This window comes from Equus quagga, chromosome 15 (genome assembly GCF_021613505.1).
Source record: "Equus quagga isolate Etosha38 chromosome 15, UCLA_HA_Equagga_1.0, whole genome shotgun sequence".
In the NCBI taxonomy this organism is placed as follows: domain Eukaryota; kingdom Metazoa; phylum Chordata; class Mammalia; order Perissodactyla; family Equidae; genus Equus; species Equus quagga.
The window spans coordinates 11,894,055-12,038,233 of record NC_060281.1 but is presented as its reverse complement, the minus strand read 5'-3'; the positions used below and the strand labels follow the sequence as shown (position 1 = coordinate 12,038,233).

Here is a 144,179-nt window from a genome sequence, read left to right as displayed (position 1 = left end):
TTTAGCCTTCTGATTCATTCGACCTGGTGGTGAAGCTAGGAATCTGTATTTCAACAAGCACAGACCACTAGGCTTATAGGCATTCTCCAAGTGAATTTCAGATTACCTTTGAGAAGCATAGCTCTAGAAATAGGAACTAAGTTTGTAAAACATGTCCAGTTTAGAAGTCAGGATACTTCTCTGTGAAAGCAGTGTAATCAGAAAGTGTTGATAATCTTTTTCTAAGTGAAAATTTCTGACCAGCTATATTTATAATATTCTTAAAGGTAATATTAATGAAGGTAAAATATTTCCAATTTTTATGTAATGTTTCATTTCTTTCATTATTCTGTGGTAATATGTTTTTTGGTTTTGATTCCTCTCCTACCCAACTAGGATAAGGGCCATACTCATAATTTAGGGTAAGTGACAGACTTTTATAATTCGAATAAAATCCAGAAAGATAGATTGACTACTTAGGATAAAGAAATTGCGTGAGAAGCTTTCACTCTCTCTGAGATTAAAAAACCTGATGATCCTGATGCTTCTCCTTAATAGTTGCTTTCAACTGTGTCTGGCATTCATCAGATATATTCAAAGACCTTTCCACATCCGTGGGGGAAAATTTAAAGGAACTGGATAGTTGACAATCTTAGCGAAAGGTCTGAACGGGGCCCAGAGGATGACATGTGCACTGAAGCAAACAAGATCATTTAGATGGGAAGAGAGAAAGTGCCACTACAAAAAGGCTTCCCAGAAGATCCGGACAGGAACAGTCAAAGACACCACTACTCAAACTGTGCTAACAAATGCTGCTAGCGAATGAGTTGAATGGTACAGAACAGTCACTCCTGATTCCCATTCAAGAAGGTGGATTCTCCACAGATCACAGCGAGGGTTTTGAACTTGAGATAAAGGATGGTTCAGCACAGCTTTCTGGACTCCAGCTGGCTGCTTGGTCACCTAAGAGTTTTTTTCCACTGATGGACATAAGTATATGAGATATTGATTATCTAGCTTTTTAATGTAATACCAAATAACAAATACAGAAATGGTAGACTGAATAGTTTACTACTGCTAAGATATTAATATGATTTGGGGAAATAATATTAAATTATTAATAATTTCTAATTCAGGGTATGCTATTTATTTCTTATTAAATACATCATATTAAACGCAGTTACATTCGAATTAGGCATTTATGGCTTGTGGCTAGAGGAGTAATGTAAAATGATATAATTGAGTCAGTGGTCCTAGATTCTAGCCTAGATTCTAGCCCATTTTACTCTAATTAGCTGTGTGATCTTTGGCAAGGTGTTTAACATTTCTTGAGATTTTGTTTCTTCATCTATAAATGATAATATCTCTGCTCATTTTGCAGATACATTACATGGTACAAGATCATCTATGTAAAAATGTTTTGTGACTATAGAGAGCTCTACAAATCTAAGTTATTATTTCTATTGTTCTAAGAATAAGGTAAATTACACATAAAAACAGAATATATTTCATACAAATTTTTAACTATTTATTCTAAGAAAGATTTTCTTTTTTAATAGGAAAAGGAAAAAAATTTTACCTTCTGATAAAAGCCTAGAAGGAGTTAAACTCTCGAGGACGGCTTTACTTGTTGGGTTAAGCAGTCCACTTAGTACACACAAATTCTTCATATACTTATTAGACAGCCATCTGAGAATGAGTCTAGTATCCTTGATCTTGGAACCAACGATTTTGTTCTCTTTCTGAACACACAAGATTAAATATACTTGTGAAAAACAAGTTTTATTTCCATCTCTTCTATACAACTTTTGCAAGATTACAAAATTATATTACTTGTTTTTAAACAAGTCCCTAAGTTTTCCTACATGCACTCCATTCTCCATCTAATATCCTTTTTATTCCTGTCAAAAACTATAAATCCAATCACAGTGTTATTTATTACATTAAAAGACTGAAAACAACATGAGTGTCAATCACAGAGAATATCAATTGTAGCCCACTATTTGTTCTCCACTTCTCACTTGCTAAAGGAACCCGTAATTTTTAGCTGGGTCTCAGTCACCTGAAATAAAGGCTGCTTTTCCCAGATTCGCTTACAGCTGGGCATGGCCACGTGACTGAGTTCTCCCCTTTGGATATGAGTAAGAACAGTTTTCGCAACTTGTGGGAAATGTTCTTCCTCTCCGCTCAATGGACTCCATCCTTCAGAAGCTTGAGATAAAGGTAGAGACTGGGACTCTACAGCATGTGGCATCGTACCAGCCCAGAACTTCTTTTATGCATGTAAGAAAGAAACTTCTGTCTTGTTTAATCCACTCTTAGTTTTGGTTTTCTCTCATTTGCAGTCAAACATACATCTAACAAATACAATTTTCTACTTGGTGGAACTGGTTAAAAAAATTATTAAGACATTAAAATGATAGAATGAAAAGATAATTACAATATATGGAGTAATAAAATCAGATTACAAAATAGCATTTACAGTATGATCTGAAAGCATAGAAAACACTGTGTTAACTATTGATAAAATTATCACAAAAAACCACCCTAAAACTCGGTGGCTTTTTTAAAGTGGCATTTTTTAAAATGATGATTTATTCCGAGTCATGTGTCTATTGATTACCTGGGGATTGGCTAATCTAGGCTGGGCTCTGTCGGACTTGCCCAAAGTTACTGATTGGGTCCAGGCCTTCTCTATGAGTTCTTATTCTCTTTGGTCCAGTGGTCTAGCTTATTTTATTTTCATGGCAATGGGAGAAATATAAGAGGGTGGAGATATTTCAAGCCACTGCTTGTGTTACATCTGTTAATACCCCATTGGCTAAAGCAACGCACATGGCTAAGCCTACAATCAAGACACAGTGGGGTATATACAATCTTTAGTGGGAAGAAATGCAAGTCACTTGGCAGAGGTTGTGGGTCTGTAGAGGAGATAAAAAATTGTGACCAATAATTTGATCCTCCACAATCACAAAATTAATTTTGACTGATAGGTTTATAAGTGGTTTTATTTCCTTCTATTTTAGACTTATTTTTTCTAATTTATGTGGAATAAACAGGTTTAACATAGAATGAATTCATAAAATTATATTTTAAAATATGATACCCATGCTTCAAGGCTCATCTCAATGCCACTTTCTCTTTGAAGCCTTCTTGGAGATCCTGACAGAACCTCCTCTGAACTACGAAGTATTTACTTTTATTTGTATCTCTCATATGGAATTTCTCATATACTTTTTATTTTAATAATCAGCATCATTTTTCATTACTCATTTCCCATTAGACTGCAGAATAGAGGTTATGCCTTGTTCAGAAATGCATCTTCTTAGCCCGAGTTTTCACATAGAAAGTGCTCAAGAAATATTTACCAAATGCCTTGGTAAAGTACAATTAAAAAAAGACACCTTGTGTAGAAAAATATTTACCAAATATTCACAAAACATCTTGACAGATCATACACAAAATATATGAAACTTTTACAAAAATAGTATCATTGAGACAGATCCATGAGAGATGCTGTTTACCTGATTTACACACTCTGATGACCTGAATCTTGACTCTTATAAACTCTTTGCATCTCTGAGAAGAGGACACCTGAGTTGCATGCTACAATGTAGGATAAGGGGGATGCAGTGTGGAAAGAAAGTTTAATCCTCCTTTGACTGGCTGATTCACTTCCTGGTAGAAGTGATACCTGAAAACAAGTGTGCCATTATACAAGACCCGGAAGCCACAGATACTTTGTAAGACTATTCGACCACAGTGATTTATTGAGAATTTAACATAGGAAGTTCATGTAATAACCCACTGAAAATTTAGCTTGCTTTTACTTTGCAGTGCTGTTGGCTCTTAAGAAGAAAAGAGTTTTTCTCCTCTGCCTTCTCAAGAGTGTGGCCTTCTCAAGAGTGTGGACATATGAAGATTGTCCTTTTTCATATGAAGATGTCAGGGGAAAAGAGAATACTCTTTTTGTATTTCAGGACTGAGAAAAAGTTGCAGTGGGGATCGTAACTCTGGTAGCACCTCTTTATGACCTTTAGATCTTGAAGTATCCAGAGGGAGAAAGTTATGGCAGCTTTGTATTCAGAATTGAGGTGTGTATGTGGGGAATGGCATAAGAAGGGACACCCACCAACAGGACAGAAAGTTCTGTGAAGGATACAGGGACCTGAGAAAGCTTATTTGCAGTCTCTTTCTTAGGAATCAAGATCTCAAAAAAAAAGCACAGCTTCTTGGGTACCTGTGAGCACTTGTCGGGGAGTGGGGGAAGAAGTAAGCAGCATGGCCTGGGAGCCCAAGCAAGGGGCCCGTCCCCAACGATGGAACTTGGACCTTAGGGATAAGAGTCACAAGTGGAGCTATCCAACTGGACGGATTCTGTTGATTTGGGCAGGAAGCTGGGAAAGATCCCACATTGGATGCAACTTCAGCATTGAACAGAGACAATAGACCGGAGCCTACCAAGATATTCTGTATCCGCTAGAAACTGAGGTTGCTATGGAAACTGTGGACCTCTTTTCTGAATCAAATAAGCACATGGGACTGCATGGCTGTTTGTACAAACTCAGGGATGGAGAAGGAGCTCCTGGAAAAATGTCAATAAAGGTAGCTCCAGCTACATTTAACTTGATTTGGGCAATCTAAAAAGGTGTGATGCCAGTTGGATTATTGTTATTATTATTATTATTAATTATTATTACTGTAAGGGCACTTAACATGAGATCTACCCTTTTAACAAATTTTTAGGTGCACAATATAGTATTATTAACTGTAGATATAATGTCATACAGCAGATCTCTAGAAATTTTTTTGCTTTTTTTAGTGTTATCAGGTTGTAATAAAATATGATTGAAAGTGAAACAACATTTTTTATCCATCGGATTGTCAAGTATAATACTTACAATATTCATTATTGATAGTGGTGAGAGGAAATTTGTATCATTATATGTTTCTGTGATTTTTTTTAGTTAAAAAATAATGCTTCATTGCAGGTTTTATATTTTGAGCCTCATTTACATATTTGTCCCCAATCTTTGAAATTGTCTAGTTAAGATTGATGTTTTCTGATGAGATGACTTATTGTTTTTTAAAAAATATTTTTATTTATTTTTGACAGGCATAAAAGATCTCTAAAACTTAATTATCTTACATAACTGAAACTTTATATCCATTAGATAACAACTCTCCATTTTCCCCTCCACTCGGCCCCTGGTAACCACTATTCTACTTGCTGCTTCTATGTGTCTGACGGCTTTATATAGCTCATAAAAGTGGTACCATGCAGTATTTGTCCTTCCGTGACTGGCTAATTTCAATCAGGACAATGTTCTCAAGGTCCATCCATATTGTCACATATGGCAGAATTCTCTTCCTTTTTAAGGCTAAACAATGTTCCATTGTACACATAAACTGCATTTTCTTTATCTATTCATCTCTCGATGGATATTAGATTGTTTCCACATCTTAGCTATTGTGAATAGTGCTGCAATGAATATGGGAGTGCAAATATTTTTTCAAAATCTCGATTTCAATTCTTTTGGATAAATACCCAGAAGTGGGTTTACTGGATTATATTTTTAAATTTTTGAGGACCCTTTATACTGTTTTTCATAGCAGCTGCACCATTTTACATTCCCAAGAGTGTACAAGTATTCCAATTTTTCCACATCCTCACCAACAACCATTATCTTTCACATTTTTGATAATAGCCATACTAAAAAATGTAAGGTGGTATCTCATTGTGGTTTTGATTTGTATTTCTCTGCTGATTAGGGATGTTGAGCATCTTTTTCAAATACTTGCTGGCCATTTGTGTGTCTTTATAGAAATGTCTATTCAGGTATTTTGCCCACTTTTTAATCTTTTTTTCTTTTTTTTTTTGCTATTGAGTTGAATGAGTTCTTTATGTATTTTGGATGTTAACCCCTTATATGGTTAATATACCAGATAATATACCATATATGCCAGATCCATGGTTTACAAATATTTTCTCCCATTCCGTAGATTGTCTTTTCACTCTGTTAATTCACTCTGCTGTGTGGAAGCTTTGTAGTTCGATGTAGTCCCACTCGTCTCTTTTGCTTTTGCTTCCTGTGCTTTTAGTGTTCTATCCAATAAATAATTGCCAAGACCAATGTCATGAAGCTTTTCTCATACATTTTCTCTTAGGAGTTATACAGTCTCAGATATTATGTTTAAGCCTTTAATCCATTCTGAGTTGATTTTTGTGTATTGTATAAGATAAGGGTCCAATTTAATTTTTTTGCACGTGGCAATTCTGTTTTCCCAGCATCATTTTTTGAAGAGGCTATCCTTTCTCCACTGTGTATTCTTGTCACTTTTGTCAAAGATTAGTTGACTGTGTAGTATGGCTTTATTTCTGGACTCTCTATTCTATTCCATGCGTCTATCTTTATATCAGTACCACACTGCTTTAATTACTTTAGCTTTGTAATATATTTTGAAATGAGGAGCTGTGAAGCCTCCAGTTTTGTTGTTCTTTCTCAGGATTGTTTTGGCTATTTGGGGTGCCTCGTGGTTCCATGTAAAGTTTAGGATTGTTTCTTCTATTTCTGTGAAAAATACCATTAGGATTTCGATAGGGATTGCACTGAATTTGAATTTGTAAATTTCTTTAGGTAATATGGATACTTTAACAATATTAAGTTTTCTAATCCATAAATACGAGATGTCTTTTCATTTATTTGTGTTTTCTTTAATTTCACATATCAGTGTTTTACAGTTTTTAGTGCCTCCTTGGTTAAATTTATTCCTAAATATTTTATTCTATCTGATGCTACTGTAGACAGGATTATTTTCTTAATTTATTTTTTAGACAGTTCCTTTTAGTGTATAGAGAAACAATTTATTTTTGTATGTTGATTTTGTACCCTGCAGCTTTACTGAATTCATTTATTAGTTCTAATTTTTTTCTTTATGGAGTCTTTGGGGTTTTCAACATATAAGATGATGTCATTTTCAAACAGAGATAATTTCACTTCTTCTTTTCTGATTTGGATCCCTTTTATTTATTTTTCTTGCCTAATTCCTCTAGCAAACTGAATTCAATGGTACATTAAAAAGGATCATACACTATGATCAAATGGGATTTATCCCCCATACACAAAGATGGTTCAACCTACAAAAATCAATTAATGTGATACACTGCATTAACAGAATGAAGGACAAAAACCACACGATCTCAATAGATGCAGAAAAAGCATTTGACAAAGGTCAACATCCTTTCATGGTAAAAACTTTCGACAAACTAAGAACAGAGAATTACCCTACCATAATAAAGGCTATATATGAAAAGTCCACAGGTAACATCATACTCAAAGGTGAAACACTGAATGCTTTTCCTCTAAGATCAGGAACAAGACAACGATTCCCATTCTCACCACTTCTATTCAACATAGTACTAGCAGTCCTAGCCAGAATAATTAGGCAAGAAAAAGAAATAAAATTGACCCCACTTTGTACCCTGACCATGATATGGTGGAGGAAATGATACCTATTACACTAAATATATCCAGCTCTGGGGATCTAGTGATTAAGATTTGGTGCTCTCAGTGCCATGACCCAGGATTCATTTCCTCGTCAGGGAACCACACCACCATTCTGCCTGTTGTCATATTATGATGGCTTCATGTTGCTGTGACGCTGAAAACTATGTCACTAGTATTTCAAATACCAGCAGGGTCACCAATGGTGGACAGATTTCAAGGGAGCTTCCAGACCTAGACAGACTAGGAAGAAGGATGTGGTCACCCACTTCTGAAAAAAGTACCCATGAAAACCCTATGACTAGTAATGCAGATTGTCTGGTACAGCGATGGGAGGTGAGAGGATGGCACAAAAAGACTGTGCAGGGCTCTGTTCTGCTGTACACAAGGTCACTAGGAGTCAGAAACACCTTGACGGCACCAACAACAGTAAAAATATTACCACATCAACAATAATTCTGAATATTTCTTTTAATTATTTTGCCCAATAATAAGTGGGTTAAACTTTTATTTTAAAACATGAGTCCTAGTGACTGATATATATGTTGAATAGAAATATAGATAACTCAGTTATGAAATTTTGGCAATTCAGTTTGGCAATGGATTTTACACCTATTGATTTTATGAAATTCATTGGATTAGGGTCCCTTGGTTTTTGTTGTACTTGTTAGAAATATATTATTTAAGGTCAGATTGTATCAAAAATATTCTTATGACAATGAACTAACTTATAACTTCCCTATATGGACATATTTTGACCTGATTGGCAATACAATGAATGGATAGAAAAATCTATGTGCCTCACTGTGCAAATGTTTTAATTTTTTTTTGCCAAGTTTTATTAGTCTAGAAAATTTTATTAGATTCTCTCACTTATTAGATCTGGTGGTGTAATGTATTTATATTTTCCCCTTTACTCCCACCAAAGATACTGCAAAAGATTTTCCTCACTTAAAAAATATTACATACATATATATATATTTGGGCCATTAATCATTGGTCTCTTTGCTGCTAAGTGTTTGCACCACATGTCTGTCTGAGATAAGACACTACTGACTTCATTGGCAATTTGGCCCAGGAGTAGCTTTTATGCAATAGCCAGAAGTCTCTTAAATTAATTACCAGAGTATTTCAAAGGAGTTTCAATTGTTCTACATAATCCATGCATTGTCTACTCTGAGAGCCCTCCACAATTTTAATGAAGCTAATGTGACTAATGACACAAATATTAAAATCTCCATTCTCTTTATGATATGCTTAGGTCTGAGAGCAATAATCCTGGGAATGTTACACAGATTAAGACTTTCGACATCACATAAAATTTAGGCTAGGCTTTCTCAAGTATTTTTATGAGTTTTAGGGCTTTTAATATTATTGATTTAATGGTAGTGACTAGTGGTATAAGATAGAGACTAAATACTGGCAAGCGGATAGACAGGAGCACAGCAAACACAGCCCTGAGGGTCTACTCCCACCAGTGGGTAATCCTATGGCTTTTTCAAATCTAGTTAATCCTTTCTGCCTTTTTTCCCCTTGTAAAATTAGGACAATAATACTAACATTTATACACTGTGCTTTGGGATACTCAGATGAAAGATGTCGTTAGATATATAGAATATTTTACAGACACAATCTAATTAACAGTCACTTCACTTGTTACATTAAGTGTCTTTACATCTTTGTGAATGTAGAACCTAAGAAATGGTGATGTTAAGTGATGTGTTGAAAGTAATAATGTAAATTAGGGACAGTGCTTGAAATATAGCCTAATGATTTTAGACCTTACTGGTATAAATCTGGACAGAATCAAAGAAATTCTGTGGCTATTTGTTTTGAGCACTTTTCTGACTGGTCTGGAAAGTTTTAAAACGAATGCCATTCTAATGTAGTAAACAAGAACATTAGAAAACATTCTTTTCTTCTAAAGTTCTTCTATTTGATATTCACTTCTCTCACAGTTGTGCCAAAATCTGTGAAAGTTCTAGAGATAGAAAGAAACAGTGATCTGAGAATTAATGAAATGCTGATCTGAGTTAAAATGAAAATGCTGTAGGTGCTAATTTGAGCAGTGAGTGTAACATCTAACTTCAACTCCTTGGGTGAAAGATATTATGAATTTTATAAATGCTGAATTAAAACATTTGTTCTTCATCCTTTTCATCTCCTTAACTTGCTGAGAGTCCAAAACTCCTTCTCAAGCTTTATTCTGTACACGTTTTCCAACATCTCTTTTAGATGTTATATTCATTTCCTAGGGCTACTGTAACAAATTGCCACACACTTCGTGGCTCAAAACAACACAAATTTATTGTCTTACAGTTCTGGAGCTCAGGAGCTCAAAATAGGTCTCACTGGCCTAAAATCAAGGTGTCAGCAGGACTGTGTTCCCCCTGGAGGCTCCAGGGTACAATCTGTTTTCTTGCCTTTTCCAGCTTCTAGAGGCTGCCCAGTTCTTGGCTCGTGGTCCACTTCCATCTTCAAATCCAGCAATGGCTGACCTAGTCTTTTGCATGTTGCCTTCCCTCTGGTGCTCCCCTTTGTCTCCCTCTTACCCTTATAATAACCCTGTGATTACACTGCTAGCCCGTCAGTAATCTAGGCTCACCTCCCCATCTTAAGGCCAGATATTCAGCAAAGTTGATTCCCTCTGCTGCCTTAATACTTCTTGACCGTGTACGGTCACATAACCTCATGTTCTGTGGATTAGAATGTGGACATCTTTGGAGGACCATTATTCTGCCTACTACAGATGTTAAGAAATAGAGACCTTCAAATGAGCATTAGAAAAAGGAAAATGTGACCATAAATAACCTTATTAATCTCAAAAGATCTAACTTGTTTTTAGCTTGCCTAAATATCTTAATTACTTAGACAACTTTCTTTTTCCAAAAATCAAAGCTATTGTATCTTAAATATTTATTCTTATCATTAATGAAGATAAAAATATTCCTGGATGAGAATCCTTGAAAAGGCATACAATAAATTAAGTCATGTCATTATATATGACCAGTAACAGTATCAGCCAGTCAGCACAATATATTGAATTTGTGCATCTGCATGCTAATAAGGATAGAAGCTCAATCCAGGAGAAAGGATTCCAGGCATTTCGAAACACAAAACACAGCTTAATAATAATTGTGATCTGTTCCTTTCTTATAAACTTACATTTGAAAGTGATCACACAGTTTATTCTTCTTCTCTTTCTTTCTTTCTAATGAATAAATCTCTGTATAAAAGCTAGAGAGAAACTTTGTTTGAGCAATTATAGAATCATTTTAACTGTAAATATAATTTATATCATATGGTTATCCAAAAATAGTGATTGAAATAAATACGTTTCCAAAGGAATTTTGTCAACTTCCCCTTTTAAAAATATAGGTTCTTTCCAAACTTCCTCATTGTTTGCTAAGCACACCACTATTCTCCTAGTCACTCAGTGTTAGCATTTATGCTTTTATTGCCTTTATCCAGATATCAAATTCCATTATGCTTCTTTTGAAATGATATTCTCCCTGTTGCCTACTATGAGCCCTGTCAATCCATCCCAAGATGACTATGAGAACATATCTTAAGGATCGGTCTACATTAATTTTTTTTATTTGAAAGTTTAGGGAGAAAAATCAGCTCAGATTCATTGAACAATGTACCATGACATAGGCAGCATTCCAAAGGCTTTAAAATTCTAAACTCACTTTGTTTTCACCTTGACCCTATGAGTTAAGTACTATTTTAATTTCATTTCACAGATGAGAAAACTGAGACATGGGGAAGTTACATAATTTGCTCAAGGTTGGGCAAACACAAGTAGTGGAACCAGGATTCAAAATCAGATAGCCTGGGCTGAGCGTTTCCACCCACCTGCTCACCGCGCCGCCTGGAAAGTTTTAGGAGAGGCAATAAACTCCATTTGTGCCTTGGGGGGGCTGTGGGACCCACCACAGTAATTCTAATGTGTTCTCACTCTGACGGATTCTCCAAGGAACTGAAGGGCATATGTGATAGGGACAAGGAACCACTGGGTGTGAGGGCCTCCATTACCAAAGGAGGAAAGAGGAGGAACAAGTCCTTCCACCCCCACACAGAAACTAGTAGAGTCCTGTTTCCTTAGTCTGCCTTGTCATCCTTCTTCCAGCCCAGCTAGACAATGCTGCCAGGTGCTCCATGGCTCCTCCTACATCATGTTATTCTCCTACTCGAGAACCTAAGTGACTTTGTAATGCTTACAGGAGCAAGTCCAAACTGCTCCATCTGGCGCTGAGGATTCTTTTTATTTGGCTCCTCTGTATCTATCTAATCTTCCACTTCGTCCAAACACAGATTTCCTAATTTCCACGCCTTGGTGTCATCCTCGACTCCTCTCTGTCTCTAACATCTGACAACAGGTCTATCAGCAAATCCCACTGACTCTAACTTCACAGCCTGTTCCAAATCCAACCGTTTCTCAACACCTCCACTGTCACCGCCTCGATCACATAACTGCCGTGCCTTGTTAAGACCATTGACACAGCTGCCTAACTGGTCCAGCTGCTTCTGCCCCTACTCTTCTACAGAACCTTCCAAACACTGCAGTCAAACCATTGTTTTAATATAAATTACTCCTTTGCTAAAACCCCTCTGGTATCTCCCTATGTCACATAGGAAAAAAGCTGAAAGTCCTTACATAACCCGGCCCCAGCCAGCTGTCTGAGTTTACCTTTTTCCCCTCTTGCACTAGATCACTTTGTATTAGCCACGTCGGTGCATAGTATTGTTAGTAGATGTGTATTTAGGAGTAATCCCTGAAAATATAGTATCACTCCCTGGAGCAGGAAGACAAAATAAAATAAAAACTTTGGGTTTTATATAATAATATTGGTTGAATTCCTGGAGGTAAAAACAATCCTCATTATAGTTGAAGTTGTAGTCTTTGAAGAAATACAGTTTTTTTAGTAGACGTCTGTATTTGAAAAAATCAGGGATTAAAGGTCACCCTTACACTTTCTTAGGGTCTTGAAATAATTCATTTTAGCTGGACATAATCTACCACTAATAAAGAACATAATACCAGATCTGTTAATAAACTGACATTTTCTACAGGGAGAAACTTTATGGAAACAAAAAAATCTACCCTGACTTATCTTTTAGTGTGATTCTCCAGTTTGAATTTTGGTAATACCTAGCAAAAAGTGAGCCTGAATGACAGTCCCTCCTTTTCCCCTCTTGAGGTAACATCTGCTTTTAAAACCACTAGTAAAACTAAAATTTTAGTAGTTTTAAACGCAGATTTTATCTTCTATCTATTTATTTTTCTTTTTTAAAGATTGGCACCTGAGCTAACATCTGTTGCCAATCTTTTTTTTTTCTTCTTCTTCTTCTCCCCAAAGCCCCCCAGTACATAGTTGTATATTCTAGTCGTAGGTCCCTCTGGTTGTGATATGTGAGATGCCACCTCAGCGTGGCTCGACGAGTGGTGCTAGGTCTGCACCCAGTATCCAAACTGGCAAAACCCTGGGACGCTGAAGCGGAGCAGGCGAACTTAACCACTCACCATGGGTCTGGCCCCCTTATCTTCTATTTAAATATACATTTCAGAAAAGTCTCCATAATGGGTTTTTTTGTTCATTTTGGTGAGGAAGATTAGCCCTGAGCTAACATCGGTTGCCAATCCTCCTCTTTGTGCTGAGGAAGATTTGGCCCTGAGGGAACATTTGTGCCATAATGGGGATTTTTTGAGCATATAAAAAATAAATTTTGTTTTAATGCCAAAAATGCTAGTATAAAACTGTATAAATAAATGTATTCTTATAAACTTTTCTTATTTAAAACTGGCCTGCTTTCTACAATGGACCAAGGGATCCAGCACTGAAATCTACAAAATAAAACTGAGAAAATACTTAATGATATAATGGGATAATTATTTTTTAAAATTGTGGTAAAATATGCATAACATAAGTTTTACCATTTTAACCATTTTTAAGTACACAATTCAATAGAATTAAGTGCATTCACATTGTTGTGCAACCATTGCTGCTAACCATTTCCAGAACTTTTTTAATATGCCAAATTGAAGCTCTGTATTCACTAAACAGTAACTTCCCCTCCCTCCAGCCCCTGGTAACCAGCCATGGGGTCAGCCCCATCATGAACATTTTATATGGGATGTATGTATTTAGTTGCCATGCTTCATAACAGGAGATCAGAATGATAAAAAACATTCCTGTAGTAGCACTTCCAATCTTGTCTATGGAGCCATTATCAAATGTATAATTAATATTCTTAGTAAATTTCTATACAGAAAGTAAAATTAACGAACTCAAAAATTCTTTCCTGGGGCCGGCTGGGGGGGCCTAATGGTAAGGTTGACACGCTTTGCTTCAGCAGCCCGCATTCACTTCCTGGGTGTGGACCTATACAACTTGTCAGCAGCCATGCTGTGGTGGCAACCTACATGCAAAATAGAGGAAGATTGGCAACAGATGTTCCTTCAGGGCGAATCTTCCTCAGCAAAAATAATTCTTTCCTATGATAGGTATTCACTTTTTCCTAGCTCCCATTAATTAACTTAATTTTCCCCCTCACCATAGATCGAATGCCTTCTGATGCCAAATGCTATTCTTGGCATTTCTGGATAGATAATGAACAAAGGTGATGAAGCCCCTGCCCTTAAAAAGACTACATGATAATAGGAAGAGACCACAAAAACCACAAAAGAAAAAAATGTAAAGTTGTATGCATAAAGAAAGGTAAAGAGGAGGGAAAGGGGCCAGCAGGTGACTGGGGTGTTTCTCTCGTGTAGAGTGGTGGGGAAGACTGCACTAATGAGGTCACATCCAGTAAGCCATATGATTATTTGGGGGAAGGGTATTCCACCAGAAGGAATTGTGAGTGCAAAGGCACTGTGGAGGGACCACGTGTGAAATGTATGAGTAACAGCAAGGACAACAGTGTGTGTAGAATAGTGAGTGTGGGGGAGGGGATGGGATGAACTCAGAGAAGTAGGCGGAGGAAAAGTTGTGTAGGAAGACATGGGATGTTTCTCTGAGTAGAATGAGTTGCCATTAGAAGGCTTTATGATGAAGAATGATACGATCAGACTTATTTTTTAAATTTTACTCTGGCTGCTCTGTGAGGATAGACATGTGGGGCAAAGGTAGGCAGACCAGCTAAGAGGCTCCTCCAATAATTAAGGTCATAGTCTCTTTCCAGTCACACAGTGACTAGGTGTCTGGATGGTTGTTCTTGCTGAAAACAACTGCAGGTGTTGAAGAACTGACTGTAGGAAAGTGTGGCAGAAACTTCTAGATACCTGCCACTATTTCCTTTCCTCTTCTTCTCTTGTAACAGAACCCTGTCTATGAGCTTGACACATTGATTCTCATGCTTTCCTACTTCTCCTGTAGTGAGGCACAGCCAGGTGACAAAGACCTGGCTAATAATACGTAAGTCGAAATTTTATGTGAAGACTCCTTGAAGAATGGGAGCAATCAGTTCTTTGTGCTTTCTTCTCCTTGCTCCTCAGAACGCGGAGAGGTGCCTGGGCTAGTGCAAATACCTTTCATTATGAGGCGATTCTCTTAGTATGGTGAAACAGTGAGATAGAAGGACTTCAGCCTCTGATGACTGTGGAACCCTGGAAATGTCTGTCTTGTTCACGCCACTGCTTGTGTATTCCTATTAAAGATAGTGGAATCTATGTTATCGAACATAGGAGCAAAGGGAAGCAGGTGGACAGGTTTGGAGGCTTCTGCAACAGTCCAGCTAAGAAAATGACCCGGATTAAGAGGCAGTAGAATCATAATAAGTGGTAAGATTCAGGATGAATTTTAAAGAACAATTCACTTGGGTTAGTTGGTGGATTGAATTCAGATTGTGTTATAAAGGGAGAAGTCAAGCATGCATCCATATTTTTAGCTGAAACAAAAAGGAATAGAATTGCTGTTTACTGGTTGGGAAAGACTGCAAGTAGGGCAAAATTGTTTTGTTTTCTTTTTGAAGGACAGGCCTAATCAAGGGTTTATTTTGGATATGTTAGTTTTAGATGCTATTGTATTTCCAAATCGAAATACGGCAGGGGCATCTGATAAATGATTCTGCAATTCAAGGAAGAGGACTTGGCTGGAGATAAAATTATGGACTCAGCAGAGATCACCTAGGGAATAAGTATAGATTAAGCAGAGGTCAAAGGACAAGCTGAGGAGCACCAGTGTTTATAAATTCAAAAGATGAAGGTGAGACAGCAAAGAAAACTTGGACCAGCCAGTGAGGTGAGGGGTCTTGGAGGCTAAAGGGCATGGGGTACAGGGTTGTCTTTCAAGAAGAAGAGTGATCAACTGTGATAAATGCTGCTGATGGGTCCAGTTAAATTCAAACCAGGAACTGCCCATTGGCTTTGGCAATGTGAATGACATGGGCGATTTTGTCAAGAGCTCTTTTTATTGAGTGGGAGTGTGGAAGAAAGGCTTCATGGGAATAGATTCAAGAATAAATGAAGATAGGCATTAGAGACTCCTGGTCTGACAACTCTTTTTAAAACCTTTGTTGTAAAGAGAACAGAGAAATCAAGAAGCAATTTCAAAATTTTTTTTGTTTTCTTTTAGATGAAGAACACTGTAACGTGTTAATATGATCATGGAAAAGATTCAGTAGAGAGAATCCGTGAAAAGGATAAAGCAGAAGAGGGGAAGCCACATCCTGTCTTTGAGTGGGTGACGGGGGATGGAATCTAGTGGATATACGGACGGATTGGCCTTTTGCAGGAGTGAGGATGGTTCATCTAAAGCTTAGAACAAGACTTTATTTTTAGCTTTTTATATTTGGTTCCTGGAATGTCAGGACATTTTCTTCTAATTTTTCAGTTCTCTCAGTAAAATAAGAGGCAAAGTCACTAGCTGAGAGTGGGAGGGTGAAGGAGATGTTAGAGGTTTGGGGGCAGAGGAGAAGATGGGACGTAGTCCGGAGAACAGCGGGATGAGTGAATTGAACAAAAGAAGTATAGTAGGGGGGCTGTCCCGGGGCCTGCTGGGAGTTACTAATCATAAATATAAACTGTGACCAGTTAGCATGGCGGTGAGTTTTTCTCCAGCTATAGTCTCTCCTTGAGAGTAGATGCAGCATAGGTAGAGGGTTATATTCACCCAGGACTGGGCACTTAGCTGAGAATACAATGGAGGGAAAGAGGGTCAAGGCACGGAGAGTAGATGTAAGGGAATGATTGTAACGAAGAACCGTGGAATCTAAGTCAGGAAGGAGAGAAGTGAATAATGGGGGGGGGCCTACAGGAGAGAAAAGATGTTAGAGTCGATGAACCGAAGGTCTGCTGGAGATGAGGTTTTCGACATCAGAGATCTAGTGGGAGCAAACTGAGAAGAATGGAGGTGGTGGTCAGAGAGTGTGACATTTGAAATTAATCTTATGGAGAAGGTGTCATTATTGGTAAGGGCCAAGTCCAGGATATGACCATGGGAGTGGTTACTTGAGGTAGGTTGGAGGCTAAGGTTATTGGAGAAGAGAGAAAAAATCTAGTAACCAGAGTATATTGGAAAGATGGTCTATGTGGATAGTGCACTCACCAAGATTTAGAGAGCCAACCGAGTGCTAGAATCTTGAAGGAATTAGAGAGACTAAGAAATCCGTAGATGATAGCAACGAAGAGAGAATAAGCGGCCAAACTACTCAGGTACTCTTTAAATAGGGCTGTCTTAGCTATGTGACTGCACTGGAGCCTTGAGATAATCCTATGTTTGATATAATATTGATTTATTTTACCCATTTTTATCAAGTACTCACAATGTACTAGGCACCAAAGAAAGAAATGTGAATAAGGATGTCACAGGTCACTGATATTAAGGAAATCAGTCTAACAGGGGAGACAGACATGAACACAAGTGATAGTGCAGTGAAAATGCATTCCAGCAATCTGTGGAACATTAACAAGAAGAAATTATGATAGTGGTGACGTGTTGAAATGAAAGCTTTCTAAATCATATACAAGTCATCCTTGGATGCAGTTCAAAATTGGATCCACCTTACATTGATCTTCTCAAAAAAACGAGTATCATATAAAAGTGTACAAAGTGTGGTAGAATATACAATAGTATATTAGATTCAAACCCTGTCTTTTATATTGAATTATATTATGGTAGGTCATATCATAGGTAAGATTTCCCATGGTTAATTTTTTTGCAGACTTTTAATTTAGGCGGCCATGTGAGTTCTGTTCAGCTAGGGGCAAAGTTGTTCTTTCATGTTACATCAAATTGTCTGAGTCATGTAAGCATTTGTTTAAAATTTAAAGCCAGGACTCTAGCTAGAAAAAACCACTAGGGGAAAACAGAACTGGGTACTGAAGACAGAGCACATTCAGTGTTATCCCTCTGAACATATTCACAAGATTTATATGAGAATTTAAAATAGTCTCAGTATCAGTGGGATATCATTTTTTGTTTTTTGGGATTTTTTGGGTCAAATCATAGTATCTGCCAAAATGACTCATCATGTCACCTAATGGTATTTACCTCTTCATAATTGTCATACCGTGCTAGTGAATAACCAATGCCAAAAAGAGAACTTGCTCTTTTCTTGGGATTATTCCTCACTTTTTCTGTTGGAAGTTTAATGTAATATCAGTTTATTTAAAGGAACTCAATATTTATTGATTCTTTAATTATAGTAACAAATTGCTTGAATAATTTTTCAACTAAACATGTAACAATATATGTTAACATTAATTTCTTCATATTTAAATTGAGAATATAACAACATCTCTCTCATGATGTTATAGTGAAGATTAAATGATATATGTAAAGCTATGAAAAATGCTCAGTAAATGTTAGCTAACATTATTATTACCATTGTCATCAAAATTATTATTACAGCTACACAGCTGTTTTATTTTGAAACATACAGTTGCAAGTGAACAGAACCCAACTAGCAATAGGGCAAGTACACAATGAGGCTTAATTGAATTTGTGGAGACAAGTGACATAAGGACTGGAATGGCGTTGAGCCTCAGCAGACAATGGGGTTAGGCCCAGGAGAGCCATTGGAATTCTCTTCCCATCTCTCTTGTTTATCTCTGCACATCTGCATCAGGTTTTCTGTCTCTGCATAATGACTTTCTCTGCTTTTCATCTTCTGATGAAATGACATTGTCACAACCCTCGAGTTTAACGTTGTGGTTCCAGTCACGTGCCATGACTACCTAGCTGACTCTCAAGACCATTTCTAATTGGCAGAGAAAATGTGATCAGTCCAACTTGGTTCAGTAATCTCCTCCTGACCTTGTTGAGATCCAGGAGCTGACACAGTTTAAACATGCCGTCTTACCCTCATGATGCTTGGGACAGTTTCCAGAAGAAGGAGGGTCATTGTTAGTACTGAAAACAAGACATGCTATGTCCTACTCCTGATTTCTTAGCACGTGTATGTCCTACTCCTGATTTCTTAGCACGTGTATGCCTTTCTTTTTATATACCGAAAGATATTTTATCTACGATTCAACTAATTTATGCATAAGAACAAATGCACTTAACTAGCCCATAACTGGAGGAAACCTGAGGTAATAGCCATTGCTTCAACCAGAGGCATGCCATAGAGCATATATCAGGAATTTTTAGGACAGAAACAACTCTAACTTAATACTAAAAGGGAGATTTATTTAATTGGGAAGTCCAAAGGTACTTCTAGATTCAGGCTCAAACAGATTCCAGAGTTCAAACAATTTTCCAATATGTGTATCTCTACCTTCACTGCCTCCCTCTGTACATAACCTCAATATAGCCCACTTCAGAAGGACTTTCTCCGTGTGTCTGGGGACGATGAGCCACAATTGGATTCACCGTGTACTTTCCCAGTTTCCTTTCCGTTATCTAAATATATAATCCAGTGGAGGACTCTTGTGATTGATCTTGTTTTGGTCATAGGCTCACCCAGGACCAACTGTTCTATTTAAGAAAAATGGAGTTCTATCTACAACCAAGACTGTGTCGTATGTTTACTTCTGAGGCTGCGCATATAGGTGAGGGTATGGGCACACTCTACGATTGACAGACCCACTGGAACCACGTGAGTGGGGGAAATAATGGCTCCACAGAGGTAGATATAGTGATAAGATATTTTCCCACCCATAGCTGTATTCCAACCATGGCTGCCCATCATCCACATTATGACCAACTATTCCATATCTTAACCTAACATGCTATAATAATTACAGATGTCACCAAATCTCTACTCAGTCCTCCTCCAAAAGGCAAGAAATCAATATTATCTCCAGATGATATATCTGCTGATGTGTATTCCCTCTGGATCAGGTATAGAAGTGGGTCTCCATGATGTGTTTAACCACCCTAGCACTTCCAATCCACATTGGGGGGTGGGGAGGGAAAGAGAACTGCAGCAAGCCTACTATTTGTGAAAAGGAGGAGAAGAATAACAAATAGCTGTCACTGAACCTTAGCATAAATCACATTCTGCAGGAAGAGATAGTAAGGAACCCCTCTTTGGCCATGGAGTAAATTCTAGGTCTCACATCTGCCTCCCTTTGCTCTGACTGGTAGGAGGATTGCCAGAGTCCATTTTCCTCAGTGGGCATGTCTGAAAGGAGCATATGGAAGGATTCCATCTGTAGGACTGTAATTGCTTGGTCCACCCACTTTCTGTATATATGGTTATAATGACCTGAGCATTGAATTAATAGTTGAGCAATAATAAATCCCTGTTTTCCAGGTTTGAGGTTTCTCTGACAATTCAATTTTCTAAAGTCCCAAATTTTCTACTTGTTAATTTATTTCTGAAATCTGTACAAGATAATAATAACAGTAGAAATCTTACATCAAGGGCACTGAATCTTAAACCCACTCCCAATAGTTGCCCTTAGTACCCTGCTGATCTCTCAAAGCCACTGTTAAAGGCTTCCACTGAGCCCTCAGCTGACGGCGGTAAGGTGAGCCTGTCTCTTCCCTGTCCTGCTGCATCCCAGGAGATAACGCTTTCCACTGTCTACACCTGGAGAGAGTATTACCTCTGTCAGTCTGGGTACAAATACTAGGAGATGTTTGGAAGATTAAGTCTATGACTTCAGCCACTCCTGGGTAGCAATCTTATTGTCTCCCTTATTTTCTCACCTCCTTGCCTTTGCTTGCTCTTTTTTGTTGTTGTTGTTTTATAATTCACTAGGGACTGATTTTGTGATTCTCAGCCATCTCAGACTCCCATGTTGCGCTTTGTTAACAAAGCTAAATGTTGTTCCCTTTTTGTTTGCAGGGAACTGGCGTTGAGAAGCTAAGCTTGTTCCATTCTTGCAAGATCTTACTGGAGGCTGCTGAAAATGACCAACATTTACTAACATTCTCTTCTATTTACTTGGTCCCCAAATGTCCCACCTGAGGAAGGCAGGCCGTCTGAATTCTAAAACACATCAGAGACATAACAAATACTTCCAACTTCCCATCCAGAGACAGGGATCATCACTGCTCATAATGACATCTGGACCTAGACAATTTCCAATGTCGGGTTTTGTTTCCTGCAGTATTCCTTTTTAAGATATCAGTTTATATATAAGGACTCTTTGGGTTGCGAGGGACAAAATGCAACTCAAATCAGATTATGTTTAAAACGGGTACTGGGTTTATGGCTTCATACTTGGCTTTATCCAGGACTCAATCAACTTAGTAAAATTTCTTCTCCCCTCCTGACAATTTATGGTTTATTTTCCTTCACAAAGTGGCCTAATTTCCTCCTACCTCAGCATTCCTCCACGGAGTTAGGAAAGATGGAGGCCAATACTCCAGGCTCCCTCACTCCAGCTTCACAATCTCAGCAGAAGGACAGTTTCTAACTTCTCTGACTGCATTATGATATATTTATATGGCTTAAACCTTACAAAACAATTCTATATATTATTTAGGGATGCATACATAAGTGAAGAAAAAAGTATCGACAGATGTGGAAATGATAAGCACCAAATTGGGGAGCGTCGTTTGTGAGATCACAGGAAAATGAGCTGTGGTGGAGTACATAGGAATTTTAGCTGTGTTAGTTACACGGATCCTTGTGACATTAGTCCTTAGACATTTTAGGATGGCCAAGATATTTTATAATTATAAAAAATTAAAAAAAAATTGTTATTGGGATTTCGATTCCAAAGACAACCTCTGATTTGTCCTATTTGGGTGATTTGAGCAAGCTGGCTCATTTTAATTTTTTCCCAGTAAAATGCAGAAGGCTAGGTCATATGCTGACCACTGTGGCTGTGGGTAGTGTGAGGAGGCACTGTGGTTCTCAGCCCCATTAGATCCAAAAGGAACAGAGAAAATATGGTTTTGAAAAAAAAGGGGTGTTGGTTGGACAAAAACAACTGAGGGAGATTTTAATGAGTTAATTGTTTGTAAGTGAAACCCATTCCTTCTCCAGTTCATTGTCAGTCTGTCCAGGTGCGGATGCTCACCACCTTAGATACTGTGACCGGAAATTATAAAGTTAACCTATGGCCGACATGTCTGATAAACAATGGTGGGAGAAACACAGCATGAATCTTTAATGAAATAAATTGTAATCTTTTCCTTGGGCAGTGCCACTCGAGGCCACCCCCAAGAGGAGCATGAGGAAGATGCCTCTGTGTGTGGGTGTGTGAGTATGCATGTGAACATAGGTATGCAAACACCACTTCCTCCTGGTGTTTGAATTTAGATCTGAGGGTGACCCAAGTGGGTAACACGCTCCACACTGTTATCATGAGTCGCTGTTCCTCAGAGTTTCACACTGCCCTGAAACCTCATATGCTGTCTTTCGACTTCATTTTGGAGGACTCAATTTGCTAAATAAAACTTTTCTGCAAGACACTGCCTGTCAGGACACTCTCCAAACCCTATTTTACCATGAAAGCTCCCTGCCTGTAATTATGAGTTCTCTCCAGTGCTCAGCATCCCCCTCTGCTGATTGACCTCAGCCATGGACCATGGATGGGTAACAGCGGCATGAGGGAGGAGCCTTTCCTGCCATCACCATTCTTACCTGCTCCTTCCTCCTAACAATGTAGTGATGGAATGAGCTTTACATTGAATTCAGAGACCATTACTCTTGGGAATGAAATGTTAGAGGACAGTTTTAAAGACATCAGGAGTGGGTAAGAGGGTGGTCAAGTTTAATATATATACACCCAATATTTGGATTCTGTAGTTTTTTAATCAATGCATCAATCTTATTCATGGTACCTGGTAAATCTGCAATTCATTTGATTCATGATTAATATTTTTTTGTCTAGACCTCAAATATTTTAAATCAGTGACCTAGGTTTTCTTTCTATGCTTGCAGCTGAAGGCAGGACTGGAGCATATCCTGGGCTAAAACTAAAAATTTCAAGATGCGAACAACACATTCCCACATATGCTGTTATTTGCTATTTTCATAAATATTTCATCATTGGTAAGCACTCAGCCTAAGTCTCAAGGGCTGACAGATAATAGTTTAATCAAATCCTTCATTGTGGCATGGTATGGACTATCAATTTCTCCCTCTGGGGTGGGAAAACCCTCCCTGGACCTGACCCTTTCCTGACTTCACCAGTTCCATGTCCTCTGAGGGTCTGTTATTCTCAGCCCTTCACCTTATACTAAAATAGGTCATTAGTCAGAATTCTTTAGATCTCAAGTAATGAAAACCAGATTACATTTACAAATGTAGGAATGGGAAATATTGTATAAGGATGGATGCGTACCTCCTAGAACTCAAGGACAGGATCGTATTCAAACTCACAACAGAATGGGGACCTAGGAAGCTGAAAGCAATGAAGACTCAGTTTCATCTTTTGTCTCTCCTTAGCCCTGTGTCTTTGTGTTCTCATCCTCTTTGCAGACCAGTTTTCTTTGGTTTTCTGTCTACATGATTAAATATGGCTACTCCACAGACTATTTTATACATCCAGACATATCTTGAAGTTGTCTCTAAATTCCAAGAGAAAATCTAATTGGCTTAATTTAAGATAAATGCCTTCCCCTGGTCCATAGGTTGTGCTAGTGTGTGAAAACTTAATTGGGGGAGGGGAGGTTCTTTAAAACATCACCTGATCTCTTTAGAAAGTGAACATCCAAGGTGAACCATTAGAATGGAATTCTGCTACGTACAGAATAAGACTGTGTTTCTGTTCTAATTCATCTTAGAGCTTGTCTTGTCTTTGATGTTTGAAGTAGGTGTGGAAGGTCTGCAGTAATGATAACCATAGTAATATCGGACTTTTGTATGATAATTGCAGGTTTTCTAAGTTACCCAACATGTCTTTGAGGTTGGTCAGTATTATTATAATTATGCAAGATTTAGGGATATGGAGATGGAGACAGGAATTTAAGATGCCGTGCTAAGGGGTCATGACAAATCCAGGATTTGAATGAAAGTCAACTGGCTCTAAAACTTGGGCTCAGTAAACTTAGGTAATGGTATTGGATTTCAATCTCTATCCCACCTGGATTTCTGCTTTCTTCTCACCATGTCTCATTCCAGGTGCTGTAATGTGCCAATTGCTTTTCATAATAGAGTTTTGTAATTAAAAAAAACTATGTTCTTTATATAATAAAAAATAGCAATGTACTCTGACCATCTACAGCAGTAGTATCCCATATGTTTTTGTAAATTTTTCCCTTTGTTAGACATTCTCTCTTAATTCCTTTTTTCCAACTAATAATCATAATGATGGATGAGTTTATTTTTCCTATGTTTGGAAGAAGAATTGGAGCCTTAGGGAATATCCACTTAAATGAAATTTAAAGTATTTAAAATAAACTCCTGTTTAATCCCCACTGAGGAAATATACTTTTGGTTGGAATATGGGAGGTGGTGAAGGCAGAAAAGGGCACTGTTCAAATGTGTGTCTGTTTGTGTTTAAATATGAATGATTTCACTCTAATGATTAGAGCAGTGATTGAGAGATACATTTTAATACTGGAAGTTTGATGCTGAGGCAGGTAGAAGTCAGATCTTGGAAGCTCACAGTCTTCTCCGTTTATCCTTTTCAACACTCTATCAGCTCTCATGTCTCCAAAGGAAACGAGGAAATGTCAGCTACAGGAGGCAAGAGACAAAAGGGAGAGTATGCAAGCATTGTTTGGAAGAGTTAACGAGAGGGCGCTCTCGGTTATACTACTTTACAAACTCATTCACTTCAATCATTCTCTCATTCATTCTTCATATGTTTATTGAGGCCCTCCTATGAAGGAGGAGTACAGTGGTGGACAGAAATGGATGGATGCTCGTTCTCCGGGAACTAGTGGGAATTCTTTGAGAACTGGAGGAGTTGAGACTCTCCATAAATAAACCTAAAATTACGATTGTGATAGTTTTCAGGAAGAAAAAGCACATCAAAGTTTATAAACCTAGAACTGACTTGGTCTGAGAAGCCAGGAAGGCTTTCCTATGGAAGGGAGGGTTGTGTTTGAAGGAGGAGCTCATAGTAGAGTTTTTTCTTAAATGCACAAGGATGTTGTGTTATTGCAACATTGTGAATAGTAGAAAAATATAATATGGATATAAAATTTTAATAAATAGGGAAATGCCGCATATATAATATAGCATATCCTCACAAAGGCATATTATACACCCACTAAAAGAATCAATTAGAACTTTGCCTCTTGACACAAAGAGATTTCCATGAAGTAACATTGAGTGAGAAAAGGAACACGTATTAAAACACACAGAGACACACACACACACAACATGGGAATAATTCTAGAGAGTGGTTTCCTCAAGGGAAAAGAAGGGAGGCAGGGTGAAGATAGTGAGCTTTCCAGGTAGAAGGAACAGCATTTGCAAATGCCCTGAGGAAGAAGAGAGCCTAGTAAAACAGATGAACTGAAAGCAGATTGATGGGACTATAGCTCAGAAAATGAGGGCAGGGTGTGCGGGAGGAGGAGGGAAAGAGGAGATGCCAGGGGAGGTGGAGAAGCAGATAGGCCAGACCATGCGAGGAGAGGCCACGTTAAGGACTTCGTTGTTATCACTCAGTAAATGTTTTACACCTTTGAGCTAGTTGTCCCTTCATCACTTAGCTGTCGCATACCATCACAGGGCTGGTCCTACAGAGTATTGTGTATATATTAGAATCTAAGACACTATGCCTGGTACAAAGAAATTACTCAATAAATCCTGGTTTTCGACTTTACTTACTCCTCCTTTCAATCCTGCTTCTCTCATGAAAGGGTATAATCTGGTTCTATAGTTCTCAACTTTGAGACTCAATGTCCCTCCATGTGTTTGAATAAATAAAGTTAAGATTAATGTCCCCTTATTATAGTGAAACAAAATGAAATTTATTGATTAAAAAACCTATACATATATTTTTAAAAGTAATGTCATGCCCTAATTGTAATATAAGTACAAGCAATTTATAAAAAAAAATTTGTTTTAGTATATAAATATTCACACACAATTATTCCAGAAAACATGAAGTCGTGTCAGCTACTTGACCTACAGAGGCTGAGGGAGACTGATGAGTTTTATTGGTAACTCCGATGTAGTTCTTTTACTGCTGTGATTTCCAAATAAAGAATAATTCTTAGCAAATGTCTAAATTAAGCAAAATACATTGCAATTGGATTCCTGGAATTCAATGCATGCTAAAACTGTGCCATAAATTCTTGTGTTTGTATGTAAAATGGATAGAAGTTTTAGTCTTAGGTAATTATTAATGGATTTTTCACCCTCATTACGTCTGGCAGGACAGCTGTTATTTGCACAAGACATTTGGTAATTTTCCATCTTGCAGGACACATTACAAGACATGTGTCATTCCAGGTCCTTGCCCACCAAATGCCAGTAGAGCCCTCAGTCATTGTAGCATTTCCCAAATGTCCCCTCTGGGTTGGCATCCCGTCCACTGAGAACCACTGATATGAATGGAAGACAAAACCCTGGGAAGGTTAAATTACCCCAGAAGACTTCAATAACAGCCCAGAAGAACAATAAAAGGGATGTTATAAGGTCGCATATTTTTGGCAGGGAAGCAGTAAAGGGATTAAGGCTTATGCATTTTAAGGAGGCCACCCCAGTCAAAGCCAGAATTAGACGATGAAGGAATAGAGCTGCGTCTTGAGCAATGGCCACTCTGCAGAGAGCCAGAAAGGAGCAAGGGAGGCATCACAGGCTGGAGATCCACTGAGCAGAGGTGGGCAAAGGTGGGAAGTGCATACAAACATGGTATGTCTAGGAGACCGTGACACAGAATTGCAGACATCCCCAAATTAGACCTTCCAGAAAAGGCAGTTTACTGTTGCTGCCGCTCTCTCTCTCAATTACAAAAGTACAAGTTATATTCCAGACCTCAGCTGACCTCTGTGAAACACAGTCGAGGTAATGAGTGACTCTGAGGACCCCTAGACTGATCACTACTGATGGATTTCTGCATCATTCATACAATACAGGACAGCAATGGATGTCTGTGCTTGTGTTAACAATGTTGGTGATAATGACTGTTACATATGGCCGTGATAAAATACCTCTGAAGATGGCTATTCATATTCATCCATAACAATGATAAATAGCTGATGACTTTTCCGAAGTCAGATGATTTTAAAAGATATTTAAATTAGACAGTTTTTGTATGTCTTAGCAAATCCTGATAACAAAAGACTAGTGAATATTTTAAAAATTGAATTATCAGTAATTTACATCAAATATTTTCTAGAAGCATGGCTTCATGTTCTGTCCCTCTACCTAATTACGTGATTATTCATTTTACCAGTAAAAACTGGCAAGATTTTTAAAGGATTTTTACGTTTGTTATGAAAAATGTAAGCAACCTAATGTTTTCATGTATCTGATCTGCCCAAAAGAAAGAGAAGAGGAAATGCATTCAGGAGAGGATAGGAGCTAATGAGTTTAGCTATTTAGAAATACAGTCCAGGATTTTCTGCTATTTTGTATTTTATTTCTACTTACCTAATTCCCTAAAATAATTTGTTACAATTATCTAAACTTTTACAAATACTTATAGATTTTAGAAAAATAATTACATAGTACTATACCATAATTTTGAAGAATGGAGGAAGCACAAAGGATAATAATGTTTCCCATCCTTCTAAAGGAGGTTAGTGACGAAAAAAATACAGAAAAACAATTATTCATCTACATATCTACCTATCTGTATTTAATTAGATTTGTTTCCACACTGTTTTTCATAGATACTTATACCATTTTTTAGGACTTTATATTATATTTAAGATGTTCCATTTTTACACACACGTGAACACACAAACACACACACAAGTCAAGGATTCAGATAAACACAGATGATTTCTAGTTATATCTATGCTTTATTACCCTTTTGATCCTCTGCCCCTACCAGTGCCTGGCACAATGACTTTCTTACACAAAATTCTCAATAAATATGTGTTGAATTAATGACATCTTCAGAATACTTTAAGTAACAATTTAAATGTGGCAGATATGTAAAATGATTATCAAGTTCATTTCAATAATTTTCACAGTAGTCTTACACGAAATGCCATGAGGCTATTAAACTAATGTGATGACTCATCCAGCAGTAGGTTTTGCCAACACTAATGGGAATTTTCCTTCTTAACTTCTCCAAAAGTACTTGGAAAAAATGTTTTTGATAAACACATTAATTTTTTACTGTTAGATTTGACATTCTTTCTGTATTGATGGCTTTATTTGCCTGGAAACCACTGCCTTGAAGTGTATATTTTAAAGCTCTTGAAGGGACTAGAGGCTGAGTGCTCTTTTTGTCTACAAATAATGACTGAGACCTCGTGACCAACTGAAATAGCTTCTTATCCTGTTTCTAAGAATTTTTGAAGGAACACATGTTCATTAAAAGCAAAAGAAACAATTAGAAAAAGAATGTCACTAAGAATATAATTTCCTTCTTTTCCAATAAACGTTAGTTACTTTATGATTTCTGTATCTCATATTTTTATCTGTATCTTTGTGCATATGTATATTACTCTCTGTCTTATTCTATTTCACATATATTTTTTCTTCTCAATTAAATTAGAAGTACTTTGAGAGCCAGAAAAAAGACCTGATACTGCTTTCAAATCCCCTTGTGTACTTGAACTGAATAGGGGAGGTAAAACAAGGTCTATTGAAAATACTGTAACATTTCCTCTATTTTGTTCTTGGACTTCAGACTAAATTTTGCAAGTGAGGTAAAGAGGCAGTGAAGACTGACTTGCTGTTTTATCAATAAATATTGTCTTCGGAGCCTCTTATCACGAGTGCAATCTTCTCTGTCATCTTGTTAGTTACTTTTTAAGTATTAATTGTAAAATTCTAGTTTTAGTTCCTGTTTTCAACATAACCTATTTAAAAAATCATAGAGTTGAAAATTTATTAGGCACAGTTTTCAGGTGGAAAGACTGAGGTTTCTATCTCCTTCCCATCTCACCTGGACTTTGTTCCCTACCCACTGTTCTTTCTATCCTCTGCTAGTTCCTTTCCACAATCTTTCTCTCAGTGCCTATAGATATAAAGAGGGCTCCAATATCTTAAAAATAACATTTCATGTAACCCTGTTCCTGCCTCTTCCTACTTTTCACATACATGGCTATTTTCTTTCTTTCTTTCCCTCCACTGATAACTTCTGGTGCTCGAAATTCCAGTTCTTTCTTTCCCTTTAACTTCCACATCCAATCTGACCCCAAATCATATTGATTTTCAGTCTCATTGGCTCTCAAATTGGTCTCATTTCCATTTCACTACCCCCTCCCTTGTCACCCTTTTTATATCACAGCTGGCTAACTGCTCTTCTTGACTCCCTAGAATTTCCACTGAAGGGCACTGTTGAATGAAATAAAGACTCTTGATAAAAGTTAAGTGAAGAGTTTATTTGATACTCAGGTGTGAGGAACTCGAGCCCAGGAAACAGTTCAACGGAGCGCTCTGAAGGAACTGCTCTGAAGTCTACAGATCTGACTGTGGCTTACGTGTTTTTTTTACAAAGTGGTGTCCATGCAGAAAGGGGCTTACACATTGAATATCAAAGAGATATCTGTTCCTCTGTGACAAGGTACATCTGGGTTTTCTTTAGATTATGCATTAAATGTAAAATTAACAAGAACTTCTGGGTTATATATCGAACAAATCCTAGAATGTTGATGCTATCTTTGTGTGGAGAGAGGCAAATGCCAGGGTCGCTAATCATTCCTTCAACCTCAAAAACACAGCTAGAGATGTGAAAGCCAGGTACCCTCTATCTCTTCTTGCTGTAGATCTTTTCCAGCTGGTGTCTTCGGTCACGAGGTGAAGGGTTGCGAAGTCATTCTGGCACAGGCTGCTTCACAGTACAGCATAGATTTTGCATTGACTCTAAGCCTGTGCAGCTTATTTGCTGGTTTTGCCTGCTAGACCAGGGAGAGGGGTCCCAATTATTGTTCACAATCTCCTCTTTTGGTCATCATCAACCCACGGTTGCATTCATGACCGATGAGATGCCCCCTTAATTTTCCTCTGACATGGCGGTGTACCTCTCATATCCCTGCCTATGTTATAAGTCATTTATTGAACATGAATCCTGGATCACTTCCACCTTCCTAGCTAACAGGATCCAGGACTTGTCCCGTCCTTGCCTCCTTCGATACCTAGCACATCAGAATAACATGATAATTAATTGTGAATACAGTTTTTACAATATCAAAGTGAGTAGATGAGTGAAAAAGGCAAGAAAACCATCCAATGAATCCCAAACAGACATCAGTATATTTTTTTTTAAAGATTTTTTTATTTTTATTTTTTTTCCTTTTTCTCCCCAAAGCCCCCCGGTACATAGTTGTGTATTCTTCGTTGTGGGTTCCTCTAGTTGTGGCATGTGGGACGCTGCCTCAGCGTGGTCTGACGAGTAGTGCCATGTCCGCGCCCAGGATTCGAACCGTCGAAACACTGGGCCGCCTGCAGCGGAGCGCACGAACTTAACCACTCGGCCACGGGGCCAGCCCCAGACATCAGTATATTTTTGAACTAGTTGAATAATTCTTTTCCCTCCTTTATCTACAGTTAGTTGCGCTTTATAAGTTTCCTCAGTCTGCTGAGTACATCTTGCACTTCTTGAGAAGCCAAATCTAATTTCTCCCCAGGCCACTCATCTTCCATGATTTTAACTTCTTTGGGAGGTGTCAGCTCAAGTTCCCAATAAACATAATCTTCTTCATCTGTGTTATAAGTCTTATTGACCCCTGAAAGGTGAATCTTTCCTATAATTTCTGTGTTACACCAAACTCCTGAGCTGTTTATTCAGCTAGTCACAATAATGGTCTGATAATTGAACAGTATGATTTCTTATTCCTTCCCAGAAAAAACAACCCCCATGTACATATGTTGTTTTGGACAGGAGTTTTTATCATAGGCCAAGTAAGAGTTATTTCCGAATTCCGTTGTTCCTATGAGCATAACCGTATCCCTTTTTGTTGTTCACCACCTAAAACCAAGATAGGTTCCCATCATGATTTAATCCATTTTGGGTAAGAAGGGCCCACTGAGTCCTGTAGGACATAGCCATTAGTTTTCACGGATAGTTCCTATCCCAAAAGTTGCACCACCTTGCGTTTATTATTAGGCCATAGCTTAGGCACTAAGGAGTCAGGGAACAATGGCGTAAGTTTCAATTTCTGTCAATTATTTCCCATAGGTTTGGAGGCCCATAAGTTTTCCATAAGTGAGTTTCTTGGGTTTCTGCAGCTAATATGATGGGCTATTGTTTCATAGCCTCTTCTGATTCCATCTGGAGTTGCATAGTCATGAGACTTTGCTGCACAGAGCCACAAGCTCTCTCCTATAACTGAGACTTAGCATTCCTTTTCATGATTTTTTTGAGTTTCGTCAATCCATTGGCTTAAGGTCTCATCAGTTTTCCATGTAGCTTCCCAGCCTTTCCTTTCCCCTTGGAGGAATACTCCCCTAAGTTTTCCTGATTCAGTTAAGTATCCTTTTTCTTGGTCGTGGTGGTATTCAATAAATGCCGCTTTTGCCTGGCCAAGTATGCCTAACCCAGCACCTATTCCACCTAAAATACTCCTTTTTGCCCTCTTACGCCAATGCGGTTTAGCCACCAAATGTGTTGATTCCATTGGGGGATAGTCATTTGGCTACAATTTGGATACAGACTGCTTGCCCAGAAATGGTGAGTTCTCCAGACTAAATTTAAATGGGTAGTCATAAGCTCCAAATATAGAGTAGTTTGTGTCAACCAGAGGGCCTCCCATAACTGGCCCTCATGAATTTTGAGAGGATGACTATCTATGGTAGTTCACCATTTCACTCCAACAGGATTCAACCATCCTTTTTTACCATAGGACCCCACAAAAACAAGGTTGGGGGAGTGGGGGCACATTGCACTGTGACAAGAGGTACAGGGTTTGATCAAATATTCACTATCATAACCAGGTATCAGCTTTAAATGTTCATCATCTACCCCTATAGCCACATGGCAATGCTGATATGGGTCTCTTCTGTTAGTTGTAACTTCTCTTCCAAAAATGTCACCTGGCAGAATCTCCCTGGAGATTTTTCCCAGGGCATGCCCTATCTAGTAAGTGTATCCTGGAAGTCAGAATTAATAGGAAGACTTAGGACAGGTTTATGTAAGATAGATCCTAAATTCTGGGTTTTAGAGTTATACATAAATACTTGACTTAAGGAGTTAAATTGATGATTTGGGTTACTCCTTGCAGGATTTAAAGTTGTGGCCTTTTCCCAAAACAAATAGTCAATATCTAAGAATTGGGGCAGCTTGGAAAGACAAATGTAACAAGAGCAGGTGAATTCAGTAATAAGCAAAAACAATATGTATCGTCCCTTAATTACTGGCCTGGTCCAGACTCTTAGAAGAGCTGTCTGCATCGGCTGTTGGCTGCTTCTCATCCTAGTCTCATTGCTGTAGTGTTAGTCTTAAGTTCAAGATATGCTCTGATGACCACTCTGTAGTTGGTGCCCTTTTTTAAGTGAGAAATATGGATCCAAGAGTCAATTCCCTGTAACTAGGCTACACGGGAATTAGTCAGAAGGACCCAATAAGGTCCTTTCCATTTAGGCCATAAAGAGTTTTTCAGATGATGATGTTTCCCGTAAACATAGTCACCAGGTTGTAAGTTATGAGCCTGTATGTCTTCTTCCATGGGTAAGTTTGTGTCACATGCATCAACAACCGATGTCGAATGTTCTTTTAACAGTTTTGTCAAGATTTTACAACAGTGAAGTATGTCACCTTTTAGTAAAGAAGGCTCATACAATCCTTCATCAAGATGCATAGTCCTACCAGTAATAATAAACGGAAATGACGGATGTGTTGCCAAAAGGTGTTGCTCTTAGGTTCAGCAATACAGCGGAAAGGCTTTAGGTCATGGCAGAGGAATTGCATCTGTGAGTTCAATCAATTGGGTCTTAATTATGCCGTTTGTTGGTTCCACTAGGCCTGCTGATTGGGGGTGATAACTGCAGTGAAAATGCTATAATATAGTCTAGATTTTACAAATTTCCTTCATAATTTGTCTGGTGAAATGAATCCCTTGGTCACTATGTAGTTGCACTGGAACTTCCCATCCTGGAATGATACATTCCTATAGTAATTTACCTACCAACTGAGCTGTGGCCCTTCTATATGGAAATTCTTCAACCCAATGACACAACATGCAAATCATAACAAGCATATACTGATGTCCTTGAGAGGGAGGCATTTGGATAAAATCCATCTGCCAAAATTCAAATGGTCGTGCTAGCAAAGGGAAAACTCCCTTTGAACTATGCTGAGTACAGAATAAACATTTGGAATATATTTTCTGTGTTATAATGAAAGAAGTTTTCCAAAAGTACTGTTTTCCCTCAAGAGATCATTTTCTCTGGGGCCCAGTGAGTCAAATCATGAATATAATGGTAGAAATGGAAGTTGAGCTTTTAAAGGAAATATCGGACATCACTTAGGTCCAATCCATAGGCTCCTGTGAGAATCAAAAACTCCCCTCCCCTTTTTGAATCCACATTTGTTGTTCTTTGTCTGTGGCAGTCTTCTGAAAATCAAATAAAGCCTCAGTCAAGTTAGAGAGGGACAAGGAACATATAGAAGTTTGTGGAATCAACCATTTGTGAGGCTGCTTCCTTAGCTGCTTGATCTGCTAACTTGTTTCCTTTAGCCTATTAAGAGATCACCTTGGAGTGGCCTTGCACTTCTATTACTGCCAATTCCTTAGGGAGTAAGATGGCTTCCAATAAAGCAGCCACTTGTTTACATTTTTAATATGTTGTCCAGTAGAGATTAATAAACCCCTTTGCTTCCAGAGCAACCCAAAATCATGGAGTATTCCAATGCATATCTACGATCAGTAAAAATATTTGCAGTTTTTCTTTCAGCCAAATGACAGGTTTTAGTAAGTGCAACAAGTTCAGCTTGTTGTGCTGAGTGAGCATCAGGCAAGGGAGACCTCTCAAGAACAGAGACTGGAGAAACCATAGCATATCTGGCTTGATATTTCCCAGTGGGTCCTCCCAAGAATGAGCCATCTGTGAATGATATAAAGTCAGCATTAGTTATAGGACTTTCATGTAAATCATCCCTAGGGGTCAAGAGCTGATCAGGTAATTTTATGCAGTCATGATCAAATTTTGTTGTTTTGGCATTATCTCAAAGCAAGATGGTTGGATTCAACCTGTTACATCTAAGCAAAGTTATATTAGGGGGAAACAAAACAATTTCGTAAGAAGTTAATTGACTAGCAGATAGTGTTGAGTATGATGAGAATTTAACAAAGCTTCATCTGAATGAGGAGCATAGACAGAGATTTATCCACCACTATTTTTTCCGTAGCTTTACATAGCAATGCAGTTGCTGTGATAGTCTAAGTAAGATAGAGGGTAATCCTTTTGCCACTGGATCTATTTGTTGGCTATAGTAACCGAGGGGCCTGTAACGGTCCCTGTGTTTTTGAGTTAGGACTCCTGAAGCTGTACCTTTATGTTCACGGAAAAAAAAGGAAAAGGGGCAGGTCATAGCTTGGATGCGTCAATGCAGGTGCTTGTGATAAGGCTTCCTTTAAATTTTTCATTTCATTTGAGTATTCTCAATCCCAATTTAAGGGTTCTGGTTGTTCTTGTTTTAATAGTTCATACAGAAGTTGGGCTAAAGTTGAAAATTGTGGAATCTGATTCCAGCAAAATCCCGTTAACCCTAACAATCCTCTAAGCTGGTTTTTGGTTTTGGGCATCTGAAAAGCCAGAATTACCTTGACTCTATTTGGATTAATTAAAAGTCCTTGTGCTGATATCACATGTCCTAGATATTTCACTGTTGGTTGACTACATTGCAATTCCTCTTTGAACACTTTATGTCCTTTATGTGCTAACTGTTGAAGCAGATATATTGTGTCCTGCTGTCCGTCTGCTAAAGATCCTGAGCAGGGAAGCAAATCATCCACGTACCGGACCAGAGTTGACCATTGGGGGAACTCAAGGTTGTCTAGGTCAATTTTTAAAATTTGTGAAAAATAAATTGGGCTTTCTGTGTATCCCTGTGACATTACTGTCCATGTATACTGTCGTCCTTCCCATGTAAAAGCAAACAAGTATTGATCCTGAGGACGGATCAGTATGCTAAAGAAAGCACTGCACAAATCAATTATCTAAAATTACCTGCTGTTCAATGCGATGAAAGACAGTAAGGTGTGTGGATTTGGAACCACAGGTGGCATAGTATACTTGCATCATTTATTGCTCTTAGATGTTTACAAATCTCCATGCCTTTCCATGTGCCTTCCTTACCAGAAACACAAGTGAACTGCAGGGGCTGGCACTAGGTATTATGGGTCCTTTCTCTAAGTAGGACTATATCAGAGGCTTCAAGCCCTCTATGGCTTCTGTCTTCAATGGTTACTGTTGAATATTTGGCAAAGTTTGCCTGGGTCTAATGAAATCTTAATAGGCTCTGCTGAATGAACCCCTCCTATATCTGTAGGAGTAGAAGCCCCAAGCTCTTGAGGAATTTGTTTAAGAATCTCCTCTTTATCCTGAAGGGCTACTTGAGTTAAAATCATTATTTTATGTTGAATTGTCCTATCTAAAGAGGTTAATCCCAAATTTAAATACATTTCTCCCTTTGGAGTAAAAGAAACATAAGCTCCATATTTCTCTAGGAGATCCCGTCCCATCAGATGCAGCGGAGCACTGTTGACTAAGAGAAAGGAGTGTTTTTCTTCAATTTCTCCAATTTGAAAATCAATTGGAACAGATTTGAATACGGTGACTGGAAAGTTTGAAACCTCTACTATCTGAAATGTTATGTTACTCTAAGGGGGAGAATCCTTAAATTGGGCAGGGTTTAGAATGGATAAAGTGGTTCCGGCATCTATTAAGGCTGTTACTGTGATTCCTTTATTTGTATCACTATGTATCCTAAGGTATTTGACAGGAGAACTGAGAAGATTCCCTCAGAATCCTCAGAGCACCCCTATTGTTTGTCTTTATGTTCTGGGCGTTTATCCTGACCTTGTCCGAGGTCTCTCTTTCTCTTTCTATAGTCCTTTTCCTGATGCCCAAGCTTTTTGCAGTAAAAGCAAAGACCTGATTCCTTTGTTTCTTATGGACCTGTTGGTCTTCCACGGGATGAGCTCTTGTTTGGTTACAATTCCTTATTTTCTCTGAAGTCTTCTTTTCTTTGTTTTTAATAGCTTTAGAAAGTTGGTCAGCCGTTGTTACTAAAACGTTAGTGTATAAAGCAGAGCAGCCTAACTCATGTTGTTTGGTGTGAGTTGCTAGTTCTTCATCAATAGTCTTCAAAAAGGCTGGATTAAGTAACAGATCATTTTGATGGTTCTCAAAGGTTTCAAGAGCCATCCTTGAATACTGTTTAAAGATTTTTGTCAAATGTCTCATAAAAATCTGGGATAGGCTCATCGGTCCTTCGTTTGCATTGCTGTATTTTAGTACATTAGCTATCTTAGGAAATATTCTTGGAATGGCTCTCAAAAGCTCTTATGCTGTTTCTAAACATCTTTCTTTATCTTCAACTCCTTGATGCCTCATATTGTCCATTGGGTTTGCCCACCCTGCCCTTTCTATCCACTCGTTAGCTTTTCTTTCTGAGACAACCATGTGAATTAACTGGTAAAGATCTGAGAATCCTGGTACCTAAACTCCAATCGTTAATTCAGATTCCTTACCAAAACCCTCTAGATCTGTAAGCGGATCTGGAAAGTCCTTGGCTATGGCTCTGAGCTCTGATTTGGTCCAAGGAGTAAAGGGAGGTATCAGTACAGCTCCACCTCCTACCTTAACAGGAGTTTTCTCTTTAAAGGGACAACAATGGCATAAAGGTCTGGATTTTTCCCTTGTGCCTTTGGTGAAGGTACTGGTGAGGGAGGAGGAGGCAACGAAATGGATCTGGCAGCTCCAAAAGCAACAGGTATAATGGAAGAGCTGTCGAAGGATTTGCCCACTTGAGCACTGTGCTAGCTTCAACAGTTTTCTTCAGTTCAGATACAGTCTCAGATAGAGTTCTGTTAATCTCTTTCCAGGAAATGATTCCAACATTTTATCTCTTGGATGCTTCCCGATACTAATTGAAATATGCATCCTATTCTGATTGTTTACTTTTGTAGCTGGCTGTCTCTAATTGCATTCACAAATACCTTAGTTTGGGCAAGTTGAAACTGCCCTATTTGGGTCATTTTAAAGTGAGAACTCCTTTAGTAACATCCTCCCATTTGGGGAGCCCCTTGCAAGTATGTGCTCCCTAAGTATTAAACATAAAATCTGCCAGAGTACTAGCAGGCAGCTGGCTGTGGGATGTCCCACAGTTTCCTGGTTTTAGTGTTTTGTTTCTCATTCTGGTTCAGCAAGTCAGTCTAGTGGTTCTGTGTGGTGGATCAAAGTTTGCTGCTTATAGGTGTAGCTCTTTAGAGTGTCACCAACGAGTTGCTTTCGCCGTCTCCTGTGTCTCAGTTTCTGCTATGGATTGTCTAAAACAATCCTGGTGGCTCGGAAGGCTGGTGCACCCTAATTGCACAGCCCTAGAGGAGAGAAATTTCTTCCTTATGTGCTTTGGAGTTCTCTGTGGGACTGCAGCACATCTCAAGAATTGATCTCAGACATCTCCACTTGTCCCCGGGTCACCCAGGTCGCTGGCAATGCCAGTCGGAGGGAGCAAAATGTTCCTTCTCTTCAGAGTTAACTGAAACTAACTCTCATTCAAGGGTATTCTTCAGAGTCAGCCAAGGCTGGCCCTTATTCATGAACAGTTTGACTTTTAGCTAGTTGAACCAGTCAAGGAGGCAAATAGGGGAAAACTCCAACTACAGCCAACAGCTATTCTCCTCCTTTTCCTGGCTCAAAGGCCAAAGGAACCTGAGCACCAGGTTTGGAATTCTGCGTGAACACAGAGGATAACCTATTCCAACCAGATAAACACAGGAACAATTATCGGATAAACTCAAGGACCTTAGAGATCCAAGACCTAGGGAAGACTCACCCTGCTGCAGCTGGACTTCTGGGGAGCCAGATGGATTCAAAGGGTCCTTGTTGGTACCACGGCGCTGGGTCCTCTCAATGCTGCAGGCGGTCTCAGGCAGTCTTTCTGGGTCCCTTTGTGGTTGCCAGCACCAACTCGTAGGTTAGTCATTATATCACCATCAGTAGACACAAGTCCATATTTTGCAGCTTGTAGTCAGGGCTCTTCACAATCTGACCCCCAGTAGAACAGTGGCCACTTACTGTGGTCTCACCATATACCAGATGCTATGATAAGGGTTTTACTTATATTATTTCTAATTCATCATTCTTATAACAATCCTAGATAGAAAATAATACTGACGTCATTCTGTGGGTGAGAAAATCACTCTAAACTTTATTTCCAAACTTTCCTTCCAACATAGACATGACAATTGATTTGTATGGTCCCAGAACTTGCTTTATTTTCTCCCAGCTAGCCTTCACTCTGCTCTTTCAGCTTGTAGCCCTAATTCTAATTCAGTCTCCTACGAAGTCTGCTCATCAGTTAGGACCCGATTCGAACTCCAACAGTTCTACGCAGTTCCATCACCATTCCCCAGTGATCTAAACAGTTAATCATTCCTTCCTCTTGCCTCTTAAAGCACATGGGGCCTTTCCACTTAAAGTTCCTCACACTGGCTCATTCTATTAGCTCCCTTTCCTTTGCATGTATCTTTTCTCCCCACCTGGCTCATAGGGTCCTGAAGGGGTCGGGTCAATTTTATCTATTCTCCCATCCCACTAAGGATGGAAAGCCCTTAGCACAGAGCCTTTAATGGATTCTCCCTATCCACTTACATTTTCCTCTCTTTTATTTGCTTTTCATGATAAACACTCTAGTAGATATCCTTCTTTGTGATTTCACTTGATTTATGTATAAACACAAATTAGACCCCCATGGGCCCATTTTAATTTGTTTAGTCTAAATGTTCTTGCTGTTTTTTAAATTAAGTGTATATTTACGAATGCAATCTCAAAATGCTCATAAATATTGCTCCTTTAAGAAACATCCAGAATTATTTTTGAACACTGTAAAAGGATACCAGCTAATGAAGTATCACACAGAAAACATGAATTGAGTGAGTCAGACGCTGCATGTCAAAAATGAAGACCAGAGTTGCAAAAATATTAAAAGGTGAGATATGGAAATTAGTAGGAGCAGAGGGAAAAAGTTAAATATGTAAAATAAGACAATTCTCTAGATGCTGTGGAAGAAAAGGAACTGCAAATCACAGACAGCACAATGTGGAAGCTGACCTCCGTGCCGTCCTGGAACTTGGTCTTACATCCTGCCCTTGGCCTTTACACCATTTCAACACTGAGAATGCATAAATTTCATTTTCCTGTCTAATCTACCCATCGCTCAGGACTTAAATCCCGACAGTTTAGCATTTTCCCCAAGTCTTATTCAGGGCAAAGTGGCCATAAAAATAATTATTAAGGTCAACTCCATTTTATGATAATTTACATATCACGCCAGAAGCTTAAAATATGCCTATTACCCTAAGTTTCATTCTTCCTGTACTAAGCTGCATTTTTCGTTTTTTTAAAGATTGGCACCTGAGCTAACAACTGTTGTCAATCTTCTTTGTTTTTCCTACTTTTTCTCCCCGACCCTCCCCACCCCTGGACATAGTTGTATATTTTAGTTGTGGGTCCTCCTTGTGGCATGTGGGATGCCGCCTCAGCATGGCCTGACGACCGGTGCCATGTCTGCGCCCAGGCTCCGAACCAGCGAAACCCTGGGCCCCAAACCCGAGCGCGCGCACTTAACCACTCGGGCACGGGGCTGGCCCATAGGCTGCATTTTTAACAATGCAGCAAATGGCTCTATCTTGAAGACTACATATGATTATACAGTTACTATAAACACTCATGAATACAAGGAAATTATTAATTGCTGTAATTATTTTACGTTAAAACCACATTATAATGTCTATATTTTCATAACATTACTCCACAGCCTCCCACTCGGAGTGACCTGCTTTTCACGCAGGCATCCCTATTTCAAACAGGGTCTTTTCATCCCATCCAGTAACCAGATCAGTCCAAAATCGGTATCAAATCTTTGATGATTTGTAAAATTCTTCTTTCATATAAAAACGTAATTGCATAAACACTTTTTCTTCCACCTTTCCACCTCCCGGTGTCTTCCAGGCCTGGAAACTCAGGCGGTTGGGTAGAGGTCTGCATCGCTGGCTGCTGATTGGAATACTCTACTCCATCAGCCTCACTCTCTGGAGGGTGGAACAACCCTCACGCCCACCCTGCGGCCCCTCTGCCTCCCCTCCGTGCATTCCGGAGCCCAGGAAGGACGGGGGATGAGAGCACACCCCGCTCCTCCCAGGTTCACCCTCTTCCCAGGTGAGCGCGCCGTCCTCCCGGGTCTCTGCTCGCCCCGGCCGAGATGTCGGGACTTGTAATTGCCGGGCAGCCTCGAGGGCGGACAGAAAAGAAAGGTTTTTATACTTTGCTGGTGGAGGGCTGGGTTTTTGAGTTCAGACAGGTTCCGAGGCGCTCTCTGGCTGCGCGGGCTTTGGAGTGACAAGACTTCGAACTTGTTGCAACTCGTCCCCACACCCGCCCTCAGTCAGCTCTGCACCCGGTCCCGGACAGGCGCGGTCTGGGGCCGGAATAAGCTTCCCTCCGCCAACCTGACGCTCGCAGGTAACTCCCCCTCGCCTCTCCGCCCCTCCCCGCCCCTCCCCGCCCTCGCCGCTTCCTGGGAGGCAAACCTTCGGCGGCGGGAGCGGCGGCGCGCTGCTCGGGGGCGCTCCTGGCCGTAAGTGGGGCTCCCGGCCTCGGCGGGCGGGAGCCTGGAGGGCGCGGGGAGGGGGTTGCGGCAGGGCCCGGGGGCTGCACCCACCTGGGGCCGGCAGGGCACAGCGGAGGGAAAGGGACCTCCCTGGAAGCCCGCGCGGGCTCGGCAGTTCACCAGGGCGCACTGTGCCGTTTCCTCTGTCTTGCCTACTTTTCTTTTATTATCGTGTAGGAAGGAGTGAGTTGGGAAGTTTGAAAAGTTAAGTCTCGGGCGGGATGGGCTCGGGTTCCGCCAGGGACAGGAGCCGCCCACCGTGGACGTCGGATTTGTTTCCTCTTTCTTGCAGGAGTCCGCGGAGGACCCCCGGAGAGGAAGCCGGTAGAGAGGTTCTGGAAAGAGCCTCGTGGGAGGAAGTAAAAGGTGGAAGTGGAGGGGCGTGGGGGTTCACGGGAGGAAAAAAGTAAGGCGCTTAGGCTACAGAGGGGGCGTGGGTGTACTTTAGCTCTCGAGGGAGCAGCAGAACTCAAAAAGGAAGAAAAAGCTTTTCTTGACAAAATCTATTTTCTTATTTGTATCTGAGTCCGCTTCTGATTTTAGATTAGTCAAGACCTGTGCCTTTCAAACTTGGGTCCTCCTGAGCCTGGGTCTGTGTCCTCCATCAGCTCGCCAGGTGATTCTGGAACATACAGATTTGAGAACCATTGCTCTAAGTTGTGGTGGCCTTAAAATGAGAGTGCGACTAGAGGAGACTGCTCCTGAAAGGGACTTGGCGACTTTAGGCCTATCCTTTGCGACACGTTGGGAGAGTTATTGCCTGTATAAGGTGGGTGAGGAGGCAGACAGAGAATCTGCAAGGGTTAGTTGCTAGAGTCGTGGGTATGTAAAGAGACAATAGTGCTTTATAGGGAGGAGACAGGGAGGTTATGGGAACACAGGATAGCATGCTGACTGTGCCTGGAGTGACGAGGTTATAGGATATAGGATCGCCCACCCAGGAGTGGAGACAAGAACTAAAGAGGCTGGAACACTAAGAAAAAGACATGCTGGTGGCAAGCGGTCAAGGCTAGACTATGATGTCCAACAGCTCGTTTCCAGATTCCCACTTGTAGACATTTTGCCAGTTACTGGCAGGCACCTCCCCTCTTTCCCTTTCTCATCCCCAACAAATGCAGGAGCCCCAGGGAAATCCATGACTGTGGCTGAATCAGTCCTAACAATGAGCCAGAAAGGGGACGGTGATGAAAGGACTTAGAAGAGAAAGCTGGTCTTCTTGGTTTTTCAAAATAACTGAAGAATGAGGATGGTGTGAAACAGGATGCAGTGGGGGTGGGGTGAGTCTTTGTTTTGTTTGTTTTCTCCTCCTCTTTCTACAGTTCCCAGGATGGTACAAAGCCCCACACCTCCCAGTTCCAGATTCCACCCCCTTGATTTTGGGGTTAGGGCACACGTGGTGCACACACATATTCAGGGTGCTGGCTGCACCCTGCAGAGCCTGCCTGAGGGGCTGGGTGGATCCTGCCTTTAAAGCTGGCACATTCTAGACCGCAGATGCTCAGAATTTATTGTGGGAAGCATCAGCAGTTGAACAGTTGCTGAAAGGGATTGCGTAGATGGAGACGAACCACACCTCTGGTGCTGACTCAGTGATGTCTTTTCTGATTACTCTCCAGAGATTATTACTTTAACGATAACTAACTAAAGTCTTTTGGGATGGGTTAATTAATTTTATTATTCTCTCTGTTATATCCCCTCCTGCTACCATATCCCCTTACAGTTTATGGGGGAGGTTTGTGCATTGAGTGTTTTACTGACTGTGGCTTAACTCACCCTGCAGCGAGTCACTCGCCTGTTTCCCATTCAATTACATTGTACCATAGTGAGTTTCCAAGATGGTGCGTTGTACTTGAAGTCTGCAGAGGCTTATGGTGAAACTATGATCCCAGTAAAGCAGGCCTCTTCTGTAGCATAAATCTGGTTAGAGACCTTTTGAAAAGGCCCGCTTAGCTTAATTTAATTAACTAATTATTTATAAAGTTACAAGTTGTCCTTGTTGAGCTAGTTAGGTAAGTTTGCATGTCTCTCCCTCTGGAACTTGCAAAATATGAGTGTTCAGGATGTTTCACCATTCAGAGAGTCTCTTAAGCACAATGTTACTGTTAATTTTGAAATGTACTTTTGTTCATTTAATTATTTCTGATCTGGAAGTGGGATGTATTTTAGAACTTTGTTGGTGAAGTTGTCGTTTGACAATCAGAATACATTTCCCCCTTATCTTCATGGCCCCCCCCATGGAAAAAGAATTCTAAGTGATGGTTATGGATTTTAAGGATACCGTGGATTAAATGTTATACACATAACACCTAAGCTCCATCAAGAATTAAATCTACCAACATTTCTCTGAGAAAACGTGCTGGAGCCTCCAAGTGGAGCTTCCTTCCTACTGAGGTGGGTCAGTGGGCATTGGCACTGTTTCGAGGTCTCTCTCCCAGCCCACAAGGGTGGGGTAGAGTTCCAGGGTGATTGGCACCAACAATCACTAACCATTGTTGGCGTCTGAGTACTGTGGGCTGCTGACACAGGAGCTGGCGAAATGGCAGGCTCCAGTAGAAATGGTATAGGTGGAGGTGGAGTGTGATGGGAGCAAGTTAGCTCCAGGATTGGGGGGGAGGGTTTGTTAAGAGGTCAAGAGGTTGGCATATACAGGAAGTAGGGGTGGGAGATGAGGGAGGCAAAAGATGTTTTCAGCAGTTATGACGCTGTGAGGAAGATGAGCCTGTGTTAGAGAGATGATCCAGATAGAAAAGATATTCACCCATTGGGCACATCTCTGTTGGGAAGTGCTTGAATCACATGATCGTGAATGATATGAGGAACCCTTTCCTCTGGGGACATCTAATTACTACCCAGTTTGTATTTGGTTTTATTTTCACACAGTCCTTAGGAGTGAGGCCAGATGTTCCCTAAAGGCACATACGGTTTGTCTTTTGAGCTATATGTAATTTGTAGACTGCACCATCCCTGGGGAAGGTAAGGTAGTAATGGTCAGCTTCGTGAGTACTGGCATAGGGTCAGGTGCAATCCCCAAGTTACTGTAAGAGACCCATTTTAAAGAGTTTGTACAAAAGTATGCAGTCATGGTATCTAAAGGCTATTACTTTATGCTCTTGTACTCCATCCATTCATTAAAAATAGAGAGAGAGAGAGTGAGAGAGGGAGAAAGAGAGAGACTGTTGTGCACTGAGTGGTGTGTTCTACTCTGGGGATATGAAGGTTACAAGATACTGTTCCTGGATCTCAGGAAGCTCATAGTCATGTATCTAATAATCATTTTAAGTACAAACAGAAATTAGTGGATCGGGTCCATTTACTTAGTATTTCTTTCATATACTGAAGCTCCCAGCAGATATTGTATATGTTCCTTAATCATTTGTGAAATTGAACAGTAGAAGACCTGAGTTAGTTGTGTTTTTGGACAAGGTTCTTAAGTTCTGTTGGCCTCTCAGGTTTTTCACTGGCATTGTGAAGGGTTTGGACTGCATGATCACTAGCGCGTCCCATTCTGCTCTGAAATTCTCTATGATCACTTCTTACTGAGGGTACCATAAGGTGTCCCCAAAGTATCACTGGGAAGCTCATTATTTCCACTTCTGTTGTTAAATTTTCATTTCAAAGGGTTTTAGTTCTCTATTTGTCATGAGGTCGCTTCTCTGATTCTATAAGCATTACTCACTTGGGGAAGAAAAGACAGTTTTCAAAGCACTAAACAGTGGCGTCTTCCTCCTCAATGGCTCTAATAGCATCAAATACCCAACATGAGCTGTTTGTCTGGGCTGTCATTTATACACATGCACAAGCAATTTATATACATGCACAAGCAATGATGGCTTTAATTCTTAACGGCATGTTGCTCCAAATACTTAGTCTCATCTGACTCATTCAACAGCTGTTTCCTGCTGTTTTAAAACAATTGTCTTTTTCTCAAATAAATGTAACTTCTGAATTATTTGTTAGAGAAGGGCGAAACAAAGCTCAGTTGTTTTTAGAGTAAGGAACTATTGATGAGACTGACAGTGTTCCCCAATGACTCGTTTTTTCATCTCAACCCTTCCTTTCCTTTCTTGTCTTGTATTGTCCCTTTATTCTTTCGTCCAATCTTATCTTTTCTGGCCTCTCTTTGTCCCTTCTTGTTCCTTGTCTTCCTTTTCCTCCTTTTCCTCCCCTGTGCTACTCTTCTCTTCCCTTTCTTTCTTTTCCTCTGCTTCCTTACCCTTCTTTACTCATCTCTTCTCATCCTTTCTCTTGTCTTCTTTTCCTACCTCATCTTTCATCTTTTCTTTTTCCTTCTCTTCCATTTCCTACCTCTATTTATTTGTCTATTTCTCCATCTCTTTACTTATTTATTTATTTATCTATTTATCTTTCTTTATTTCTATCTGTCATCTCTATCAGTACAGTTCTCTACTTCGGTACATTGTATGTTTCTAAAAAAATATATAAAAGTGAAATTATATGAAAAATCAAACAACAAATATATATCACAAGGGGGATTATAGTCTCTAATAGCTAAAATATATTGTAAATAAAATTGCCAGTTACACTTTGAATGTTAAATACAGTATTCAACAGTACATTTCTAGAATTTTATACAATTTTTAAAAGATTTCTTCTTTTCCCTCACAATGGCACACATGTACAGTGATTCTCTGATTAAAGCTAAAGATTTGCCTGTTTTGGCACATCCAGAGAGTTCCATCTTTTCCTTGATTATATTCAATTATACACATTTTATCCCTAACATAAAGACTGTCATTTTTGCATTTTCCTAAAACTTATAAAATAAGTTCAATTTGCAATAAAATATTCAGATAAGAGTGCAAATAACACAGAAGCGTAATGATGTTTTGAAACTGCGTAGTGAGATGCTGATAGCCTCCCTGTGTGGTTAGTTGAGATATTTGTTAATTGTTAATTATTAAAGACTAGATTTATCACAGAAAAGCTACTTTGAGGGTCAGTGTCCAATGTAGAAAAGTTCAAAGGTCAAAAGAACTAACTAGGGGACCACTTATGCATATAATCAAACCTTTAAATAACTCAGTAGGGGGGCTGGCCCCGTGGCCGAGTGGTTAAGTTCTCGCGCTCCGCTGCAGGCGGCCCAGTGTTTCGTTGGTTCGAATCCTGGGCGCGGACATGGCACTGCTCGTCAGACCACGCTGAGGCAGCGTCCCACATGCCACAACTAGAAGAACCCACAACGAAGAATACACAACTATGTACCGGGGGGCTTTGGGGAGAAAAAGGAAAAAATAAAATTAAAAAAAAAAAATGTGAAATTAATAAAAAAAAAAAGAAAAAAAAAAAAGAAATAACTCAGTAGGGTGCTGGCCCTGTGGCCAAGTGGTCAAGTTTGAGTGCCCTGCTTCAGTGGCCTGGAGTTTCCCCAGTTGGGATCCTAGGCACGGACATGGCACTGCTCGTCAAACCATGCTGAGGTGGCGTCCCACATAGCACAACCAGAAGGACCTACAAGTAGAATGTACAGCTATGTACTGGGGGGCTTTGGAGAGAAGAAGAAGAAAAAAAAAGAATACTGGCTATAGATATTAGGTCAAATGCCAATCTTTAAAAAAAAATCTCAGTAGGAAAATGATATTAAAGAAAATTAAAATTACAACATATATCTGTAATTTCTATGGCTATTAATGTCAGACAAAAAGCATCAGTCCATATACATTGAAAGTAATACAGAAGTGCTTTATTGCAAAAGCATTTATTTGGGCAATACTAGGCCAGTTCTTGTACATTCATGTCTAAAGATATTCTCTGAGAAATCGGTCACCTCTGGCACATAGTCAAAGCTTTGATTCAGAGCCCTCTTATTAATATAGGGTCTTCAAAATATTTTAAATTCTGTATTTTGTTTATGGAGTAGATTTACTCCCTTTTAGCAGGTTAAGTCTTGTATGTAGAAGAGTTAGAACAAGAAGCTTTAAAGGAAAAGAGCATAAAATCTCCCCAGGGCCATCGGATGCTGTTATGATTCCCTAGAAAGTTGAGACAGGAGCCCTTGAGTATCTTAAGCAGGTGTGTGCATGTATCACACACAGAGAATAAATGACTTGATAAAATCATTAATTATTTGAGTTAAAGAATAATTATTATCTTTGATTTTAATGTCACAGTGTAGTGATACCATTATTGGGGGGAGACCCCAAATAATTCAGTTTATTTTATGTATTGTGCATGCGAGTAATTTTCTAGATTTGTATAGAGGATGGTTAAAACTGAAACAAAGAGAGAACAGTTTCAGATAATGTAATCAGTGATAACACCCTGGGAAGAGTGCTAAGGTCTTTCCACTGAAGAATGTATGTTGTGGGGCCAGCTTGGTGGCGCAGCAGTTAAATTTGCACGTTCTGCTTCAGTAGCCCGGGGTTTGCCAGTTCGGATCCTGGGTGCGGACCTACACACCGCTTGTCAAGCCATGCTGTGGCTGGCGTCCCACATAGAAAGTAGAGGAAGATAGGCACAGATGTTCGCTCAGGAGGAGGGTTCCTGGCGGATGTTAGCTGATCTTCCTAAAAAAAGAAAAAAAGAAAAGAGTGTGTGTTGTTGTAGGAATTGCTAAATGCTAGCCACATCTTTCCTGGGAAAGGTAAGTTGAGACTAAGAGAAGAGCCCTGCCTTTGAAATCAGTTAGAACTCTGAGCAGCACAGGAGTTAAAAGAACAAGATTTACAAACCTGTACACAGGTACACACACAGTAAATTGTGCATAGCAGAAAGTTCCCAGGGATAGCCATGATACCATCGTGTGGCTGTGCTATCTCCTCCTCCTTCGCTGTTACACTGTCAAGCGCCTTAAGGTCAAATGAAAGCGAAACGATGGAGCTAGCAGGTGCATTTGCTGGTTCAGGTCTGCTTTGGGCAACTGTGCCTGGAGTTTTGTAAACATCAGCTTTGTCTCGGTCATTACAGTCTCCAGGTTAGATCCAGGGTCAGAGGAATTCAGCACGGCTATGAAGCCAGATCTCAGGGCACCAGGTAACCGCTTATACGTAACCCACAAGACCTATCTATACAAATCCAGCCGCATTTTACATATTGTAAAAGTGTATTTCTTTATACCTTACTGGATAACTTCCGTGTGTGCAAGTATTCTGTAATCAAGTTAGAGAAGACAATGAGGAAGCTTATTTAGAAAAAAATAAAAGGTTTAAATTACTCTGAGCTAGTTTTCTAGTCAGAATTCTTTTGGAATTTCTGGGCGAAAATAAAAGAAAAGCACATTATTTCCTGAGCAGGCTTGATTCAAAGTGAATCCTTAGGGAAAAGACTAATAAAGAATTGCTAAACCTTGGTATTATTTTAGATGCTCTGATTATTTATGTGGATCTCTTTACAAATTGAAACTAAAATCTTTCTAGGTTAGATATATTATTAACAGTTAATATTTTTTGACATTTTAACTAAATAAATTTACATCCATTTGTACAATTTCCACAACATTGTTACCGTCTTTAAACCTCTAGTTTTTAATAGTCCAGGATTGCTTTTTTGCTGCTAAATATATATAACACTTTGACTTTTATTTTTTTGAGGAAGATTAGCCCTGAGCTAACATCCACCACCAACCCTCCTCTTTTTGCTGAGGAAGACTGGCCCTGAGCTAACATCCATGCCCATCTTCCTCTACTTTCTATGTGGGATGCCTGCCACAGCATGGCTTGACATGTGGTGCATAGGTCCGTGCCCAGGATCTGAACTGGCAAACCCCAGGCCTCCGATGCAGAGTGTGCAAACTTAACTGCTGGGCCAGTGGGCCAGCCCCAACACTTTGACTTTTGATAGCTGTTCCCAGCATACCTAAGCAAAACGCATTTTCTTAAGACATTTTGTTTTCAAACTTTCACCTTTTCCTAGATGAAGCACACTTTGTTAGATGTATTTGGAAAGCGACTTTAATAGTTCACATTGGAGCACAGATTTATTCAATTTTCCTTCAGCACCTGTCCCTCTATAAATGTCAACGTCTACCAAGGTTGACTCTTTGTTGTTTTAAATGGACTCAAAAGGTGGGACAAGAGTGCGTATGACACATGTTCCGCATTTCACTCCATGATCCCCTTGTTGCCTATGGTGTTCTTGTCTAGATATATTATGTCTTTGTTATAAATTATGCTAAGGTTCTGAAACTGAAATTGAAAGATCCTGAACTCTACTTCCTGTGGTATCCAAGGAATTGTGGAGAGGTGTCGTGAAGTGGGGAGAAGGAGAGGCAAGATGAGTGAGGGGATGGGTAGGTAGATCGATCGATTGATCGATCGATCAGTCCCCAGTTATTTCTCCGTTATGATTACACAGTGAGGGAAGGTTCCAACGTACTTGTAATATAAGTCAATAGGCCTTATCCAAGATAGCAGTGGTGCTCAGGATATGGAATAACCAATATGACAGAGTCCTGATAATTAGACTACACCAGCTGGTGACCTTTGAGGACCTTCCATTCTAATGAGGAGGATATAGGCAGTGGCAAGTAAATAAATAATTATTTTACATAATGAGAAGGGCTGTAATTTAAATAAAGCTGACTGATAGAACTAAGCATGGCAGAGAAGGTGGGTTCTCTTTAAAATGGGTAGCCTGGAGGACCTCTCTAAGGAGGTGAGATAGAAGTAAGATAGGAATGAAAAGAAGGAGCGTTCTAGGCGGATGACACAACTAGAGCAAAGGTCCCAAGATGGGAATTAACTCAGCATGTTAAATGTAGAAAACAAAATGTGTTAGATGTTCAGAGTAGGTAGCCAGAAACCCATTGGATATATGAGTCTGGAGGCTGGGGGAGCGGTCAGGTCTGGAGATGTGTGAGTCATCTCTGGATATACAGATTTCCTTCTGTAAGGCTGGATGAGATCATCCTGGGGAGAGTATCGACAGAGAGGAATGAAGATAGAGAGGAGGAAAGCTCCCAAGCCCAAGCCCTGACAACAGGAAAATAAGTAGCTTTGATGGCATTTCTGGGAAATTCTTAGCCTTCTTCCCTAGAACCCAGCTTTGAAGACGTCTCAATAGTGATTTTCGGATACCATTGGCACTAACAATAGTCACTATTTAAAATCGTTTCCCCTAACATCTAGCATTCACAAGAGAAAAGTAGATCCTGATCCAGTTGTAAGTTTTACCTGCCTTTGGAATAGGGAGAAAGAGAGACTTCTTGAAACCAGAAGAATCTGGATTCATATCTGAATGATTGGATAAACTTAAGCCTTACACTACTTTGTTTTATCAAGTTGTAAAATATAGACTTTTAAACTTCTTAGGGCTGCTCTGGAATATATAGTTTACACCAATTTCACCTTAATGATAGACCAAACATCTATAATCATAATCCCTTTAAACACCCAATGAATCCTTTCTTCCTGCTGAAGTAAGCTGATAGAGTAACAGAACTGATACCAAAAACCAGGAGAAATGAGTCGTGCTTTACAGTTAATTTGCATCACTGCTTATGTTGAAAAATACAAGACTTAGAACGTCATTTCATTAAGATTAATTTAAATGCACAGAAACTATATGCAGAATGACTTTAACGTAATTTAACATTTCAAAATAGCAATTTTTAAGGGAATCCCCAAACAGCACTTGATAATATCTCTCTTCTTCTGGTGAAGTGCACATTTGAACTTAGCATTTATGTTTTTTGATAGACATCTATGGATTTATCTTTTACGTCCTCAATCGGTTTCTAATTATTCTTTTTAAAAGCCCTTTACAAATGGGTGATATACTATCAAAAAACTAACCTCCATTTGACATAAACAAAGACATACTTCAATCATAAAGAGTTCTGCATGGATATTATCATTTTTTAGAAGCTTATTCTTCAGCCTTTTTTGGCCTATCATCCTTTAATCAACTCTCATTCTGTTATATTGAGTTATTGAGGCAGCATATTATTAGCATGTTATTTAACAATTATGTACTGAGCCTTAAGAATTGTGCTAAACAGACATAATCTCCGCCATCACAGAGTTTGTAATCTAGTGAAGAAGGTAGATGATACGTTTCAGTAATTCGTGAGAAGTAATGACACGGGTTGGGACAGCTGGGGGAGCTACTTCAGTGGCTCTAGTCCTCGCCCCTGAGAGTTAGGGATGACGCCATGTATCAGTGAGCTACGTACTGAGACCTCATTAAGTACATCCAGTTATTTTTATCTTTTCTTTCCTTTATGGTCCCTGTGCCCACAGAGCTTTAGTTTCTAGATGTTTTGTACTTGTTCGTGTGTTGCTCTGTAGGAATTATTACACTATTTTGTCTGCAGGGTTTTGAATCACCAATTACAGTCAACTTAGTACATGAATGAAAAAAGAGGAGGATATTTTAAAGTAAAAAATAACTATTGGGTTACTTCTTTTCAAAAATTTCTTTTTCCCCACTGCAAAAAATACATATTCATTGAAAAGCATTTGGTAAATATAGAAAAGTGTCAGAAGCTTTAAAAAATCCCCGACAGAACCACCACTCAAGACAACCACTCTACTTTTTTGCATCTGTGTTTTTCCGTTTGTTTTTGGGTGAGTTGTGTTTAATTGTAATTTCGCTCTTATGTGGTTTCCTAGCCTACTTGTTACTCATATAACATCATAACATAAGCATTTTTACATGTTATTAAAAGTACTACAGGCAGCTTTTGACTTTCTTGTCTTTTCGTTTGAAAATGAGTGTATATAATGTTACTTATTTAACTTCCACAAGATGAAGCTGAGCTGTGAAGGCTGACTCAGGAGAGTCTGGGAATAGGAGGATAGTAGGCAGTTTCTTGTCACCCTAAAGTAAGCAACACTCTTCTAACCACGTCCCTACTTCCAAGCAAAGTTAGCGAATTTGTCGGTATGGTAGACCTTTTCAGGTGGAAAAATATATATGTTCATAGAATTTTGAAGCAAAGGGTGCCCCCAGAACCCGATTTATTACACATTCTAGGACTCTGTCCAAAAATATGTCTTCTGTTTGATTACATCCAGAAAGAGGGTAGTAGGAAGAAAGTAAGAGAAAAGTAGAGCCTTATTAGTAAATAAAATCCTTCCTATGTTGCCACCTAACGATCTTTAGCAGTTTTTATGGCTGATATAGAATTGAGGCTTTTATCTCATTTAGTTCTCATAGAAGCCCTTTGCAGTCAATATTATAAATTTACCCATTTTCCTGGTGAGAATTGTAAGGCTTAGAGCCCTGAAATAACGTGACTGAGGTTTTACCACTAACATGTGCCAGAGCAGAATTCAAATCCTGGGCTGTCTTACCGCTGTGTCACTGAGCCAACCTGTGGTTTGTCATTTACCCCTTAAAATAATTCTTCTCCCCACATCATATAATTGACTACTACTCTTCTGTGTCTCTCTTAGCTTTCTCTGTGGACTAAACATTAAAATTTTTCAACTATTCTTCATGACATAATCTGCCTCGAGCCCTGCTCAATCCTGCACTGTACAGTTAATTTTTAATGTAAATTCAAACCTTTAAATGTATTATGTTTAATCTTGTTGATGTCGATTTATTATTTCCCCACTGTAAGATCATTTGGAATATTGATTCCAGTATCTAATGTATGTGCTCTTGTTCAATTCTTCAAACCGTGTCCATGTTTTTCTATGTATTCATCCAAATAATTGTTACACATGTTAACCAGGACCAGGACAAGATGGCACACTTTGGCACAGCACAAAATACAAACCCATCAGGATGACCTTTTCCCATTCACTGGAGCTTCTGGAATGCTAATATCATGATAGAATCCAATTTAGAAGTAGTTTAGGTGTTCATAAAAGAGTAATTTGCTTTAATTTCACTTGCATTTTAAGCCGTGCGTAGAGTAATCCTCCATAATTAGACTATTGAGTATATGCTTTCTTAGTAAAGGGTTCATTGTTTATCCTACAAATTTCTCTACAGGAATTACTCAATAAATACTTCCAAATGACAGCGAATGATTATTTTCATCTCATTAACATAAATTGGGGGCCTTTATATTCTCGTATCTGAACTGTGGTTTAGACCGAGGATGGCAAATACGTTGAATAACAGCCGAGACGAACAAACCCTGGAATGATTTTGGTAGGAGAGTTAGCCCATCCCCCAATTAAAAGAAATTAAGGAACCTAAGAAATGATTAGATATTGAGCAAATGGAGTTGTCATCTGGGATTTTTAAAATGAATTGGAGCTGTTTCGGTTTGTGCTTTTCCTAAATTTGATAAGATGGGTGATTTCATTGGTGATCCACATAGGGGCTGTTTGTGCCCGGCACGCTGTGACTGAGTATGCTGTGTGTTCATACGTTCCTTGGCCCGCAGAAAATCATCTCTGTGCAAGTCTGTAATCTGTGCTATTGGGCCATTTTGTTATAAATGTCAGTGTGAAGCCAGCTTAGAATCTTTTAATAAATTTGGATGCCAAAGTTAGATATCAAATTGTACTTGACAGCTTGAGCATTATAGTGAATTTTTAATTTAATAGTAGCTTCTTAAATGTTTTAATTGCCATCTTAAATTTCTGGCAATCAAATTCAAAGTCAAACACAATCTTGGCCCCTAAAAATTTGAAGAAAAAAGAGATATATGATCTTTAACTCTTGTGGACCGTGGATTATGATTTGATAAGACAGATGTTCTAAAACAATCCTGTATGAAATTTTTCATCGTAGGTAGGTAGACATTTCAATGCACATCGTGGAGTCAGTAACTTCCCCCTCAAAAAAAGACTGATTTGTTTTTCTCAGTATTTGAAAGACTGTAAAATATTCTGTAATGAAATTTGCTTAATTTGGAAGTTATGTCAGAGGACTTATTTTATAGTATCACATAAACTAGGAGAAACTCTTGAAATCAGTTTTTATTTCTCTGGGATCTATCTTGAGAGTGCAGTCACCGCATCGTGTGTTAGTTGCCCATTTAGTTTTACGAATGAAATTAATAAACTGTTTTCCAGAGTGGCTAGTGAATTGAAATCTATTTTTTTATATCTTATTTTATATCCTTTGTATTTACAGATTTAACATTTGGCATTTATATTTTCCACAAATGACCCTAAAGATGCAACATGAAAGGCAGTTTGTAATGGTTTTGAGGCATGGATTTGAGTCACTTGTTTTATAAGGCTCTTTTTCTGGAGTGAGTCATTTACCTGGCAGATGAGCCTAGCGGTCTGGTCAGCTTTTACATCATAGCGAGGTTTTATTTTTCTCTACTTGTTAACTCTATCATGTGTTAAAAGAATATACTTTCTAGGAGTTTTTAATGGTTATTAATTAAATGGTGCTCATTTATATGTTTAAAGGCACACCACTTAATCCTGTCCTCAAATAAAGCCCTTCAAATGTTCAGAGGTTGAACTCTTGAGACACTGTTGTAAGTCTCTAACTAAATCCAGCTGCTATGTTATTGCAGTAGCCATTGATGCAAGCACCATTTCCTTGCTGTTCCCCATTAAAATTTGTTTGTAGATGCTTCCTTCACAAGTATCTCTTGTAAACAGCTCTTGTGAAAAGTGAATATCTCTAGACAGTGGTTAGAATATAGCCTCTCCAACAAGACAATGTCAAGTGTATTTATTTCTTAACTCTTGTACATGATTTCTCAACTTCAGTGCTCATGGCTGTTGTATTTTTCTGTGAGGTGTATTTCTGCGTTGTACCTGTATCTGGGATTGCTATTGGATTAGGCCTATAGTGTTTCACTTTTTTCTCATTTTCAGTTGTTTTTTACTTCATAATTAACTTTTCATCTCTCTTTCTGATTTTATTTTGTTTTTATAGTCCCTTTGATCTCTATGATTTCTCAGTTTACACATAGTTCAAGAATGAATTTTTTATAGTTGCAGAATATATATTTTCATAGATAAAGCTCAGAAACAAATACAGTTTTTTAAAGCACTTTATGCATTTTAACTTTGAAATAGGTAATAAGAGTTTAACATCATGCTATAGGAATTCAAAAGTTAAATTTTAAAAATTAAGAAACAAATGCTTAGAAAAGTTGGGATTTTTATGAGCAATCAGCAGTACCTACCATTTGTAACAATTACACACAATTGATGTGATGTTCATGTAATCACTGGATGCCTGTTCCTTCATGGACTGGAATTATCAAATGAAAACCACACCTCACTAAACCTTAGGGAACTCTGCTTTAATCAAATGAATTAATTCTATCAAGCAAATGAAAACCGTATTCTTTGTTAAAAATGAGTATTATGTGCAAAAGAGAACTTTAATGAACACTTAAGAAGTCATTCATTAGTAGTATGATATCATGCATATGAAGTGAACAACTTAATGAAGATTTCTCAACCCTTGGCACTGTTGACATTTTGGGCCAGATAATTCCTTAATGTGGGTGGCTCTCCCGTGCATTGAAGGATGTTTAGCAGCATCCCTGGCCTCTACACGCTACATACCAGTAGCATACATCCCCACAAATCCTTACAATTAAAATGTCTCCAGACATTGTTCCGGGGGAGGGGCAAACCTCCCCTGTCGAGAACCACTGAACTTGAATAAAATATCATTAGGAAAAAGATGGCGCCTTACACAATGCTTGAGAAATTTACGAAAGCTTCAGCATTGCATCCCCAGTGCCTGTTGATAAATTAAGCTAATTTCAATTAGGTAATAAAAGAAACATTTTTATTTCTCCATACCAGAGATCTCACGCTAGCAGACAGGCTTGGTGTTCCTCCTTCTGCCCATGAAGGAGGAAGGACATGTTTCTGCAGAGCTCCACCATAATACCATGTGGGGCAGGAAGACTGTTTTCCCAACTCGGACACTGCATCGCCGAGCCTGGGTCACCCCTAGGATCCAGGGACAGTTCTAGTTGCCTAGGCTTGGATCAAGTTGTGACTCAAGCTGAGGGATCTCCAGAAGACCGAAAAGAACATCTTCTGTTTCTATTCTTATATCAGAGTCAATCTTTAGGCTTTCTATACTGTTAGCCTTTCTTTGTAAAAGTTCTGAGCCTGGGGATGGGGACAGGATTGTTTCCACTGAAATAGTAAAGCCAACCACCCTTTATTTTCTTTGTTCCTCAGCTCTGCCTTGCCATCTTCTGGATCTTTTCTGACCCCATCCCCCACAGCAAAATTCATGGCCATAGTGTCCATTCCTTCATGACTTCTCTGAGTGATTTGTGACTCTTATACCTTTTGTGCTAAGGAGTTAATAAATGGTAATAACTTCCTGGATTACCCTCCCAAGTCGAATTTGAATTTTGGTCGGCTTGAGACCAAAAAGGCTGAGTTAAGTGGAAAATTCAAAATTAGGGCAGGGCCACTGACAAAGACATTTTTGGTCAGATTAGCCCTTTTGTGCTCTTGCGCATCCTGGAGTTGTACTTTGTTTGAATTCAGACAATGGAGATCATGACTTCAAAAGACTGAAAGTCCCTGATTTAGTTGAGATAAAATCCAGTCCCGTATCTCCAACAGTGCATGATTCAATGAATAGCGTTTTGTGGGCTTTGTGAGGGATGGAGTGTGAACTTGGATAGGCAAATTTTGACTCTTAGGAGAGATCTGAAGTATCTTTGATGTCTTAAATTTCTTCATCGCCTATATGTTGTCAAGCCATCAAATCTCACTTCTTGCTTTGAACCCTCTCTTGAATATTCTTGTCACTCTTCACTGGGTATTTGAATGCTGAATGACTCTTCTAGCTACTCATCTCTCCTCCATTCCCCTGATGCTGCCTGACTAATTGTTTTATACACAGGTTTTGCTGAATCTCAAAAATCTCCTTTGTCTGGTCACACTTGGCTCCATCATGTCTATTCAACTTTATCTTCTCTCCTAGTAAAAGGAGCTTGCTTCCCGACAGGCCAAGTGTTTTTTTGCTAACTCTTGAATGTCAAGCTGATACCTGCTCTGTGCTTTTGCTTATGTTTTTCATTCTGGTGTGGAATGAAAATATTCCTTCTTGCTGCCTGGTCATATTCTAACTTGCTGCCCCAGCTTCAGCTGGAGCCCACCTCCTGCACAGGGCTATCTATAACTCGTGTATTCCATACTGAGATCTACTTGCTTTTATTCTGAAAGCATTGACTGTAGGCAGTACTCATTTTGGCCCTTAGAAATATATGGCTTTGTTCAAAGTGATAACAAATGGTTTTGTGTATACATTTTGTCTCTTCAACTAATTAATAAATTCCTGGAAGGCAAGTGTTTTGTGCTTTTTGTATTTCATGAGTATATATGCATGACAAGTGCTCAGAAAAGACTTGTATTAATGGCTGACCAGACATCAAAAAGGCTTATAGAAACTGATACTGCCACGTATAGTCGCAGACTACAGTTAAGATGGATGAACTTCTGGAGATCAGAGAAGGAAGGTGTATTTCCTGAGGTGAGAAACTGAAAGCAGAGGTAACTTAGAAGAGGAAAATCAACTAGCAGTCTGTAAAAGTAAATCTGTTTAGCTTATCTGTGATAGATATGTTAGTTACGGTGCAATTAATACCATTTTGGGTATGAAATGCATGTCATATTGAGCTACTGGTAGTAGAAATGAGTAAATGTAAAAATAATAGTTGACAGATATCATAGAACATTTATTATAGAAATCTGATCTTAATTTCCTTCTTTTCAGACATCCAGATACCTCTCGTCGCTGCACAAATGGACATTTGAAAGCACTGTTGTCAAACTCTCGCGAGCATGGAGACCTCATCGGTGCTGTCCTCACTGAACGATGAGTGTAAATCAGACAATTACATTGAACCTCACTACAAGGAATGGTATCGAGTGGCTATTGATACACTGATTGAACATGGGTTAGAAGCATATCATGAATTTCTTGCCAAGGAACGAGTCTCAGACTTTCTAGCTGAGGAAGAAATTAATTATATTTTGAAAAATGTCCAGAAAGTTGCACAAAGTACGGCCCAGGGTACTGATAATTCCTGTGATGACACCTCATCTTCAGGGACTTACTGGCCCATTGAATCTGATGTAGAAGCTCCAAATCTTGACTTAGGCTGGCCGTATGTGATGCCCGGACTCTTAGGGGGGACCCAGATAGAACTCCTCTTTCATCCGCCAAGAGCACACCTACTTACAATCAAGGAAACTATTCGGAAGATGATAAAAGAAGCAAGAAAGGTAATATTTCTATTTCTAAATGAAATATTTGAAACATATGAAAAAGCACCAAAGTAGTATAACAGATATGTATTTTAAGAGAATCTTTATGTGTGTGGATGACACCTATGATTTTTAGGAAATATACATATGGATGCATAGGAAAGTTGTGCTTCCCATGGATCACATGTATCTGAGAGAGTGGTGTTAGGTCCCTGCTGAAAGTGGAGATTTCCTTCTCTTCATAATGTACATACACCCATGAGAACTTCTGCCCCCTAAGGTAAGGCACGTGGACTGCGAAGATAATGATTTGACATATTCATAAATCCATAGCATTTCAGCTTCCCTTGGTCTCTGAAAAGAAATATGTTGCAGGTAAATCTGGTGAATTTTTCTTTATTCTCAGCAGGACTGAGCCCCAGTTCTTGCTCTGCATATAGTTTATGCTACTAAATAAACCATAGATTTATTTATTTCCTGAGTTTTGTGGGAACAGTATAAAATTAGGCATAACAGTGTAAAATTCTCAAGTAAGGTCCTGAGGTGCTTAACATTTTAGGGCCTCACTGCTCTTTATTAAATATTTATATTGGCTTGTAAATCTCAGAAATCCTATTTTGGAGCTGAGCTGTAACTGTAGAAATTTTCTTTTAATCAATCAAATGAAAGGTATTGAGAGTTTTCTGTGCGCTCAGCAGCAGGAGGGGCTCTGTGGAGACTACAACCCAATTTCCTAAGCTCTTGGTTGAGCTCAACCTAAGGTTTTAAAATGTGTGGACAAAAAGTTATGATTTTTGACTAAAAGTGTCTATTTCTTAGTTACTGATATTATGCAATATAGAAATTTACGTCTAAAAGGGACCTGAGGATGCGCACATACATAGCATTGATTTCTTCCGTGTCAACAAGACACAGAAATGCTTGAAAAGCATACTTTTATGAAGTACAGAAATATAAGGCCCTTGAAATCCATAGCAGCATGGTAGTTTGCGAGATAGGCAACTAAAAGCTTCACCGTCCTGTCAGGAAGACGCAGTGTTCTGAGGCTAATGTCAAATGTAGGCTTTTGCAAAAATAAGGTGATTTTTTCCCCCAAGCCTTTTGAGCTCAAATAACCTGAGTTTTTAGCTCTTAACTCCTTTAGCAGGATTATATTAAAGAAAGTACGAATCTATTCCAGTTGTTAAAAATCAGCTATAGAGTCAGGTACACGGTAGGTATGCAGACTTTATGGAATGAATTGAACTGTCAGTTCAATTTCCCAAATTGAACCATGAGTATTTTTAAAACTGTACTATCCGATGCTTTCTGAACACATTATGCAATTATATTCTGTAAAACAGCAGAACAAAAGTCAAGCAGATAGATGAGTCCTTGTAAAGGTAAAATAACAAATATCAAGTACTAACATTTGCTAATTTCTGTTTGGGAGACAATATGTTTTTGAATCACAAATGTTAACTCAAAATTGAAAACTACATCAGTGAAGATTAATGTTATTATTATGGTAAACTTAGTAGTTATGAATTCATCACCCGACACACAGCTCGTTTCTTCTGGAGCATTGCTTTTCTGTGATGTGAAATGAAATTCAGGAGATATCATTAGTTCTTGGGCCAGCACTCAACTGGAAACTGAACATTAGTCATGACGATCTGATGTGTTTTTCTTTCTAATGTAGCAGCCATTTATTTCCTGAGCTTCTAAAAGCAATATCCTCTGCCTGGTCGTTGTCTGCTGGGAATTCCCACTGGCATTAGCAAGCTGAGGAACTTGAAGTCCATACTGTAAAACCATGATGTAATGTTGTGCTTCTCTTCAACGTGGCATAAAATAAGAAAGAGACTTTTACCTTTATTCAATCTGTATATACATATCCAAGCTGAATTCAAGGAAAGAGAATTAGTTGAACTTTGTAAATTGAGAATATTGCGATTGAATGTAAGTCATGACAGATAGCTTAGTGGTTTTTTCCCCCCAAAAGCATTGGAGAATGCATTAGTTTCTACCCATATACAGTAAATATTGAGGTCAAATGGGCTGTATGTGGATGGAATATGTATTTCTCAAGTGTTTTGGAAATTTCTTCTTATGTCACTATGTTTATTTAAAGATTTTTGAAGGATCCAGTACTCCAGAAAAGAAAAAGTTATTAACCTAATTTTTACAAAATTTTAGACTATTTAGCCCATAACCAGACATGGGCCTGTGAAAAATTTTAAAATACGAAGAGCAAATATTATTAGGAAATAAAAGCTGCTCAGAACACTTTGCTTTTTAGACAGTAAGCATGGTTTTCCTGACTATCATTGACTCAGCAGATAAATCAGATTCTTATAATCCTTCAGAAGCAATGGAGGCCTATTAGTTATCAGGGTAAACTTTCTGTTTTGGAACCATTTTCAGAAGACAGATTTTCTTTATTGGTAACTCTCAATGAATCATCGTGGCATTATAAAGAGGTTGATCTTTTTTTCATGAAGTGTTTGAATGATGTATATTTTAAGGGATAGAATAAAGTTTCTTGCCTCCAGATTTCTCAGGGAGATTCTTTCAGTAATCAGAATTATGATTCCAAAACTCTGGAGATGTGAGGCCAAAGAAGCAGGACTAAGAACCAGCAGAGCAGAACCCAGGAGGCCATCTCAGAGCAGAATTTAAATCCATTTCCCTATTCTGTTTGCACTTGAGATAAGATACTTACAAAAATAAAGGTCATATTATGGAAAAATCCTAAAATAATGAAAAGAACCCAAAAGCAATTTTCTTAGAAGTCCAGACATTTGAAGTCTGATCATAACTACCAAGTTAACTTTCCCGTCCCTTGAGAAAGTAAATAAAAATGATACTATATCTTATCTGTCTTTACTGGAAATATTTTGTTTTTGAATTTCACTAATTTATATGCGTTTGCTTCTATCTTAAGTAATACAATCTCGAACCATTCTGCTTTGATAAGCAGAATATAGTCTTTATAGTATTCAAAAATCCATAGATTTGTTTTTATTTATTCATTTTATTTTTACCAGTTGTCACTTAGAAGTTGTTTAGAGGATTTCTTTTTTTCTTTTCTTTTATATGTTTGCTTATTTTGTTATTTAGGAGTTTTCCTTTGGGAAAGTCCATTTACAGGTAACATCTGACTTGTGCCCTAGAAGAGTCATATTTTTATTTACTGGCTCTTTTTCCAACCCCTTTCTATTTTTCACTGTGTGATTGACATAATTACATTTGGGTCAACTTTATAAGGTCTGATAGCATCTAGCAAGACTTTTCCCAGGTAATTATTTGTCTCTCAAGAGGTGTTCCCAAGATGATGTATGCATGTATTCCTAATTACTGTAACACCTCTTAGGAAAGTATCCTCTCTAATTATTTAAAAAAGTCATCTTTCATTGAAGTATTTTTTCTTCTAGCCACTTGGTGATAGACATCCATAAAGTTATAATTTCTGGTAGTTTTGAATATGCAAATGTTTAACCAGAATGGTATTTGCATCTCAGCTTCCTAATTCTAGTCTAGCTTCTGTGAGATGTGAATCTTACTCTTGTGAAATATGGCATCAAGCAGACACATAAGCAAAAGTCTAGTGAGAATTAGGGCAGAGCAGTTCCCCCGGTGATCTGTACTGCATCTCCTGAGTTCAGGTCTCGATTCCTCCCTGAGTCATTGTTCCTGGGTGTGTCTGTTATGGCCTAGGGAGTTATTAGTAACACAGAGAGACATTAACTACCAGTTAGCCCCATGGCTGCAACTGGAAATGTGAACAGATGATGAGGGCTTTTGTTGGGGTTTAACTGGTATTATTAAGGTAGTACTCGATGAGAGGCTTCATCACCAGGCCTCTGCCACTAACTAGCGATGACTGAATAAATCATTGCGCCTCCCCACATATCTTTATTTAGTGAAGGATATGAAGCAAAGCCTTTTAGTGTTTTTTAAATCTAATGTTCCTATCCAGATCTTTAATAGTGCTTACCAACTCAAGATTATTTCAGTGTTATACTCCTTGAATTAGTCCATTATATGAATAATTTTTATTGCGTCATATTGTGTCACTTCCATCTGCATTACTTTGCCAGCATATCCTGCTCAGCTAAGTGATATTTATGTATTTATCTGTGCCTTTATTAGGCTAGGATCATCTGTCTCCTAACGTTCCCGATTTTTAGTAAGAATTTCCTCTCTGCCGCCTCCCTATTCCAACTCTCATTGTGAATACTTGCGTTCTTGGAATTTGACTCAAAATTAATTTCTTCCTGAAAGTATCTTTTGTTTAGTCAGATTTAATGACATTACTTTTTTGTGATGTTAATTTGAGCACCTCTTCTTTAAATAAAATGCATTATTTGTTAATATATATATTTATGTGTGTATGTGTGTGTCAGAGAGAGAGAGATCTTCATAAAATTGCACTGAATTCGCCAACCTAACTGTTGCTGTGACTGCATGGGAATACTCTTCCTGTGCCAAACTCCTGGGGCTATGCAGAGAGATAACACATTCCCACATTCTTCGTAGTTCATTCACCCACTCCCTTCCTCCACCTCTCCCAATAACCCTGATGATATTGAGAATATCATTTTTAACATAGTTACTTAAGGGAGAGGAGAGAGGAAAGAAGACACCATGTAGGGACTCTTTAACCTTATTGCAAGCTGGAGTTTTGGGCTTCCTTGATTGACTTGATAACTTTTATGGGTAAAAAGCTGGAGCCTCTTTTTTTGTTTTAATTGCCCCAATTTAAATAATGTTCTTTTTTGAAGAGGCTTCATGGTATGGTAGGATGGTTCTGAATCTTGGAGTCAGTTAGGGCTGGGTTGAATCCCAGCTCAGATAGCTGTTTGTATTAGATGTTATACTACAACCTTTCTGAGCCTTATTTTTCTCATCTGTAACTTGGAGATGCTGATACGCCATAGGGTCCTTGTGAGAATGGAGTGAAACAGCTGACATATCTAACATGGCGCCTACCACACATTTCATACCCTATGTGTGGTGTGGAGACGACTCTTCCTCCTCCTCCTCCTTTGCTTCCTCCTTCCCCTCCTCCTCTTGCTGTGTTATTCCAGACCTTTATTTTGTCAAAAAATTCAGCAGTCTATATTTTTGCATCACTGTGATTTGGCCTTTGTTCTTTAAGTACAAGAACTACGTCTGACCAAGTTCATTATCTAACAAGACAGTATCTTACTAGGAATGCCCGCTAGGATAATTAGCTGTTTATGAAATGACTATTCCCAAAAAGACTTAAACACATTTCTGAAGTATCATAATGATTATGTACACTGCATTAGTTGAAGAGCAACACAGCATTTTCCCAATGTTATTGCTTAGAAGGTTCACAACAGGAAAATATTGATTCAACATAAGTACATATATTTGAAAATAAGCCCTCCTGTGAAGACAGCTTAGATATATGTATTTTATATTCAGGATATGCAAAAAGGTATCCTCTTTCTTAGGAAGCTGTTAAGTGTTGAAGAAAAACTTCTCAACCATACTTACTTCAGATCTTACTTATCTAAAGATCTGAGGGTCTGAAAAGGTACAGACCTCTGGTGAAAAGCTAAAGAGAGGGACATGTTCCACAGACGGAGAGAAAAAAGTAATCATTCCATATTCATCCGAATTTTAAAGGTGATAATTTTATTAGATTTTTAAATAAACATTATACAAGGGTTCCATATTTATGAAAAAGAACAACAAGGTTTTATAAATTTTTAAAGTTCATATTTATTATAGACCTGCCATTTCGTGTCAAAAATTGGTTTAAATAACTCTTGAGTTTATGAACTATTATTACTTACTGAATATTTCTGATATAATTCAAAAAGTGATAAGGAATATTATTTAAAGCCTACCATAATTAGTCTTCTTAGCTTAAAAAACTCTGCTTTCCTGATAGAGGTCCTATTTTATGCTTTGTTGGAGCAAAAAATCTGAAAAAATAAAGTTGTTATATGCGATCTCTAACATGTTTGTACAGTAAAGCCATCTGTAATTTGTGAGTTTCAGATGCTTTACCTGGCAGGGTGTTGTCAGGTAAAATCTAAGATCATCCATGATTTTTGTTTTTAACAGATTTTTATTTGAAAATGGGCAACTTGGGAAAGAGGTTAGCTTTAAAGAGAAAAATCAGAATTGCTTGTAGGAGACAGTAAATTTATCAGAAACTCTGCCTCAATAATATTAACCTGTACTTCTATTAATATTTAGAAAGAAACAATTTAAAATTTGAGTTCTTTCAAAGTGCATATGATTTATCTGATCAAGGGACAGCACTTTTTTAAGACCATTTTCTCTACTCACTTATTACCCTTGGGGCTCCTTAATTCTTTTTTTCCAGAATAAACTCGGAGAACTCCTGTAGGGACTGCATGTGGTGTGTACCATCTTTCTTTTGAACTTTGAGGGACTGTTATTGACTATGGGGCAAAATTTAGTTCTGTGTATTCTGGGATCTCTGAAGTGGACTGCTTATTTTTTATGATTATTTTTGTTTACTCATTTTCCTTCCTCTCACAAGATTAGTATAAAAACCAAAGACTTGTTTAGTTACTTATTGACATGTACAATATTTTTCTGACAACACACCTTTAGTAGTTTTTTGCAATGGCAAAGCTAATTGTCATCATAAAACACTATGATCATAAAATACTGAGTTTTCCTAACATCTACATAACACCTAAATTCCATAGGGATAGAATTTAGCAGTCTTACAAACTCAGATACCTTTAGGGCCCAGACAGAAAAATAACACTGCGGAGGAGAAGTGGGCAAGCGGTGATTCGATAGTGAGTGAAAGGAACCTGGAAGAAGAGAAGAGAAGTTGACTCTAGGCATTCTTGTTTAAAATGTTATAAATAAAATGTAGCCTGCAGCTGAATGAGACGATCAGCTTAGGATCTCAGGTACGCTTTGAGGCATCTTATTAATAGTTAACTTTCATGAGACTAAGAAGATATAACTTTCCTTTACTTCTCTCTCCTCCTAATGAGACATAAAATGGAATGAAGGTTTGCTGTGAGAGCCTTTTTCAGATGATGAGGGCTGAACCACCAGACTGATATTTTCTATTTAAAGGATTCTGCCTGCTCATCTATAGTTGCCACAGATTCATCATGTGGTGTATACTTTTATATCAATTATTCATGTCTTTTAACTAGTCAGTCTTCAAATTATCTTGAAAAAATTGGTTGGCTTTTATCCTCAGGACTGGAACTGGCAGCTGATTTTGAGCAATGGATTAATGTTATGTAATCTAGAAATGGTAACAGGTAATATTTATTGAGCACTTATGTCTCATTCACTGTGTTAAGCATCTTACATGCATTACCTTAAATTGACCTTCACAGTCACCCTATGAAATATGCACTTTTATTATCCATATTTTACTGATGAATAGTCTGCTTTCTTGTGATAGATATGACTCTAGTCAGTGGCAATGATCCAAAATGATCATAACTGAAAATTAGTAGTGACTGTATATTCCTGAATGAAGGTGTTAGAAGGCCTGGTCAGGAAGATCTAGCATTGAGACCAGTTGGTAGAGCTGTGGAAGCACTGGTTTCTAAATGGGCGAGGTAGAAGGCCATTATGGGGTTGCTGTTAGAAGTCAGAAGTTACATACCTAGAATGAACAGAAGGTTATGATAAGTAGTTGAGGTGTAGGACCCAGAATGCAGACTAAATTAGGAGGTACTGTAAAGAAATGGGCTCTCCGAGTTCAGATATAGAGGAAATTCGAAGAAATGAGAAAAGGGCAGTCAGACAATGAAGTTTTCCTTTGGCCTCTGCTGGGTTCAACTATGAGGGGGATCAGTCAGTCTTTGGCCAGCCTTACAGGTGAAAAGTATGGCAGGCTATTCATTCATTTATTTATTCAGCACATATTTACTTAATGCCTACTGTATGTCAGGTATTATTCTAAATTCTGGGGCTACATAAGAGAATAAAGTGCCAAAGAAACCCAGCCTTGAATGTAGCTTATATACAAATGGGGAGCGATAGATAAAAAGCATAATAATTGAGGAGTGCTATGGAGAAAGACAAAATAGGCTGGGTAAGGAGGATTGAGAGTGGTGGAGAATAGGCCTCATCAAGAAAGTGACACTGGAGTCAAGATTTGAGGAAACAGGAAATGAGCCATGCATCTATTTGTGGGCAGAGCAGACTAGATATGGGGTAAGCTTTAGAGCAGGAACATGGCTTCTTGTTTGTTAGAGGAACGGAAGAATGCCAGTTTCTGGACCCAAGAAAGCAAAGGGGAGATGAATAGGTGAGTTAACATTAGGGAATAGAGAGGTAACATTGAGGCCACACTGTGAAGGTCCTCATGGGCCATTATAAGGACCTTGGCCTATGCTCTGTGTAAAATGGGGAGCCACTGGAGAATTTTGAGCAAAAGAGAGAAATGGTCAATTTCCAATATGCTGTATTTTAAAAGGATACCTCTGGCTGCAGTATTGAAAATTGACCATAGGGGCTTAAGAATAAGCATATCAGAGGCTATTGAAATAATTCAAGTGTGAGATGATGGTGTCTTACTCGGTCAAGATGGTAGGAGTGATGGTTCAATTTTGGATATAGTTTGAAGACAGTAAAATGTAGGGTGTGAAATAAGTTGAGTAATATAAGGTTACTCCAAAGTTTTTGACCTAAGCAATTGGAATGATGGTATTGTCATTGGAAGCTGGCATCAGAATCAGACAGTTGGGATCAGGAAACAGGCACAGAGACAAAGTTACAGAGGCCTTTAAGTTATTTTCACCACAGCCCTGGGATGGTTGTCCACAGCACGGCCACCAAGACCTACAGACGTGTCTAAGTAGAGATTGGGATTCACTGTAGAATCTGAACCCAGAGTGACTGCTTGGAGAGCAGTCCTGATCCTGCGGGCGTAGGTGAGGGGTGGCATTGGAAGTAACTTGGATAAGATTCAGATACAAAGAATTGGGTACATACAGAGTGAGATAAGAAGAATGACTAGAGGCTGACCCAGGACCAAATAAAACAGGAGATTGTATAACCTGCTGAGAAGTAGAACCTCCCAAAGGCAATTATTAAGCAACTCCCATTTGCTGAGTCAGGTGAATGAAAGAGACAATAAGGAACTGGGAAGATGTCACTTGAGAGGTTGCTTTTTTTGTAGGTTGTGTGAGTGAACCTATTTTGAGGACTCTAAGATGGATGGTGGAGAGCTTGGCGTTTTCAGACAACAGGGAATGTAGGGGGCGTAGGGGTGCAAAAAAGGAAGGCAGGGTTTGGTGAGAGAGGTAGACAGAGATCAAATTGTGGAGGTCCTTCAGTCCAGCTTTGTGAATATGGATAGTGGGAAGTGATGGAATGTTTTTAAGTAAGTCAGTGATGCCGTCAAACCTGATCTTGGACATATTAACATTTTGTTGTTACTTAAAACATAGAGGAAAATATAAAACACTTGTAGCATAGGTTGGGATAATGCTCACCCAAAGGCTAACAATAGCCTGGAGCCAACTAAAATTCAATATCAAACGGATGTCTTCTTGAAGTGAGAATAAACCTTCAATTTCCTGCCAGAATAGAAAAATGTAACTACTTAATTCTATATCTTAAGGAAGATGATTTTTTTGGGTCTTAAAGCTGTTTTTAAAATGTTTTAATTATCTAATTTTAATTCAATAAGGTTTATTTCTGTACAAAAACTTTCAACTCTATACACAATTTCATTCTATATATACTTTTGAATCCCTACTATGTGCAAGGTATTCTCTTAGATCATACAAGTGGAAAAAGAAACACTTCATGCTTTGATGTCTAATATCTGGGGGCTGTGCTAAAAGATTCATAGAGATATATAGATAAAATGCTATGGGTGTTTGAACATCTTGTGAGTGACCTTTGTATTAGGGAGTGTCTGGATTTTTTTTCCCACCTTTTTACTCTTTAGGTATCAGAGTATTATAGAGACACTTTCTGAAGTTTCAAAGTAGAAAAATTTCAATATAGATAAAATACCTTGAAAATATTTATTGACCAACACAGCTTACTAGTTCAAGACATATATATAATAAAGGTTTATTTTTTCTTATCAGAGTACATCTATTCCTTATAGAAAATATGAAAAAAAAATACAGGAAAAGATTAAGAAAATAAAATTTATAAATTTTCTTCCCTGTAAGATAGATAGATGGATAGAGAAGTACGTGTGCACACGTGTCTATGCATTTTAATACCTTTTGTAGATCTCTGAAATAGAATATTTTTATGTAATATACTTGAGATCTTGCTTGGGATTATGTATAAAAATTTGCCTCCTGCTTTTTTCACTTAGGACTTTTCCCCTAATAAAATAATTGATTTCCTGTACTGATAAGCAATGGCATAACAAAACAGCGGGGCAGTGGGAGCTGCCTGCCCTGGGTGCAGGTAATAAGGAAGTTCCTTGTCTCTAGGGAATTTAAAAACAATAATAAGATTGACTAAAAGGCAGTCTGCTTTTTATTACACTGCGTGTTGGGAATTGTAAATAGTATCAGTGATAAAATGCTCCTCCTCGTCAGGGCAGACTCTGCTGCCTGCACCCAGCCCTGCCGCTCCTCCCACCCCTTGGTACCCCAGTGCTGATATGATGAGAGTCTCGTGCTAAGATTCCTTTAGAAAAGAAGAAAGCCTCATAACTGTGTTTGCGTAATCATGAGCCACTCAATGATTAGTTGACTCTCAAAGCTTTAAAAGCAGAAAAATCAGTAACTGTACATTTTCTTTCACAAACTAAGACTTTCCTTTGGGCTGTATTAATTTCTTATTAATAATCACATTTTGATTTTTCCCTCCAAGAATTCAAACAAATATTTTAAACAAGTAAATAAACATGAACGGCAAAAACATTGCCATTTGGCTAAATATTAATCCAATATGTGCTCCTGGAAAATCTATAATCATGAAAAAAAATCAGTAAGTCATAGTGGTCACATTCAAGCCTGCTGAAATTCTCGAGCAGTTACTGAAAAAAAATAAAAAACCATCTAGATTTGTGACCATATAGTCTTTTTACAAGTGAGCAGCTGGAAATTGAGAAAGTCCGAGAGTCCAAAGTCACCCAACTGCTCAGTAACTGTCAGGACAGGTAGTATTCAGGCATCTCGATTTCCGTTCCAAGATTCTTTTATATAGGATTGCTTCTCTACTGCGAAGAACTTAATTTGTTAATGACTTTAATAATATCTAGCACTTATCGAGTGGTATGTGCCAGGCAGTATTCTAAGCTCTTTATTTGAATTACATTTTTATTCACAGCAGCTCTAAGATGGGTCCTTGTGTTGCCTCCTTTCAGAGGTGAAGAACAGCCGTTAAATAATTTATACTAAGATTTAGGAGGAAGAAATTGCAGCACTGGTACTTGAGCCCAGCCGTGGGCCCAGACAGAGCCCTTAACCGTCACTGTTGCCTCTGGCAGACCATTCCATTCTGGTACCGTGCAGACCACCTGAATTCTCACAATGCGTTTGTGCAGGTGCTGTTACATTAGATTCTTGATTATTGACCGGGTAGAGTCCAACTCAATAACATGGTGTGTATGAGGCTCTTCACGTTGAAAGGAGGCTCTGGGTGCATCCCCACCTCTGGGCTTTATCTCTTCCCACCTCCCTCCAGTCTCCTTATTCTCCCATCTACTGAGTTGCATTCTCTGGGCTTTCCATGGTAGCTTATTCCTTCCTAATTTTGTACATGATTATTCCCCTACTTGGAGCATCTTTTCCCATAGTCTTTGCCTCCCATTCATCTTTTAAAATCCACCTTAAGTTTTATTTGCTTGAGCTCTGATCAAATCCCTTGCCTGACTTTGATCAGTTGCCCCCTGTGATATTGTCACCTTTATATTTGTCCTTTAATTTTAGATGAGATATATTCTTCATTCTGTCTTAGGGCCCAGGATTCTTTACTCATTCTTTTTTTTTTTCTCTCTCTCTCTTTTTTTTTTTCCTGAGGAAGATTCACCCTGAGCTAACATCTGTTGCCAGTCTTCCTGAGTTAACATCTGTGCCAATCTTCCCCTATTTTGTATGTGGGTCGCCACCACAGCATGGCCACTAACGAGTGGTGTAGGTCCGCACCCAGAAACTGAGCCTGGGCTGCCAAAGTGGACCACGCCAAACTTAACAACTAGGCCATGGGCCCAGCCCTCTTTTTTCTAAACTAGGCTTTTTTTTTTAATTGATTTGTAAGAATTTTCTATGCAGTATGTGAATTCTTTGTCAGATACATGTATTGCAAATATCTTCTGTGGCTTTTTTCACCCTAATATTGGTATTTTTTTTGGTAAACAGAAGTCCTTAATTTTAATGTGGCCCAATTTTTTTATCTTTTATTTTAAGGTTAACTATTTTGGGGTTTCTTGGTAAATATTTGCCTACCATAAGATCAAGAAGGTGTTCTCTTTTATTAGCTTTTAGAAGTTTTATTTTATCTTTTGTATTCGGGTTTACAAATCCTTCTGGTATTGATTTATGTGTATGATATGAGGTCAGGGTCCATTTTAGTTTTCGTATGAATACCTGGTTGACCCAGCACCTTTTATTGAAATGTCATCCCTTTGAAGATGTACTGCAGTGCCACTGTTGTCACAATTGAAGGGACCACTTATATGTTAATATATTCCTAGGCTACATTTTGTTCCATTGATCTGTTTTTTCTCCTGTTCCAGGACCACAGTGTTTGAGTTATTATAGCTTTAGAGTAAGCCTCTCTGTTTACGAGTGTAAGTCCCCTGGTTTGTTCTTCTTCAGTATTGCCTTGGTTATTCTAAATCCTTTGTTTTTCTTTAAGAATTTTAGAATAATCTCAGTTTCCAAAAAAAAAACAAACCTGAGATTTTGATTGGGATCATATTGCATCTATAGAACAGCTTGAACAGAAGTAAATTTTATAGTTAGTAAATCTTCTGATCCATGGACAAAGTATATTCCTCTATTTATTTACTTATGATTAGTTTTTCCTAGTGAGATTTTGTAGTTTTCTGTATGTAGGTCTTACATGTTATGTGTTTGATTTATTTCTGATTTTTTTTTGTTTGTTTTTTGCTGAGGAAGGTTAGCCCTGAGCTAACATGCGTGCCAGTCTTCTCTAATTTATACGTGGTTCACCACCACCGTGTGGCCAATGAGTGGTGTAGGTCCATGCCCATGATCTGAACCCACGAACCTGGGCCACCAAAGTGGAGCGCATTGAACTCAACCACTACACCACTGGGCCGGCCCCTGATACTTATTATTTTTGATCTTGTAAATAATATTTTAAAAATTTTTTGTACTGAGTTTTTTATTTCTTCTTTGCTAGTATATAGAAATACAATCTACTTTTTACATTTTGGCCTTGTCTCAAATAACTTGGTAAATTCACTTATTAATTCCAGTAGTTTATATGTAGATTATTTGGAATTTTCTATAAATAATGCTAGTTTTATTTTGTCTTTTTCAATCCATATAACTTTTGTATTTTTTGATTACCTTACTAATCAAAAGCTCTCCCTTTTAATTCCTTTCTTGTTAGATCTTCCATTACACTGTTGAATATAGCATGAAATGTGAATAGTACTTGCTATAGAATTTTTTTTTAAGCAAACTCTGTCGTTTCAATTGTAAAGTCAGCTGACTTGTGTTGTTGCTTATTTAAAGATAATATATCATTTTTTCTATGTCTGCTTTTTAAGCCTTTTTTTTTCATCTGTCATTTCAGTAGCTTTAATATGATGTGACTACGTGAGTACTTATTTTTCAGTGTTCTTTTCCTTGACATAGTGGAGCTTCTTGAATTTGTGTCTCATATCTGTCTTTCTGCTGTTTTGGAAATATCTCAGCTACCATCTCTTCAAATGTTGCTTCTGCCTTGTTCTATTTCTCCTCTTCTCCTAAGAATTCTAATTACAGGTGTGACATACATCTTTGTTTATTTAAACACATCCCATTTATATTTCATCTTCATTTTTGTATTTTCCGTGATCATCTCTCTCTCTACTTCATTCTGGTTGTTTTTTACGTGGCTATCTTTAAGTCACTAATCCTTTCTTCAGTTGACTCTTCTGTTGAGTTCTTAATTTTAGTATTGGTATTTTTCAGTCATAATTCTTAAATGCCTCAATAACAGTTATTTTAAAGTCTATTTCTGATAACACCTGTATCTGGATCACCTGTAGGTCTGTTTCTGTTGTCTGTTTTTTCTCTCTTGGTGATTGATCATTCGATTCTGTCCCCTCACATGCTTGGGATTTTTTGATTGAATGTGGATATTTAGTGTGAAAAGCTGCAGAGGTAATCTCCTTTAGAGAGGGTTAGATTTCTTTGTGTTGACAGTTGAAGTAAGGGTGGGTCACCTTATTCCACCCGGGGGTTGAGATACATGAGGCTGAGATGAGTCTTTCAGAACAGTGATCTATCTCCAGTTTTCACTAATCCCTCAGGTCGCTCTTCTGGGGTTTCCTTTAAGCACTGGAGGTGTTTACAGGAGCCTCTTTTTCTTGGAAGAATCTGAACTCCAATTTTTATCTTCCCAATGTGATTACCAAAAGCTTTCTTAAGTTTTTTACCCTCTTAACAACTTCCTTCTGTTTGGTTTCTTGTCCTTTTACTCAGTGAGCAATTTAGGATTTGGCAAATGTCTTAAGAGCAGTAACTGCAAAGAATCTTGAGTTCCCTTTATTGTGATTGCCTTTTCTCTGTGATTAGGGGCTTTCAAGTCCCTTTTGCCTTGGTGGTACAGGACTCCAGTTTTTATTTTCTTCATCCCTCTGAGATTGCTGCAAACTCTTCAGCCCAGCTTACTGTTGGGCTCAGTGCCTTGCTCTGTCAACTGGCAGCTGTAAAAAATGCTAGGTAAAAAAGTGGCAGGAAAAATTTGGCTTACCTCATTGTTTCTCCTTGTCTGTGATCTTGGCCCCACAAATCCTGGCTGCCTTTATTTTTGTTTTCCAGCCCTCACCATTCTTTCCCATAGGAGAGTTGATCTAATACAAGCTATCATTGTCTTGTGTTAGAGGAGTCCCTTTCATTTTATTTTGAATGAATTAGTATGATTAAATATCAGAAAATCTTCATGTGAATTTAAGCAAAAAATTATACGTATGTTAGATATGTATTAAAGGAGTTTACAATACAAGGAAATTATAAGCTATGACTATTTTAATGTTTAGAAAAATTTTCCTTAAATGTATGTCTAGTACTGAAACATAGATATTGCTCCTTCAGTGAGTCAGTTAAAGGCTATTTTTATTTTACTGTTATTTTGAGCATTTTCAACATTTTTAGGGATGGAAACCGTCCTGTATTTTACTTTTCCTTCTGATGCATTACTTTTCCAACATTTCTCCGTGTACTGCACCTCGTGAAACTCATTATTTCAACCATTATCCCCATGAAGTTTTGTCTAAGTTACAAATGATAAACTCTTGTGTTTAAAATACCACTTACAAATAGTATACATGTGAGTGTATGCTTATGTTCCGATATCCTGTCTGTGAGGGTAGATGTTCATGTATAATGATATATGTACAGACTTGTAAATCCCTCAGGTCCTTGAAACACACTTACAAATGTTTAACTCTATGCGAAATTTAATAGGGATTAAGTGCCTCTAGGTTTAAAGCCTTAAAAAATTAACTCTGTATGTGTCTTTTTTGAAATGGCATTATAAATATCATATACAGCCATTTATAATATAGTAGTAAAGTTTACATGTAAACTTCATTTATATGTATAACTTTTATATTTTAACTATTTCTGTTTAATATTTTAAACAAAAGTTTATAATGCCATACTCTATTCAAAACATGAAGATGAAAATGAACAGCCCCATAAGAAACCAAATATAAGAATGTTACAGCCTTATATTCTTCACAGTTATATTCTAGAGAATACATATATTTGGGAAAGTGGAATGCTAATTTTTTGAGCATGTGTTCATTTCATCTTTTTTCAAAAAAAATTTGCCACATTCAAACAATAAATGTATTAATAGAGCCAAGTACATCAACCTTTTTCTCTTTCTAAGTTACATTTCAAATTGTTTATTTCAGTTAACAATCCAATTTGGAAAACCATGCAGCTCCTTCCTAAAATAAAAGATTGTTGGGCCCAGCCCCGTGGCCGCACAGTTAAGTTCTCATGCTCCACTTCATTGGCCCAGGGTTTCGCTGGTTTGGATCCTGGGCGGAGACATGGCACCGCTCATCAAGCCATGTTGAGGTGGCGTCCCACATAGCACAACCAGCAGGACCTGCAACTAGAATATACAACTATGTACTGGGGGGCTTTGGGGAGAAGAAGAAGAAGAAGAAAAAGAAGATTGGCAACAGATGTTAGCATCCGTGCCAATTTAAAAAAAAAAAAGATTGTCATGTCAGCTGCTTTCTTATATTTTTGTAAAAGCAGACTGATTCCAGTTGAATCAACAGTTTTTAGGATTTATTTACATAGTTTCACAGTAGCAAAATCCCTGGGGCTCAAAGTCACAGATTTCCCAGAGCTTAGTTTCACATTCAAGTGTATGTCCACACTGTTTTATTTTTAAGGGTGACATCAAAGAAACTGAGAGCCCAAAGAACTATTTAAAAATAACACTTCAGGAAATGTGACCCAAAGAATATACTCCTCCATTACAAGTGTGAAATTCTCCCCTCAACCCCAGAAGTAGAGAAAGTCCACAATTTTTTTTTTTCCTGGTTACTGCTAAAGAAACATCAGGAGATTGTTATAACCTGTGTAACAATATATTCATCTCATGTAATCCTATTAATGAGAAGAAACAGTGATAAGAACAATTTTACAAATTACACAGGTTTATAATGCGACTTAACATTTAAAACTGAATTGAACATCTTTGTTCTCCTCAAATGCAAAGGGCTGCTTCACTCATAAATCCCTGATGCATCCTTTCTGACTGAGGACTGCCCAGATGAATTCTTTAAACCTCCCCGCTTTTCTACCTCAAAAGTCTAATTTCGGCTACCCTCTCTTCTGATCTGTTTTCTTCCAAGAAAAAAAAATATCTGTGATCCTGACTCGTCTCTACAATTCTATCACTTTGATGTTTATACCTTTAAGTTGCATTTATGGTTATTTCTTTTCTGCTTTCCTATAGGACGCCCCTCTGAGTGAGTTTCTTGCCTCCATCCGGCTGTCGTCTCTTGCTACAGTTCTTTACTTCTTCCTTTTTAGCCATTATGCTTCCTTTAAGAAATAGTTTCCATCAAGTGTCTCTACTTCCTTATTTCTCTTTCCTCCCAACCCTGCAGTCTGGATTTTTTCCTCCATTCCTCTTCTAACCTGGGGCCTCGTAGGCCACTGTTGTCCACGTGGTCAGGACATGCCAGCGACCTTTTAATGACCTCCAGTTTCCCGCTTCTCTGAAGTAGTGTTCACTTTTAATTCTCTTACCGTTGCTTTCTATGATATTTCTTTCTCTTCATTCTTTTCCTGTACTTCTCACTATTGTTTCTTAATGTCCTTTCGTAACTCTCTTTCCATCTCCTGAAAATGAATCTTTCAAAAGATTTTTAGGGATCAGCCCCGGGGCTGAGTGGTTAAGTTCACACGCTCCGATTCACTGGCCCAGGGTTTCATCGGTTCAGATCCTGGCACCTCTCATCAGGCCAGGCGGAGGCGGCGTCCCACAAGAAGCACTAGAATGACCTACAACTAGGGTATACAACTACGTACTAGGGCTTCGGGGAGAGAAAAAGATGTTTATCCTTGGATCTTTCCTTTCTCTGCATTTTCTTCCTTAGTACTGCTTTCCATGCCCACGTCTTCAGCCACTACTGCTATTTACAACTCTCACGTGGCCCGTCTTCTGAATGCTGGCCTTTAATTCTAGCTGACAGTCCAACATCTTTACCCATATGGCCCACTGGACTTTCAAATGTAATATGTCCAAAGTAGTAGCTAAAAGTTTATGAAGCTCGCTCAACTTTTTCTCCTGTTTCCTCTCTCTGTGAAAGGCATCATCACTTTCTTAGTCACCAAGGTTTCGATGCCTTGGAATCACATGTGATTCATCCCTCTCTCATGTCTCCAGTTTTGTTACCAGACACTGAGTTTTGGATTTCTGCCATGCATACTTCCTCCTAATTCTCTCCATTGCTACCGCTCATGTGCTGCTCCCTACTTTTCATGGTTAATTGCAACAGTCCCTTTAACTCATCTTGCTGCGTAACAATTCTGCTTTCTTCAGTATTCCTCCAGCCACTTGCCGGAATGATGACAGACCATATCATCCTTTTATGATTACGAACCTTTGCACCTTTGCCATCTACAAGTGCTGCAGAAGCACTGACCTCATCCAGCATCTGCCTTTCTAGGTGTGACATGCTGCTATTTTCTACCTTTAAATCTTTGCTTTTGCTCTTCCCTCTTCCAGAAATACTCTTCTCCATCTCTACCCACTAATATAGTATGTATTTTTGTGCACCAGATTTTAATGTTACATGTGCTAATTTTAAAATATATCTATGACTCTTCATCAGTTAGTTCTCCCTCCAAAAGGTGGAGCTGAAATCCCTTGCCACTGAGCATGGACTGGACTTAGTGACTCCCTTCTGATGCATAGAACATGACGGAAGTGATGGTGTGACCAGGTTATAAAAGATGTTTTGCTTCCCCTTTGCTCTCTTTTCATTACTTGCTCTGGGGGAAGCCAGCTGCTGGGTCATGAGGTCACTCAGCAGTTTATATAGAGGCCCACAGGGTGAGGAACTGAGACCTCCTCCCAACAGACATGTGAGTGAACCATCTTGGAAGCAGATACTCCTTCCCAGCCGCCTTCAGGTGACAGCGACCTTGACTCTGAGTCAGACCCACCAGCTAAGCCACTCTCAAATTCTTTACCCACATAAACTGTGCGATAAGAAGTGTTTGTTGTTTTAAATCGCTAAATTTTCGGGGTAGTTTGCCATACAGCAGTAGATAACTAATACAGGCAGCCTGATTTCTGCTAGCGAGATGAGATTACTCCTGAAAATTCTCTTGATTTAGACCACTAACATATTCCTTGGCACAGTCTATTGGTATTGTAGTAATTTGTTAATGCGTTTTGTAATTTGGTGTATTATGGCAAATTTTTACACATCTAAATTGTTCAATAAACCATGTAAATACATCAGAGCTTAAAATATGAACCAAGTTTCTGGTAACAGTTCAGTAACTTAACACTTTACATCTTGAGAGACTTCTAGATATAAGCCTTTACCATCACATGGTGATTCTTAAAAGACATTCTTGGCATCTTGAGTTTCATGTTTCCAATTATGATATATGCCAACATCCATGAACCAATTAAAATATTATGATTCTACTAAATCAAGTTACATACAGAGTCAATTTCTAAATTAAATCTAAGCTCAAATACCCGAACAAATGATGTAAATGGGAAGTGATTCTTTTGAATGAAAAGCTTCTAATTTTTAGCACCAAAGATTCTCCTTCAATAATATTTATTTGCAGAGAAATATAAAAGGAATCTCTACAGAGTACTTTGTAGTGCACATGCATAGACGTGCGAGGCCTCAATATTTATTACTGTAGTCATCCTGCTTCTCTCTCCATTTTGGAAATGACTTGACATTCTAATCACTTTAAGTGTTATAAGTGCTAAAGCATAATTAGTTTCTTGTCACCTTATTTTAACCCGAATCACTATGTTTTATGGTGGTCAGAGAAGAGTACCCTTTAATTATTCCATGGAGGAAGCTGTTCTTTTCCTTTTGGACATTTATATTTGTCCGTAGAGGGTTAATTTAAGGGTAAGGGAGAAGAGTTCTTTCTAGGCTTGTATTTAACAGTGTGTCCTTTGTCCATTAATCACACAAATGCAGTAGCATATATAGCCAATGGCCTTCTGTGACTGTGGTGTCCCTTGATTTAAATGGCCCTCCCAAGTGTTCCATATCTAAATTCAGGAAGCAGTGGATCTGCCAAGAATTTGCAAACTCCAGGTCCTAGAAGCATTTTTTTTTCTGGATAGAATAGTGGTCAGATGGTTCCTGTAGTCACTTTGCATTCTGATGAATCTCTTGATTTTGTTTAGGATGACAGTCTCATAGGTAAAGTGAGGAAATTCAATCTACTTTCTGTAACTTAACATATGTGTGTGGTGTCTGCCAATAAAAAACACACATATGCCAAAAAACATGTACAAATGCAATCTAGTTCATGCACTTGTCTTCTATTTGAGAGAACATTCTTGAAGAGATTTTAATTAAGAGTGTGTGTCATCTTAGGGAACCTAAGAAACAAAACTCTACAGGGGTTTGTCCTCAGCCATCTGGTGTTTAAATTAACGTTTTTGTTTTTGTTGGAATAGAGTAGAAAACCCGTTCCTTAAGTTTTCAGTAGATGACATATTGGAAAGGGTAACAGGCCCTTGGAATTTAGAATTTCAATGGAGAATGGCTTTGTTTGGCCAGAAAAGTATCAGAAATAAGCAGAGACAAATCTGATGTTGTTCCTTTCAGAAAGGAATGTCAGAATGTACAAATGTGTGTGACACTTAGGTTAGTTGTTGTGAGCATGGACCCTGGGTCCGGGCTGCCTGACTCTGAATCTCAGCTGCACACTTAGCTTTTCCTGCATGCTAGGTATAATGTTACATGCTGAAAAGAGTATTTCATTTGATCCTTGAAAACACTGGAGGGTATTTTATTTTCCCATTTTTCAGATGAAGAAACTGAGATTTCAAGAAGTTAAGTAATTTGAGCAAGGTTAGTAGATGATACGTGGTAGATCCAATACTGGAACCTAGGCCTCTGACTTGTTGCCAGGGCATTTACAAATATTTTATTATTGTGGCCTCTGTAACTCAGAAGGGATATGGGCAGACAGCACCTATAATAACACCCAAAATATGAAACAGTACAAATGAGCATGACAAAGAGACTTTGAAGAAATGATCACTGTTGAGCCTGAAGACAAGTTTTAGTTTGACTGGAGCAGGTATGTTCTTGGAAAGGTAAAGGGACAGGTTCAATACCAGGTCAAGTCGCTTTGGTCGTTATCGTTTTAACCTTGCACTTCCTTGAGACTTGTACATTTCTTTTCATAGTATGTGTGCCTTTTCTGTCCTCAGGTAGCTGTGACCATTTCTGGCTTTTACGTTCACAAGCAGTCGGTGTTCAAACACAGTTGTTGCATCAGAGTTTCATCACACACTCACATATCAAGGCATCATGTATTCTGAGAGTACGCATGTGAAGTTCACATTCCTAGTTTTTACTTTGTATGTGTTGTGTTTAATCGTTGTTTCTATTGAGAAGCATCAACTAAATTAGGGAAAATGGGTTCTGAAACCAATAACCAATAACATGGCATGGATTAAAAAAATTCTTAGTTAAAATATTTTGTTAATTGCCTAAACCGAAAGTATACACCTAACATACTACCTTTCCAGATTTGGCTCCCTGATTATAGCATCCTTCTAGGATGATGCAGAGAACCAAGAAATAAAGAAGTCAGTGCTAGAACAGCCAAAATAGATAGGACAAAAAAATTACAGCTTTTTTGGTGGAGCAGGCCTCCTGGTCCTCCCCCAGAATGCTTTTACTCTTATATTACACACACTTCTAATAAACTCCCCATCTTCTTTCCAAACCCAGATCAGATTACAAGTATTAAATTAGAATACAAGGAACCACATGGACAAAAAAGGGAAGTGTTAGCTTGACATCCTAAAAGTAAGAGGAAAACAGTAGGACACATGCAAAGGATACCATAAGCATAACAGTGAAGACCCTAGAATGTAGTGATTGCCGCTGTCAATAGCCTTTGAAATTGTCGTTGTCTTAGAGTACGTTTAAATAATACCAGATTTCAACTATATTCAGTGTACTATGCTTGAGAAGTCAGGAAAGATTATTCTATGTTGAAGAATGTTTTCCATTTAAAATTGATAGAATAAAAACAACACATTTTGGTACTTCAAGTCACATTTCTACAACTCTCAGGAAAACTTACCTGGCTTGAGTTTATGCATGTTGGCTAAAATCCTTGGGAGGAACTTCTTTAATAAAATCAGTTATATTTGTTAACAATTAAGCATAATTTAATATTATAGTCAAGTCTAGATTCTTAGAGGTCACGTGGAAACAAGCGGATTGCAAAATAGTATGAAAATACATTTTTTTTTTTTTTGAGGAAGATTAGCCCTGAGCTAACTGCTGCCAATCCTCCTGTTTTTGCTGAGGAATACTGGCCCTGAGCTAACACCCATGCCCATCTTCCTCTACCTTATATGTGGGACACCTACCACGGCATGGCTTTAGCCAAGTGGTGCCATGTCTGCACCCGGGATCCAAACTGGCGAACCCCCAGCCGCCAAAGCGGACTGTGCGCACTTAACCACTGCGCCACCGGGCCGGCCCCTGAAAATACATTTTGACACCACCCTGACTGTTAGTATTTAGCTGTAACTTCTTTCTGTACTTCCTTCACTTGAGTCTTTTTTGTTGTTGTTGTTATTGCCTTTGTTATTATTTTCCTGTCCCTCGCTGCTACATGTCTTCACATGTTCTGTCTCTGAGACCCTTTACACTAGTACTGCCTTCCAGTAGACCTGGGATGGCTTTACCAGCTAATCCTGCTGCTACAGTGGTGTGGCGGTAACCCACCACGTGACCTAATGGAAACAAACAACATCTGGATAGTCAGGAAACAGCTATGGGTACCATGATTAATCTAAAATAATATTTACATCTTCTTGCTGATAATGAAAGCCTTGATTGCATTGTTATGTCCTCTGAGTAATTTAAGTGTTACAAATAAGAAAGCCCTGAAATGAGGCTGAAATTTCTGACATTTACTTACATATTATTGACTTCTCTACGAATAGAATATAGGGATAGAAAGCTAAGAAAATTTTCTCAGAACTTTTGACAGAAAACCTTATAACAATTTCTGTCTGAAAAATTCTACAGACGTCTGTAAAAAGACAAAAGGAAACAAAAACCTAAGTGTTAAGTTAGCTGTCAAATTCAGGTCAAAGTACTTAAGCTTTTGTTTGGTAGATTTGTATTCTGGAACTTCTTAGTCACTGTCTCTTTTTCTGAACTAGTAGGATAATGTGACAGTGAAAAGACATGTAAGTAACACTAAGATATCTAACAGAGGAAGAATTAAGCAGCTCACATGCCAGTTCACAGCCAGCAGTGCTTTTGGCAAGCAGACAGAAGTGAGACGTATATAAAATAGGAATAGTGCCTGTAGTATTTTCCTAATTAGCCACCTTAAAATTTAAGGAATTTCGGTGTTATAATTACAGCAAAATCAAGAAAAACAATCAATTATTTAGGCCAAAGAGAAGACATGAATAAGGAAAATATCTGAATTATTATACACTTTTTACCTAGCATCATCGGACATTCCAAACATCATGACATCGCTTAGGCACCTTGGTTGTATAGAACTAAAACATTTCTTCCCTCCTTCCTCTGCTCAGGTTGGCCTTTCTTAGAGTGGCTAATGTTATTTTCTTCCTCCCCCTTTGGATGTTTAGCCAACATTTTTTGCTTAAACAGGGTTCTGATGATCCAATGTTGCTTTCTCTATATATCCCTTGGGAGTTAATGTCTGAGAGGAACAAGAAGCTTCTGGCATACTCTAACCTGCCTATTTGCCACTCTCTGATGCTCTTCTCCTACCAACCTGTCCCTAGCTCAGGAAAGAATTCTCTGCCAGCCCCACAGCAATGCAGGAGTAACAAGATTCCTTGGGAGACTCATCACGAGGTCTGGTCAGGTGTGAAGCAGGTGTGGGTGCCCTCTGCACTTTGCGGGGACTCAGATGCGGAGAAGGCTGGTGTCTGTAGGTCATTTGTTACTTGTTGAGAATTGGGACAAAGACAAGAAAGAATGAAGTGCTGCTTATCACCAGTTCACAGTCAACTGTCTTCTGGACATCCCCATCTGAGTGTCTTATATACCCCAAACTTAGTATTTCCCAAGTTTAACTGTTTAATCTCTGCTCCACTTCCAAATTGGATGTTGTGTTTGTATTTTCTGACTAGAATAATGGTATTACCATCTTACCACACATTCCAAATGGTAACCTAGAAATCGATTCTTTTGAGGTCCTTCGTCTTCTGCATGACTTCTCCTACCCCCAAACAAATTTTTCTTGAGACCTGTTGATTCTGTCACCAACATATACCAAATTGGTTCTGTCTGCTCTGCTTCAGCCTGGCATGGTCTCTTGCCCGGACTGTGTGGGGAACCTATTAACGTATCTCTCTGTTCTCTGGTGGTGTTCCTTCCTGTTGATGTCTTTTTAACGGTCGAGTTTTAACTAATGTGTTTTCTCGGCTAAGTGTTTCCTGAACTTCCCAAGTTAGTTCAGTATTACCTTCGTCGCTCCCGTGCGCATCCTTGTAGCGCTTAATCCTGCTGCGATTCCGGTCTTTGTTTATGCCTCTGTTTCTCCAACTAGACTTTGAAGTCCCTGAGAATGGAACTTTGTCTTCTATATTGTAATGATTCCTTGCGTATGGTAAATGCCCACTGTTGGGATGGGGGAAAATCTCCTTTCTACCGTTCTTGTGTTCTTATGGCTGGATTAATAATAAAATGGATGCAAGAGCAGATTAACAGGAGGAAAACACAATTTAATTACATATGCACGGGAGAATCACGCAAATGATGCTCGGAGAGTTAACAAAGCAGACAGTATATATACCTTTTGCACAAAGAAATAATACATTTGTGAGGAATGACGGGACAAAGAAACTTAGATGTGAGGTACGTAATTAGTGAGAAATTTAAACAGAGTTTAGGCTTGAAGTAGTGAATTGCAAGGTTTGTTTATACAGGCCTCTGGGCCCTGAATTCCCCAGCTCTGAAGATAAGGATGCAAGGAGAACGCCTTCCGCAGGGAAGATTTATTTCCTGCTTTCAGGGGTGAACAGAAACAGAAGGATAAGAATGCCTTCTTTGCTTCTCAAGTGACTTTAATTCAAAGTAATCAATATGCCATTGTGGGATACTTTGGGGCAGCCTGCTCTAGGCCCCAGCACCAGCATAGTTCTTAAATAAAAATGAGAAACAGAAAAGATGGATTCGATTTTGTCATGAAATCCAAAATTAGCAGTAAAAATTGATAAATTGGAAATTAGGAAGGCTTTATTATTATTTTTAAACAGATATTACATACAGCATTTGTGTGAATGGGAGAAGAGGTTCAAGGTTTTTCCAAACATTTCTCTTTTAAGCATTTTGAAAATCACAAACAAGGAAAATTCTGCACTGAGAATTTAAGATTTGGTAGTAGATGCAGGAACTCTATGCCTGATTGAAAGTGCACGTTTTATCTTTTGTCATACCTGATAATTCCATTGCTCTCTTTACTTGGTTCTGTCTGTTCTGTTCAAAAGTTGGTATAAGTTGCCAAACTGAATGCTCTTCTAGTGCTCATTCCCAGAGTTTGAGGACTGGACACAAGGTGAGCCCCAGAGGCCAAATGACCCAGAGCATACTTTTTAATCACAAGGAAATGAAATGATTCAGATGAAAACAAACAAAAATAAAACCTGATATATGAAACAGGTTAAAATAATTTATCCCGTGATCTGTAGTTTATAGATGATTACAAAATGCATCACCACATTCAAAAGCGACTAAGATTTTATGAAAATGCACAACATTCAATGTGCAAAATATAATCATGGACATGAAGTTATTAATGTAATAATTATTATAGCATACTTCAGCTTAGTGCTGGGGCATTGCAGCTTTTAGTATTTTCCTGTAAATACAAGGCACAACTTGAAAGCAGGAACAAAGAACTTACCTGTCATTAGATTATTGCCTTTCGGCGGAGCAGAGTGACGGGAAGAGAGTAAGGCACTCCCAGCCTCCTCCCACCCCATGGCAGCACGTCAGAATCTCAGGGGGACCTTTTCAAACTGCTTGTTCTCCTTGGCCCCAGTAGGAATCATCATGTGTGAAGAAAGCTTTTACTTGATGGGAGTGTGGTATTTTTGAAGACTATGGAGGCAGGAAAAAGGCGACTACTAGTCAAGAAAGAAGTCAGCAGTTGATACAATTTATGTTTCAGGTTTCAAAAACACCAAAAATAAAATGCCTTTTATATTTTTACATACTCAAAATGAAGCATTTATATACATAGCAAATAAAACACTTGACTTATGAAGGCTGAATTGACTCTAAATGGTGGCATGCCTCAAATAAGTTTCTTTTTCTTTTTTTTGAGGAAGATTAGCTCTGAGCTAACATCCACTGCCAGTCCTCCTCTTTTTTATTTATTTATTTATTTTTGCTGCGGAAGATTGGCCCTCAGCTAACACCCGTGCCCATCGTCCTCTATTTTATATGGGGGACGCCTGCCACAGCATGGCTTGATAAGTGATACATAGGTCCTCACCTGGGATCTGAACTGGCAAACCCTGGGCCACAGAAGCGGAGCATACAAACTTAACCACTGCGCCACCAGGCTGGCCCCCTCACATAAGTTTCTTTAACAAGAAAGTGAGAGATACCAAAACTGATAAGCATAGAGACCACCCTATTCTTCTTGGTAGGAGTGGCTGGCACTTGTGAGTGCAGGACCACAAGAACTATATCCCCACGTGTAACCGCTAAGTAATACCAGGCACTGGTGTATTCAACATGCAAAACAACTCTAATTGTGTATTCACACATTAAAAGGCTATCATAGGTCAAAATTTAAATTTTTTCAATGGAACATGACACTTGTTTGACAGTAGTCAACTTTGCTGAGTTGCTAGCAACAAAATCTGTTGTTGACACATGTGGAAAGAACTGGGAATCTGTTTATATATCTAGCCAAACCAGGATTCTTGAATACTCTAAAAATAAAAAAGCTGAAGGTTAAAAATGGCTCGTCTCAGAATACAATTTCTATTGATCCTGCTTTTTTAGGTTATTAACCTTGAGTTCTGTTGCCTTCCTCTTCAAACATTTACTGTGTTTTCCTGGGCTGGAAACCCTTCAGGACTGGGGAATTTGGGAAACACCTAGCCCAGTATAGAATCTCAGTCAGTAAAATCCTATAAGGTTTACAATGTTGCTCATCCTTGTAAAAAATTTTGTATTGTTATCCTCTTGAAACAAATGTGGCAAAAGCTTCTTATAATGAGGCAAAGAGGTGATAGTCTTCACCCCCGAACCCATTATGTGAAGGAACTTCCTGTCACGTGAGAGAATATCTACCACATTACATACTTCCTGAAAGAAGCTTTCAAAAATGTTGTGGTGCCACCGCATTGCCATGATGTAGAAAGTAAATGAAGTAACTTATGTAAGTTCTCATAAAACTAGCATTGCTTCACTTATCCATTCCTTTAATATTTAAACAGAGAAAAGAAACCACAGTTGATTGCTGAAGTTACGCTGTCCAGGCACTAAGTTCTACCCTGGAGTGACTTTGAAAGAAGTCAGTATTTTGCATTCAGATCATTTTCATTAACCACATTTATAAAGAGGTAATTTAAGGTAATTAAGTACTTTAATTCTGACATATTGATGTTGTTTAGTGACAGGTGTGTCATTGGTATGGCAAGGAGCTGATGTCACAGACTGTATTTCCTTCCAGGAGTTCCTCTCCTGCCTCCTCTCCAGGTCTTGAGAGGTCAGCTGTCTTCCCATCCCTGGTCTTTTCTTATTTAGGGAGGATAAGACTGACTTTATTTTCATCATAATATATGAGCTTTCCACCATTTGCCGGAATGTTTTCAGCACAGTTTCTTGTTTCGTCTAAGTCATAGCAAAGGGATTGCCTTATTGGGTCGAACATTGTTTCCTGTATCTCTTTCTTCTGACCTTGACATTGAACTGCATGTTGTGAGATAGCAGCAAAATTGTGTTCCGTGATGTTCACTCCAAGAATGGAAGACTCCGTCCCCAAATGCCTCCACGTTCTATTTCAGAGGCATTTATGAATCTTTAAATCATGAATTCACTTTTAGTAATTCTGGATCATGTTTCCATTGTTTTGGCTCTACCAACTTCCAGAGATAGAAATTTTGCAAGTCCAATATCTACTATATGGAATTGCTTCTTTTCTGGGGATACGTTAGTAGAAATTGTCTGGGTTTCTCATGATTTCAGTCTTCAACTCTATTGTGATCATAGTCTTTCTGAGAATTCTAATCAGTTTGTCTTGGTGACTGAGGAAGCTGCACAAGCCCTTCTTAATCATTACGGTTTTCTGGTTTTTGAGAATTTCCAATACTTTTGTATTTGTCCTAAGACAAAAGTACTGTAGAATTCCAGACAAACTTCTCTTATTTTGTATGAATCAGATTGTTCGCTTCATATTATTTCTAGCACTCTATTGGTGATGTCCCTAATCTTACATATATATAACCTCCAGCTCACTTGGGTAGAAATAAATCTCAATAAGACAGAAGTTTTCAAGGAGTGCTGGTTTCTGTACTTGCTCTCTCTATGCCCAAGAATCTTGAGTGGCTCTAACTTCAGCTTTTAGGATCAAACAAAATGATTTGTTTGGAATGACTCAACTCCCAATATGTAAGGTGAAATTTATCTAGTTTAATTTCATAGATATTTAAAACAAATACATATTGATAATCAAAAACATAGAACTAGTCATACCTATAATAATATTAATACAACACAAGAGGTAGCTAGAAGAGCATAAAAATAACCTGGAATAATTGAGGTGATTATAGTTGTAGATTTTTTCTGTCTGTATTTCTCTATTTTTCAACAAATGGGTTTATATCCTACATGCTTCTTTAAACCTGACTTATTTTAACTACTTTTTTCCATTAGATGAATGTACCATAACTGTAATGCCCTATTAGTTATTGGACATTTATGTTGCTTACAAATGTAATTATATATAAAATCTATGTAATGACAGAGAGTGCAGTGTTGAACTACATCTCCACATTTGAGTCATGTTTCTCCTTAGGATAAGTCCAGAGAATTGGTCTGGTGTGGTAAAAGGGTGTGGTTTGGTCACCTGTTAACTATAAAGAACATTACCAGATTGTCGTGTAGGAAAATTGTCTCAGTGCACACTACCGCTGAGATTTCATATGAGTGCTTGTTTTCTCTCACCACCTGCCAACGTTGGGAGTTGTCAATCATCTCGATTTTTTGACACTATGATAAGGTAAAACACAGTTTAATTTGCAGTCGTGTCTGTTACTGAGGTCTTGTACATCTTCTCATATATTTATTGGCCACATGTATTGGTTTTAATCATTTTTCTATTGGTGTATTAGTCTTTATTTTCTTATTTCCTAACTCCATTAATGTAAAACACTGTTCTTAAGATATCTGTCCTAAAAACATCTTTATCAAAAAGCACCTTGGATATGGTTTTTTACTCATTCTTCATTATTTTTTTCTCCATTCCTTTCTACTGGTCTATTTTTTATATGCCAGTAGCATACTATTTTATTCTAGCATAATATTGCACTTTTCAATGCCTCTTTTCTCTGAAGTTTTCTATATATTCACATTTCATTTTCCCAGCAGATAGTGGAATCATTGCTCTCTCTGCTGATAGATCACGCGTATGTGGGGTAGGTTCTAACATCACCTCCAGCTCTTTCCTGCTAAGAAATTAGCGTCAACCCTTCTCCAGCGCGAGCAGGGGAAGCGTTCTTTGTTAGGCTGAAAACTGCCCTCTGCACCCTAGATTGTTATTGTCCCACCCCATTGGGCAAAGATATTTGCTTCTTATTTTAAGGCTCCTATGACTAATCACAAATAAAGTCTTTGTTTACATATTATTATTCGGTTCAGTGGTCAATTGTTAAGTAATGAGTCAATGGTTTTAAAAAATTGTAAGTGAAAAACTCTCTCTCTCCTTTCATATTCTCTACAAAGTAGTTGGTCTTCTCAGACATTTAATGGTGTCAACGAGTGATGATCAGTGAATATGCTGACAGCAGGCAGTTGACAAGTCCCCCTGAGCCAACGAAACTTTGAAAAGCAGAGAGTTGCATCGTCTTCCAAAAGTCCTAACATCCCCTGTTGAGTGAATTTACAGATTTTTACCATCTCTCTAGAAGTACTATTGTCCAAAGATTAAGTGTTGTTCTAACCTAGATAATTGCCTCCCCTCTTCTTTCTAAGATAATTTAAGATAAACATTGCTCCAGGGTCCCCTGCGCCCCTCCTCCAGCCTCTCACAGTGTCTGGCAGAGAATGAGAGCTTAATACATATTTTCTTTTAATAAAAAATAAACAGGGGCTGGCCCCGTGGCCGAGTGGTTAAGTTTGCGCTCTCCGCTGCAGGCGGCCCAGTGTTTCGTTGGTTCGAATCCTGGGCGCGGACATGGCACTGCTCATCAAACCACGCTGAGGCAGCATCCCACATGCCACAACTAGGTGGACCCACAACGAAGAATATACAACTATGTAACGGCGGGGGGCTTTGGGGAGAAAAAGGAAAAAAATAAAATCTTTAAAAAAATAAATAAATAAACAGATGGCTATGGCCCCACCTCTGCCCGTTCCAGTTGTTCGTGTTTGTTGCATGGGTGGGCCGAAGAGATTCTGGCTGTTAAAACATTAGACTAGGAGATTCAGAGACCGAGTCAGTAGATGACATTAGCACTAGAGCTCTGAGGCCAAGAAATAGTGAGAACTGGAGTCTGGCTCTGGCTACATGAACCTCACGCAAGGCAAAGTTGGGAGAGTGGTGGTGGGAGGCAAAAACTGACTGTGGAGAAGCAAGCGGGAGAGCAAAGAAAAAATATTTCCTGAGGGACAGAGAAACAGGAGAAAACAGACAATGGGAGAGGGAGAAAAGAAAAGAGCAGAGGGGAGGAGTGAAGGGAGGAGGTTAGTTACCTGTAAGGAAAAGAAAGGACATTCTGGCAGGGCCGGGATATGATTCCCAGAGGCCAGGGGGAGCACAGGGATAGAGTAGGCAAATATGAGCAATAGCTACATACCACCTGCTGGTGTCTTGCTGCTTCCTCAGAGTAAAGTCCTCTCTGCGTCCACTCAGGGTCCGAGTGAGAGGTGGAGAAAGGGACTTAGAGGAAGCAGGGAGCAGTTGTTTGCTGCAGAGAGAATGTAAGGCTGTGGAGCAGTGTGAAATCACCCTTGGCTCCAGCTCTGCCTGTCATAGCTGCTTCCTACTGACCAGGTGCCGGCCATCCACTCCTCAGGAGGCGGGCTCCCTCCCTCGCTCCAGCGTGAAGCTCTCAGTGTATGAATGATTGTGTTGAAAGGACAAAATTAAGAATCTGAAACTTTCTTTCAGCTGACTATCCTGTTATATCCCTATGGAGAACCGAAATTCCATTTAAATGGCGTTTTCACAGGACCACAACTTACAGAATATCTGGTTCAATTTAGAAATCAAGTAGCTCATTTATACTATTAAGAGTGGATAAAAGTACCAGAACCTGTGACAATGACCCCATAAAGGTAACATGTATGGGCTGAATTGAGCTAGTGCTTCCTTATCTATTTTTTCTGCTTTTATCATCTAAATTTAAAGTAAGACGAAAATCAATTTTTTTCTGGAATTAGAACTCAATCTGGTATAGTATATAGTCAAAGCAAGACAACTTATTGACTATTCCCGCAATTAATAGGTGATTTTAGAAATATGGTGATTTGATATAATGTTGCTAAGAATTATCTGTCAGTTCTGGTAAAATATTCTGACTTAATAATAACGTAGTAAAATATCCATTCACAGGTACATCAGGTATTATGCAGTCTCTTTTGTCCAATATATATTTGTGAACCTTTTTGGCTAGACAGTCTTTCCTGATCATATTAATATTCATTCTGTTTTATGAGGTGCCCATTTCATTCTTATTCTGTTGTAGTGTGTTTAGGGTAAACAGTTCCGTCAAATATAAATCTCTTTACAGTTAGATGGAGAAAGCCTACTGCTATGCATCCATTTTCAGCCTGTGCTTTTTCTTGAGTGCTGGTTAACTTTAAAAAAACAAATGTCAGAAACGTATTCCAGCCTTTTTTGTTATTTCTTTAGTTTGTAAAAGCCGTTATCTAGATGTCATCTTATATTTTCAATTAAGCTAAAGAAGATGATTCCTATTGTTTTATTCAATTAAATGGTATTTAAGAACATGTTATTCTTCTTAGATGGTGTAATTTTATTTACTGATCTCAATTGTTTGGAAATGTTACCATGGAAAACAGCCAAACAACTCCAAAGCATTGTTAAATGTTGCTAAAATATAAAAGTAAAATATTTCAGCATGGCTAAGATTTTTGAGTGTTGTTCATAGCCATTCTCATAAGCTGAGTGCTGTATCTCTTTAGTTTCCTGTTCTCTTTGCTGTTATATCTTGATCTTTACTTTCAACTTCTATACCTAACATCTCATTAGCTTGTAATGTGAGGAACCCCCTAATGGCATGAGACCAAGGAAGTAGAAGACAATTCTTGGTATTGTTCCAATACGAAATGTTTTATGAAGTTTTTTTCGATAGAAGCATAGAATCTCAGAGTTTGAGGGCAGCTTGGAGGTCAGAATTGATCTAATTCATGCCTTTGTTCAATGAATGAATTTCTTCTATTCTCTTCAGGATTCCAGTTAAACACAGTAGTGTCGACCAGATTTCAGAGAATGTATTAGGATTTGAAGGAATCTCAATTTCTAATACTAACGTATTTTTTGTAATGGCTTGAAAAGAGACTTAATGCCATAAATGTTATGATAACACATTTAGCTTGAGTAAATGGCCATATGATTTTTATCAAAGGAATGGCGTTAAACAGATGTTATAAAGAACCCATTAGGAAAGAAAATCCACTCAAGGGATAAAACAAATTACCATTACTTATTTAAGGCTGTCCTTTACCAGAATTTAGAGGAAGAATAAAGTAAATGGACTTGTTCTTTGTGAAATATAAGGCAGCTGTTGCTACCCCATTTGTTGACCAAATGAAGATCTCTGCCTTCTTGGGATTTCATGAGGAAAAAAAAAAGCCTAGTAAGTGCTGGCAAAGATGCTGTGTAAAAGATGTTCTACTAATAGAAGTTATATTCAGTAAGTTTATTCACCCCCAAATTCCTTATTCTCTCATACCACTTTCTTTTTTCCTTCATTTCTTTATTAGAAACTAAGCAGTTTCTTTCATGAACCATTCTGTTTACACTGTTGATGTTCTGACTCCTTAATAGGTAAGGTTCTTCCATTTTGAGAAATAGTCCTAAATTATAGCTCTACTGCCAAGAAGAACAACTCCTTTAAACACTCTGAAACTTGTCTTATTTAAATATTCTCTCCATTTTAGTGTTATGAACATATGGTTTATTCTTATTACTTGATTTTTAATTTTTAATTAATGAGATGGATTTTTCAAATAACCGCTTTTCAACTATTCTTTTTTTGGCCCTTAGCTAACATCTGTTGCCAATCTTCCTCTTTTTGCTTGAGGAAGATTGTCACTGTGCTAAAATCTGTGCCAGTCTTCCTCTATTTTGTATGTGGGACACCCCCACAGCATGGCTTGATGAGCAGTGTGCTAGGTCCACATCCAGGATCCAAACCCACAAACCCTGAGCCACTGAAGCAGAGCATGCAAACTTAACCACTACAGCACTGGGCCAACCCCTCAGCTGTAATTTTTTAGAAAAAAGCTAATCATAATTTTCATGTCTTATATCATTTATGCATATATTAGTAATCATCCATGATAGGTTTAGGTGCATTTGGAATAGAGCCTCAGACTAAGACTCTCCCCCAGAATGGCTTCAATATGGCTCTACACAGACTATAGAGACAAAGAAGACTTGAATACTAGATTAACCCAATGACAATATCATGGAGATTGTCCGAACTTTGCGACAAGATTCAAAACATAGGGCACAATTGTATTTCAAGAATGGCACTCTGCATCACACTATTCTTTGCCTGTCATTATCAGTGAAGTGTTAACCACACATCTGGATCAAGTTGGATTCTACCAAAAGAGATGGCCACCATGTCCTGGAAGGCTCTCAGGTGTATACATTTTCCCCTGATTTAGGAAGGGAACTGGGTCATATGGTGTAATAGCAGAGTACTGAACTATAAGCAAATTAGTTCCAGCCGTAGCTTCCTCACTTACTATGTGGTCTTAAATAAATATCTTAGTTTCTGTGATCTTTAGCTTTTTATTGCTGATGGCTTTGCTGTGTAATACTTCTTGTTTAGCTCAACTCATAGGGCTGTTTTGAGAAATATGGTTCTTATTAACACCTTCCACAGTTCAAGTGTTATTATTCCCAACTTCCTAGGACTCATGTTTTCTACATTTGTTACCTGTGGCATTTAGAATACAATTAAAGACATACTTCATTTGAGTAGCAGGCAGATGACCTTTAGGAATCTTCTAGCTATTTCATGCAAGTGTACATACATAAAATATTGCCAAAAACAGAGGACCAGTAAACACAGTAATAACAATAGTCCATGTGCTCCAGCTCACCTCCTTCCCAGAACTCTGTAGGTTTTCAATGAACGTACCGTGAGAGATTTCTGAGACAGTGCTTTATTTAGAAAATCATAAGAATTTTGAGGAATTCAAAAGAAATGTAAATATTCATTAAAAAATATTTTCTTGTTTAATATTTGAAAATAAGTACAGTTGATGCTTTGGAGAAACCACAATGATTAATTGGATAAATTTTATTGAGTTATATTGGTAAGTCCATGTGGATGCAAAAATGACTGATGTGTACTGCCCACCCTCTAGTAGCTTATTACTCCGTTGAAAGTAATGAGTAAGCAATAAGGCTGAATGAAATAAATGCTATGCCAAAAGTATAAACAAACTGTAGATGGAGCATAAATTAATAAATTAAGGCAATTAATTTAGGCTCAGGGAATTGGCAAAGGCTTTGTGAAAGAGGCCTGCCGGTAAGCTAGGCTTTGAAAGGTGGCTTGGATTTTCATAGAGAGAGAGAAGATGGAGATTTTAGACAAAAGGAGCTACACAAGCATGATATGAAAGATGGTGAAAGAAAGGGGTCATCAGAGCTGGATGCATGGAATATGCAGTGAGGTATGAAACTAAGAAGAGAAGTTATGGATTGTGATAGACGTTGAATGCCATTGTACAGAGTTTATATTTGATTCTATAAATTATTTTAAAATAGTTAATCTGAAAGATAGAATGGAAATCTGTGACTTTGGAGGCTAGAAACTTACTCCCAAATCCCAGACCCTGATAATCAGCGACCTATAAGGGTTTCCACCTAGCTGTGTCATAGATGGCTGAAACTCAGTAGACCCAAAGCCAAACTCATCTTTCCAAACTCCCATTGGCTTATGTCTGTCGTTGACAACACCAACCACTCAGTCACCCAATCCAGAAATCTGGAAATTACCCGAAGTGCATTCTCCTCATGTACCCCACCATCCAGTTGACTGTCACATTTTGTTTTTGCTACCTACTTCCTAAATATCTCTGAAATATGGCCTCTGTTCTACATCTCTGAGCACTTTATCCTCTATCCCAAATCCCTTTCAGATCTGTTTCCCACCCTTCTCTGCTCTTTTTTGGTTTTTAAAGGCTGGTGCCATGGACAGCGTCACCTGGGCCTCCTTGCCATCGGCCTTCCTGGCGGGGTGGAGAGGTTGCCCCGAGGGAGGCGCCAGTAGGAGAGTGAACACCAGAAGGAGAGAAGCTCATTTTCTGGGTGTTTATTTTTGCCCTCCTCACTCCCTGCTTAAGTGCCAGGCTCCTGTCTCCCTTGTGGGTTCCCTTAACCATGCCCACACTTTTGTAAATATAAGTAGTCTTTTTTCTCAACATTGAAAATTCTTAGGGAAGTTTGTTTTCCTGCCAGAACTCTGAATGATATGATCCCCTTTGCAATTAGGTTTCTGGCCTTTTGCCACAGATTTCTAGGTGGTCTTTCTGTATCCTGACTACATTCTTCACTGCTTTGAGGAATTATCTTTTCTGAACATGTCATGGTATGACAGTGTGTATAATAGGAGAGTATTTATTCTCTGATGATAAATATACAGCATACAATGTTCCGTAAATAATATGATCTCAGTTTTATAAAAATGTGCATATACCAAGATGAAAGGAGAATGCTGTTGTCCCTAGTATAATTAGAAATTATTGCTATTTTTCTTTTTGTAATCTGTTTTTTTTTGTAATTTTTCCTTTGCATGTAGAGAGAATACAAAAGACAGACAAATTGTGTGTGTGTGTCAGTGTATAATAGAAAAATACTTCATAAATTTTTTCACGTCATAAAAGTCTTGCTAACTGCTTGTTTATTTTTTGATCCAGATGGCAGAATTGAAAGAAATGCCCCTAAATTTTACTTAGCAAGTTTGAATTCAGTGTAAAAAAGGGCCATCTAACATTAAGTCTAAAAAAACCAGTGAGATTATCTTTTAACTGGATAATTAGCCTATCTGAAAAAGTAGGGTTTGCAGTCTTTTCTAGATGCTCATAAATTGTAATTTAATTTAAAATTAACTGTCATTGAAAAATGTTGCATCCTATCAGATATTTAAATTCACAAGAGTATTTTGCATAACGCTTTTCTGCATTCCTCTCCGAGGACAAATCACTGTGGCCCCCTTACCAGTTAGCAGGCTTATTGCTGCATTTGACCAGTGCAGTAATAAAAGCTTGATGTTAGATTTCTCATGGAATTGCTTCACATTTTAATGATTTGGGTAATTTTTTCCTCTGCTATAGTTATCTGATTTTTTTTTTTTTTTTTTGAGGAAGACTAGCCCTGAGCTAACTTCCACCACCAATCCTCCTCTTTTTGCTGAGAAAGATTGGCCCTGAGCTAACATCTGTGCCCATCTTACTCTATTTTATATATGAGACACCTGTCACAGCATGGCTTGATAAGCAGTGCATACGTCCATGCCCAGGATCCAAACTGGGAACCCCAGGCCACAGAAGCAGAGTGCACTAACTTTACCACTACGCCACAGGGCTGGCCCATATGTGAATGTTTTAATGCCTATCTGATATGATTTTCCTTTTGTCATTTGGTCTGTTTCCAGAGGTGGAATTTCAAGAAACCTAAATTACAGGCATATTTAAATTGTTTCAAAAATATTTCACTTGCCAATTTGAAACTCCAACTTGAATTTTCTTAGAATGGAAGTTCCTTTTTAATATTATTTGTGTCCTTAGATATAAAAAATGAAATTATTGGGCCTTTGGAAATACTAAGCAATAGTAATAATAATAGTTTAGATGAGTTTTAAAATACCATTTTGTGGGGGCTGGCTCCGTGGCCGAGTGGTTAAGTTCGCGCGCTCCACTGCAGACGGCCCAGTGTTTCGTTGGTTCGAATCCTGGGCGCGGACATGGCACTGCTCATTGAACCACGCTGAGGCAGCGTCCCACATGCCACAACTAGAAGGACCCACAATGAAGAATACACAACTATGTACCCGTGGGCTTTGGGGAGAAAAAGGAAAAATAAAATCTTTAAAAAAAAAAATACCATTTTGTGAATTTGGTATAGTAACCAAATTGAGTGTATTACTTCAAGTGAATTTTTGTACATTGTGTTTTCTCCTCCTTTTTGTCCTCATCTCATTCTTTACTTCTTTTTTAATTATTAACTTCCATTTTGCCTATATTTAAAGCTTTACTGGCTGCTTGAGCATATATTTATATGGAACATATTTTATTTTTCAAATAACATATCAAATATCAATCAAGGGTGATACATAAGGACATGGAGCCTCCTTAACTTTACAGATAAAACAACTTGGTTTAATATAATGAAAATGCTTGGAATTATATGTGGTTATTTCAGCTTTTGATAAAGACAATCTCAATTTTGATAAAACCTCAATTTTCAGGTATAAAATATGTAATAAACAGAAACAGACTTTCAATCTAGAATTCTGACAAGTTCCTTCTTACAGACCTACTTTAGGAAAACAAATAAATTATACTTTATAATATTTTCCCAGCAGAGAAAATGAAGATTTTGACAATGAGAGTTCAATCATATTATTGAAGACTTGAAAATAAAATAGCTGCTAATAAAATACAAAATCTGCCTTATTACTATAGCCCAACTGGGAAATATTTGGTGTTTTGTGTCTGTATAGTGTTTATCTGTATACACTGACTATCGTTAGGTGTTCAAAATACTTAAGAAACCTGAAGTGTGTGGGAGAAGTATCATTCAGGAAATATTCTAAGTAATGTGGCTCAAGTTTTTCAATTGAACTTCATGGTCCCCTCAAAATTATTTCCCACATCTCATAGCTGTTAGAATGACTGCTCCCTCCCACTGAAGGTATGCTGTCTTTCAGCTTTCAGGCATCACAATGAAAAATAATACACAATTCACAGAAGCTAGTAGGGTGAAAATTACCCAAGAGAAAATTTTGACTATATACCCTGTAATTTAACTATAAGGTAAAGACGTATGAATAAGTTAACATTAAATACGAAAATGCTACTGCAGTATTTCATAACTTTATATTTAAGTTAGTTTCTTTCTTTTTTTTAAAGATCGGCACCTGAGCTAACATCTGTTGCCAGTCTTCTTTTTTTTTTCTTCTTCTTCTTCTCCCCATAGCCCCCCAGTACATAGTTGTACATTCTAGTTGTAGGTGCCTCTGGTTGTGCTATGTGGGACGCCACCTCAGCATGGCCTGATAGCAGTGCTAGGTCCATGCCCAGCATCCAAATCAAATCAGCAAAACCCTGGACCACCAAGCAGAGCGCATGAACTTAGCCACTCGGCCATGGAGCCCGCCCCATATTTAAGTTTCTTATTCAAATAGAAATTGCTATTGAATAAATAGGACTCCTGGTACTTTTGCTATGTAATATGTTTAATTTTTTATGGCAGGTTGAGTGTTTATAGTTGACATTAAAGTAAGCAATTATTGCTCAAGTTAAGAATTCAGCCTCTTAAAGCAGGAATAGAAAGATGTCTTCTCTTTCGTTGCAGTTGTTGTTTTCATTATTGGGGAATATTCGGTTAAGGCCAACATTATAAATTAAGAAAATAATGGCTTGAAAATTGTGAAACACTTCACTCATCTTCTCTTTAAATTAGGGACCAAAAAGTTCTGCTTAAATAAAATGAAAATGCCTCTGCATCAAGCTATGTTATCACCAGCATTTTTATTAATAATAGCAAATATTTAATGATCCCTTGCCGTGTGCTTATAATGCTTGTTATCCTTTGCCATAGGGTACTTACTAACAAGTTGATGTTCATCATCTCAGTTTTCCCAGTAATCCTATGGGGTGGGAGTTATTTACTTGATTTTATAGATGAGAAATTTGAGGCTCAAAGAGGTTAATCTTCTTCTCTTAGTTCACTCAGCTAGAAAATGGCAGATCCCAGATTCAAATAGATATGAAGGGGCAGACATTTTTGGAAGAAGAGGAAACACTGAAAAGTGACTCGGGAAGAATGAGTATAAAAATAAAGGGAAAATTTGGCAAGGATGGTATATGTGTTAAAAAGATAAAAATAGGAAAAAAAAGAAAGAAGGAGTAAGATGGATCGAGTGAAAGTCTAGCTGGTTTCTTGATTACGTATCCTCTTGTTATGGAAGTTTTCAAATATACTTAAAAGAAGAGAGAGTAATATAATGAATCCTCATGTCCCTACCACCCTGTTTCAGTATGAACTTATGATCATTTTTGTTTCCTCCATATCCCCCACTGCTGCTGAATTATATGTCAGATCATTTCGTTTCATTTATTATTGTTTCAATATGACTCTCTAAAAAATAAGGGCTTTTTAAAAACGTAAATTATTAAACCAGAAAATCATTAATATTATTAAATGTCCAGTCAGTATTGAAATTTCCCTAATTTCCCTAACATAAATGTCTTTTGACAGTTGTTGAGCATTGCTGGAAAATTTCTTAAAAACTTGCTAAAACGTCAACTTCAAGTTTACATGTTTTTGACCTCATTTGGACCTTCCTGTTACACCGTGTTCTTCAGAACAGCTATTCTGAATCTTTGTCTTTCCCATACAAGCCCATAGTCTGAGCCCTCTGACCATACACCGAGAGGAAAGGTTTATCTCTACCCATGAAGTGTATGCCAAGGGCATCGGTGACAGTCCCTAATCTGTTTCCGTCTCCTCCTGTCACCATACCCTACTTACCCCACAAAACATTTCTTTCGGTGATCACCCATTCTCTTCTTCCCCATAGTCTGAGCACACTTGTATACCCCAATTCTAAGGCAAACTCTTCCTCCTGTGCTCATCCCATTTCTTTCTGACACAATGAGATCTTATGCCAATAACCTAATCACCTGTTTCCCATTTGACTTTTTTGGTGTCCACCCAACTTTTCCTGTAAACCTAAAATGCTCAAGTTTCAATGATTTAAAAAAAAACCATGGATGGATGAGTAAGTGGATGGAAAAAACAAAAAAACTCAACTTTTTAGCCAGTTATCGCATTGTTTTGCCTTTCTTTATATATGAAATACTGCTTTTGAATTTTGTTTTCTTATAATGGTACAGTAATTCTCCATGTAATTTGGGTCTCTAACCCCTAACGATTCCTGACTAGCCCTTGTCTGTTGTCATCCACAAGCACTCAGCCATTGAGTCTTCTCAAATCATCCTTTACAACTTTATGTCCATCTCTTCCTTTTATCCCTGCTCCCACCATCCACATTAGGATCTTTTACATTTGTGCTATGTTAGGATTGAAACCCCCTAACTCCTCTACCTGCTGGTGGCTGTTCCAATTTCTAACTTATCCCCTATATACTAACGTATTAATCTTCCTAAGTATTGTTTTAATCACGTAATTCTTTGGCTATAAAGCATTAAATGGTTCCCCATTGTGCCTATGGAATCTGTAGTTAGTCTGGCATTCAAGGACTCCCCCCTACAAGTTTATCATTCTAATCTTTCTAGCCTGTGGCTAACTCCTCCTGAACAGACTTCCATCTCCCAGCAACACTGGGTCACTAGCTGTCCTGCGGTAGCGCGGCCTTGCCTCTGAGTCTTCCTAATGCTTCAGCTCCTGGTACCCAAACCCTTCCCCCACTTCTTGCACTGTTCTACAGTTTTCCTAACCCACCCGAATTCTTGCTCCTTTCTTCCCTCCTTCTCTTTCTCCCTGCAGTGTCCTTCATTCTTTTCCTCATGCCAGACACTCAAATAAGGTAGTAGCTATCCCAGGCCCATGGATGATTATGTTACAGAGTAAAGATCTCCCAAGAGCCTCAGGAAAAAAGTTACTTTAGTCAATTTGCCAATGTCTTTATTCTCGACCTTAGACTTAAGAATTAAAAGCCGGATCCATTTCTTTAAAGTACATTCACATTGACTAAGTTTGGAAGACTGAATCCCATTTTACAGTGCCCATTGTAAGCACTCACTGTCCTGACAAATTGGAGTTATCCGGCTGGCTCATTCTCTCCCTGAAGCGATATATATGTATGTATGTATATAAAAGACCCCATATACTTGAAGGCCACAAAAATCAGAATAATAAGAACTCATTATATGATGTTTAAAATGTACCTGGCTCCGATGCCATTACTAAACGCAGTATACCTGGCCAATATTACAGAAAGGTCAAGTTCATGCCTTGGGGTACCCACTCGCCCCTCTGGAAAGTACTTAAATGAACACGGACAGTGTTTGTCTCTGTGACTCTACTTTATTTCCACAGCTTACCAAGCAATGGCCATATTCTTCTGTTGAAGGGTCCACTTTTGTACATGTTACGGTCATTCATTTGCCTCTAGTCCTATCGTGTAGACCTCATTCTCTCTGCTAAGGGACTCTGTGTGCTGGTGCTGTGATCCACTATTCACTGGCATTTAATTCTTAGAAGGCAGGCTCAGTGCTTTAGTGAACAAGGTCTAAGGGGATACCTCGCTCACTGCAGGCTCCAGGTACTGATACATATAATTCTTAGTTAGAAACCATCATTCCCTTACGGTGTTTGGTCATAATTTTATTATAGCAAGTGTCACATTGATTTATACTCCCATGAATGAATTTCTCATAAAATTGTGCTCATTGAGAGCAGGTACCATGTGGCCAGCGGATGATCCCAACAAAAATTTATTGAACGCCTGATATATTTCACTTATACCTACCTTGGGAACTAGGTAGAACAGAATAATGACACTCATTATGAGGAGTTAATTATGGAAAGATCTCACTAACCCAATCATGAAAAAACACTTGTTCTGGAAGATCAGATATATTTCAGTCTGGCACAGAGGTTTTGCTTAGAATTTAGTTTTTCACAAGACTCTAAAATGGTGTCTTAAAAATTTTCTACTCCTAGTTATTTCTTTCCTAATGACTTCCTCCCAAATTTAAAATAATGGTTTAAATTATTTCTTATTTTAATGCCATGCTAATACTCATTTTTAGTGAAAATTAAAAAGCTAAAGAAAATTAAAATATAATAACCTACGTTTTGCCATATTTTTACCTTCTTGGTCAGAATTTTCGGTAGTTTTGCTTAGTTCAAATTAATGATTTAAAATAATAGTTACTATGATAAACTCATTTTCTCTGTAATAAGTTTTTAAATATCATCAGTGAAAATAACCAATTGCACATACAATTTTTGTGCAATATTGAAAGGTAATAGCAAGCTATTAAGAAATTAAGTGGAGAAATGTTTATTACTTTTAAGAAATGACTTTGGGTGTGAAGTAAATGTTTTATTCTAACAAGTTGCCTCATGCATCCAGGCCAAGCTTTCTCTCAAACCCTGGGTGAAAATTCTAGCCATAATCAAATCTACCTCAGTTTTTATTCTGAAGTTTGACCCCAAATCTCTTAATACATTTATATAAAATTAAGATAAAAAAATAAAATTTTAACACTTCTTAAATATTGGTGGTGAGCATGGCTATTCATTGTATCATTCTTTCAACTTTTCCGTATGTTTGACAATTTTAATACTAAAAGTTGCAAGTAAAGTAAAAAAAAGTCACTCATAAATATTAGGTTTTGGTATTTTAATTCATTCCTAGTGAAGTAATGCTGCTGTGTACCCTCACGGCTGTACTGCACACCTGTATACCTTGACGTATTGGTGTACTATAGCATCTATGTTGTCTTTGAAAAATTATGAATGCTTCATAGTTTTCTAGTAAAGGCTATTACCACTTTTAAATAAATATATAACTTTAACTTTCTCCTTCTATTCTTACAAATGTTGCCAGAATTTGACTAAAATGAGGCTCTGATTCTTCTGTATCAGCAGAATAGACTAGCATTTTTAGTGCTGTGATAACAGAGCACAGATCTTTATTTTAAAGAGCATCCGTTTGACACACCAAGAGTTGGGTTTTGCACAAAGTTAGGGATACTGTAACCGTTTGCTGGTGGGACAGACGAATCGGCTCTGGCGCTCCCTCCTTCCGTCTCTCCCTCCTCTCACTGTGACTCTCCACAGAGTTCCTTCATAGGTTCTGGAAAGTGGACCGCTTCTGTGATCACAGAGGCTGGGAGCTCCCGAGCTCGTTTTTCCAGCACTAACTACTCTGTCTAGATCCTCTGAAACCTTGAATTTTGGGGCCCGTGCTTGGGACCCTTGCCAGGCCAAGCTTCAGGAAAAGTCTTTTTCTTGGGAACTGCTAGGGACATGAGAACGTGGAAGAGGATAGATTTGTGAAATCAGTCGAAGGACCATGGCTCTTCTTTGCAGTTTCTTTTAGACCTGCTCTTCAGTCTTTCTTTCCTCCTAATTCCTGGAAGCGTTAGAATACAAGCTATTTTAAAAAGCAGAGATGCCTACTTGCACAGAGCCGATACAAGGCTATGCTTAACTATGATAAAGATAAAAATGTAGTTCATTTTGTGGTTGTCTTAGTTCATTTGGGCTACTGGAACAGAAAAACCATCAACTGGGTGGCTTAAACAGCAAACATTTATTTATCACAGTTCTGACGTCCAAGATCAAGATGCTGGCAGATTCAGTGTCTGGTGGGGACTCCCTTCCTGGTTCGTAGAAAGCTGTCTTCTCATTCTGTCCTGACATGGTTGAAGGTGCAAGAGTGATCTCTGGGGTCTCTTTTATAGAGACACTAATCCTATTCCTGAAGGCTCCACCCTCATGACCTAATCACCTCCCAAAGGCGCCGCCTCCAAAGACCATCATCATGTTGGGTGTTAGGGTTTCAACGTATGAATTTTGGAAGGACACAAACATTCAGTCCATAACAGTGATGGATAGGCACTTTCAATCATAGGATACGATGCAAAAAATGTGGGAAATAATTTGTACGATTTCTCCTCTGAGTTGTCAAACATACCTGTTAGTTCTACAGATTTATATTGTGGCCATAACAGAACCCAAACATTCCCCTTTACATCTCTTAGTGACTTTTATTACAATACTCAAATTTTTTTCACTTTCCCAGAGTCATGCTTGGTGTGATTTTTATAAGCTAAGTACAATATACATTTGAATTCAGTTGTTGGATAATTAGGAGTGAATGAATAGTTATTGAAACATAGAATTTTAGAACTTGGTACATGCAAGATCTTCTCTGGTTTACTTAATGTGTAATAGAGGTCACTGAGACTCAGAATCATTCAGTGACTTCTCCAAGATCACTTAATTTCTGGCAGACCAAACCAGTTGATAGAACTATTAGTAAAGATACTTAAATACTGGCCAAAATTGAGGTATTCAGAATGGAAAGCTGTAATTTACTAAACAACATTATAGTGCACTTGTAATATATTACATATAAAATTTCACACAAAATGCGCTCTGTTACATAGGCTGCAGAAGGATATAATAAAAACACATTAATATCAGCCTCTCTTTTTTCTGATATCCATTTAGCACATTGCTTTTGCCAGGCATTACAGATTCAGAAATACATATCCCCTAAGTGATCACTTCCCTTGATTTTTATTACTCAATTCTTAAAGTTTTCTAGTTGTGTCAAATTTTATTATAAAGACAATTATTGTAGAGCTCCATTGATCCTTTTGTTTTTTTAATTTGAATAGCTTTTCTTCTCTTGGAAAAAATAAATCCTCCTGTACCTATGCACGCGATTGCCAAGGAAGTCCGAATCCTTTCAAATGGTGCTTAGTATTTTGAAGCATAAAAGCTATAATACCTAATTTTTCAATTTTGAGGGTTATGACCGTTCTGTGGCTACAGAACATTAACCCAAGGCATACTCACATTTCATTAAGTATCTAGGTCATATAAAATCATATGGCTAATGTTTTCTATCCTAATGGATTACAATGGGAAAAACAGTATGTGATTCAAAATTAAAATTCTGAAGATTGTGAAGGATATTTCTAAGGAAATGCAAATATTCATGCTCAACATTGTAATCAACATTTTCTGTCAAATCTATCATCAATTTTCAGTTCTATACTTTTTATCTTTCTTATCACTAGTTTCTACCTCACTTTATTTTTTCTGGTATTTCAGTGCATTTATAAATAAGAACATTACAATAAAAATAATAAAGGGGGTTTCATAATCTTCAGTCAATATGACAATAGAATTTAGATATTTTCAATATGAATATTGCTATCACACACATTTTCCCAAGGCACTATCTTGACCAGATATTTTCTTTTTCAGGATTTATATTGCTCTCTAGATCAAATTCAAACATCAGATTTTCAAGATCCTTTATAATCTTTATAATCTGTATAAATCCTAACTAAATTTATTCCATATTCATAAGTATAATGGTCTTTGTGTTCAACTTTAGGTTAATTCAGTAAACATTTATTAAAATATTACTGTCATCTTCATTCTAATCTTTGCTTCTATGTCTTTGTAATGCTAATCTTCCAGCTTGCATGGTTAAAAGTAATCTTTATTCATTATTTAAGATTTATGTGTGAAGCTCCATTAGTCTCTTTCATTGTACTATGTATCCACCGCTAACAACCATATACATATAGAGCAATTTTTTTCCCTGAATTATTATTACAGTGTGTTACATAACAACTGATTATATACTATCCTGAATGACCTTGAATTGTGTTATGAATATGAACTTATCGTAAATTCATTGTCAGTATCTATATTTTAATTCAGTGTGACCTTCAGTGTCTGGGTCACTTCAGGAAAATTTACTGCTGTGAGAAGGATGAGTGAAAACCAACATCCTGAGTCGGGTTCTCTGAAACTACTAAAAGATGCAAAGTTTCACTCAAATCTTAAAAATGACCTGGAACACCTTCATAAAAATTTTCTAAGTCTCATGTTGCTGATGAATGCATTTACTTGTTTACTTTTTCAATTTATAAAGCAAGAATAAAACAGGAATTAATGAAAAAGCAGAGAAGAATTTAAGTAGTATAGAACATCGTGGTAGTTTAATGAATACCATTTAATGTAACTGCTTTCTGTACTGACATAAAATCAGTTGATGTACCTTTTAAAAAGCCTTATACTAATCAGGTATATGATTTTTCTTTCATTATATATGGTCATTGTGGTCGTTTCTACAGCACAGTGTGATTTAGTTAGCTAACTGGGAATGTAATACCTTTAGATCAGATTTGGCCTACCACATTTCTAACTATTTTTCCTTCCCAGGAATGTAACCCACCATAAAAAAAGGGCTACATTTTATTTTGCCTTTCTTGGCACAGCTGAAATTTTCTGTGGATTTTATATAATTTTTCAACATGTCTAGTGAGAGTTCAGGGAACCAGGAGTCCCGATAGGCTGCCTGACTCAGTTGATATCAGTTAAGCTTGTCAAAGATGTGTAATCCAGTCTCCTGGATCCTGAGCCAGTGTATTATCTGTCGTGCAAGAGAGACTGTCATCTGTTCTACCTTTGGTGTGCTAGAACCATCCACTGGCTGAGTAACTTCAATTACTTTTTGCAAACGAAAACCTTTGTTTATCCTGGTAATGTGTTTTTGTTCATTTCCAAAGTCTCAAGTAATTTGTTACATGAGACTGCCTGGCAAGTTCACAATAAATTCTTTAGATATACTGATTAATTTTTTAAAGAATACTATGTTGTATAATAATATTTCTTTATTTTCAAAATTCCTTTCTAGTTAAAAAAAAAAATTAGTGCCAGACTGCTCCAGACATCCATTTTTAAAAGTATTTTTGTCCAATAAGTTTATAATATGGACATTTTCTTTTCTTTATCTCAATGTCCATACATCATCACACCACTCATACTAAATGCATTAATTAATAATTGCGGGTGTGATTTGAAGCTTTTTCACATCCTTGATTTTATAAAGAATGGGCACAACACATGGGTGAGATTGTTATCTCTGGCTTCTCTTTTCTTCTGGCACCTCATACCCTTTATAAACAAGGAAAGGATCTTGCAAGGCCACTAGAGTGATTGAAATTGTTCTTCTAGAGAAAATCGGAAATATGTTTCACAGGTAGTTTAAAGAATGTCATCAACTTGTATAATGTCAACATAGTCTAGTGTTTTGTTTTAACATCTTATTAAGAGTAAATAAAAATGAGTTTATGTATTTATATATAATCCATGCCTTCTTCATCGTCTAACATATTTGCAGTGTAGCCATTCGTTTTCCTGGCTGTTGTTGCCATGTGTCTATTCCCAGGTCATTCCATTCCCTCTCATTTCGTGACAATTTTTGTCCCTTGGTCTCCATCACTCTTTTCAACACTACTCCTGTCTCAGTTCCTGGTAGTTTCAATACAGATGTAAGAGATCCTTCTAAAGACCCGTTGCTTGACCTTCTCTCCTTCCATGATCTTGTCCGCATATACCTCAGCCATTGACTTCCAGTCATGTCTTCGATAGTATCACAGCCTATAACTGCAGATCCTGTTTACCCTAATACATGTATCCCCACCTGAATACCACTTCTACCCATATTTCTGGCTTACTTCCTCTGCTACCTGCTAATATCCAATATTCCTTTATTTCATGTTTTTTTTTTTTAACTTTGTGCTATGGAAGTTTCCAAAAGTAGGGAGAATAGTATATAGAACCCTCATGTACCATCAACCAGCTTCAACAATTATCAGTTCATTGACAGTTTTGTTTTATCTCTAAAGTAAATCCAAGGCAACATGTCATTTCATCTGTAGCTTTATTAATATGTATATTTAGAAGATAAGACATATCTTTTTATAATAATTACTATCAACATAAAAAATTAACAGTTCCTTAATATCTAACTGTCCATTGACCCCAGAAAGACCTCAAGTTCATAGCCCCACTCCCAGTTCACTGCCTCTCACATTCATGACATCCTCCTTCTCTTTCTCTAGTTTCAACCCTGTGGTCAGTCATTTTAGCCACTCCAAATTACGTGCACCCTCAATTCTACTTCCTTCTCTCACTTTATTATAGTCTCGCAGCCAGAACTGCATCCGTGGTTAAATCAAACTCTGCCTGCCCCGTGCCTACACCCCTGCAGATGAACAAAGTTGGAGAATAACTCACAACCACATTGATTCATTTTAATTTTATGACTGGTGAGTCCTTAATGCTCCCTACCGTCATACCGTATTTCTGTAGCCTGTTCCTTTTCCTGCCATCCTAGATGACTGCTTAATACCCCTTCCCTCATACCTCTAACATGTCTTCCATAATCCAGTGTCTTCTCAGTTGAAGACCTTGCTTCCCAGTTCACTGATAAAAGTGAAGCATTCCGAAGAGAACTTGCCTAGCACCACTGCCACATCCACACTTCCACCAGCATCTGAACTCTTATCCTTGGCCTTCTGGCTTGACATTATAGATAATCTTTTACTAGTCTTTATTCTCTGTGCTCTAATTTACCTTTGTACTAGATCCTATCTCTTATTGCCTACGGGAAGACGTTGCTTCAGAAATTCTCTCCTTCCCCACCCCACCTCCCACCATCACTTGGCATCATTAATTTTCATTTTATTAGCATGTAGACATGCTGTTATTTCTTTTACCTTAAAACAAAACAAAAAATACAACTTCTCTTGGTCCAGCTTTACCCACAGCTACCTCTCCATTTCTCTGCTTCTTATTGTAGGCAAATTACTCAAAGAGTTGCATATACTTGCTATTTCCAGTTCCTGTCCTCCCATTCCGCTTAAACCCCTTCCAATAAGGCACTTGTTCTTACACTCCACTGAAACTACACTTGTGGAAGTCATCATTAACCTGTATGTTACTAAATTCAGTGAATTCTTAATCCGTACGTTACTTGGTCTAGCAGTAGGATTTGACACTCTTGAGCACACCCTCCTTCTTGATACATTGTCTTAACTTGGCTTCCAGTATGCCACCTTCTCTTCGTTTCCTCACTCTCCTCTGCTGGCACCTCCTTTTGTCTGAGGGCTCAGTCATTGGTCTTCTTTTCTATTTATTCAGTCTCCCTTGGTGGCTTGGATTTAATTGTCATCTTTACACCACTGACAGTCGGTCAACATCTCTGGCCTAGACTTCTCTACTCAGCATTCCACTTGGATATCTAGGCCCCTCAAACTTAGCTTGCCTTTTTAATCTTCTACCTAGAATTTAGTGTAGCTGTATTCTTCCCTATCTCAGTTGATGACAACTTGGTCCTTCGGCTTGGTGAGACTAAAAATTTGTCATCCTCTTTTTCCCCTTTTCTCTTATATCTCATATTCAATCCATCCAGAAATCCTTGTGGCTCAAAAATATCCGGTATCTGACCATTTCTCTTCATCACTGATGGTGACTAGGACCACGACCATCTGGTCCTAGCCACTGTCACCTCCCACTTGAATTGCTCCAATAATTCTCACTGGCCCCCCTGTTTCCACCCGGGCTGCTACTCTTAAAGTCTATTCTTAACAAAGTCTCCAGAATGATACTTTTTCAACATAAATCAGATCATATTTTTACCTCAACTTAAAAGCCTCTAATAGCTTACAATCTTATTCAGGAAAAAGTGCTGAAGGCTTTATAAGGCCTTCAAGGCATTACGATTACCCTTTCCCTTTCTCATTTCATTTCTACTACCCCCTTGCTGTTTCTTGAATGTGCCAGGCATGCTTCTCACATAGAGCCTGTGCACTGCTGGTTCCTTCCTCCTGAGACGCAATTCCTCAAGATGTCTGTGTTGATGACTTCCCGAATTCCTTTTATGTCTTTGTTCAAAGGACACTGTCTCAAAGAGACCTACCCTGAAAACCCTAAACCCCTCCTTCTCAATTTCCAGTGACCCATGATCCCCCTTACCCTGCCCTATTTTTACGCAGTAAACTTATCATCCTGGAGGTTATCACATGATTTATCGATTTCTTATATTTATCGCTTTTAGTTTCTTCCCACACTAGAATGTAAATTTCACAAAGGGCAGAGATTTTGCTCTCGTCTGGCACATGGTAGGTGGTCATTTGAATGGTTTGCCCCTTGGTTCAGCATTATCTCACTTGCATTGCTTCTCAGAGTCAATAATGGTTCTCTTTCCAATGGTTAACTTGGACTCTCTTGGTTTTAGAGGCCTGTTTAGGCTCTTTCTCTCTTCATGTACCTTCTTAATCATATCACCTTTTTTGTCCATTTTTGTTCTTTTGCTTATTCTGTCTGCTAAGCTAATTTTAGGCACATGTATTTAATTCTCTGGTCTTCAAGTCTTCTTATACCATTTCTTTTTTTTTTTTAAGATTTTATTTTTGCCTTTTTCTCCTCAAAGCCCCCCGGTACATAGTTGTATATTCTTCGTCGTGGGTCCTTCTAGTTGTGGCATGTGGTTTGATGAGCACTGCCATGTCCGCGCCCAGGATTCGAACCAACGAAACACTGGGCCGCCTGCAGCAGAGCACGCGAACTTAACCACTCGGCCATGGGGCCAGCCCCCTATTTTATCCAGTTTTTACTGAAAGCAAGCAATTTCTAGATCTTTCCCTATTGGGGATCTAAAGTTGTTTTATATTCTTATCTTTAACAGGTTATTGCTTTAGTGATGGATATATTTACAGATGTGGACATTTTCAAAGAAATAGTGGAGGCATCAACTCGAGGGATATCTGTATACATCCTGCTCGATGAATTCAACTTTAATCATTTCCTAAGTATGACTGAGAAACAGGGCTGTCAAGTTCAACGTCTCAGGGTAAGAATTCCATGTGGTTTTTCCATGTGTTTTTTTTTTAAGTATTTACTGTATTTTTTTTAAAAGCTTCGGTGTGTGGTTGTATATCCTAATTTTTAGTTTCCATGTACCTTTTTTATCTCAGTTGAATTTAAGGCATGTTAAGCTGTATTACTCCAAAGGTAAAACAGAAAAAATATGTATATTTAGGGTGGCGTAATGACTGATCACAGAAAGGTCCCCTTATGCTTTCCAGAATGTGACTGAAAACACGCATCTTCATGATGGTTTTTATTGTGCTTTTCTTGATGGTGGGCACGTATGTTTCTAAGTTAACTTTGCTGCCCATGATAGGTAATGTTTCAGTTTGGCAAGCACAACCTTAAAACTACTGACTTGAATGAGTCTTTCGTTCAGCAGATGTTGCTTATCACAAATGTTTGGCATAGTGTTTTCAGTTACATTTGACTTTTTACAACGAGAGTGGATGACCAAGTATGTCATTTTGGCATCATGCCACTATACTCTAAGAGGATCTCTTGAAGTAGGACCCTAAGTGATTTACGAAACCATTCTGTGTAAATGAGAAGTAGTATCTCCTATTTAACTTACGTTAAAATACATTGTAAGTGACTATTTCCCTTGAGTATTTCTTTTTTGGGTGACGTTTCAAAATTTGCTTTTCACTATTTTTTTGTTATGTGTTCTTAAAAATTATTTCAAGTATGCTTTTTAGGTATTAAAGTTTTATATGGTCATATATTTTACTTTTCAAAATATCCCCTTTCTAGCCATAATTTTTATTTTATATTTATATTTAAAATTCTAGAATATTCGAGTGCGGACAGTAAAAGGCCAAGACTATCTTTCAAAAACAGGAGCAAAATTTCATGGAAAATTGGAACAGAAATTTTTGTTAATTGATTGTCAGAAAGTTATGTACGGTTCTTACAGGTAAGATGATTGTGTTTACCTCCAGTGTTATCAATCATTTATAGAATTTATTAGTTTCAAATTTCAGTGTGATCTGTTTAGAGGCTGTGTCTCTGAAGAACATTAAGACACAAGTCAAGTCACATAATTTCCATGGGCTTCAAGTTCTTCATCCCCAAAATGGGGGGGTTGACTACTATCTCAGGTTCCCTGCAGCTCCATTATACTAAAAATATTTTTGCTCCTTATGAAAACAGTAAGTAGTATGGACTTAATAACAATTATTCATAAAAATAGAAACTGTTTATCACCTTGAAGAACCTGTCAAATGGATTGTTCTTATCTTAGTGTTACTAAGAATCTGATAATTATCGCGTGGTCACTATAGTACTAACAAAAAGCATTTAAGAATCTGGCTGTTAAAAATGCCATGGTAAGGGCTGGCCTGGCGGCTTAGTGGTTAATTTCACACGCTCCGCTTTGGTGGCCTGGTGGCTCAGTGTTCACGGATTCGGATCCTGGGTGTGGATCTACACACTGCTTGTCAAGCCATGCTGTGACAGTGTACCACATACAAAATAGAGGGAGATAGGCACAGATGTTGGCTCAGAGACAACCTTCGTCAAGCAAAAAGGGGGAGATTGGCAACAAATGTTCATCTTCCTCACCAAAAAAAAAAAAAAGGCCATGGTAGACACTAGACAAGGTTCTCCTCTCTGGCATCTTTTGAGGCTGCTGCTGGTGGAATTATCTCCTCTGTTCTAGCTTGGCTCTTCGATATTTCATCCCCAGTCCTTCAGCTTATCTGCAAGGCAGTTGTTTTCATCTACATTTTATAAGTGATAAAACTGAAGTTCCAGAAGGTTAAATGACCTGTCTAAAACCCTAGCTAAGGGCCAGATGCCATCCAGGGCTGGCTCCAGTGTACAGATGCTGCCCTTATAACCCCCTTATAAATCCCAGCACCAGTCCTGAATGGGATACACAATGAGGTGGTATCAACAGGTAGATAAAAACAGCAACAAATGCATGTGAACTGCTAGGTCACCAGGCCAGAGTAGACTCGTTGCTAAAGACAAGGCAAGAAGCCAGGAGAGCTGTGGATGTAAGCAGGACCGTGTGAGGGGAAACCTTGCCCTCTTCTCTTAAGAATGTAAAGTCCACAGGAAGGAGGCAGCATGTGGGCAGGTTGCTTAGCTTGGTTGTACTTCAGTTTGCTCCTCTGTAAAATGAGGATAATAGTAGAACCTCCCTCATAGGGTTGTTATAATAATTAAATGAGATAATGGGTCCAAGGCTCCTAATGGTATCTATTATTTTCGGCCTGTTTTAACTGTTATTATTTGCTAACTTTCTCTTTAAGCTCAGGAACCCTTTTTTGAAATGCTGTTTGGAGTTCTAAAGGGAAACTTGTTAAGAGCAGAAATTACAACCAGTGCTTGAAATTGATGAGTCCTTTTAAAGACTCATTATATGTGTATGTGTTTGTTCAGACCCACTTGGTTTTAGAGGGTTTTTAATTGCAATTTTAATTAAAATTGGGCGTTCACTTGGCTTATAAATTGTGTTTATTAGTCTCATCATAATGAGTGCTTTCTATTTTTATTGGTTAACTTGACTTTTAAGATTATCTTCAACAACAAATTCACCTCAATTTTGTTTTGCTACCACTAAGTATTAATAGATGCTATGAGTTGAGATGACTGTAGCTGAGTTACTTTAGAACTGATGCTGGGAAAAACACACAACAGCAACACAAACTTTTTACCTTTTGTCTATATCGTAAGCCAGAGGCAGAATTTAAGTTACTATTTGTGGAAGTGAATATGGAATGCCTAGGACCACACATTATAAAAATTCATCAAAACTCTTATCTAACAACTCCATTCTCTATTATTTCATGTTAATTCTAAGTATACTACTTTAAAAAATTAATGGGTGTCAGCTCGTGTCACTTTTATTTTTTCTGACTAATTATCATGGACCTCTCCTATTGTTAATATTCTGACAGGATCTGATGGAAAAGTTATGAACTAGTCTTCGTAGAACCTGGCTGAAAAAATTTACTTCTTTTTGGTTAAAAACAGCCTTTGCCTCTCATATTCTAGTTTTGCGTTGTTTTCCTCATAGGCAAATTGAAAATGCCTTTTTCTTTAATCCAAAATTCTTTGCTGTAAAATGTCTTCATATTCTAAATTCCCAGCATTTCTAAAGAGGCGTGGTGTCTGTAGCCAACATAGTCACATATTGTGTGACAGATCATTCATCATGATGACCGTTGTATCAGGAAATCACAACACGTGTTTTGCCATATCATGATACTAACATTGATGAAATAAAACACTTATATACTTTATATCAGAGTGTACAAATCCAATTTTGAATTGGATACCCTCATTTGAAATTGTCATATGGAAATCTGGAAGGTATTTACTATTGTCCACAAATTGACTGACAGAGGATTCTGTAAGCTTTTATTTTTTGAAATCTTATCATCTCTATAAAGGTTACTTTCAAAAGCCAAGTTTCACTGAAGTTGTTGGCTCCAAGGTACCATCTTTGATCAGAACTGAAGATCATCACATTTAGAGAGAGATCCATGTTACAACCAGTGTATTGTTGCTAACCTTCACTGCATAAGCTTCACTTTCTAACCCCCAGCCAGGAGCTCACAGTTGTTGAGTCACTTTTTAATATGTGAATTTATAACCACATTGCCAACTTCATGACTAATGTGTGACAGTGTGTTTGGAGGGTGTGGGAGTAGTAAGTTAATTTTATTTTTTATCCAAGTAAATATATGCACATATTCTTAAAAATCAAATATTATTGAGAGATGCAATGCAAAACAATAACTTTTGTTCTCCATCTCTATCTACTCTTGGTTCCTGACCTTCAGATGCAATTATTTAATTCCTTTAGCTGGTTTTTTTAATACTTATTCCATTCTCTTAAATGAGGTGTTTATACTGCTATTTCTCAATTTATCACTTTTAGGTGTGCTCTCTTGACTTTATATTATGATAATAGAGGAGTTACAATTCCTACCCACCCAAATCCACTTTCCCTCCTGGTCCCCATTCACCAAATACAGTGTTACCACAACTTTTTGGTTAAATGAGAAGTGTGGGTTTACATTACTGAAATTGTGTCAGAATGGATCTTTCTTGAGCCATGGAGTGGGTTATGACATGTTTCCTTTTTCGTACAAAGTTAATTATTACCATTTCGTTTTGTTTTTATTCATTGTCTTTGTTTTCTATTTATTTATTGCTAATTTTTTTCCTGTTGACTCTGCAGCTTTCTTAGCACATGAGTAACTTTTCCAAAGGCTCTGTTACTACCAACGATCTGTGATGTCCAGTCTGGACTAGCAGGTCTTTAATGTGCAGCACAGCTGGGGTCCTGGTATTTCCCATAGTACTGAGTATTTTGAGCCACAATTTCCCACTTTTAATCCTATATTTTTTCTCATTTTTTGTTTGAAATCATTATTTTCTCCCAAGTTTGCTCAAGAACACTTTCCATCAGCATGGGATTTTTTTGAGTCCAAAAATCCATAATTTTAGATGATTTATGGTTTAACTGAGGATAGAATTCTAAGCTGAATCATTTTTCCTATAAATTTGGAAGGCATTGCCTGCAATCAAAATTGCTGTGGAGAAGTCTCAAACAATTGTTATGCCTATTCTTTTCATGTAACTTTTTTTCTTTCTGGAAGCTTCTAGGGTTTCTCTTTTATTCCCTGCTATGCTCGAATTTATTAAATGTTTCTAGATCTAGGCCTTTTTTCATTTGTTGGTCTGGGCAATCCAAATATTCATATCTTTCAATTCTGGGAAGATTTCTTATTTATTCTTTGATATTTTCTTCTCCTGTGCAACTTTCTCTATTGTCTTTCTCTCTGGAATTATTAACTAGATTTCTGCTCCCATTGGATTTTTTTCTCCCATTCCATCCAGGTGTAGGGGGCATTCTGCTGCCTGGGGTATTTTCTCAATTATATCTTCCAAACTTTCTATTATAACTTTCTTTTTAAATTTTTCTATCAAGTATTTTGAGCATCTGCTACTTGCACCATTTTCATAGCATCCTGTTCATGTTTTATAAGTGCATTATTTTCTTTCTTTATTTCTTTGACAATATTAACTACAGTTTGTGTGTGTGTGTTTTTAATACGTATTCTTATTTGTGCATTTTCTCTGTTTCCTCCACGTGCCCTTTCCCTGTTTGTTGTGGTCTCTGTTTTACTTCTAAGCTTTTAAGCTTTATAAGCTGTCTTCTAAACTTTCTCCAAACGTCTGCCAGTCTTTTACTGTGTGTTAATATTTAAGAATGAGGGACTCTAAAGCTTATTGGAAGTTGTGTGGGGAATGCGTATCAACAGTTGGGTTTACAGCAGAGTGGTTGGCTGGGGTCCTGGCAGTTTTACAGGAAGATCCCTAAATGTCAGTATAAATAGCTCTTCCATCCGGGCTGTTCAGTATTTCCGAAGAATCATCTCTAAATTGAATAAATCCAATTGAATGTCTTCCTATTACCTAAAATTATATTACAATGTTATTTTATGATTTACTGAGGCAAGGAACCCTTTCCAATTGCAACGTATTCACCAATACCATTATCTTCTCAGTTTTCTAAGCTCAATAGTTGGAGGTGATTTTTATTTAATATCCTGTGCACATCCTTGATGACGTGAAGATATTCTGATTCTTTCTTCTTGTTACTGGCTCAACATTTTTACTCATTATTCCAATTTCTACTCTTGTTTGGGCTCTTATCACCTTATTCCAACTACTTGACTCATCAGAGTAAATTCAGTCCCTCATCTTTCAAGTCTATACTACAAATAGCTACTAGAAAAAAATTCCTCAAACATCTCTTTTTATTATAATTTACACAAATTTGGAAACAAATCTGACACAATCAAACTCTCTGCTTTGCTTTCAAGATTTTCCCCACTAGTTTATCAATCTCTCATATAGCTTCTTTATTTCAGCTAAATAGAATTTGTTTTCTGTGTTCAACCAAAACATGGCCATTCTTGCTTCCTTCCTTTTCCCACATGTTTCTGCTTCCACACAAATTGTCCTCCCACACCTTTCGTGTCTGGACTTCTGGGTATCTATTCTCTGTCAAAATGCTGCTAAACTTTCTCTGTCTCCAAGGATTTTCTCATATTTGATAGCTGACTAACCATTCCTTTACTCGCTGTATCTAGCAAATTTTGTATTTATATCTTCAGTTGGATTGAAAATTCCTTTAATGATTCACTTTTGTACTATTTCTTTTGACTCAGCTGGTGGCGCACACGTTTGTACGTAAAGTGCACCTAGTAAATATTCTTCTCATACCAAACATTCAGTAAGCATAGGAAATAAAATTAACCATTTCACGACAGCAAGATTCTTAAGTTGTACACTGCCGTTTATGATATTTTATGTATTTTAAATTATTACTCTGCATATTCTTTTAATATTTTCATTTGCCTTTGTTATTGCCTCCCCTGTATAAACAGTAAGCTCCTTCATTGTGGAGAATCTCTGTCTCCTTTTTTTGTGTGTTGACCTCCATTATATCATCTACATTATTTGAAACATAGCATAGTAGCAATTCCTTTTTCAGCCCAGTGATTCTTTATGTTACATTATCTAAATTTTTAAAAATCAGATTTAAATTTTATGCGAAATTTCAAGATAACTGCCACCTGGAAACTCGAGGAAAGATATTAGAAGTTCCACAAATACAATAAAATAGTTAAAAACTTTAATTTCCTAGAAATTGTGTTCTATATTTAAAGATCTTAATTGGCATTCTGACCGGCATGGTTTGTGAGGACTAAGTTTACTGCTCCTGTGTACACTGAGTGTAGTGAAGTGTGCCCTTTAGTGACTGAGGCTGTGCCTACAAATCCTGTCTCTGTTTATAACTGCTGGCGTCCTAAGTTGCACTGACTGAGTAAGCCACAGAGATAAAATACATGAATTAGCACAGACCTATCTTGCCTTATAACATGTTAGAACTCTAAGGAATTGTAGAGATTATGCTGTCCATGTCCTCGTTTTAGACATGAGGAAACTGAGGCCCAAGCTCATATGGATAGATAGCTCAGCAGAAGCCAGGTCTCTCAACTTTTCGTCCAATACTGGCTGCCTGCACCCTGCTAGGGTGTTATATATGAAATATAATATCATTTTTTATTCCATAAAGTCTTGTAGGCAGAGATGCAAAATGCACAGCAGGCTTTTCTTTGGACTTCTGGAAAGTAGTCTAAGAAATTTTGGGTGGATTCAAAGCCAAGACTTGAGTTGCTTTGTTATTTAAAATAGGAATATGGGAGTGGGGAGACATATGTATGCAAGCACTTAATCATTGAAGATGTTCTAAATTATGGTAGCCAAGGGAAACACACAAAATACTGTTTTGTGGACACTAAATGACATTTTTCTTAGTAAAGCTATATATTGTCATTAACCTTTTACTAGCAAAATTAAAATTTTCCAATTTTGATTTTTTTTTTTTTTTTTTTTTAGCTACATGTGGTCATTTGAAAAAGCTCACCTCAGCATGGTTCAGATAATCACAGGACAACTTGTTGAGTCCTTTGATGAAGAATTTAGAACTCTCTATGCCAGATCCTGTGTCCCCAGTTCATTCGCTCAGGAAGAATCGGCAAGGGTGAAGCATGGCAAAGCACTCTGGGAGAATGGCACTTACCAGCGTTCGGTTTCTTCATTAGCCTCCATTTCCAGCCAAAGAAACCTTTTCGGTAGACAAGACAAAATCCATAAACTAGATTCTAGTTACTTTAAAAACAGAGGGATATATACCCGAAATGAACATGACAAATATAACGTAAGAAATCATGTGTACAAACCTCATTTTCTTCCAAACTTTAACGGCCCCAATACCATCCGTCAGTATCAACCCAGTCAGATGAATGAAAATTGGAAGCGGCATAGTTATGCTGGGGAACAGCCGGAAACGGCACCCTACCTGCTGCTTAACAGGGCTCTGAATCGAAACATTCACCCTCCCAGTAGCTGGAAAAGGCCTTCAGATAGTCTCAGTGTGACGTCCTCATCCCGCGGGGACTATGCAAGCCACCATAACCCACCTGCCCAGAGCTTTGCTGACCGGCTTGCCCAGAGGAAAACAACAAATCTTGCAGAAAGGAATTCAAATGTGCGGAGGTCTTTTAACGGGACAGATAATCATGTCCGCTTTTTGCAACAACGAATGCCAACCCTTGAACACACCACCAAGTCATTCCTGCGTAACTGGAGAATTGAATCTTACTTAAATGATCATTCAGAAGCTGCACCTGAGTCAAATGGATCGACTCTAGGTGACCGGTTTGAGGGCTACGATGGTTCCGAGAATTTGAAAGCCAATGCCCTTTATACTCACTCTCGGCTTCGTTCCTCTTTTGTGTTTAAACCCACGTTACCTGAGCAGCAGGAAGTTAACAGTTGTACAACTGGCTCCTCAAATTCAACTATCATTGGTTCTCAGGGAAGCGACACACCTAAAGAGGTCCCAGACACCCCTGCAAGTGTACAGCATTTGACAGACAAACCCTTGCCGGAATCAATCCCCAAGGCCCCCTCGCCCTCAGAGGCACCAAAAATGCACACCTTGCAGCTTCCTGAAGACCACTCACCAGTCCTAAACCAAACTGCAAATGGCCATATGGAGTCAAACAACTATTTATATACGACCTTGTGTGTAAATAAGCAGACCGAAAATCTCAAGAATCAACAAAATGAGAATCTGCTTAAAAGGCGAAGTTTCCCATTCTTTGACCACTCAAAAGCCAATTTAGATCATGGAAATAGTAAGCAGTATGTATACAGTACACTTACCAGGAATCGAGTGAGACAACCCGAAAAGCCCAAAGAGGATTTGCTGAAAAGTTGTAGAAGCATGCACAGTGTGACCCGTGGCACAGAAGAGGAGAGGGAGGTTATCAAGAGAGACGCTGCGAGCGGAACTGCTTCCAAGTCCATTTCCATTGCTGCTTTGCATGATGTGAATAAGGAGGAAGCTAACAAGGAACTCACTTCAAAGAAGGAAGTTAAGGGCTCCCCAAGTTTTTTGAAAAAGGGCTCTCAGAAGTTAAGGTCGTTACTTAGCCTTACCCCAGAGAAGAAAGAAAATCTATCCAAAAATAAAGCGCCTGCCTTTTACAGAATGTGTAGCAGTTCTGACACCTTAGTTTCTGAGGCTGAAGAGAATCAAAAACCAAAAAAATCAGAATCCAAACTTGAGTCATCTCCTAGAAGAAAGCGTTCTTCCTCATCAAACTCTCCAGGCAGCATCCACAAGAGTAAGGAAGATGTAACAGTTAGCTCATCTCAGGGCATAAACTCCCCATCCGATGAAAGTAACAAAATCATACCTTCTCCAGGTCCAGCTGAGCGCAAGTTCTTGGAAAGGGCGGGCGATGCCTCTGCCCCAAGATTTAACACCGAACAGATCCAGTACCGTGATTCGAAGGAGATGAATGCAGTTGTTGCTCCTGAGAGAAAACCAGCTGCTTCTCCAAGGCTAAAGCCCAACGAGCTTCTAAGAACTCATTCAATGGACCGGCGCGTTTATAGTCGTTTTGAGCCATTCTGTAAGATTGAAAGCTCTATTCAGCCAACAAGCAACATGCCCAACGCCGGTATACACCGCCCAGAAATAAAATCCACAGCTATAGGTAATAGTTATGGCAGGTCCAGCCCAATACTTAATTACAACACTGGCGTTTATCACTCATACCAACCAAATGAAAACAAGTTTCGAGGATTTATGCAGAAGTTTGGAAACTTCATACACAAGAATAAATGAAATACTGTAATTGCAAATACATATTAAAATATAAAATGAATGTGGCTATAAATATTGTCAAAGGACATTGGGGACAGTTTTTGTAACATGCCAATAGATTTCGATAGGGGCAGAATTTGGGGTATAACGTGTATGTTTACCAATGTATAATGTACAGTAAAGTTATTGTTCTGTGTGATAAAGTTAGTTGTGCTTAATTACACCATAGATGGGATGTCTCTATAGACACATGATTATTAAATGGTAGTGGTAAAAAAAAGTAATTAAATTGTTTTCTTCAGACTGAAGATCTTCTTAAATCTTAAGTATAAATTTCAGTGGAGAGATCGTGTATGATTTTAACCATTCATTTCAAAGTCTTTCCTTTTAAAAAACATCATAATACTCTCAGTGACCCTTTATAATATGTCTTTCTGGGGTTTTCAGAGCTTCAAATTATGAGAAAATAGAACAAAGCCTTTTTGATTTTTGATTACCTTTAAATTCTACTGGGTAACTTGTGTGTTATTAATTTTCTTGTGGGGCATATACAGCCGTTTTGGCAGCCACCATACCATTTAAACTATAGCTCGGCACATTTTCTGCTTTGTCTCAGGTGTTTGCGAAGTATCAGCCACATGTAGTACAAGTACAGCATAGGAATTTATTTTCCTAACCCTTTGCAAACCATCCAAGATGTGCCTCTTTCCTCTCTGGACCAAGGGAGCCTGGACTCCATTCCCCCGTCAGCTGCTGAACTTTTATCACCATTTCTTCCTTCAAATTTATTGCAAGCCAGCAGGAATTTGGAAAACCTGAATTCTTTCTCTACTTTTTCTAATATAAAAAAGGTTTCAGAAGTGTAAACTTCTGCATCAGTTTTTATCTTCAATTAGGATGGCAATACTTAGGTGTTTTGCTTGCAAAAGTCTGTGCTCTTTTTTACATTGTGCCAAATACAGTGTGACTGCGTGGTGTTTGCATAACGGTACCACGATGAAAATGAGAAGTCATACTTGGCCTAGTCCTTCCACGACCGTGGGGCCTGGTTGAAAGTTTTAAAATCTTTCTAGGGACCGACCAGGTGGCGCAGTGGTTAAGTTCACACGTTCTGCTTCTCGGCGTCCCAGGGTTTGCCTGTCTGGATCCCGGGTGCAGACATGGCACCACTTGGCACACCATGCTGTGGTAGGCGTCCCACTTATAAAGTAGAGGAAGATGGGCATGGATGTTAGCTCAGGGCCAGGCTTCCTCAGCAAAAAAGAGGAGGACTGGCAGTAGTTAGCTCAGAGCTAATCTTCCTCAAAAAAAACAGTCTTTCTATATCTTAATTTGATGATGGTATTCAGATCATAAGATACCCTTGCCTTTCTTAAAGTAATGAAATTAAAGCTCCATATCCCTTACAGAGACTTTAAGTTGGCTTTGCTTCATCCGCAAAGAACAGACTTCAAGAAACAATGCTTCATTTGAGAAGTGTGAAGTGTTTCTACAACACTTTAAATATATTATTGAACAGTTTCCAAATTGCTATAGGGGGCAGTATGTTTTAGAAGTTCAAGATTCGTCAAATATTAATATTTATGCCATTAAATAATTAAACTGATGGCATTAAAATGTCTATGTTATTAAAATAATTTTCTATAGTATTTAAAAACCATGATAAGAAACATGACAGGAGAAAACACGACAGTAGGGAAAAGAAAACCACACATTTATTGAGCACTTACTATAGACCAGGTCTCGAGCTAGAACCTAAAGCCCCCCCAGTGATGTTTTGTGGGTACCATTGTCCTCATTATTTATCAATGATGATTGAGGTGATAATTGAGTCTAGAGAGGTAATGCCCCAAGTCACATGACTAATAATTAATGGTACTAAAGTGTCTGTCATATTCTGTCACATCACATTACCTCCCAGGTGTGTTCAGTACCTGCCTCGTTCAAACTGTTAAGAATTAAATAAGAGAACATTCATTTTTCCTGACTCAACAGCAATCAACTGAGAAAGGTTTAATTGAATTCCACCAGACAACAAGGACACACAGGGCTTAAAATCATCATAGTAAGTGAGATTAGGGAATTAAATCGAGATTAATTTCTGAATGTAACCCAGCAGGCCACTTTTAATTGCTAGGCAGGCATTATGATCTCCTTCCAGTTGACCTGTAACAATGAAAGAAAGGGAATGGCACCATAAGTGAGTTGTAACCCGCTTCTGTGCTAGAGAAAGGAGTTCATTAGGTTAGGAAGCTAGGCAGGGGCTGGAGCTCAATGTTAAATACGTTGTCTCATTAAATACTCACAATAACCCTGTGAAGTAAGTCCCTCCATCTTGCAAATGAGAAAACTAAGCCTTGGAGAAGTTACATGACTTTCCAAGAGTTACACAGTTCTGAACTGGTAGAACTGGGGTTTGAACACAAAAGCCTGTGTTTTTAATACTATACCACACCATGCCTTGCTGGCGTCTACTCCACTATGCTTGAGGAACCTTCTTTGAAAGTAGTTGTCGCTGTCTTTTACTCTCTCTTTACAAATTGCAGAAATATACCAGTAACTGTACAGCAATAGCATTTTATAAACACAAATCCAGAATATAATACTCAGTTTCACATCATTCATAAAGGTAGGTTTTGAAACTCCTACTATAACAGGATATTCCCAAGTGCCACAACATGGATTTTGTTGTTTCTGAAAGCTAAGTGTGATAGACTGGACATTTTGCACACTCCTAATAAAGTAATAGCATAAAAATAAAACTGAGAGGGAACAGTCATTCTTCTTAGGAAAGGTAGCCAAGTATATGTACAAGAAAATTGAATTAACTTTTGGGATGTGTATTTCCTTAGGTAAGGAATTCAGTTGCAATAAGAAAAATTTTTCTAATTGTTAGTGGGTTAATTTTTAGAGTCATCTGGAAATTGTGTGATCTTCATAGATTACTATCAGATTATTAAAAAGCACTAGAATTGGGATCCAGTGAGTGAAAGAGATTTGTCATTTTGCTCTTAGAAAAATTCACCTCTGTAACTCTGGACCATAGTCCTTCACCCACTTACCAAAGGCAGAACCCACAGTTAACCAAACCAGATTGACGTTACTGTTACCCACTCTTTCTTAGCGTTCGATGGAGTGTCTTTCAGAGCTAAGGGGCAGATGGGCTAAGTGTCATTAGGCAGCTCTGAAATGGAAAGTCCTGAAATTCAGAGCAATGTAACTCTAAAGCTGAAATTACATAGAGACTAGAATTTTAATCTTGTTTAATTACAAGCAAAAGCCTTTTGCCTTTTTGTACAGCAGCTTCCATCATTTTTGGAAACATAAATAGCTTTTAAATAGTTCCTGAGTCCGTCCTTCCCTAATGGAATTGGGAGGTGCAGGATGCTTTCTTTCATCCACCTGTGATGGATGACAAAGATGCGCACAGCAGATTAATTTCCCTCTGCCTTTTTTCTTTGATTATTGGCCTTCAATTTTTTTCATCCAGAAATATCTATATGTCAGAATCTATACGTAGTAATTTTCCAAAGTTTCTGTGGCTGGGAAACTCCTCAGGATTAAGACTGAGCAAGCACATAATACTTCAAGTAGTTTACTCAGATTTTAAGTTTTAAATAGACCCACCCAAACTTCATGGACGTAATCATTTCAAGCGATGTACTTTCTTACTTTTTCTCCCCATATTAATATTGGTGGAAAGATAATGTCACTTAAATGTGCTTTCATATTAAAGTTTGGTAGGGCAACTTTTCCTCTCTTTGTAACACATTAGTTTGTAGGCAGAAACTCAAGAAACTAGGTACAAATTCAAAGTAGTTCTTTACAGATAGCTTCAGAATAGTTCAAGTGCCTGTGTCCTAACCACACTGATATCCTTCTATCATGATAGGGATTAGCCACAACTCTGATGTGGTGTATTGAGGTATGGGTATATGTCGGCAGTCTACACTTGTGGAAGAAATATCCTGTTTAATCCAGATGGCATCAAATGTGATCTAGATAAGCAAGTAAGAAGGTTGAACTCTGGCTGCATTCAACTTTACTCAAGATTATCTTGTTATTCAACTATTGTTTCACTGATCTTGATCTTTATGAATATCTGTTGATTCTTAATGTGCCTATGGCTAAGGGATATAAAGTAGAATTGTTGTTTCATGTTAACTCTGTGTGATGCTGTTTAAACAAAAGTTTATCATAATATTCAGGTCGGTTCTAGAATATTTAAGACAAAAAGGATGAAATTATAAGCCAAAGAGTCTTTTTTTATATATATATACAATGTTAGCAAAGAAATATTCTTCCAAATTGACTTGTTTTTAGATTTAATAAATAAATATTAATTTTTTACAAACATCAATATATTGTAAAGTTTTTATGTTTTATCTTCATTCCCTGGATTTCTCCATTTAAGCTCATGCTTTCACTGAGTTGCTATGTCATGAATTTAGATTTTTACACATTTTGAAATATTTCTCTGTGATTTTGAAATCATATCTTAAACAATTTTATTTTGATTAGCAATTATATTTCATACAATAATATATCCATATTTGATATCCAGTGACAATACTCCTCCTTTAAACAACAAAATCATATACACATTCTCTTTGTTTCCATTTCTACTGGAATATAGTAGTTATTTTAAATAACTTGCGACTTTGAAAAATAGAGAATCTATTTCATTAAGAAAATTGGTAGCTGACTTTATTGTATTACTTTTAGTCTGAGTAAAATATTCTAAAGGTGCATTTGTATTAGATCAGTTAGGGACATTAAATAACCTAGAGTCTGAAAGTTATCTGAAACTCAAAATGCACTTTCCTTAGAAAAAACATGTCCCTTATATCACAGATTAAGATGCAGTTGAAATACTGTATATTGGGAATTAAATAGAGTCCCTTTTCAGGCAAAGATGATTTTTAAGTAGGTAAGGATAATTTTAAGCAAGTAAGTAAAAACAAACTGTTGATTTTTTTTCCATTTACCATAAATGGCAATGTTTACTGAAAGCCTAGTTCAATGGAGTAGTAAGGGAAACATAAGGTTTTACTTTTGTGGCCATCCTAAAGAAAACTTATGGATAGGCTCAGCTGATTTAAGGAGTCAAAGACCATCCTGAGGTCGTTGGACTGGATAGAGATGGAAGGGCATGAAAAAGAGTTAGTGTGTTTCCTGCCTGGGGAAGAGAATCATGTGAGGTTGAATGACCTGAGCTGAAAGCATGAAAAACAGAAGCAAGATAAATATAGGAGAAAACTCAAGTTAACAAAGAAAAGGATAACATGTCAAATTGGACATTTCTCCCATAACAATCTGTTTCAACAATCTGGCTCATTTATTTATTTAACACTCATGCTGGGAACCTACTTTGTTCCAAGTATGTAGGTTATAATAGACTTTTGATATAAGAAAGAATGTCTGGATAATTAGAAGCTGCAGCAAGTTTTCATGAGTGTTTTATGAATAGTCCAAACTAACAGCAAAAATGTGTATGCTGGGGCTGGCCCAGTGGCTTAGTGATTGAGTTCACACGCCCTGCTTCAGCAGCCCAGAGTTCAAGGGTTCGGACTCTAGGTGCGGACCTACACACTGCTCATCAAGCCATGCTATGGCAGTGTCCCACATACAAAATAGAGGAAGAAAGATTGACACAGATGTTAGTGGCAATCTTCCTTCAGCAAAAAGAGGAAGGTTGGCAACAGATGTTAGCACCAATCTTCCTCACCAAAAAAAAAAAAAAAGATGCTACTTGAAGGCTATTTGTCCAACCTTGTGCCTTGATTTACTCCTACTGCCTAGCAAGGGGCACAGATAAGAGATGCCTGATAAATATTCTATCTGTGAATCCAGTCATTTCCTTAACTGTAGTTAAGTAAATATATATTCCATTAATAGCCATAAATTAAAATGTGCATTTTATAACTATCTGAATAGCTGTGTGTATTAAAAAGTGTGCATGGGTTAATGCAGCAGGAGTCCTAGTTTAAATCTAGCCACGTTCACCCTACGATTTGTGCATCTTTAGAGATCCAGCAGGGATGGTCTTCTAAGGTTATTTTTTTTTTAAAGGAAAGAAAACCCCTGATGAAGAATTCATCCTAAAGGAAAAGGGAGTAGAGTTGTTCAAATTCACTTCAAAGGCAATTGGTACACAAGGGAAGAAGTGGTGACTGTGTATTAGTCGTTTAGATGTCAACCAACAGGTCGAATATGTGAGACAGCAATGGAAGGATGGCTCCTCTAAGATCTCCACAGATGGTGCGTGGAGAGAGTCAGGTGGAGGGGCTACCCCGGGGGCACCCTCACCATGGCCATCAGCACATGGCCTCCCATTTCAACAGCAGCCTCTGCTAATGTTGAAAGGTTTATAAACAACTTCAGGCTCTTTGTTGGGCAAGAGCAACAATTAAGCCCATCTACCACTTTTGGTGTGGGCAGTAATGGGCAGTATTGCCACAGTGGCCCAGGCTGGAAGCAATAGATGCCAAGAGAGCAAATCCCTCTAGGAACTCCAAGAACATTTATGGTAGGAAATTAGGGGGTGCTGAAATTCCACCAGAACAGCTCTAGATGGGAATTTACTGTCCCCTTCCTCCTACCAAACTAGGAAATACAGGTTATATCCATAACATGTCTACAGCAAAATACAACGTTTATGACAAAACTCACAAATGAATTTGATGGAATGGTCTCCATTATTTCACTTTCATTAGAAAGAGGTAAATGGGGGTAAAAAACAGCAACCCTCAAAATAAAACAAAAACGGGAACTTTTAATCAGGGATGTATTTGAGAAAACAACTTTCAGAGCATATCCTGGTATTAACACATTTTGTCTCCAATTTTTTCTCCTAGCTACAGGAATAAAGATCTTTAATAGTCTTAATGTGTTTCAATCATTAGGCAGATTCAATTAGATTTAACAGACTACATTTTTAGAAAGAATGTCCTCTTGTTTGTATTTGTGTCTTACACAAATATTACTGTGTTTTATGCAAAGAATTTTCCCTTGCTTGTTTGGTTGTTTTCAAAATACCAAAATCTTATTTTGGTTAACTTCTAAGGCTAAATAAGTCAGATATTCATTCAATTAAAATAAGTATTCTAGTTAATGAGGGTCTACCATAAATCTAAGAATTAAATGTTTTCATAAATGGGGACTCTAAAATCCTTGAAGTTTGATTTCTTATTTTTCTTTCCCAAGCAGAATATGATATTGCTCTTTTAAAGACAGAAGAAAATTCTGTTACTAGATAAAAGTAGAAGGAAGAGCAGAGAGCAAATGGAAAGTGGATGTTAACTTCTATCTTCTGACAAGCCACTTTCTGACACTGGACTTCTTTGTGCTTGATTTACTTCATACTAAATGAAAGTGATGGTATTTTGTACTTCATAGGAGTATGTGAATATTGAAGACAGCTATCTTGTAAGGGGGTCCCCTTGAAAGAAAGGCACCAGGGAACCATTAGCACAGAAGGATTATCATCCCATCAGCATTACTTTATGTTTTTCACTTGGCTAAAGGCAGTAACAACTTTTAAATTCTTAGGAATTCTCTCTAGTGAGCTCAAAGTTTGACCAAGAGGTTGATTTCCACATGCTGAGAATTAAAACTTTAAGTATATGAGGGTAAAATATATGTTTACATCTCATCTAGCTTAAAATATTTTTGCGTGAGTTCCAAGAAATATCAAACCAGAGGTCACAGATTGGCTAGAATAGACTGATTTGGAAGTGGAGCAAGCCAACAGCAGGCCACAGGTACTGCTCCTGGTGGTGCCTTGACAGGACGTGTTCCAGTGCAGCCTCCCTATGACATACATGGATTAACTGATCCAACAGTCAAGATGACAGAATCCCATTTACTCCTTGGAATCCTAAATACAATGGTTTAAGAGATTGTAAGATTTCTTAATGTTTAATGAACCTAGGAAGTCAGTTTTGAGTTATCTTTATCCTTAACAATGTTTGGGACTCTGACAGACCATCTACCACAAGAGCATCACACTCAGTTTGGTTAATGGCAAAATGTGTGTTTAAAGTGTCGTGACCAGGCTTGATTCTTATACACGCTAAATTAAAGACTTTAGATCAGTTACAAACTTTTCTATATCAGGCTCTATATTGACCTTTCAAATTCATGCAAGTTTTTTTTTTTTTTAATAATATTACTAAATATATAGTCCTCAAAAACTCTTGGGGCTGGCCCGATGGCATAGTGGTTAAATTTGCATGCTCCACTTCAGTGTCCCGGCTTTTGCAGATTCAGATCCTGGGTGTGGGCCTACATACCACTCATAAAGCCATGCTGTGGCAGCATCCCACATACAAAATAGAGGAAGATTGGCACAGATGGCAGCTCAGGGCCAATCTTTCTCACCAAAAACAAAACAAAACAAAACAAAACAAAACACTCAACAACAAAAACTCTTTATAGGTCCATTTTTCCAAGTACTTAACAAATTATTTTCTTTTCTACGCCTGGAAAGTATTTGTCTTTGTATCTCCCTATGTCAGATTAATAAATTAAAGAGATAGAATGGGTTGGGATGGTGGGATTTTAATTCAATATATATAATATTAAATTACCCAGCATACATCAAACACTGTCTTTCACTTTACGGAGTACAGGCCTCGAGGATTATAAGATACATTTGTGGAAATTATGTAAATGTGAACAATTATGAGAAGACTAGAGACTATAACACAATGTATAAGTTTATATATTCATCTTTATCAAGCCGTTTGGTTCTTAAATATAGTACTATAGATGAATATTAAATCATCCAAAAAGCTGTTATGTTTGTCACTTTTTAGATGTCTATATGGCTTGTTAATATTAAGAAGTTAGTGATACTCAGTTGTTCCTTACTTAATACATTTATCAGTCAGTTAAAATAGGTTTGAGGCTTGAAATCAAGTGTCACTACATTGGAGGTGACAGTAAAAAAGGTAGTTCGATGGGACTGCATTGTATTCACCTTTATCACTAAGCTGAATGCTGCAGTATGAAAAGTATTTATTTTTTGTAGATGGCACCATGCCAGGAGGTCTAGCTTGTGCCATAAAAAATAAGATTGAAAATGACCTTGGTAAATGGAAAAGTATTTAAAAACACAGAGTGACATTCAAATTTTTTTAAAAATCAGAAAAACAGGCTACACAAATATCAGCTAAGGAATGACTTTGGATGCCTGGAGAGTCTATGAAACTGGATGTTTTTTGTGGTTGCAAAGCTACAGAACAATCAGAACGTAATGCTAGAAAGACCAGTAAAATGAGAGGGTGCAGAGGTTTACACAGAGTGGAACACAAGGAAGAGTGTATGTTCTCGACTCTCTTTTTATACTAAGGTCAAGTTTGAGTAAAGATAGAATTTAATCACCTGAAACACCATTGGTTTACTCAAAGTAATGTTTCTGTTCAAATATATAGATCAAGGAAACGATTTTATGATGTGTATTGTCCTTCCTAGGGTGCCTTAGCTTGTCCATGGCCTGCCTTAATCTTCGTCTATTTAGACCAATCCTAGAAATTTTTTCTACAGCAGACTTCATGACAAGATCCATGTGGCAAAATTAGAGTAACATGAGGGAGACGAGATGTTTAAAAGTCTGGGAGCCTTAGGAGGAAATTAATATTTAAAATGGAAAATAGATAACTCTTAGAGTGAGCATGGGGCAGAGGAAGACTAACGCTTGAAGAATTATTTCATTGTATAAAACAACGTTTGCCATTACCCGTTAGCAAAAACAAATAAATTTAGTGGTTCATCATTATGGGGTTTTTATACATAATATAGAAAAGGAGAGAATAGAATGGGAAATATCAGAGTGCCTCAAAATTACAAGAACAAGTTTTGATATGACTTTGTTCACAATTGTCGTGTCACAGGCGTTGGTCATGATGGAAATTTTTTTTTAATTTATTGAGAGAATTTCAAACATATACAAAAATAGACAGACGTTTTCATGAATGCACATTATCCATCACCTGTCCTAAACATCTATCAACTCATGGATAAAGCTGCCTCATCCACATTCAACTGTTTCATATCATTTTGAAGCAATCTCATGTCACATCTGTGTTGTCATTACATATCACTAAAATCTAAGCTTTCTTCTCTAAAGTGACTATGATTTTATCAGTTATTCCTTAAAATCATCAAATATCCAAAAATGTGTTCCTTTGTGTCATTCATGGTCACCATCTACATTTCACTTAGAAGAAGAAATGTCCCTGGCATTACACATGACAGATTGACTCAATATCAGATGTGGGAAATTTATGACATCATTTCTGAATTAGTCTTTGACAGTGATGTAAGGTAACATTCTCTGAGCTGCTTTAAATGTAGACTTTTCCTTCATTCTGCAAGTAAAAGAGAAGAGAAAATCGTCTCTCTTCAAATTTTTTGCCCTTCATCAAATGTGTATCTCTCGGGCAATTTACTACTCACTGATTTATCAACCTTATCCTAACACCACTAAAATACTTAATTCTCATTACTATGTGTGTTACCTTGGATTCACTTACGTATTCATTCACTGAAATTAAATGTCTGTTATTTGCTAGATATCTATGATTATTCATAATCCCTTCCCTCCAGGAGCACAATTTGTGAGCAGAGAGTCACAAATAAACAATTAACATCCCCTGTGAGAAGCCACAGTGGAGATGCCAGTAAGACAAAGTAGAGGATACACTCTAGGCAGAGGAAAAGCGTATTCAAAGAAAGAAAAGGATAAAAGGTATGCTATTTTTCTCAAACAATGAAGATGTTTGCGTGGTTTCATCTTAGTGTTTACTGGGCTACAAAGAAAGAGCAGTAAATGTCAAACAAGTTTGAGAACCAAATTATAAGGAATCCTATGTGCCAAGCTAAAGTTTAGACTTTATCTTGGAAGCAATGAGAAATATTCGAAGTAAGCTCTTAAGTATGGAATAACCTTTAAAAAATTTTTTTTGTAGAAAAAAAATTCAGGAAGTGATACTGAAAATGGATTGGGAAGAAACTTGGATACGTGGAGTCCAACTAGGAAGCACGCAGTAATCCATGAAATTTTTAATGGATGATGAACCAATGCAATGCATTGGGAGATGAATAAGAGGGAACGAAATTGATAAATATTTTGAAATTAGAATAAAGAACTGATAAGGAAATATATGATTTTTATTGAAGGAAAGGGATCAGTTGCAGATAATTCTGAGGTTTTTAGCTTGGAAGCCTGCAGAGTCTTCTTAGCCGAGATAAGGCATATGGGAGGCAGAATAGGCTTGGTGTTGGTGTTTGTCTGAAGGGGGAACAATGATGAGTAATTCACAGTTGAATTATGTTTCAGATGCCTGTGAGACACTCAGCTGTAGGTGGCCATTAATGGCGTGTATCTGGAGCTCCGGGGAGAAGAATGAGATAGATGTGGAAGTAATCTGCATTGAAGTGGATAATTAAAGTGGATAATTCACTGGGTAAGACTGTCCAGGGAGAGATGGAAAGAGAAGAGAAAAGAAATAAAGAGAGAGAGAAGAGAAGAGCAAATGGCGATGTTTTTAGCCTTATTTTTTTTTCACTAGAACCACAATATAAACATCTCCCCTGCTGAAAATATGTTTACTTTGCTATTTATTGTATGTTTTAAATAGTCAATGAGACTTTTCCTCAGATCTTTCCTTGGAAACTCCTAGATTTAAATCCAAGATGCTGGCTGTGTTTCTTAAATACTTCTACAATTATGATGAGGATATTAATGTGTATAATACCAAGATTTCTCAAGATGGTAGTGAGCATAAAACTGCCTTAGGCTAAATGTAACAACCAAAGACGCTTTGAACTCTCTACGTGTGTCATCTATTGAATTTCTCTTTGTCCAGATGGTCTTTCTTGATGGAAACACAAACTCTGAGGCAAAGCATTTTCACAGAGGATCTCTTCTGTCCTGATATTATTTGCCAGGTAAAGTTATTATATTTTAAAATGTGGCCAGACATGGACCAAGTGACTGTAGCAGAATTGTGAAAAAAGATCTAAGACCCAGAGCTAAAACTCAAATCCCTTTTAATGAGACATGTAAGAGTGTAGCTACTCCAGCTGGAATGATGAGAGGAAGGGAGAACTTAGACAATTGGAAGTAAAACAAGAGATAGTCGGTAACAGAATTCAACATTTGGAAGTACCAACAAGGAGTAAGATGAAACCCCCAAAGATTGGTAAGTGAAATAGGTAAAATGCTAGTTTATCTGAAAGTGGTTAGCATAGAGAGTTATGCTGGCCAAAGAGACCCGCTGCTGACAAGGTTTCCGGGATACATTCAAGTAAACTTCTGGCTGTATTAAAGCAAGTAAGTTCCTCCAAGATTGGAGATCTTTGGCAGGTATCCAGGCAGAAATCTGGATTCAGAGAACGAAACAGGGATACAGTGATTAGATCTAAGAAATTATGATTTAGGGGAGTGAGTTTTTAGTGTTTGAATTGTATGCTTCCCTCTTTTTAACTTCTGGGGTTTTCTGATAAGGAAGAACTTGATATGCGGGCAGCTGTTCCTCCCCACATTCCGGACTTGGCTAAGGAGTAGAGCTAAAGCTTAGATCTGGGAGGCTGTTGGATGCTTCCTACAGCACTCTATCCCACTCCACCCACCTTTCCTGCCTCATCATGTTTCATCCTCATACAAGCACACCCAGTATTTTTTCATGGTGGTGAAAAGTAGCCTATTCAACGATTTAGTCTCTGACTAATCTTCTTACTCATCAATCCACTCTTGCAAAGTAGCCAATAAGGAGGCTCGTCAGAAGCACGTGCTTGAGTGGACATTCTAGCCTCTGTGGTGAGGTAGAAATATTAGGAGAGGAGCATGACTGCTTTCTTTTTTTCTAGAAATAAGGACTTGATTTGATAACTAGACAAAGTAGAACTAGCCAATATGGTGAGCCAGACTGGCAATGAGTGTCATGACAACGAACACCAAATTTTTTTTTTTCTTTTAGGAAGATTGGACCTGGGCTAACATCTGTTGCCAATCTTCCTTTTTTTTTTTTCTCCCAAAAGACCCCAGTACATAGTTGTGTATCCTGGCTGTAGGTTCTTCTAGTTCTGCTATATGGGACACCACCTCAGCATGGCTTGATGAATGGTGCTAGGTCTGGGCCCAGGATCTGAACCAGTGAACCCCAGGCTGCTAAAGTGGAGCTTGCAAATGTAACCACTTGGCCATGGGGCTGGCCCCTGAACACTAAATTCTTAATCTGGAGTTACTTGAATATCCTGACTGTGATCGAGATCCATCTTGAAGACCAAAATGTGGTTGAACTTGAGCTTGTTAAAGAGAGAAAGGGGAGCAGGTATGGCACTGCATAACTTGTTCTCTAATTTAGTCAAAGGAGTAAAATAACTGGACAGAACCTGAAAGTATCTGGGAAAGGCATCAATGACAAACATTCTTCTTAAATTAATGATTTCATGTGTTTGCTCCCAGATTTCTCGGCACATATGTCAAATTTCTCCTTTTTGTGAGGAATTTCTTGAGACCAGAGGTCCTCAAACTTTAGCATGCATCTAAATGTCTTAGAGAGCTCCTGAAAACACAGATTTCTGGATCTTACCCCTAGATTTTCTGAGCTAGTAGGTCTGGAGTGGAACCTAAAAATTTACATTTCTAAGTCCCCAGATGATGCTCATGCTGCTAACCTAGGGATCATAATTTGAGAACCACTGAATGTTATATTTCTTAGTGCTTCTAAGAAAATTCTTAAGCCTTAATTATTTCAGGAAAGTTTACACTACCAGAATTTATTGTTGAAATCACAGTGGTAACTATAATATATTGTACCAAAATAAAATATGAAAACTTGTTTCTTTATGAATAACTTTCCTCCTTCACCATCTCCTATAAAACTTTCACACACTCACACACAAACATACACTTCCTAGGACCAATATTTCATAAATGACGTTATATTAGAGAGAAATCATGCTTTCCTCCATCATCAAACTTAGAATAGTTTCCCACTAAAAAGGTTTCCTCTTCAGCTTGTGCAAAGTTAATTAATTTATCCACCTAATCTAACTTTGTAGATTTGTTCACTCACCTGTAAGAGATGTGTATATCAGAAATGGAAAAGGATCGTATCGACACTAGTTTACCTTATTGGGACAAATGTTATTTGTATTTGTGCTAATGTATATTATTTTTAATAAATGATATTTGAAATTGGATTGGAAATTATATCCTCCATGTAATTTATAGATCATAAAAGTATAATTTAATTTGCCATTTGAGAATGGAATCTCTTTTTTTCCCTAAATGTTTTGCTATATTCAGTGACAAAGGAGCTCCCTTTCCTGTTGCTCCAGAGCTCTGTGGCTGCAGTCCTGTTTATCAACTATCTTACAGAAAGAAAAGTAGCATTCAATAGCCTGGACAGCAAATGTGAATTCTGAATTTTTTTAGAAACTCCTAACATCGATGATAATTTTAATGAATTCGGGTAGAAATCAACAAGGTACTCCTCACAAAAATCTTGTTTTCAAAAACAATAGTAGAATTAACTATTTTAGCCAATTAAACTAGCCTGCCCCTCACTTCTTGAATCAAGGTCATATAATCATAGCAAAGGGATATTGAAGAATTGTGTTGACACCATTATAAGACAACACACTAGAACTAGATTTTAAAAGCATACCATTGGTTTACATATTCTCTTTGGATTAAATTTAAATATCTAATGAATTATAAGATACACTTGAATAGACTTTACTATGTAGAGCCACGTAAAAAATTAAAGTAAAAGTGGAAAGATCATGAAGATTGGTGATTCTGTGCTTTGTTAGGTATACCAAGGACTCATGGGCCCGGGAGAGTTCCCTTTGTATCAAGCATCCTGAGTGGACAAATATTAGCTTATTGAAGTCCAGTTAATAAGTTCAAACTTTATCAGCTTGATTATCCATTCAAAAGTGTCTGCCCCAGAGATCAAGACATCCATAATAGGGACAGCTGCACAATAGATCAACACTAATTATAATAGTATTAATAGTTAGCATTTATTGAGTCCTTATAATATGCGGGGTGTTTTAAATGCATTATTTCAATTGATCCTTACAGAAATTTCATTGGCTGAGTTCTACGATCATCCCCATTTACCCAATGAAGAAACTGAAGCTTACAGAACTTTCTTAATGGGCTCAAAGGACAAGAAGCCAGTAAGTGGTAGAATCAGAATTTGCAGAGACAATTAGCTTTCAAAGCTTATAAAAGAAAAAATATCATGTGTTAGAACTGACTCATCTTTCATTGGATTAAATGACTGTGATTCAAAACACACTGCATGCCCATTAGTGTCTTAATCATGAAGTCTGTTCAGACCAGATTTATCATCATAAATTAGAATAAAGGATCATATTTATCTATCTACTTCGGCAAAATTAATTTGAGTCACTTAGAATACAAAATATTATGGTTCCTAGAACAGTGTTCTGCATATACTAAATGTTTAATAAGTATTAAAGACAGGGAAAAAAGAGAGGAACAGGCTTGAACTCTGTGATCGTTCCTGGAAGAAAGATGATGCTGAAAAATTTATTCAGACTGGGCATGCTCTCCAATGTTCCCAATATTATATCTTGTACCTTCCTTGCCTTGGGAATTGCAAGTTCTTTTCAGGCCTAATCTTTCTTTTTTTTTTTTTTCTTGGGGAAGATTAACCCTAAACTAACTGCTGCCACTCCTCTTTTTTCTGAGGAAGACTGGCCCTGAGCTGACATCCGTGCCCATCTTCCTCCACCTTATATGTGGGATGCCTACCACAACACGGCTTGTCAAGCAGTGCCATGTCCGCACACAGGATCCAAACTGGCAAACCCTTGGCCACCAAAGCGAACATGCAGATGTAACCGCTGCGCCACCAGGCCGGCCCCTCAGACCTAATCTTCTTACTTCTCTCTGAAGTTTTTCTTAAGTACTTCTCCTTGTCTACTTTCTCCTAAAAAATTAAATTTTCCTCTCCACTTGATATTTATCTAATTTTTATCTTTGCAAAATATCAAAGCAAATCAGACATTAAAAGTGGACGAGGTTTCATTAGTTTAACACAAGAAACTGTGTGGCACATAATAGTTTCCCTGTGTCTGTTAAACAAAAGTGCACATCTTTCCGTATAATGTGCATTTCCAATATAAATGTTTCATTCAATTTAAGTCAATGATTTTTCATTTATCCCCTATAGCAGGAAATGAAAATACCTTTTTAAGATTTAGTACCTGCCTTCAAAGAGTTTACAGTATATGGAACCAGGCAGAATGACTCAAGTAAATAAGCAGCAATAATAAAAAACCAAAAGTGTAACAAGAGGGATGCAGACAAAATACAAAGAGGACTCAGAGAGGGGAGGAAATGTAAGTAGATGAAGATTCATATGCTTTGCCTGCTATCGGTAAATAGCTTAATTTTGAAACAAAGTTTGTCCAGAAAATGGCTCAAGGATGCTAAAAGTAAAAAGACAGTTTAAGAGTATCTTATTTGCTTTAATTTTTCTTACTTAAAGAATTTATTCTTCAGCTTTAGGTTTATAATAAAATTGAGAGAAATGTAGAGATTTCTCATATACCCCCCACCCTGACACATGCTTATTCTCCCCCCATTATCAACATTACCGAGGATGAACCTATGCTGACACATCAGATTCATCCAAAGTCCATAGTTTACCTTAGGGTTCACCCTTGGTATTGTACACTCTAGGAGTCTGCACAAAATCTTGATGATATATATCAATCACTATAATATCGTGCTGAGTATTCACTGTCCTAAATAGCCTGTGTGCTTTGTCTGTTCATCTCTACTCACTCACCCTCACCCCTGCAACCACTGATTTTTCTACATAGCCTCCATAGTTTTGCCTTACCCAGGAGGCTGTATAGTTGGAATCACACAGCATGTAGCATTTTCAGATTGGCTTCTTTCATTTAATAATATGCATTTAAGATTCCTCCATGTCTTTTCATGTCTTGGTAGCTCATTTCTTTTTAGCACTAAAGAATATCCCACTGTCTAGATACACCACACTTGATTTATCCATTCACCTCCTAAAGGGCATCTTCAAGTTTTGACAATTATGAATAAAGCTGCTGTAAATATTCATGTGCAAGTTCTTGTATGGACATAAGTTTTTAATTCCTTTGGGTAAATACCAAGGAGTGTAAAGGCTGGATTGTGTGAAAGGAGTATGTTTAGTTTTTTAAGAAAATGACAAACTGTCTTCCAAAGTGACTGTACCATTTTGCCTTCTCACCAGCAAAATATGAGAGTTCCTGTTGCCCTACGGCTTCATCTGCATTTGGTCTTGTCAGTGCTCTGGATTTCAGCCATTCTAACGGGTGTGTAGTGATATCTAGTTGTTTTAATTTGCTTATCAATTTTATTGATCTTTTCAAAGATCCAGCTTTCGGTTTTGTGAATTTTCTGTATTGATTTACTGTTTTCAATTTCATTGATTTCTGCTCTAATTCTTATTATTTCTTGTCTTCTGCTTACTTTGGATTTAATTTCTTCTTCTTTTTCTAGTTTCTTGAAGTGGAAGCTTCAAAGATTGATTTTGTGATCTTTCTTCTTTTCTAATATATGCACTCAATGCTATAAATTTCCCTCTAAGCACTGCTTTTGCTGCATCCCACAAATTTTGAAAAGTTATATGTACATTTTCATTCAGTTCAAAATATTTTAAAATTTCTCTTGAGATTTCTTCTCTGATCTATGTTTTATTCAGAAGCGTGTTGTTTAATCTTGAAGAAATTGGGGAATTTCCAGTTATCTTTCTGTTAATGATGTCCAGTTTAGTTCCACTGTGGTCTGAGAGCAGACATTGCATAATTTCTGTTCTTTTAAAATGTTTAAGGTCTGTTTTATGGCATAGAATGTGGTCTCTCTTGATGAATGTTCCGTGTAAGCTTGAGAAAAATGTGTATTCTGCTGTTGTTGGATGAAGTAGTCTACAGGTGTCAATAATATCCAGTTGAATGATGCTGTTGTTGAGTTCATCTTTGCCCTTACCCATTTTCTGCCTGCTGGATCTGTCTTTTTCTGAGATGGGGTATTGAAGTCTCCAACTATGATAGTGAATTCATTCATTTCTCCTTGAAGTTATATCAGTTTTTGTCTCATGTAGTCTGATGCTCTATGATTAGTCACATACATATTAAGAATTATTGTCTTTTTGGAGAACTGATCTGTTTATCATTATGGAACGCCCTGATAACTTTTTGTACATTAAAGTCTGTTCTACCGAAAATTAATATAGCTACTCCTGCTTTCTTTTGATAAGTGTTAGCATGGTATATTTTTCTCCATGCATTTACTTCTAATCTATATGTGTATTTATATTAAAAGAGAATTTCTTGTAGATAACAGATATTTGGGTCATGTTTCTTGATCCACTCTGATAATCTCTATATTTAATGGGTGGATTTAGAGCATTTACATTCAAAAGTACTTATTGATATAGTTGGATTAATATCTACCATATTTGTAATTGTTTTCTGTTTGTTGCCCTTATTCATTGTTCCTATTTTTGTCTTCCACTCTTTTTCTCACTTTTGTAATTTTAACTTAGCATTTTACATGATTCCATTTTCCCTCATTTCTTAGCACATCAGTTATACTTCTCTTTTTACTTTTTCTCCTAGTTGCTGTAGAGTTTGCAAAATACTTTTAAAACTAGTCCAAGTCCATTTTCAAATAACACTGCACTGCTTCATGTGTAGTGTGGATACCTTATAATAACAAAGTAATTCTAATGCCTCCTGTTCTTTGTATCATTGCTGTCACTCATTTCACTTATAAATAAACATATATATGCATATGTAATTGAGTAGATTGTTCCTATTATTTTAAGCAAACTGTTATCTGTTAGGCCAATTAAGAATGAGAAAAATAAACGTTTTTATTGTATATTTAACTTATTCCTTCTTTGATGTTCTTCCTTTCTCTACATAGATTCAAGTTTCTAACCTGTATTATCTTCTTCCTCTCTAAAGTACTTCTTTTAACATTTCTTGCAAGGCGGGGGCAGGCCTACTGCCAACAAATTCCTTCAAGTTTTGTTTGTCTGAGAAAGTCTTTATTTCTCCTTCACTTTTAAAGGATATTTCACAGGGTACAGAATTCTAGGTCCATGGGTTTTTTTCTCTCACCATTTTAAATATTTCATTCCACTCTCTTCTTGCTTGCATGGTTTCTCAGGAGAAATTGGATATAATTCTTATCTTCGTTTCTCCGTAGACAAGGATTTTTTTTTGCTTCTGTCTTTTCCCAGGATTTTTCTCTATCTTTCATTTTCTCTAATTTGAAAATGATATGCTGAAGTGTAGTTTTATTGGCATTTATCCTGCTTGGAGTTTTTAAGAGCTTCCTGGATCTATGGTTTGGTTTCTGACATTAATTTGGGAGAATTTTCAGTAATTATTGTTTCAAATATTTCTTCTGTTCCTTTCTCTCATTCTTATCTTTTGGGTATTCCCATTATGGCTATGTTGCACATTTTGTAGTTGTTCCACAGTCCTTGGATATTCTGTTCTATTTTTTACGTTCTTTATTTTCCTTGCTTTTCAGTTCTCTAAGATTTTATTGGTAGACCCTCTAGCTCAGAGATTCCTTCCTCAGCTGTGTCCAGTATCCTAATAAGCCCATCAAAGGCATCCTTCACTTCTGTCACAGTGTTTTTTATCTATAACATTTCATTTTGTTTCTTTTTTAGGATTTCCATCTCCTTGTTTATATCACCCATTTATTCTTGCATGCTGTTTACTTTATCCATTAGAGCTCTTAGCATATTAGCCATAGTTATTTTAAATGCTCAGTCTGATAATTTCAACTTCCCTGCCATGTCTGGTTATGATGCTTGCTCAATCTTTTCAAACTATATATTTTTTTGCCTTTTGGTATAGGTTTTAATTTTGTTTGATGGGGACCTGATGACTGGGTAGAAAGAACTGCTGTAAATAGGCCTTTAGTAATGTGTGTTGAGGTGTCGGGGAGAGAAGGTGTTCTTCGTTCTGTGATAGGTCTCAGTCTTTTAGTGAGCCTATGCCTCTGGACTATGAACTTCACTCGTGGTTCTCCATTTTCCCTCGCCTCTAAGGTGGAACAGGATGGCTAGAGTGGGCTGGATTTGATATTTCCCTTCTCCAAGGTTTTCAGGCTCTGTAGCATCCCAGCAGGTTGGGCTCTGGTTAACTAGTTTCCCCTGAGGGCAGGCCTTGTTAAGAAGAACAGAGTGCTCTAGAGTGTTTCAAAATGGTTCCTTTCCACTCTCCTTGTGGGAATCTGGCTGAGCTCCCCCAGGTAAATCTTCCAATACTGTGGGCGCCCCCCATGACTGGGGTCTCCTTGAGTTTTTAACTCTCAGAGTAGTTCACACTGAGAATCCCACACTTCTTCAGTTTCAGTTCAGGTCTTCCTAATCGGCATCAGTTCCCACAGCAATTTCTGCTCATGAGTCTCTGCTTGGGTAAGCTGTGATTTCCTGTACGCACCTGTGTGTTCCTGCAAACTTTGGGGCAGTGATTTTCCCAGTGTCTTCCCCTCTCTTATGGATTCAAGAGAGTTATCGATTTTTCAATGTGTATAGCTTTTTACTTGTTGTTAGGATGTAGTGGCAGCATCCAAGCTCCTCACAAATAGAAATGGAAATAGGAAGTCCATCTTTAATTTTTAGCAAGCTACTTTACCCTTTATAATTTTCTAATATATGTGTCCTTTCTTCTTACCCAGAGTTTTCTTTTTTTTTTAAAGATTGGCACCTGAGCTTACACCGTTGCTAATCTTTTTTTTTTCTGCTTTTTCTCCCCAAATCTCCCCAGTACATAGTTGTGTATTTTAGTTGTGAGTCCTTCTAGTTGTGGCATGTGGGATGCCGCCTCAGCATGGCCTAATGAGCAGTGCCATGTCCACGCCCAGGATCCGAACCGGTGAAGCCCTGGGCCACCGAAGCGGAGCAAGTGAACTTAACCACTTGGCCACAGGGCCAGCCCCTTACCTAGTGTTTTTTAAAAAGCCTTATCTCTTTTACTTCTCCACTTAAGGTTAATACTAGTCTAACAAAAACCATGCTCTTCCAAGATGTGCCATTTACCTTTCCTGCCAAGTCGCAAAAGCACCTATCCTAAGATCCAACACATCAGTAATTGGAGGATGAAGTCTTCCAGAGCAAGCAGCCATGACACAAATGCAGGTTAAGTGTTTCAGTCCAAAGATCCAAATACCATGGACAATGAGGATAGCATGTGATACCAATTATGAACTTGTCAATTCATAAGTCAGTGTATTATCACAGTACTAATTATTAGTTTGCCACTGTACCCCAGTCTTTGCATCTCTGCAAAGATTTAAAAACAGCATCTCTTGATCCTTCATGGTCCCAGTTCTATGCTTTATGCTCTGACATATATAAAATACCATCCTTGCCACTATGGTGAAAAAGAACAAAAACAGACTGTGCAATTATTTTAAATCATTATGTCTAAAATAACAGTTAAGGTGCAAATAAAATGGTATTATAAATATGTAAAACTGGATCTTAAAATGAATATTGGCTATTAAAATGTTGCTCTGAGGTAATGATTATGATGATGTAATTTTTTTTCATTTATTTAATGAATTGAATCCTTTGCCACTATTTCTGCCTTCTGAAACCAGGAAGGGATTATATTTTCTCTCTACTAGCAATTAACTGAATGTATAATTTTGAATAATCATTTGTACTTATTTCTTGGGCATGGTCCCATACCTTTCATCCAATTCCAAAAGCCTAGCATATGTGCTATGCTTTTGAAGTTAGGTTAGAAGCAGAAGCATTTATAAGATGGGGGTTGGCAATTATTCCACTTGAAATAGGACCAGAACTTCACTGTGCCATGCAGATGTCAACAGAGCAAAATGCTCTCCTTATAAATTCAGCAGCACACCGTTTTACAGTTACCTTCTGCCAAACCTGTCTGCAATGGTCAAGATAGAAAATATGACTTCAGAATTCTTAAAATGTGATTCACTTTCTGTGTGTGACATTCAATGAGTTTCATAACAACCTGAACTATAGTAACAGTGTCTAGTTCTTATGGTAAGCTCTCTTGGATCAATTGGACCCCGATTTTATCTTAGTTTGACCACTTATTTTTAGAGTAGGCGTGGGTGGGTTACTGAATTCTCTGATCTTTAGCTTCATTGTCTGGAAAGAGGGTGAGCAAAGTTTTTCTATAAAGGGTCAGATGGTAAATATTTTAGGCTTTGCCGGCCATCAGGTCTCTGTTGCACCTACTCAACCCTGCCTTGTGGAGCACAATCACAAATGGATGTGGCCATGTTCCAATAAAACCTTATTTATGAATATGCAATTTGAATTTTCACATCATAAAATATTATTTTTCCTTTGATTATGTTTCAACCATTTAAACATTTAAAAACCATCCTTAGTTCTTGGGCCACACGAAAACAGGGGGGAAGTCAGACCCATGGGCCATAGTTTGCCAAACCCTAATCTATAAAATGGGCATAATAATAGTAGCTCCGCTATGGAGTTCTGATGAAAAACGAGAGAGATAATGAAGGTAAAGTTCTTAGCATTATTTCGGCCTTTACCATTTTTGTTCATGTAAGTAGGTTGTGTATACTAGTCATCCTGAGAGTTAATATGTATTTTTCAACTGTGTTGTTATTTAGAATGGTTTTGTGTACCTCTTTAGGAAATGGCTTGAGACTGCATTACACCCTCCTACTTGCTGAGAACTTGGCAGCATGAAAGAGAAGCATGAAGCACCAGATGAAATCAAATGCCTTAGCTCTGTAGCCCCTCAGCGCCACAGGGCTTGCTTAATTCCAGGTTTTAGACAGGCCAGTGGCAATACCAATTTAGGGGTTGAACAAGGTAGCAGGGGTCACTCATGTCAGTAAGTGTTCATGTCAGTACATCATAAATACAAAGCATCTTCATTACGAATACATTCAGAACTAGTCAAGGGAGCAGAGATTTACAGCAAGGATGAAATCCCATGGGGATCTGATGTGCTAAACTCGAAAATACAGTGTTAGACAAAGAGAACAGAGATTGTTGTCAGCTGTGTCTTGAAGCATATTTGAGTTTCCAGGACTCAGCAAGGCTCCCTGCCCACCAGGTTTACAGCAGTGAAACTTACTCCACTGGTGGAGAGTGTTGGTCTCTGTTAGTTCAGGAGACACGGTAGGGATTTCACAGGAAACATGTGTAGGCCAAGCCGTGCACTGTCATGCATATATCTCATTTAATCTCTTCTCAACAGCCCAAAATATGTATAATTATTGTTCCCATTTTACAGAAATAGTAGGTGATAGAGCCAGATATGGTCTATCTGGATCCAAAGCCCATTCTCTTTTAAAGCATTGAAGAGAGAAAAAATTTTTCTCCTAAATGTCCCTGTTAGCTCTTGCTTTCTTAAAGTTTTGATAACCTTTCAGAAAGTGGACTAGGAGGATTGAGCTGGGTCAGTGGAAGAACTCAGGGTCTCTAAGATAAAGGCAGGGCTAGTATTCAGACTCACCAGGATTTCCTCATTTTCTAACAAGCCAGTTCCATGGCTAGGAAACTTCCATTGTTTCACAGTCCATGGGATGTTACTTGCCGTCTCCTGCTTCTCTATAAACAAGTAAAGCATTATAGTCAGAGATAGCTTTATCAGGAAGCTAATGAAGCATGGCTTAGAGCCTTTTCCATAGTGGATGTGGAGAGGCGCTGGAAGCATGGCATGCTGCCCAGCTTGAGTAACAGCTTGTATCCTATGATGGTGGCTCTGGGACTGAGGACAGGCCAATAGGCTGCCAGCTTTACCTCCAACAGATATGTGCGTGGTAGACCTCATCATGAATCTGGACCCCATCTTTGACTTAAAGAATAAGGAATTCATTCAGAGCCTGCTTCATTACTCCCTGCTCAGAAGTTACCATGACCAGGCATCAGGGCTGTGTCATGCCCTGCACAGCAATGGCCTCGGGAGGGGTGGGATTGGGAGGAGTCATGATACAGGGAGGATGTGGCCAAGCTGGACCAGTAGCTGTCATTGCAGTTCTGTGCTGACTTGCTTCCTGGCAAGGACTGTCTGAGCAGATGCAGCTTTATCAGTAAATAAATGTGATACAGAAAGATACTTTTGAATTAATAAATTTTAAAAACACACCCAACTTTCCATCAACCCTGCTAGAGGATTGATTCAATATTACCTTTCTATTCTCTTTTTAATGCTTTTTTTTTCTCTTCTCCTCCCCAAAGCACACCCCACCCCACCAGCACATAGTTGTATATTCTAGTCGTAGGTCCTTCTGGTTCCTCTATGTGGGACGCTGCCTCAGAATGACTTGATGAGTGGTGCCATGTCCGCTCCCAGGATCGGAACCGGTGAAACCCTGGGCCACTGAAGCTAAGTGCACAAACTTAACCACTCGGCCATGGGGCCAGCCCCTCTATTCTCTTTTTAGAAAATTGTGCTACAAAATTGTTGTCATAGGAAGAGGCAGTCAAAGAATGTGCACCAAAAATTGTAGAAAGTAAAGTATTAGACTGGTGTATCAGGTTGCTAATTAATATTAATATGTTATTTTTCTGCATTTTCTGATACTTATAATACTTGGTGGTTTAATTTTTTTTTAATTTGTTGAGATTTCTTTTCTCATTCCTAATAAATATGCACTTTCATCCATTATTTCTATTCATCCTTTTATAATCTTTTCCTTAAATGGGGCATCCCCAATTTAAATATGTTTCAGGCTCCACAAAACCTGAATCAGGCTGAATCCAAGGGGGAAGTTCCTCTTTTGGCATGCAGTCGTGCCCAGACCAAGCCGGCTTCTCTGATAAATAGAGATTGTATCCACTCTATTGCAAATTCTTTAACTTTTCACCATAAGTCTTTCTCACTCTGTGTGTTGCTAGTGGTATGCCTGTATCACTTGCCCAGGTATCCCTTGCCTTGGTCAGAAAGGACTTGGAAATGGGCAATGCAGTGTCCAACTCGCAAATGGAGAACATTTCACTGTCTATGGCCATAGGTAAGTTACATGATATTTCAACATCTAATTTAAAAGAATCTATTATGTATTGATAATAACTGTTCCCACTCCACAGTTGTGTTGAGCATTAACAAAACTGTGCAAATAAAGGGCTTAGAATAGTTTCTGGATTACAGGAAATTTTCAATAAGTATTAGCTAATATTATGTTTATCGACGTCATTTTACAGAACAGATCTATGAAAGGCAGAAGCTGGTTTTGGTGTCTCATTCTTTGGATATCTACATTGGTGACAAAGTCTTCATCGTGGGGGTAATTTGATAGATGGAAACAATAAAAGACAATAAAAATAAGTTGGAGCAGTGTTTGATGAAAGTGGAACATGCTCGTAGAGTGATGGAGCACTAAAATGGTTCCATCAACTCGCCCTGAAGGCAACACCACTCTTGACTCAAGAGAGTACTAAATTTATTTGATGCAGTAGCAATTTCATGGAATGTTTAGCCTTCCAAGGTGACTACTTTGACATAATCCCATCTATAGGTGTATGAGGTTCATCATGTCTAAAAGTAAATCAGACTCAAAACCCATATAGATCTACTTGGTTTTGGACAGCTCCC

The 144,179-nt window shown here is 38.0% G+C and overlaps 1 protein-coding gene across 3 annotated transcripts; it reads left to right on the top strand.

The window, feature by feature from the left end:
- Positions 1-40,639: 40,639 nt before the first annotated feature.
- Positions 40,640-118,741, top strand: FAM83B (family with sequence similarity 83 member B). 3 transcript variants are annotated; one of them, XM_046640532.1, is made up of 5 exons: positions 40,640-40,713; positions 57,334-57,845; positions 108,648-108,812; positions 109,621-109,745; positions 116,258-118,741. In XM_046640532.1, the coding sequence occupies exons 2-5, from the start codon at positions 57,402-57,404 to the stop codon at positions 118,557-118,559; spliced, it is 3,036 nt and encodes a 1,011-aa protein (XP_046496488.1). In that variant the 5' UTR covers positions 40,640-40,713; positions 57,334-57,401; the 3' UTR covers positions 118,560-118,741. The 3 variants fall into 3 exon arrangements, with proteins under 3 accessions (XP_046496488.1, XP_046496487.1, XP_046496489.1); XM_046640531.1 differs by lacking the exon at positions 40,640-40,713 and adding an exon at positions 41,102-41,152; XM_046640533.1 differs by lacking the exon at positions 40,640-40,713 and adding an exon at positions 41,672-42,023.
- Positions 118,742-144,179: the final 25,438 nt, after the last annotated feature.

What these genes read in the sequence shown, in the direction of transcription:
- FAM83B (XM_046640532.1), top strand. Translation starts at nt 57,402, where the DNA reads ATGGAGACCTCATCGGTGCTGTCCTCACTGAACGATGAGTGTAAATCA. An exon ending in GTCAAGTTCAACGTCTCAGG is followed by an intron (nt 108,813 to 109,620) that starts GTAAGAATTCCA and finishes TTAAAATTCTAG; the next exon opens with AATATTCGAGTGCGGACAGT. An exon ending in GTTATGTACGGTTCTTACAG is followed by an intron (nt 109,746 to 116,257) that starts GTAAGATGATTG and finishes TTTTTTTTTTAG; the next exon opens with CTACATGTGGTCATTTGAAA.